Source organism: Larus michahellis, chromosome 2, assembly GCF_964199755.1.
Source record: "Larus michahellis chromosome 2, bLarMic1.1, whole genome shotgun sequence".
Lineage (NCBI taxonomy): Eukaryota > Metazoa > Chordata > Aves > Charadriiformes > Laridae > Larus > Larus michahellis.
Window position 1 is genome coordinate 3,998,389 of NC_133897.1, and position 127,689 is coordinate 4,126,077.

General features: G+C 49.0%; 7 protein-coding genes across 14 annotated transcripts; 4 read left to right on the plus strand and 3 right to left on the minus strand.

Moving 5' to 3' along the window:
- Positions 1-1,358: 1,358 nt before the first annotated feature.
- On the minus strand, positions 1,359-3,757 carry CYP8B1 (cytochrome P450 family 8 subfamily B member 1). Its single transcript, XM_074573403.1, has one exon. It carries the CDS (start codon positions 3,659-3,661, stop codon positions 2,129-2,131), a length of 1,533 nt encoding a protein of 510 aa, XP_074429504.1. The 5' UTR covers positions 3,662-3,757; the 3' UTR covers positions 1,359-2,128.
- A 1,399-nt stretch (positions 3,758-5,156) lies between these two features.
- On the minus strand, positions 5,157-9,538 carry ACKR2 (atypical chemokine receptor 2). Of its 2 annotated transcripts, none has more exons than XM_074573404.1 (3): positions 9,478-9,538; positions 8,793-8,850; positions 5,157-7,529 (listed from the first exon to the last, which is right to left on the minus strand). In XM_074573404.1, the coding sequence occupies exons 1-3, from the start codon at positions 9,508-9,510 to the stop codon at positions 6,415-6,417; spliced, it is 1,206 nt and encodes a 401-aa protein (XP_074429505.1). In that variant the 5' UTR covers positions 9,511-9,538; the 3' UTR covers positions 5,157-6,414. The 2 variants fall into 2 exon arrangements, with proteins under 2 accessions (XP_074429505.1, XP_074429506.1); XM_074573405.1 differs by lacking the exon at positions 9,478-9,538 and adding an exon at positions 9,163-9,345.
- Positions 9,539-12,259: 2,721 nt separating this feature from the next.
- On the plus strand, positions 12,260-17,635 carry HIGD1A (HIG1 hypoxia inducible domain family member 1A). 2 transcript variants are annotated; one of them, XM_074573947.1, is made up of 4 exons: positions 12,260-12,400; positions 13,847-13,954; positions 15,597-15,731; positions 16,485-17,635. In XM_074573947.1, exons 2-4 carry the CDS (start codon positions 13,852-13,854, stop codon positions 16,532-16,534), a joined length of 288 nt encoding a protein of 95 aa, XP_074430048.1. In that variant the 5' UTR covers positions 12,260-12,400; positions 13,847-13,851; the 3' UTR covers positions 16,535-17,635. The 2 variants fall into 2 exon arrangements, with proteins under 2 accessions (XP_074430048.1, XP_074430049.1); XM_074573948.1 differs by having other exon boundaries at positions 12,356-12,528.
- A 460-nt stretch (positions 17,636-18,095) lies between these two features.
- CCDC13 (coiled-coil domain containing 13) lies at positions 18,096-52,879 on the plus strand. Of its 4 annotated transcripts, XM_074573949.1 has the most exons (17): positions 18,096-18,278; positions 19,242-19,373; positions 19,481-19,704; positions 24,393-24,541; positions 27,080-27,222; positions 30,413-30,502; positions 30,778-30,894; positions 32,124-32,228; positions 34,862-35,026; positions 36,452-36,628; positions 38,251-38,457; positions 39,343-39,482; positions 41,800-41,883; positions 42,708-42,836; positions 45,317-45,471; positions 48,858-48,972; positions 49,496-52,879. In XM_074573949.1, the coding sequence occupies exons 3-17, from the start codon at positions 19,487-19,489 to the stop codon at positions 49,653-49,655; spliced, it is 2,154 nt and encodes a 717-aa protein (XP_074430050.1). In that variant the 5' UTR covers positions 18,096-18,278; positions 19,242-19,373; positions 19,481-19,486; the 3' UTR covers positions 49,656-52,879. The 4 variants fall into 4 exon arrangements, with proteins under 4 accessions (XP_074430050.1, XP_074430051.1, XP_074430054.1 ...); XM_074573950.1 differs by lacking the exon at positions 42,708-42,836; XM_074573953.1 differs by lacking the exons at positions 41,800-41,883; positions 42,708-42,836.
- Positions 52,880-56,249: 3,370 nt separating this feature from the next.
- HHATL (hedgehog acyltransferase like) lies at positions 56,250-73,438 on the plus strand. 3 transcript variants are annotated; one of them, XM_074573955.1, is made up of 12 exons: positions 56,250-56,551; positions 58,384-58,530; positions 59,049-59,116; positions 59,497-59,610; positions 59,778-59,972; positions 60,813-61,022; positions 65,006-65,177; positions 66,865-67,009; positions 67,625-67,660; positions 68,376-68,577; positions 70,020-70,161; positions 71,421-73,438. In XM_074573955.1, the coding sequence occupies exons 2-12, from the start codon at positions 58,425-58,427 to the stop codon at positions 71,540-71,542; spliced, it is 1,512 nt and encodes a 503-aa protein (XP_074430056.1). In that variant the 5' UTR covers positions 56,250-56,551; positions 58,384-58,424; the 3' UTR covers positions 71,543-73,438. The 3 variants fall into 3 exon arrangements, with proteins under 3 accessions (XP_074430056.1, XP_074430058.1, XP_074430057.1); XM_074573956.1 differs by lacking the exon at positions 56,250-56,551 and adding an exon at positions 57,795-57,910; XM_074573957.1 differs by lacking the exon at positions 59,497-59,610 and having other exon boundaries at positions 56,415-56,551.
- Positions 73,439-77,921: 4,483 nt separating this feature from the next.
- On the plus strand, positions 77,922-89,062 carry KLHL40 (kelch like family member 40). Its single transcript, XM_074573959.1, has 6 exons — positions 77,922-79,256; positions 82,975-83,135; positions 84,741-84,848; positions 86,123-86,308; positions 86,871-87,017; positions 87,788-89,062. The coding sequence occupies exons 1-6, from the start codon at positions 78,111-78,113 to the stop codon at positions 87,897-87,899; spliced, it is 1,860 nt and encodes a 619-aa protein (XP_074430060.1). The 5' UTR covers positions 77,922-78,110; the 3' UTR covers positions 87,900-89,062.
- A 6,371-nt stretch (positions 89,063-95,433) lies between these two features.
- ZBTB47 (zinc finger and BTB domain containing 47) lies at positions 95,434-113,749 on the minus strand. The gene is made up of 6 exons (XM_074573958.1): positions 113,242-113,749; positions 101,308-102,675; positions 97,778-97,925; positions 96,787-96,902; positions 96,212-96,356; positions 95,434-96,067 (listed from the first exon to the last, which is right to left on the minus strand). Exons 1-6 carry the CDS (start codon positions 113,242-113,244, stop codon positions 95,706-95,708), a joined length of 2,142 nt encoding a protein of 713 aa, XP_074430059.1. The 5' UTR covers positions 113,245-113,749; the 3' UTR covers positions 95,434-95,705.
- Between the last annotated feature and the right edge of the window lie 13,940 nt (positions 113,750-127,689).

Below are 127,689 nucleotides of genomic sequence, written 5' to 3' on the forward strand. Positions count from 1 at the left end.
GGCCGAACCAGGCTGGGAAGTTTCCTAGTGATGTCCCTGACCCAGGCCCCAGGAAGGCAGCATACTTCCCTAAGAAGAGGGTCTGCCTGGCAGCATATTGGACCTTCTGTTCCCCTCAGAAGGGAGTCACCTACTACTATAACCTGCCTCTTCTTTCTTGTGGAGGTGGTGCTTCCTTGTGGGTGTTTGTGGGCTTATAAGGTCGCAGTGGCTGGCTGTAGCCCTTATGGGACTGACGTTGTTTTCCCATGCCCCACTTGGGTTTTCTAGTCCCTTCCCATCATGCCATCCCATTCCTTGTAGCCTCCTTGGGCCTCTGCAGAAGATGGGGTCTAAATCTGGATGGGGGGTGGCACTTTCCAACAGGCATCTTCTGGGAACACCAGCAGCCCGTGGTACTTGAGGAGAGTGTCAAGGACCATCGAGATCCTGATCAAGTATGAACCAGGAGCTGGGAGCTCACCCTCACTACCAAGGCTCAGGCGCTGCACCCTGGACAGCCGTACCCTCACGTGACGACAGACCTGCTCCTGGCCACCACCAAGCCGAGTCTAAAGTTTCTAAGCTTGTGCAATGATTTGGGTTGAAACAGGGAGCTGCGGAGTATCCTGACTCAGCTGGACGTACCCATGCTCCCGCTGCGTTACAGTTAGCGGGATGAATCCAGACACACACACACACACACAGAGAAATTATTTTTTTAGCCCCAGAAACTGTACACAAAACACAGGGCTTGAACGCACAACCTCCTGCAGCCCTGGAAAGGCAGGTGACACATAGAGACAGGAAACCGGTACTGTAGGTTACTACTGATGCTTGCAACTCTCTTCTCCTCCCACTGACGTGGTAAATGAGATGAGTGGCAAGATTCCTCCTTTTCTTAAAGGTGAACAGGGAATGAGCTGTCGGTGTGTCCTTAACTCAATACATCCACCTCTGCTCCCTTTGGGGAGCTCACAGGAGTCTGTTTTAATCAGATAGAAGAAGGGGACTATAGACCCCCAAGGAAATCCTTATGTCTGTGGAGAGGCTATTTGTTGTTCTTTGATCGTTCAGGTGTTTACCGCAAGCTGATGCCATCCTGCTAATGATAATTTCATGCGTAAAATCATGGAATCACAGAATAGTTTGGGTTGGAAGGGACTTTAAAGATCATCTTGTAAGTAAATGTGTCGTTAAGGAGCTGATAATGAAATAACACAGACCCAGTGCTGGAGCGTGGCCGGGCTCGCCCCCAGGCTCCCTGGCCACTTCACCTATTTGCCAGCTCATCTGGCTTGACCTTCGCTTGCACACCCACTCACACACTTGTGCCAGCTGCCGGCACCACGGACACACGGGCTCTCTGACTCATGGTCTTGAATTTAAGGCAAGGAATTTAATAAAACAATAGGACAGACTGTGCTGATCAGGCTGAGGGTGTGAGCAACCAAGTGTATGGACCAGCCGCCTATTTGCACGCAACCAGAACTTTTTATTGTCTTACACCTATATTTTTACCCCCAAATCACCTAAATCCCTCCTTTTTCCCACCTTTGGTTCCTCCCCTAAGCACCCCACCATAAGTCCTGTGCAATCCCAAAATGGTCTTTCCCTACATGCCATAAGATGTCCCCCCTCCCTTGACAGCAATCCCGCTTAGTCCACATGGCGATCAGGAGAGCTGCTCCGGATGGCAAATCTTGATGGGTCTTGTGCCAGGACCATGGGGCTGATGGCTCTCCTGGGAGAGCCCTGGGAGGGACCTGGATGAAATACTTGTTCCTTGGAAGCCTTTAATTTGGGTTCCCACCTGCCAATATGCCCCTGTGCTCCCCTGGGTTTGTACAGATGGACTTTTGATGGGCTGATGGACCCAGGACGGGGCTGGGAGTAGCCTAGCAGGGTACTATTTGTCTCTCTGTGCTCCTTTGTGGGTCTGCAGACAAGCTTTTATCATGTAACCCAACACCACAATAATCAGAGACGCAGAACAATGATACACATGGAGGAGTAAAGAGAAAAGCCATGATAACAATTACACAAACAGGATCATACCAGTGTTGGCACCGCACAGATCTGATAACCATGGGATCACGCAATTTCTGTCACAGAAACAGAACAAACACCACCACAAGGACTTCCCAAATTAAAAGCGTAGGCGGTATCTGAACCGAACATCGCGAACAGGCTGCATCGTCCCGAATCCCCAGCGGCTGACGTCTATCGCTGGGATCTCCTCTTCTCTGTTGACCAGCTCCAGGTCATAGTGACTTAGCATCAAGAACACAAACAGTTTAATTTCAGCAGTAGCGAAGAACCGCCCAGGACAGATGGACACTCCTGCCCCCCAGGGCATGTTGAAGTATTTCAGCCTTTTCCCATTTTTGTAGAAATCCTTCTTGGTGCCGTCTGGGTTCACGAAGCGGTCGTACCTAAATTCATGAGGCTCAGGGTGGATTTCTGGGTTCATCTGCACGGAGATGTGTGGGAACAGAGCCAGCCTGTCTCCTTTGCGTAGGGTGTACTCTGTCCCGCTGCTCGTCTTCAGGCTGGTGTCTTGGAGGACGGCTCTGACCAGTATTGGGGCTGCAACCAGTCTCAGGGTCTCCTCTACAGCACTGTCCAGAATAGGAGTCTGGTTTAACATGTCCCTGGTGATGTTAATTGGTGGGCTCCCCGGCTTCACTTCTTGGCCATTCTCCCTTGCAACTTTATCCACCTCTTCCTTCACAGCCTTCATAGCTTCTGGATGTTTCATTAGATAAAAGAGGAGCCAGAAGGCAGTTGGGCCCGTATTGCCTTGGGATGCCCAGAGGAGCATAAACATGAACCTATCCCGCATGTACTCGGGGACACCGTTTTCTGCCAGAAGATGGTTTTGGTCACTTATCCACCCACTGATATTGTCCTTCTGCCAGCTCTTCTTCACAGACAGTATGCTCCAGAAGAGCCTCTTAAGCCGTTCAGCTTCTATTTTGTCCTTGGGGGGCAACACGGCATAGGCCAGGCGAGGGAAGAGACGGTCGTACTTCCGAAACTCATGGAACACCTCGTTGGAGTGGATGCGATCTTGCTCATTAGATTTCTCCTTATTATCTGCCCCTTGGTGTGGCTCCGTGCCATACAGAGCCAGGTACCCAGCTCTGAAGACGATGTTGTAGCAGTAGTGGAAGAGGCTATCCTCTTGCCACACTCGCTTCTCCTCCCCTGGGCTCAGATTGAAAAGCATCAGCTTCTGAAAGTTCTCCATGGTGGCCTGTGTCATGACAGTGAGTCCGTCTCCCATCAGATGCTTCGTGCTCGATGCATGAATTATGCTATGGTTGGCTTCGATGGGCTTGTAGCCAAAAACCTGCAGGACCAGTTTGGATGCAAAGGTCCTAAAGTCTAGTTTAGATCGTGATTCCTTCACGATGGCTCCAAAGCAGAAGGGGTCCATCACGAAGGTGAAGTAATGGCCTCCAATCAGCACCGTGAAAATATCCCCGTGTTTTCTCTGCATCCTTTTTAGAAACTCTGAACTGTCCTTTCTGAAATCCAGCAGGTAACCCACCCAGGGAATAGTACCTTTGTCCAGAGGGGGCTCATTGGGTCTCTGTCTCCGAAACGCACCCAGGAGGTAGAGCCCACCGAGCAGCGATGCTATCAAGGTACAGAGGAGAGTCACCCAGAGCGCCATGAGAGCTCTGCACCCCGTCCTGGAGCTTGGACTAGAGCTAGCTTAGGGCAGGAGGGTGCTTTTTATTCCCATCCAACAGCTGATATGCAGATGTGCAGCTGACAACCTCTGTCCCCATTGGCAGCGAGTGTTTGCCTTTCCCCCCAGGAGCGCTCCTGTGTGTACTTCTCCCTTGCTGAACGGACAGAGATTTTTAAGGTGGAAGGTGTGTTATAATGAAGCCGGGAGTTACTGGGCTGCTGTGTAAGGTGGATGGGTTTCAGCGTGTCCTCTGCAGCAGCTTAAGCAAATTTTCCCTCTTCTAGGCTGCATGGAGCCCAGTTTTTGAAAAAGAGGGTTGAGAGCATTTCACTCGGTGATTTCTGCCTTTAATACCAGGCTATGGACGCACGCTGCAGGCTGAAAATCTGACAGGAGAAGTGGATGTGTGAAATGCTACTGAAAATGAGCTCAGGACCCCCTCGGGGAGGGGGTTACAGCTGTGTTGATTTGGTCTCAAAAGCCAAGAGAAGGAAAAGTATCCAAAGTATTTTGGTGTTCTCCGGTGCCCGGTGCCCCATCAGTGCTTTGCCAATGCAGAGTGCAAGCACTGCTAACCTGTATGAGGGCAAAGCAAAGCAGGTCTGGTTTTCTCACGGGTGATGAGGGCTTGAATCCATTCCATTTGCTTTGCAGCAGATGAGTCCAACATCTGTGTGCAGCCAAGACCTCCTCCTGGCTGGAGAGCAGCAGCGCACAGAAGAAAGCACTGTCATGCCCAGAAGGATGACAGCACTTTCTTCTTGTGCATGTGCACACCCGATGCTCAGCGGTTGCAGATCGGTTGTGTCCCTCCAGCCGGTGGAGAACCCCCCGCCCTCTGCCCTCCTGCTCCCACTCCTGGGGCTGGCATTTTTCCCCATTTTTCCCTTCTGCTTCTTGATCTCTCCTGCTCCCCACTCTCCGGATGGGGTTTGAGGATCACGCCAGGGACCCCGTGCCCCATCCGGCACCGTGCCTCCGGGTGCTGTCACCCTGACCTACGCACCCAGTGACCGCAGACCCTGCACCAGCCGCTGGCGCTCGGACCTCGCGGCCCCCTCACATAGGAGAGAGAGTGACATATGGCAAGAGAGTTAAGAAAAAGTATTTAATAAGGCCAGAGGACAGACTGCCAAGATCAGGCACGGGGCACACTGCTTACACACAACCAGCCCCTTTTATACCCCCCCTCTCTATTTTCCCACCCTTGTATCTCCCCAGTCCACCCTGATACTCCTTCCCCGCTATTTCTTCCACCTTTGCCCTTCCCCTGAGCATCCCATCCTAAGTCTTGCACGGTCCCACGAGCCCTCCTCTCTCTATGGGATCACAAGCTTCATCTTAGCTTTTGCTTCCCAGCTGCTCTCTCCTTCCACATTCCCTCCCAGTGACCTGACCCGTGGAGCGAAGGCCACATCATAGCATCAGCTAAACATTTATTCCAGCATTTTTTGCTTTTTTTTTTTTTTTTATTAAGGAAAGATCCCAGCCTTACCATTTTGGAAACATGCTGTAGCAACATTGGCAAGAAAAATAACAGCAGTGAAAACAAATCCACCTTTCTAGACCAACTCAAAGCCCTTCTCAGTCCAGTAACCTTGTCTAGCAATAAAATTAAGGTGATAAGTGTTTTCTCTTAAATTGTTAATTTTATTTGTGCTATTCTAGGCAACTCCCGTGCTCAATAGTTTTCCAGGCTGGAAAGTGCCCGTTTAAGGTTCGAGGGGTATTTGAGGTGAATAGTACCTTTAAATAAAGGTCACCAAACTAATAACCTTGAACTTTAAAGCTGCGCTGGGTAATAAGGATTGGCAAACAGCTATCTGTGCCCTTCTGTCCAGGGCCATGTTCTCACTGTGGTGTTGCAAAGCCAATAACTTATTAACGACAGTATCCATGGATCTTTTTTATGTTGTCACAATCAATCTTCGGGAAGGCAAATGCCTCCACCACCATTCTGCTGAGCCCTCTTTTTTTTCTCTTTTTCACTGGTCGTTACTTGTTTGAACTTTGTTGCTCATCAAACTGATCTCAAATCAGCTGATGATCAAACTGATCACTAACCAAGGATCTGTCCCTCGGAAAGATACAGTTTCCCGCTCAGCACACCCCAGCGTGGCACACCTGATCGTAATGGAGAAACCCAGCATTGGTCAGACAACCCAGTCCGAATTCCTCCCGTTGTCTCTCCTGGTAAACAAAGGGATGAGCCTGGTTGAACACATCTACCTGGAAGATGGCAAAAGCCAGGAGAAGCAAAGCCACCCCACAAGCTGGGCTTCTGGCCACCTGTGTCTGGTTTGATGGATGAGCATGGCAAATCCATTCCCTGGCTCACACCACGAGCTGGAGGGATAATGGGATTGCTCTCCTCCATCAGCCTCTTTGGGATCTATGGGGGACAAGTTCTGCACAAATTTCAGTTTGCACTTTTAAGGACACAACATCTAGATAAGCTGCTCCTTCATCCACTAATCCTCACATACTCCAGACAGGAGCTGGGCTTCTTCCACGAGCATAAACTCAGGGCAATCCTTTTATAATAATTCCATTTATAACAGAAACAAATCCCATGGATACTTTTTCAATCCCAACACAGAAAATCCTCATCTCGGTGCTGGCACTAGAATGAAATATCTGGTTACGCAGTGCTGTGGGCTCCCACCAACTCCATTGCATGGCCAGGATCAGCATAGAGGGCGTACATGTAACGTAAAGAATGTAAATATTTATCACGCATTTGTGATACTCAACATTTCTATCTCAGCTGTGTATCTGTTGCAAGACTGGCTTGTCTCTGAGGGCTGGATGTCAAAGAAAGCGCTTCTCCTGAAAATAGCCTGCGGGATCTTCCGTAAATATAACCTGAATCGTTTTTTCACAAAAGCGTAGAGCAAGGGGTTGAGACAGCAGTGGACAAAGGACAAACTCTCCGTGACGTGCATGGCATAGTCCAATCGCTTGCTGCTTTCACAGCTCCTGATCACACCGACGTCTTGCAGGGAGTGAAGGATGAGGACAATGTTGTAAGGGGACCACAGGACAAAGAAGACACCCACCAGAGTAAAGACTAAGCAGAGTGCTCTCCTTGAGCCAGGCATCTGAGATGTGGTGAGGCCACACGCTATGCGGGAATAGCAGAACACCATGAAAAGGAAGGGAAAAAGGAAACCCAGGGTGTTTTGAATGACCTGAAAGACAACTTTCCAAAATAAGTGTTTCTGGCCATAATCATGGGTGCACATGACGGTTTTGTTGTGGATTTGCCTTGTGCTGGTAAAGAGGCCATCAGGAATGGAGAGAAGTATGGAAAGGACCCATACCACCACCAAGACAAGGATGGACTTCTTCCGTGTCAGGGAGCTGCGAGGAGAGCAAGCATGAACTATCTGCAGATACATGTCCAGACTCATGCAGCTCACAAAAAAGATACCACTGTAGAAATTCACAGTGTACATGGCATTTAAGACCGGGCACAATATGTCCCAGATTACCCCCTGAGAAATGTACAGAGCCCAAAAAGGAAGAGTTAGTAGCGAGAAGAAGTCTGAAACCACCAGGTTCAGCAGATACACCTCCGTCATTTTCTTTCTTTTCCTGAGGTACACAACGAGGACAATAAACAGGAGGACATTCCCAGCCAATCCAACCAGGAAGACCACTGTGTAAAAAGATGGCAAGAATACTCTGCCAAAGGAGAGTACCTCTTCTTTTGTGCAGAGGCCATACTGCATATAATCCTCTTCATCCAAGTACTCATACGGGTAGTCGCTCGAATTGGCAGCATCCAGCAAGGTGGCAGCGGTTGTTGTTGCCACCTTTGAAGTTGCGTTTGACAAGTGGCTGCCTAGGAACAAAAGACAAGTGAAGGGGATCAAAATGTTCACTCAAGAAAGACAAACATCACACCACAGAGGGTTTTCCTCTAGTTGACAGATTTAAATTTCTGCGACCTTCTGATAATTATTTTGTGTCCTGTGCTCCTTGGCCTTTGCCTATGGCATGGGGACAGCTGTCTACACATAGACATACAAAAAAATAGTTCTGGTTTCCTTACTCCAACAAGTCAAAACTTGAAAGTAAATGAGCATGACATAACTCGTCACTTCCTCCTGACACCACTGCAAGCCTTTGAGGAAGTTTCTGCTCTAAATTATGGGAGATCCATCACCACACCTCGCCGTCAGCTGCTTTAGAGTCACCCGGGTCGCTACTGAGAAAGCGGCAGCTCAACTCGCAGAGAAGCAAAACCTGCCACCGGCACCATTATGTTGGTGGGGCTGCTCCCAGAGGTGAAACGCTGAACATCTCACTGCTCCTGGTAGGATACTGACTCCTCTCCGTGTCGACTCTACGACACCAAGCCATGGATTCTTGTAAAAGATATTAGTAAGTGGAAAATATAGAACTATAGAATCAGAATGGTTTGGGTTGGAAGGGACATTAAAGATCATCTAGTTCCAATCCCCCTGCCATGGGCAGGGATACATTCCGCTAGATCAGGTTGCTCAAAGCCTTATCCAACGTAAGGACATGTAGGCACCAGAATCAACTCCTGACTCAAGGTTAGATGTAAAGGTAGGGATTTAGCTGAAAGGATGTCGCTAGAGTCGATCCTGCGTGAGATGAGGCGTGGGATGAAAGCCTGCTGACCAAGGAGGGTGACGGCTGCGTGGTCGGCCGCTCCCCAGGACCGCAGGCTGGCGTCAGTGTTTAGACAGCTGCAGCACAGATTTCAGGAAATGGTGACTGATTTGGAGAGCTTTCTGTTTTCGGAGTCTGATTTTCAGAAAAAATCCACACACAAGAACACTACAAAGGTTTAATTTTCCAAAAGCCACCCAAACTGGGTAATGGCTGTCCCTGAAGAGCCCATCTCCCACGACGGGAGGTGGGATTTGCCTGAGCCACCTCCCACGAGTACCATGAAGGTTATCGTGGATTTTAAAAATCAAGACTGATCTCCAGGTTCTGAGAACAAACCACAAACACCCCAGGACAGGGGAGCCCCTCCACCCCAAGTGGGTTAAGCAAAGCACCCCAGGCGTGGAGTGGGGTGCTGAGGATGCCTGTGGGTGTGCAGCCATAAGGAGTGAAGCTGTGGACATACCTGTTGTGGCCTCATGTCCAAACTTGCTTAAATACCCATTCCAGGCAATTCCAGGCTTCTGAAAAGAAAAGAAAATTTGGATGGGGCTGGATCGAAATGTTTTCTTGCCGTCTCGCAGTTGTTCTTTCATGAGTCCGTAGGGCACTTCAGACAGAGCAGCCACGGAGAGCAGCCATCTGCCATAGGAGAGTGCTAGAAAAAGCCTTTTCTAGGAATGAGCTTGGGTTTGTTTTTTTTCTGTTTCTTATTTTAAAGGAAATTCATCCTTAGCCAAATACAGTTCTGACTGTACACCTTCAGATGCTGTACAGTGCTGCCCACCCAGCGACACCCAGCCAGACCCCTAAACACCTTCCCCCCCAACACAGACCTCTGCACCCACATCAGGACAAGCCATCCCCAAAATTTCCATTTCTGGGTCTCTTCCACAGCCCACCAAGGTGCTTTTTCTCCCTCTGCTGCTTCTTTCCCCCTCCGTATCACGCTGGCGCTGGCATTCACATCCCCATCCCGTAGCTCATAGTGGAGAACCGATGAATGCAATGTGGGCTGAGCTCACAAATTAATCCCAAGCCCGCTGGAGCACCAGCGCGTACAAGCTGGCTAACTTTCAAGAAGAAAAGAGAACCTCTCCAAGTTTCTCGTGCAGCTTTGTCCACAAGCAAGAAGCAGAAAATGCACTTACAGAAGCTTCTTCTCCCCTGCGGGCAGCTCCCATCCTGCCAGATGTTTGAATCAGGCTTTTAGAAACCTCTTTCACTTGTGTAAGAGGATGGGCAGGAAATGTGAGCTCAGTGTGACCTCCCTGGTTTTTTTTTCCCTTTCCTGGTGTTGATCAGTGGGTGACAGCACTGAAGGAATCACCTCAGCACTGCGTCCGAGCATGTGTCCCTCTACAACATCTACAACTGGTGCCTGCACCCAGAATTGGGCTTTGACACTTGAGACACCTATTAGGACCCCAGTGCCTCCTGCCACTGGGACCCAGCATCCCTCTTTCAGAAATACAGCCTGCTCTTGTACAGCTCAAGTCAGGCACCATGCTAGGGATGGCCAGAGCTGCTGGGACCAAGGCCCCACGTCAGCACAAGGTGAAGACCGCTGGTGCATGCCATACACCCCAGCATGCACAGGCTGTGTGGTGAGACCACCCACAAAATAGTCTGAAGGAGGTTTTTCTGGGATGTGCCAGACCAGGGTGACCCAGGCAAGCACACAGAACAGCCACTTGCTTAAACATAACCGGTTCCTTTTGCCCTTCTTCTCTCCATTTTCCATGCATGCTTTCTCCCCATCCATCTTGATCCTTCCCTTTTTTCCAGGCCATCTCCTCCCAAACAAGCCCCTAATTTCTTTTTCCCTGTTGATTCTGGATTTGCTGCATCCCAACCCCAGATGTGGCAACAAGCTCCCTTTTCTTATTTTGTTTTTTAACAATTAGTGGAAACATCTGCCATTGCCTGACAGATGGACATTGAGATGTTGTCAGCCCTGCCCATCTCCAAGCTTCCCCGGCAGGATTGGACCTGCTTGGTCTCTGCACTGAGAGACTCCCAGGGCTGAGACGCCAGTGTAGAAATCTGCATATTTGTTTTCCAGGAAATCTGAATAAGCCACGTGCTACTTGGATGCTGCAGGATCCTCATCCCCTGCAAGAGCAGAAACGGCTATCGGCAGGCACACAGCTGGGGCCGGTGAGGGCTGGCAGCTCCATGGGGACAATCACCTGTCTTTGCAGGCAGCAGCAAAGCCTTGGAAGCGGTACCAGCATAAGGAGCTTATTGCCGTGGTCGAATATGCAAACAGAGATGGACCACGGCAGAGAGGCGAGAGGCTCCTGGCACTGCCACAGGGATGTTTTGGGGACAGCTTCATGGCACAACCCTTTGTTCACCTGTCAAAGGCATCTCTGATAAAGTGGTTTATTGGAGAGGTTTTAGCTCACCACCGCCAACGAACAGTCCCTTCCAGCTCGTTTCCCTCGTCTCAGCCACCAAATGGGACCATGGGGAACACCCCGACCGTGCCAAGGCCATCCCCTGTACCAGCTCTGGTGCGCTTTATAAGCTCCAAAGTGCCGTGGTAAAAAGGAGAGAATAGAGCAGCAGCAAGGGTCACAGCTCCGCACCCAACCTGCCCCATGGCAGGTGGATCCACAGAAATAAATGTTATTTTTAGCCATTTCCATGCTCACTACCATCAGCTGGTGTACACACAGGCTTGCATTTGAAAGATACCCTATAATAAATATATACGGGCAACATACACATTAGGAAATAGCAAGAAGCCACTTGCAAAGCCGAGGCACCAGGCACGCACACGGAGATGCTACAGGTGACAGCAGTTCCACTAGCCCAGCAATTAAAATGAAGTAAGTTTTTTGGCTTTAATTGAGTTTCCCCCCTGAAGCACACATCGCATAGAGCTGCGGGGAATTAAATGTGCCTCTGAGAGTCACTGGAGAAAGTAGCTTTCACTGTAATTTATTACAAGATTTTAAGTCAATTCGGGAGCCGGTAATTGGATAGATTTTTTTTCTTTCAGACTGTGCAGAGCCCTAATGGCTTTGGCAATTAAAGTAACCAGATTACCAGTAATGGGAAGCACATTTAGAGAGAGACACAGCGGTACTAACAAATGTTTATCTATCATCTAAGCCGCTTTATTTTATGCTGCTGAAAACGACGCACGGCAGCTGCGGAGCGGCCCTGCAGGAGCAGCAGCTCCGCTTCCCCCCCGGCTTAGAAATGGGGAGTCAGGAACCCCGCGCCAGAGCGCTGCAAAACCAGGCAGGGTTTTTTGAAAGAATGGATTGTTATATTTTTTTTTTTGCTGTTTTGCTCTGCCCCTGGGTTAAGGGGATGGTTTTTGGTATCTTCAGGACCGCAGGGGATTTTTCCTTCTGCTCCAGAGTGCGGTTCGCTTAAAGCCAGGAGCAATTTCCAGATTGTCTTTGGGCTTCAAAATCCACCGCCTGGCACTCAGCCGGGGGAAAGCGAGCCCTGCGCGAAAGCTGAAAAAATAGTCAACGGGAGAATTCACTGGCAGGTAAAAGACAATCCGACCGAGGGAGAGGCAGGCTCTGACTTTGCCCTCTGCTAAAGAGCTTCCACCTGAGGCCAAAGCGCGGGTTCCCACCTACATGAGAAGGTTCTGCAGGGAAAGCCGCAGGCCGCGTTCCCGCCCCGCGAAGGGCGGCCTCAAGCCCCGCTTTTCGGGGGTGAAACAAGGCTTCGGGCAGGGCCGCCTCCAACTCCCCGCTTCCGGGTTCCGTCCCCGCCCCACAGCGCCCCCTGGCGGCGGGGCGGACCACGCCTCCCCCTGTGACTCCGCTCCAGCTGCACTGCAGAGAGCCGCCCCCACCCCGAGGTGACGTCAGACACGGCCCCGCCTCCCTGACCATAGAAGGACGCGGCGTCTGCCTGCGCGCTCTAGGATTGGCTGGGCACTTGCCGCGCGGCGGGCTGGGAGCCGTGGTTCTCCGGCTCGGCCGGCAGCGCCCGGGGCGGGGAGGGCGGAGCGGAGCCGGCCAATAAGAGGCGGGGGGCGGGGCCAGGCGCGGCAGACGCCGGCCGGTATCGGGATCGGCGAGCGGCAGCGGGGGCTTGGTGAGGGCTGGGGGAAACCGGGGGCATCCGGGAGCTGGGACGCGGGGTCTGGGATCCAAGAGAGACCCTGGGGGAGGAAGAGGAGGAGGAGGAGGCGGCCGGGGCAGACCGAGGCGCAGAGGCCCAGCGTGGGTTGGAGGTGCCGGGGCCTGGTGTAGGGCGGTGTGGGGTGCAGGGCCCCGGTGCGGATGTGGGCGGGGGGGAGGCGGGATGTGGGGGCGCACGACCGCCCCCTCGCCCTGGGGTCGGTCACTTCCACACCCGTGTCGGAGCTGAAGGTCGCTGGACGAATGCGTTCACTTCTCGGTAGCCTTTTCCCGTGCAGGGCGCACCGCTGGCTGTCTCCACCTCTGCCGAGTGACGGGGTGCTCTCGTGTTTCCTTCTCCCAGCGTCAGGCGAAAATGTAACTTATATTTAGCAAATAAGGGTAATTGTAGTAGGCGCAGAGGGACCAAATCCTCTGGCCCGCAGAGGAAATGGTTGGTGCGTTGAGTTTAAAAAAAGCAAGCCAGGCTGCTGAAATGGATGTGCACGAAATGCTGCATAACCAGGGAATCTGGCCACACGTGGAACACGCCTTTTGGATGTCTTCACTGGCCCATGCTTAAATTAAATTCCTGTTGCCATTTTTCGAGAGCTTGGAGAGCTTCCCTGCGGGGCAGAGATGTGTTTTGTGGCTGAGCGCGTTGATGGCAAAGCTGGAACAAAACCGGTGGAGTTTTTTTCCTAGCAGAGGCCTTTGTGCTGTTGCCGAGCTAACTGTGCTCGCAGAGAGAGGCACTGGCTGAAGAATGACGCTCATGGCGGGCACCAGAGAAGGAACAGGTCTCGGTGTGACCTGTGATGGGGACGGCAGGACGAGCTGGCAGGTTTTGGCAGTTGGGTGGGTGATGATGAGGGTAAAGTCGTTCTTGCTGCTGCTTTTTTATAACTTGGGGGCAGGTGAGAAATCCCCTGTGGTGCTACAGAAGCTCTGCTCCTCTTCCCGACGCGCCCCCACACGAGTCTGTGCCTCTCGAGGGCTTCGAGGCTCGCTCTGGCTCCACGGCAGCTGCTGTTTTACTCTCTGTGCTCTCCAGTGGGAGTCTGGAGCTCCACTGCGGTGGTGAGTGAGGTTGGATCGGCCCGAGGAGGTGCCGGGCAGGGCTGACCTTCTGCAGCGGCTCCCGATTTCCACCCAGAGTGCTTCGGGAGCTGCTGCTGGCAGGGAGCAAAAGGGGAGGAATGAACTTCTCTGAGGTCAGAGCAGCTGTTAAGGAATAGCCGGTGAAAGCCAAGCGGAGCAGTGGAGGGTGGAAGGCCGAAAAGGCAAGGCTAGCCCTTATGCTTGTACCTCGCTACGTGGACGTTCGTGACTGGTGGAATTTGCAAGGGGTTTTCTTTTTCTAAAAGTTCTCTTAACTTGGTGCCTCTAAAACCTGAGGAGAGACTCTTTGTCTTTGCAGCCACCATGTCATCCGGTCAGGAATCCGTTTTCACCGAGTATGAGACTGACACCAGCCAGACATCAAAGCTGTTAAGAAAATTTAAAGAGACGCCATTTGTACCCATCGGTAAGTTTTAACGATGAAGAAAGGCGGTTACATAGTTTGTTCTCTTCGTGGGCAATCCATATGGTAAACACCATCACAGCTCACCGTTTTCCTGTGAACAGAAAATTATTTTGAAATTACTTCCTCATCTAGGCTTTCGGAGCGGTGACAGCGGTATTCCTGCCTGGAAACAATTAGTGAGGCCTGTTATCTTAAATAGAAAACTCAGAACCTACAATTACAAGGAAAAAAAAAAACAAATAACCCTGAAAGGTTTTTAGGTGAGCTTAAAAGCCATGTTGAGGTGATCCTGTTTGTTAGGTGGTAAGGAGTGTGTCTTGCAGCTGTTCTGGAGTTACTGGAAATACGTGATTACTGCAAAGTAACTTTAAAGCTAACAAAATACAAACCAGAAGTATCTAAAATAGAGCCCAACTGCTAAATATTTCACCCTTCTCTGCTGCCATCCCTTCATTTGAAGTCCATTTTTTTAGTAGGTTTTGTGGTACCCCAGCTTGAGGAGGTTGTTAAAGTTCTCAGCCTCTCTGCCAAGATCCCGAAAAAGCCTTTGAGGGGAGAGAAGCTCAGTCCTGGTCATCCTGAGAACTTTCCTCCAATCAGGAACTGCCTCTGACGCAAAACGCGTTTTGATTTCCAGCGACTTTAAATGGAGAGCAGTCGGGTCACTTGGGGTGAACTGTCCCCGGCATTTGCCGGCAAATATCTGTCACTGCTTTCGTTGGTCACAGGACTTTGCTCTCCAGCTCACAAGAGTGTAGTACGAACTCCACGAGTTCGGCTTCTCCCAAGCAGACTGGCAGAACTTACCTCCAACCTGTGTGGGAGCTAGTTTGAAGGCCCTAAAACTCTTAACTGGTATTTAATAGAGCTACCGTGTGGGTCATGCCCTGGTGAAGCGAGGGTTTACAGCTTCACAAGTGGAACTGGTAATACTGCTGTGCAGGGAGACGAGCTGTCTGGGCTCCTGGCAATAAAATATACACAACACTTAAAACTTGGCAGCCTCCTTTGAACTACGTAAATAATCATCCTAAATATGGAATGCAGTGGATGGAGTTGGGGAATTTGGGGCGTTGCTGCTCTGTATTCTTTGAGAGCATCGGTGTGGTCTGTTGAGGGACTAAAAGTGAATTCCAGCCCTGTGGAAGAGACCTTGCTGAACCTCTCTTTCCCATAGCACGGGACAAGGAACGTATGACTTGTCCTGTCCCGGTGAAAGCCAGCCAAACGTGACAGCACCCAAAATAGCAACCTCAGCAGGCCGGTGCGTACGTCAGGGTGCATCCACACGCCGAGTGTCCCAGCTGCAGCCGCACGGTGTTCCTGGGTGTGAGCTTCCTTCCAGGAAAGAGGGTGCAAGCAGAACTTGCACTTTCTGAAAAATATCCAAGAAACTCTGACACCTCGAGCAACTGCGGTGGCATTTTAACACTAGTCTCGCTCTTCTCTGCGTTGACTTGGGTATTAAATGAGGTGACATTCAAGTGAAAGCAGTAGACGGGCCGGGACTTACCATCTACACAAAACCAGAGTGATTAGATCAAAACATGATTATTCCCAGGATGTCTTGTTTCCAGGGGTCACTTCATACAACTCGGTGACTTGGATCTTGACTCACGAGGGTGCTGTCCTTGCCTTGTAGGGATGGCCGGCTTCGCCATGGTGGTTGGCTACGGGCTGTACAAACTGAAGCACAGAGGCGACATGAAAATGTCACTTCATCTGATTCACATGCGCGTGGCAGCCCAGGGCTTCGTCGTGGGAGCGATAACGTGTGGTACGTACCGAACGGGAGAGGCGGTCCTCGGCACTGGCAAACCACGGAGAACCTCTCCCATCTCTTCTCCTAGAGGATGATACAGCGTGCGTGAAATATCCTTGGGGTGGAAGTGTCCAGGCCATTATATTTCAGGATGTTTATGCTCGTTACTGGTGTTCGCTCAGCCTTTCTAGAGTAATGTGATGTTTAAGTACACATAGTCAATATCAAACTGCACTACCTTTGAGAGTAGAAGTTTTGACTACTTTTAGACGTGGGAAGTATGTGGGGTTCTGCAGGAGTTGAAATTTGAAGCAAAATAAAAAAAGACTGTCTGATGTTAGTATTTTCCCTTGTAAATATGTTGCTGTTTCTGAATTTAATGCATTGGAAAAACAGCTCGCGTAGCCTATGGTATTATTTTCAGGCCTGGAATATCCCATGAAACATTATTTCTGTACTGTATTCCCAGAAGGTACAACAGCAAAACTTGACTTTGGCTGCAAAACAAACTAGAATTGGCTCAGGATCTGCATTTTCATATACAGTATATTTTCCTGTCCTCTTTCTCTGTCATGAAGAATTTTGTAGTGTTCAGCACCACTATTTAAAATAAAAAATACGGAGAGCAGAAGAGGAAGGGAAACATTATTTCTGAGAATTATTGCTGAGAATATCTCTTACTGTTCAGATCTTGAACTGTAAGAAATCTGTTAAGATCTTATTTCCCATTTATCCAGCTTTCTAACTGTGTTTATATGTGCCTTGTAGGTGTGCTGTATTCAATGTTTCGGGAGTACGTGGTGAAGCCCAAGGAGTAACGGGAAGATGACTGAAATCTCGCTCCTGGTGGTAGCCTGTGTACTGCAGCTACAAACCTCTTATCGAGGGGTTCTTGAGGAAAAAAATAATACATGGTATTAGAGAATTGCCCTATATCTATTTTGTGTATGGTACACTGTGTTGAAGCTGGCAGCCTAAATGATTGCGCACTGGGGAGTGGGTATCAGGGCCTGGTTCTTTCTGATTGACACTACCATATCCCAGCTTTTAGGGGATATAGTAGAGTACAATCCCTTTATCTTCCCCTCGGCTGTCAACTTAGTCCTGAAATTGGTGACTCCTTTTTGCTGCCATTGCCCAAAACCTCAAAGTCTGAACTCGCTTCTGTTAGGCCTCAGCAGAACCTGGAGGCCACGTCTGTAAGATAAGTGTCGTGAACGCTTTGCTGCCATTTTCTATCCTGTATATTTGTCAGCCTCTGGCTTTGTAATTTAGAAGCTTCCAGTAGCACTAAATGACTTCTAAATATTGAGAGATATAAACATCTATTTTTTTTATTTAAGGCATGAGATAAGTATTTGGTGTGTTGCAGCTATTTAAAAGTTATATTTATTCATTGTTAATGAAGACACAGGCTCCCTATTTTTACTATAGATTTTCAGACTCTTGGACTACTATATTTTGTAACTTTATTTACAGTGTTCTTCTGAATAACATTTAAATGTAACATTTAAATACATATTGTGAAAATTAAACCTTGATTTGGTGTTCTAATGCTTTTAGTTGAAGTGTATGATCTGGTTCCGATTCCTGCAGTATCATTCCCTATAGAAATTTTAAAACACTTAAATCTGAAAAGTCCGTCATCCTCGATGAGGTGTTAAAACTGTTCTCTGTAAATTGCCACTGTTATTTTACACTTGAACCCCTTGTATCTCCAACAGCAATCACAAAAATAAATGTGTTGATAAAGCCAATTTGTAAAAACCTCATTTTCTCCTATTAGCTTACATTCCATGGTGACAGTATGATGTCTCTTTGTAATAAATATCACAAGGTACATACTGCACCTCTGTCTGTGATGTTGTACAGACCAGTGGGAGACAAAATACGAATAAATGTGTGAGTACTGGAGATAAGTGTTTGGCGATGGATTTGTTGGGGGGAGGGCAGCCTCTTGCGGATAGATGGGGTGAGCTTATATACCTTAATAAAAATCACCTGAGAAAGTGCGATGCGACTGGGAAGGGCACTCCCAGCCGGCACAATCCTGCTGTCCCTGACTCCTTGCTCTCACGGCCGGGGTGGAGCTGGGGAGGGACGAAGAGACGCCCCTCCACCGCGCAGAGGCCTTTTCCTCTAATTGCCCTCCTCCTCCCCAGCGCGGGGCGGGATGAGGAGCCGCTCCGTTCCCGTAACCCCGAGGGGGGCGGGCTTTCTGCGGGAAGGGGAGGCCCCTGCGGCCTGGAGACTGTGCCGGCGCGGCAGCGGCTGCCGGGAACTGTCATGGCGGCGGGGACTGAGGGGAAGGGCGCGAGCCCCGTCCCGCCCCGCCCGTGCTGGGCGCGTGCGTGGCCCTGCCCTTCCCCTGCCCTTGGCGCCGTTGCTATGGGAACGGCGTGGGGCTGCGGCCTGGTCGGCGGCGGGACCCGGAGCCGGAGCGGCTGGGCCCGGCCCTGCCCTGCCCTGCCCTGCCCTGCCCTGCCCAGGCGGGCAGCCGGTGGGAGAAGCCGGCGTGGGGGAAGCCTTCCGCAGCTCTCGGGGCTGGGGAAGGCGGTTTCGGTAGGCAGGGGGGTGGGGGAGGCGCGGGCCGGCGGCCCCGGGCTGGGGGAGGCAGCGCGGCCTTGTCAGGGCCTGTCAGGCCGCAGGGCAAAGTGAGGTTGGGCGGGGAAGAGAGAGAACCCCCTCTCCCCACACAGCAGCTCCGTGGTACATCCCTCTGCACCAGGTTTGGGGTCGGTATCCAGGTAGTCCAGAGGGCTAAAGGTTGCCCCCAGGGCATCACTCACACCCACGAGGCCTGGGGGCTGAGTGGACTCTGCTCTTTGCCCTTGTCAATCCTTAACGCACCTTGTCCACACCCGTGGTGACCAGAGGCAGGCGTGGAAGTGCAACTGCTTGCAGTGCATCTCTGCCCCTGTGGTACACGGGGACATAGTGTGTATTTTGGCACCTTATCAGGATGATTGCTGCCTTAGTGGGAGAAAGGGCCTGCGTTAATTACTCAGTGGAGGGCGTGCCTTTGAAGGTTTTTACTGATTGTTTTTCCTAGACCAAAGGTGCGCTAGATATTTTGCTGACAGCAAATGTCAAACAGAAGGAGAGGGGGCTGGAATACATCAGAAAACTGATGGTCTTTAGTCATACTGAATAAAGCATTAGGCATTCAAATGGGTAACAATATTATCACTTTAATGGTATCACTTAATACTTAGAAATTTGTGGGAAAGATGTAAGCTACACTCTTGGTGTCTGGTGCTCAAAGGGAGCACGAAGATAAACAGAGATCTTTCTTTCTCTGTCAGTCCCACGTTAACCCGAAAATGGGGGATTGTGCACCTTTATTTGAAACATGGGAAAGAAGGCTGAGTAGACCTGGGTGACAAACAGCCTGTGTTCCCTTTAGTCAGTATAATCTGGTTGCCTCACTTGCTTGGATTTGACCCCAACTTGCTCTTCTGTAAAAATGTTTATTTAAACAGATCTGTTTAAAAACATTTTAAACCATTGCTCTTTGAATGCCAGAGTGAAAAAGACCCGAAAACTTTTTCGAAGACTGTTTGAAAGCTGTTCATGGCAAAAGGCGTTTGAAGCAAGACGGTGGGGCTGAAGAGCGCAGTGGCCGAGAGGAGGAGGTGGCAGGGAGACTGTGCAGAGGTCAGTGAGGAAAAACTGCAAAGCAGCTGCTAGAAGAGGATGTTTTTCAAAGGGATGTTGATCTCTGCTCTCTGTCACTTTTTATTTTCTTCTTGTTATGCTTTTAGTAAACAATGGAGTCAGACATAAAAGTGAATGAATATTTTAAAAGCCAGTTTAAGGCTTATCAAGAACAACAGCAAAGGCGGCTGCAAAATTTAATGGAGAGGAAGAAGGAAAAGCAGAACAGTCAGAAAGGTGATAACGGCAACGCAAAGGAGACTTTCAGAATCCCAAATGATCTAAACCTGTTTGAAACAGGACAACCTGTAAATGAGGATGACAGCAAAAGGTAAAGGTGTAGCAGCACTGTTTCTTCAGGAAGTCACAGAAGTGTATTTTGCATGTGATCTTACGAAATGCATATTACACTGACAGAGCACTTTCTGTCTTCACATATTGGACTTTCATTATCCTGAGAAGACTCTTGCTGTCTCTAACATGTGTATCCTTAGAGCGTTGTGCTGTGCTCTTTATTATCAGTGTTTCACAAATGAAGAGCAGAAGGACAGGGAGGTTAAGGGTGACATGCTAGGGACAGCTAGGTGCTATCTGACGGACGAAATCCAGTCATTCAGGATCACTAACATCCTCCGAACTGTTGGTTAGTTCCTGCCTAGCCTCATAAACAAACAGGTTTCTTACATGAATAGTTTCCAAAGACAGATAAGGGCAAAGCAACTAATGGGTGCAAGCCAAAGGCAGAAAAGTGTTCCCCTGGCTATCTTTACAATATAATCTGATTTAGTACATCAAAAGACAGCCAGATATATAGCAGGGTCTCATAGACAGAGTTGCCTCCTGGTTAAGATACTTGACAGGGTTATACAAGGTAGGATTTTAAATCTCACTGCGGACAGGGCTTTGGGTCTTACCTTACCCATTGGGGTAGTATCTGGATTACCAGGACATTGGACATTCTGGTGTGGATCTCCCTCCATCTTGTTTTTTGAGCTGAGTGCATAATTCAATTTACTGGAGCAGAGATTTGAAACCCCAGCTCAGATCATTCATCTTCCTCCTGGGATATCGTCAGTCTTTCCTTCTGACCCAATTAATGTATTTCTTTTTTACGAAGTAGAACAGGTCTGAAGTTGGACGCGTCCCAAAGTTGTCTGCAGTTACTACAGTGTTGGCTGTTCAGGGATTTGCTCCATATTAGTGGTGAAGCCAGCTGAAGAAATTCCTGCTTCTGCTCCCCACTTGCAGCTGTGCTGATGCAGCTGTTTGCGGGAAACTGGATTCACTTTCTGGGGCGAGGGTACTTTTATCTCAAGTCATTTCAGTGAAACAGTTTAAAGCTTAAGCCCCACACACAGTTTTATTGGCACCATGATGGGGTGATGTACTGTGATACAGGGGCAGGAAGGAGGAGCTGGCAGCTCTGCCAAAACCAGCAGATCACGGGTGGAAAACCGCAATTAGGTATATACCTTTGAGACAGTTTCCCCTCCCAGAATCTGGAGTGGGAAAGGGCACGTCTACCAAAGTTTATCAAGCCACTAACCAAGGTTTATTAGGCCCTGAATGCTGATCTTCCCTCTTGTGTTACTCTGGGCAATTCCCTGCTCAGCTTGTTTCTGAAGATTGCTTCCTTAAACACCCAAGTGCATAAGCTGCAGCAGAGCTTCTGTGTAGACGCAAGGAACCCAGGAGTGAACCACTGAAACTTTCAGGTGCTTCTGGGAATTCAGTGTTCATGCTGCAAAGGACATCCGTGTGGAAAATAGGGAGCTCACCTAAACACTAATGCTGTCACTCTTGCATCATACATTGTTTTCTTCACACATAGGTCCCTCACCACGGCTGTCTGATTTGCCAGTGTATTGTTCTGATCTGACCTCTCCCTGCTGTCCTCTTCCCTTCAACATTTTGTTCTGATAGTATAGAGAAGATTACTATAGAGATCTGATTTTACTTTTTTATTACTTTTTTTTTTTAACAGAGAGGGAGACTGATTCCCACGGTTCAGATGTGGATTTGTCTGATGGAGGAGAGGGGCTTTGGTGCTCCTGTAGCACATCCTGGTTGCAGTGTGCATGCTCCGAGGTGCAGAGTACAGGAGAGTCCCAGCAGCTCTCTGCCATTTACAGTTCAGTAGTTTAGGTCTGAGTAATTCAAGAGCTATTACTTACCTCTGTTTTCAGTGGCACTGACTGTTAAAAAAGTCCCTCTTTGACATGGCAGGTGTAGCAGATTTTTCCGGATTGTCCTTTGCTTATGTACGTCTGCGTTGAGCAAAAGAGTGGTTATAAGTGTATCAAATCTGGGCAGGATTTGCTTCTGGAAGAGATTCACCAGGATGTACTTTCCAGTATTCCCATAACAACACGTTAGAAACTTGTTCCAGAATAACAGGACTCCATATGGTCTGCAGTGGCAGTGATTTCAGCATGTCAGTGTTGTTTATAGCAGCGCTTGGAAAACATTCTCCTCTCAGAAGTCTCCCTTCCTCTGAGCTTTGGGAGTTCGTTTTTCCTTCCTTCCGTCCTACTCCCAAATTTTGTTTAGGCAAGTGTTTAGCTGACATTTCTGTCTTTCTGTATTGTTTTTTTCTGTAACTTTATTCTCCCTGCGCTGTTTGGTGTATTTAAGATTAAGCGATTCTCTGTGTCACATGGAGGATCTGTAACAGAGTTGAGAAAGACACTTACCTGAATTTCGGTCACAGGCCTTGCTCACAGGCTTCCTCTGGCTCTGTTTCCTTGAACTAGAGTGAAAAGGGGTTGCCTTTCTTCAGCCTGTTTCTTTTGGCTGACTTTCTGTAGCTGAGCCGCTTGGGTGGAATCTGCTACCTTTTTTGTAACATGCAGAGTCATGATGGGGTGGGGTGGGGAAGTTTCTCAGAGGTGACTCCAGCTCTGTGCAGTCGGGATTTCTGTCCGTCCTACCGTAAGTGCTTTTTGTCAAGACTCGGAAGCCAGCTCTGAGGAAGACATCACTGATCAGGTGTGTTAAGAGCCTAGAACCATTTTTTCATGTTAATTCCCTGACTGAAATCTCTTTGTCCCTGTGTCTCTAATTACATCTGCACAGTTTTGTTGTTCGCTTCCATGAGTGGTACATGTGGGAATAACTTAGTTTTGCCTTTTCTCTGCTCAGATTGCTGGTTTCTTTCTTCTCCTTTGTAAATAGTTGCCTTTGATCTCTCTTTGATTTGCAGCTTTGAAACAGAAGTGCATTGCTTAATTATGCATTTTGAATCGTGTCATAAATTCATCGTGTTTTTTATGGCAGTGCTCTAAGGGGTCATTTATTCTGACATGTACATATGGAGCATGCATTTAAAAGCTCCAAAGTCCAGTTGGAGCAAAAGGCTTCCTAGAACTTTTGAACAGAAAAGGTTTAGGTGACTACTGAGATAGCTGACTTGTCTGGCTGTGGATATCACCATAGCCACAGGTATATACTGTAACAACTGGGCATTATCCAAATCTCTTGTTTTCATCCAAGCTACCTACTTCTGTTGTAGTCTGGAGCAATCAGTCTATAGGCCAAAAGGGTGAGACACTATTCCAGATTAAGTCACCAAAATGTAGACATTCAGGGTCACGCTGTAGATAATGGGAATCTAGGGGTTGATTCTTGTGACGGGCTTAGGTGTCTAATGAGATCTGAGATGCTGTAGGGTGTTGGGAACTTCCACATGGGAATGATAGATAGGACACAGGACACCTTAACCCTTCAGCAGCAGTAGCCGGGGGATGGGTGGGCAGCTCAAATGGCACCTGTGTGTGAGTGACTGAATCGAGTCCCCTCATCAGTGCACTTAGTGGCAATTAGAGAGAAATCCGGTCACCCTGCAGTGGCAGCTAATCCGTAGGCAGCACTGGGAACCACTGACTTGAGCCAGCAGGGTCTCTACCACAGACGTATTTACCGAAGGCAGTGTCGGTACAGCTTCTCTTAGAACATTGGGTTTCCGCTCTGGGCAATGGAGACAGGTTCATTTCTGTTCTGAAATGCTGCTGTCTGGAGGAGTCTGGCTAAAAGGTGCGGAGGATGTCAGGAATTCTTGGGGTTGGTTCATATGTCCACGCATGGGTGGCAAGTGCTCTCTGAGGTGCTCTGGATTCTCTGACTGGGCCCCAGAAGTTTCCCCAGGAGCCCTGTGTCGTGGCTGCTGGCCTGACATAGACGGCTCAGATAATCCTGGGGCATCTCAAATAGATGCTTGAGTGCCCACAATTGAATTGAACGCCCGAGGCCTTAATTTCTAGATTTTACACTCAGAGGAACCATCGTGTAAGGACAGCAAAGAGATTAAAGTTATTAATTCTCTGGATGTCTTAGAGAGATGAAACCCATAAATGTTACTAAACGTACTGAAGAATGGGAGAAGCAAGGCTATTTCCTCCCATTCAGAAGGCTTTTTGATATGCTTTGTTTCTAAATGAATTCCAAAAAGCAACATTAACAATACAAACTGATGCCAGTCCATCCTGGTGGGGTTCCAAGAAAATCAGATGAGGACAGAGGAAATTGGTCTTTTGTGAACTGCTATGAAGCATTCAATTTTAAAGAAAGAACCTCAGTAGCAGCTTTTGCAGTTGATGCTCTTTTGGCTTCGGTAAGTATAGAAAGCAAAACCTGAATGTCACGGCTGCTGACCGGTGAGCTTGCCTGGTTTCCTCTGAGGAACCAGATAAGTAAAACTGAGTGAGATGAGATTATTCAGTAACCTCAAGAGCACTGAAAAGATACCTGTTCTGTGATGGTTTGCCCCAGACAACACAAGGAAGTGCTGAATTTTTGAAGAAGAAATAAATTAACTGAATAGATCAGATCGTCAGCTTGAGTTCTGATCTGAGGTTTAGGGTATTCTACTTACTTCAGTAAACTCACTCCTGGTAAGCTCAGCTCATCTAGTGTACAGTCATTTCATTATTTTATTTCTGGAAGCATCTATTTGAAGCACATTACAGTGACATTTGCAGCATATTACGGTGACATTTGCCATTATGGCTTATTTTTTCGCAGGTTGCTTGAGCGTGAGAATGAGCAGCTCCAGGATCAGCTTCGAGAGGTCCGAGATGAGAACTGCAGGCTATACAAACTGGTGGCAGAGAAAGATTTTGAAATAAAGCAACTGCAGAAAAAAATACAGGAGGACAGATTGGCTTTATCGGGTAAACACAGTAACTTTGTATTCTCACTATGTTAGTTTCAGTGTTTGCTTGATGCTGATGGCAATAGAGGTAGGATAAGAGATTCATTGTGATCTCCTGGCAGTGAAATATTCATGTGACATCTCTTGACCTGCTTTATGCTAAAAAGGAGTATTTTGGTCGTATTGTTGTTGTCTCCGTTTCCACTCCTGTAATAAGCTTCTGCTAGGAGGAATCAAAATTCAGCTCTCAATTGAGAGAGACTTGTTCTCTGTTGAGCTTGCAGTAATTTGTAGTAGCCCTGAAAGCGCTTGGCTCTGAACTTTGAAAATACTTAGACACCTGTGTATAGATTTAGTCAACACTTAGAGTTGTTAACTAAACTTGCAAGAGCCTAAGCTGACACCGCTTTGCATTTGCAGAGTTTTCTGAATATCGATCTCTCTCCCATGTAAGGAGTCTCTGCTTTATTTGCAGGGGGAAGTTCCTCACGATGGTTTGACATGATGGCACTTACGTGTGGAACGGCACGTGTGCGTAAAGATCTGTGCCTTACTCTCTCCTTCAGTTTCCTGAGCTGCAAAATATGAATATTATTACTCCCCATTTTAGAGAGCTATTGAAAGGATCAAATGACTTCTGGTAGTCGGACAGGTCAGACCTAACGTGCAAAATGTTATTGATAATTATATGCCCCTTAATGTAGGCATAGTGCTCTTTGGGGGGTACACAGTGACCTCTGTTCCTCACGGATCTTCTGCAAACTTGCTGTTATTGTCACAAAAAATGATGACTCGTAGAAATCATATTTTAGAAAACTTTCTGTTAGTTTTAAAGAGCAGCGTTGCAGCTTTCTCTGCTGTGTAGTGTTAAATTCCTTATTTAGGCTCTTTTTGTTTGAATGCTCGAATAAAGCCCACGTAAGATACTGGCTGAGTGCAAAGTCCAGCTTCTAAATTGACTTGTGTGTACTTCGAAAATTGAACTGTGCAGGCTGCACCTCCTCCACTGGGTGCCACTGTTGTTCAGGATAGCAGTGATGACCAGGCGAGTAGAGAACAGGGAAAACGGCAATAATCAGAACTAAATAACACTTAAATTACACCTTCATTCTTAAAAACTCTCTGTAGCTTGTATGTAGGAGAAATTATAAGCTATTACTGGGTCAGGACCAGGAGGCAGATGTGCTGTTGCAGCTTCTTTGGCTGAGAGCTTGTGGCAGTTTGTGCCATGCCCCTGGCTTCCCTGTCTACATTGCAGCAAGAGGCTCGCCACGTTGCATGGGAATGAAAAGCTTTGATTAAATGTGTGCAATGTATTTGAAGACCATCACATGGAAGCACCAGCCTAACTGTTGGTTAGGTTAGTACTTACTGTGATCCTTGGCAGCCGTCGTTTATTATGAAAACTAAGGAAAAAATAGCTTCTTGATGAGAAGGGAAACACACGTCAGATAAAGGAGTATGAAGAGTGGAAATGTTTTTAAAAATAACTTATTATTTTCTCTACAGCAGTTTTAAATAGTGACATGGGATCATATTCTGTTCTCACCTATATTCTGCATAGCCTCTTTAAAGTCTCCAGGGGTTTTATGGGATTCATAATTCATTTAAGAGTGATCCGTCATCCTTGCATCTCACCCCGGTTCCTGAATATAATCTTCCCAGATGTCAGTAGAAAAGTCATTACTTCAGAGCACTGAAGGAGGATGGAAGAGTTAAAAAGAATGACGACAGCCAAGTTCAATCTTCATCTGTCCCACCAAAGATTTGTTATTGCAGGCTCATATTCACTGCTGAGTTAAGGTTTCCGTGGACATCGTATATAATCATATTGATTTTGCACTTGTGCAAGAACTTTTCTTCACCTGTGTGATGTTAATGAAAGCCAAGTGACACACAAGCCAGTCCTGGGTATTACTTTATTCATGACACTGATCAAACCTCTCTGATGAGGAGGCGAATGAAGTATCTGTTTAAAAGAGCAATTAAAAGAGTAATACAGTAAGGCTCCATGTATAATCTCAAGGAACATATAAATAGGCACAATGAAATTTCCTGGACGTTATCCAGGACTCAACTGTAATAGTGTGCCTGACCTTCTAGGACAGATGTCTAGAAAAGTTCACACCTCTGTTTCAGCAACTCCTCTGGTCGTAAACAACCAGTACAAACTAGAGTGTTGTCTTTTTCTGTAATATGCCTCGAAAATCTAGTCACAACTGTCCTTCACAGCGGTAAGCAGAAAACACCTTTACCCTTTCTGTGTAGTAATGTTGCTATGACCACTCTTGTGGCCTTCTGACACGCGGCTGTTGCTAAAGTGTGAAATGTGGCTTTGCTAGCCACAACGTGATGCTGCCTCAAAGGACCGAGCAATCCATCTGCAATCACTGACGCCTCTTTTCCCTCAGTTGTTCATTTAAGTGCCTGGCACGGCTCTGAGAGAAATGGATGAGACAATAAAAAGTACATTGTGCACTGGACAGAGAACAAAAGCATCGTCTATTCTGAATCTTGCCTGTAAGATATGTCCTTTGCTTTTATGTATACTTTTCAGGGACGTCTGGTTTAGCTGGAGATGTTGCAGCTACTAAAATAGTTGAATTGGCCAAAAAGAATCGTGAGATAACTGCCGAGACTGAGCGTGAAAAAGCCAAAGTGAAGCAACTGAATAACAAAGTCAAAGAGCTGGAGAAAGAAGTGAGGCATTTTTCTTGTTCTCTTTTTGTGTGCTAAAACAGAGAAATCCAGCTTTTGGGCTAGAGGGGCTGTAGAAACTGGGTTTAATTCGTGTTCCCATTTTGAATTTGCTCTTGCATCCATGCTTGCTTTGAGTTCTTGTAATTTCTGCCCTTGCTAGGGGAGAGGGATGTGTGCCCTCAGCTGTTTCCACCTTTGCAGAAAGGAGGAGCCAGAAAAGGATATCTGTAAGTTATAATGAGAGAAAGATTTATGAAATGCCAATTACAAATGTTCACTTGTATTTGAAGCACAGAGGCCTTTCTGGCAGTATGGCAATGACATTTTTCTTATTTTTTTTTTGTGTGAGGAGGAACAAATTTCATACCATTATGTCTTACATTCCCACCTCGTTAATACCAGTCGTGAATTAGTACTCTATTCTTCTAAGCTTTATTCATCCACATAATAAAAGCTGTTTTCTGCCATCAAGTACTTCCAGACCTGAGACAGTAACAAACTACACCACTTAAGACAGCAAATCTTCACTCAGATGTATTTTTGTGATTTAGTACGACTTTTTTATACGTGCTAACCTTTCACAGGAATAATTTTGCTCAGGTGACTGCTGAAATGAAAATTAGGTGCCCTGATGTTAATGTTTACTTTATTCGTTGGTTACTACTGCACTCCCTTACACAGTACTGGTAAAATTTTAGATAATTTTTAATGCTTTGCTTCCTTAGAAGACATAATTTAAATGGATCAATAACGTTTATCATGCTATCTGACAAATGCATCTTTCCATCTTTCACAGTCACTTAATATCACGAAATGTGCATGTATCTGAATTGTACCCCGGTTACCTGAAAGATCAAGAAATGATAGATTAAATGTTTGAGAACTTCTGCGTAAATCCTGAGTGATCTGGTCAGAGGAGTCTTGTCAAACAGTTGACAGGCTGGCTAAGTAATGTCAGGTATAGCTGGGGACCTAAAAAATATCGCACAAAAAGTAGGGGAGCAAGCCATGAGTAATTTCAAGAAAAATCAACTTGGTTATAATCCCCTACTGCAGAAGTGTAATGATCAGCATTCGAACAGAAGCTTAAAATATTGTCAGATGTTGACCCAAACGAAAGGGCCACAGACATTTCAGGAAAGGAAATCAAACTCGAAGCAAACAGAAATTTTCAAGGAACAATAATTACTGGTCAAAGCAAAGATGGACACTTCAGATATGAACGAGTTTGTCCTTAGACACCAGCACCATCAAAATCAAAACCAAACACAGCAACCTGTGTCATCTGAGGTAAAGATGAACCACGGTGTGAACCCCACTGAAACCATGCCCTGGTCAATGGTCTGTATTTTCTCACAACCTCGTTTGGGATGGCCCTTCTCTAAACTAACGGTCACTGGCTGAGTTTGTGGATTGTACTTGTTCGGTAGAACTATATGAAGATGTAAAAGATGGGTAAAATTAAAGCGATGTTTGACAGTCGGAGGTATCTGTGAAAAATGTTGAGTGATGAAAGAGGAGAGCTCTCACAGACAGGAACCTGCGGGGATTCACGTTTCTGTAGTAACTCTTCAGCTAAGCTGGTTCACTGTCTAGACACACTCGTCTTTTTCCATTGGTTGTAGAAAGAACCAAGGCGACTAAAGCGCAATTCAGTTGCCCGCGCATAAGCATGAAAGTACAGTCTGAGATGCCGCTTGACCGCTGAGACATCCCTGCGGGGCAGTAAGACATGACAGGACTGGCAGTCCTGGTGCAGCAGCAGTGGGCAACAAAACTGAGTAAGCAGTCAGTGCATCCCCTTGATGTAACGTAGGTGTCTGCTGTAGAGTGAGCTGAAGACTAGATTTCTATTATATTGACTAGACTCGATTCTTTATAGAGACACCCACACTGAAAACAGGGAAAGTGTTAATTTGTGAGTTGAGTCTCACCCTGTATGCCTACATCTAGACGCCTTAAACTCTGCTAAATGAATTGTGGTGATGGTACCTTACAAAGGCATCACAATGTGTACTTTCACCACCAGAAAGCACTCTTATTTTACATAATTGTTAGCTCTTTGTATGAAAACTGAAAAATATGTAAACCGTAAGTGTTTTAACATGACTATGTTCCCACAAACAAAATGGAAGGTGTGGCCGCTGAGCGATTGAGCAATCACTTAGCAAAGGGTGGTACATGTAAACAAAGACTGCAAACGGCTGTTTGCAAAAAATTTCCGTAGAATTTGACCTCGGAGCTGCCAACGCTAGCTGAAATTTCTCATTCTCAGTCCATTGAGTGAAAGAGTTTATGAACGGGGTAGAAGGGATGACCTAACCATTGATTTACTTGCAAAGAAGGGGTGACATAGGAGCTGGGCCTGAGTTACACTCTCTGTTTCCCCAGATATCACTTTAACGAAGAAGCTATTCCTTAGAGCTTTCTTTTATTAAGGCAAATAATCAAGATTTTCCGCCCACCTCAAAGAATGAAGTCTCAGCCCTTTAAAGCAATACTTCCCAGCCTTTCCAGCTCCAAATTCCCTGCGCTCCAGTCCAATAAGAAATCTTTGCAACCTCAACATAGGACAGGATTCAGAGGAAGGGCTATGTGCCTGCCTTCCTAAACTGTGACAAGCAATAAGAGACATTTTCTTCAGAGGCTGAGAAATGCTACATTACAGCTAAAGAAAAAGAGCCTTAACACCATTACTAAGTAATCATTTGTCCATTTACATTCATCTGGTAAATAGAACTATGTGCTCTTTATGAAATATCCAATGATTTTCCTGAAGAGTGGCATCCCAAATACCACAGGAGACAACAACCTGATTTGTACCCTACTGTATTGTATTTGCATTTATATATATAAGCACTTATTTTATGAGCCTGTGGTGATAAAATCTCGCAGAAGTCTCCATACTTGATAACTGATGCCATCTCAGCAAGTCAGAGACATTTTCATTGAAGGTCTTCCACCACAAAATAATACATGCTTCTTTGGAAAGCATTTCAGGAAAAATTATCTGCCTTCCTACTGATCGTATTTAAAAAAGAAGGGGAAACAAAGTGGTTTTTTTTTTTTCTAGAGTAAACAAAGCTTCAGGATTGTCGAAATTTCTGTTCTACTTTTTTCTAATTAATCTTTCATGGAGGTATGCTCTTCAATCTGTCTACTCTACAATAACAATACATTTTTTTTACAGCTACAGACAGCTGTGGAAAAAATACATTCTCTTGGTGGTGATGATGCAGGAATCAAGCAATCAATTCTGAAGATGATCGACGGAAACTTGGTATGAATTGTAATTGAAGAGAGGAAATCAGAAGCTGATATTTAGTTCTCTCCTATTGTGCATTTCCTTCCTTACGACAAGCGTGTATCCCTGTCACTAGTTTTGTGACTAAATTGCTCTGTTTGTACCTTCTGTATGATCCCAAAAATTAGGGAAGATGTTTGCGTGGGTCTGGGAAAAAAAGATTCTCCGATCCTGATGGATCTGTGGATCTTAAACACTTCAGTTTTTCCCCAAGGATTCTGTTCTTACCAAGTACATTCTTCTCTTCAAAGGCTGAAAGTCCAGAGGTGAAAGCATTGCAAGAAAAATTAACCACAGCCAACTTTAAAGTGATGGAGTATCGTAACCAACTCCAGTCTGCAAAACAGGAACTGAAGATGACTCAAAAGGTACTGTCGCAGGACACAGTCTGTGGCAGGGATCCTGTGCAAGGGCTGTATTCTTGTGAAATCAGAAGGAGGCTTTTTTTCTTTTGGGCTTTGATTAGCCTCCATGAAGTATTCCAGTGAACTGTCAGGAGGTAAGAAGAGACACGGGTGTAGTGGCTGCACTGGAAAGATATTCACATTGACGCACAGATTTCATGCTCTGCCAGCACAGCTGGATGACTGTATCCACTGTTTCTACTGCTGTGATGGGTACAGATTCTTTAAGGTTTGAAAGTCCCAGTTCAGCAAAATAGGTTTGTGATTCACTTGAAGCATACGTTCAGGCCCTTTCCTTCTTTCCAAAACATTTAATTATGCATTTACTTTTAATGTAGGCTTCGGTCCCATGGAAGTTGATGGGATTAAAAACCGCGCTTGAACTAAAGCACATATTTAAACAGTTTGTTGGAGTGACATCCAGAGTAACCTTTTCCTCTTTTATTCATGATGGATTTTAATGCGTTACTATGTGCTCTGTTTCCTTTGGTTTCATTACTTTGCGTAAGAGACCTGCAATGCAGATCAGAGTAGAGAATATAGTCCTAAAAATAGAACTCTGCTGACCTTTTTATAAATAATTTAAATGCTCTTCATACTAACTTTAGCTCTCGTTAATGTGGCTGTGCTGGAATCGTGCAAGAGAGATTGGATCAATTCCTGACTGCAAGGAGGTGTATTAAGACAATATCTCTACTCCGTTCCTATTTAGTTCTGGTTAAGTATTCATCATGTGAAAAATAATTGCATATATTGAAAACTCTTAGTAATGCTCAGTAAACCTTGGTGATGAATTTGAAATCCTCTTGTTACAGAAGTATCAGAGTTTGACACCCAGCTATACAGCAAGACATTACAGTTTGACACTCTCCATAGGCAGGCAGCAAAACACAGATTTGCATTTTTAAAAGAGCAAAGAATATTACTCAAACATCAAAATACTGAATTATACACCTCACAAAGTGAAATAATTCATGTTAGCCAAACCCCTCCTAAGCACTAGCACCTTGTACTGTGATAATGATCTGAAAGAGCTTACATCACGCTGGATACTGGATATCAGATACAGACGATACATATACTGTGTATGGATACAGCGCTTTGTGTTTACTGCTCGAGAGCTTTTCTTCCCCCCTCCCCAACACATGTATTTCAGCCCAGCCTTATTGTTGATGTTAATGCCTTTTTCTTAGCTTTTAGCAAAGGAAGTTGGTGAAGACGTGAATATTCAAAGTCTTTTGACCAATTCTGGCAGCTGGCGTGGACGAGCCCAGCAAATTCTTGTTCTCCAGAGCAAGGTGAGTTAAGACCCTGCATAGTGCCGTGAAAGCTGGGTGCTGGGGTGCTCTTTCTAAGTATAGATATTACCTCAGTTTAAGATAAAGATACTATTAGTTCTTCATTAAGTAATTCTTAACATCTGTACCTGCTTATAAGGTGTGTCCCAGTACAAACAACGTCTACTGCAAATACATAGTCGGTCTTTTTCTGTGTTGAGGAAAGCAAAACACTTTATGGTAACTTTTGTAATAGGTTTTGGTATGTTTGTGTTCATCTGTGTGTGCGCGTGCCTGTGTGTGTACGGTGTCAGGGTGCCAAATTTTAAATGTGTGTTAATGTGTGTAGGGCCTTTCATAGTTTCTGCAAACTATATTAATTAGTCTATTGCAAAATGCCAGTTTCAGTATTTAAGCTAGGAATCTTTCACATCTGCGTCAAAGGAGAAAGTTCAGTGGCCTTGGAGAGCTATGGCAGCCTAGTTAAAATCCCAGGGTGTTTTGAAGGTGCCTCTCTCCACTGAGTACAGAAGGAGCCCTGTCAGTGTCTGTGCTCTCGCTTAGACACCTTTGTTCAGTGCATAAAGTCAGATGGGAAGAATTGAGGACAGATAAGATTTTCAAGTTGTTCCCACAGGAACTTCAGTAAAATCTTTAACTCTTGAATCTTCTGAAGGGCACAGTCTAGCTGAAATGTCAGCTTGGAACAAGAAGGCAGTTTTGTCTGCATCATAAATAAAAACTTCTTTCAGGTGTTTTGATATATATTCTTCCTATTTTTCTGCTGTTTAATTATATGTCAACAAACTGTGATTTTTGCACTCTGACTGAAATTATTAACCTTTACTTTCCCTTGAGCAAATTACATTTTCCTCCCATTAGACCCCCTGGCTGGGATTCGTCTGAAGACTGTATGTACTGTACTGTACCATAATGTAGAAATATTTTTCTGAGTCAGTCTCCTCAGGCCCCTTCTGTACCCATCATAGAATCACAGAATCATAAAAAGGTTAGAGTTGGAAGGGACCTTAAAGATTATCTAGTTCCAACCCCTTTTTCGTGGCCAGGAACACCTTCCACTAGACCAGGTTGCTCAAAGTCCCATCCAACCTGGCCTTGAACACCTCCAGGTGCCCAGGGATGGGGCATCCACAACTTCTCTGGGCAATCTGTGCCAGTGTCTCACCACCCTCAGAGTAAAGAATTTCTTCCTAACATCTAATCTAAATCTACCCTTTCAGTTTAAAACCATTACCCCTCATCCTGTCACTGCACTCCCTGATAAAGAGTCCATCTCTTTATCTTTCCTGCAGGCCCCTGGAAGGCCGCTATAATGTCTCCCTGGAGCCTTCTCTTCTCCAGGCTGAACAACCCTAGCTCTCTCAGCCTGTCCTCACAGCATAGCTGCTTCAGCCTTCTGATCATCTTCATGGCATCCTCTGGACTCACTCCAACAGGTCCATATCCTTCTTATGTTGTGGACCCCAGAGCTGGACACAGTACTCCAGGTGGGGTCTCCCCAGAGTGGAGTAGAGGGGCAGAATCACCTCCCTTGCCCTGCTGGCCACGCTGATGGGGATGCAGCCCAGGATGCAGTTGGCTTTCTGAGCTGCGGGCGCACATTGTCAGCTCATGTTGAACTTCTCGTCCACGAGCACCCCCAAGTCCTTCTCAGGGCTGCTCTCAATCCCTTCATCCCCCAGCCTGTATTGATACCAGGGTTGCCCATACCCATGTGCAGAACCTTGCACTTGGCCTTGTTGAACCTCATGAGGTTCACATGGCCCCACTTCTCAAGCTTGTCCAGGTCCCTCTGGATGGGACCTCAGGCCTGTCAACTGCACAGTCAGCTTGGTGTAGTCAGGGGATCCTGTCAATATAGTCACTGGATCAAAAGTGAGGTAGGTGCATCTTATCTAAGAAGACACCTCCAGAACAGGGCAGAGGAACTGTGCTGTAGCAGTGCCCATTTCCTTCTACTGACTATAAAAGTCTGTAGTGAATAACTGAGATGCTGGGGCTGAGTTCACTTGACCACACGTAGGTGTCTAATGCCAGTAGGGTATCCCTCTGACCTCTGATCATCTCTCCAGAGGAGAATGGGTGTCTTGTAGATTATGTTTCATATGTGTTCCCAGTATCCCAGGGCACCTAAAACAGCACCAGGTGCCTATGGTCAGGCTAGTGAACTGTGCCCTAGATGTTTTCATTGTGGACATCCTGGATGGTGATTCTGCTAAAGACCAAGATGCCTAAACGTATGTGGGTGAGTGGGTGTTTGCCCTTTTAGAGGAGACACAAGGTATTATTCTGTTGCCCACACGTGTGTTTAGTGGCATTCAAGATTCTTTGGCGTGCATGCCTGGCCTCCACATGTGGCTCCAATAACGCACAGATCTCCCATGTGTCCTGAGTCTCCTGTAGGTCTGATGTCATATCTCCTGCTGCACAGATGCCCTAGGCATCTGTATTCTTTGTAAGCAGCTAACAAATTTAAATTTGAAAGAACAGGCACTGCTCTGTGTTAGTTAACCAAGAAAATGTCAAGAAGTAATGTACTGCACTCCGAGCTCCCTTTGGTTATGTCCTCTTTGATGCTGAACCACTGTACTCCTTGTAAAGGCTCTGGATGAGTCGTCATTATTGTCCCCTAGGTTCGAGAGCTGGAGAATCAGTTGGGTCAACACAAGACCAGAACATCACTGAGTGAGATTGATGAGGAATTGCTGGCACTTACCGATCCAAGGAAGTTGTCAGCCCCAGAGAAGAACTTGTTGAAGATTCGCAGCTTGGAAAAAGAAAAGAAAGACACCTTGGAGGTAAAAACCTGTGAGCTGACAGTCCTGTTTGGGTATGTAGTGTGTAATAATTTGCGTTACCTTCAGGGTGTACGTTACACCATTTCAGAAGCCCACCCGATCTGATGGAGCAAGTTCTGCCACACTTCACAGACTGAACAAAAGGCTACCAGGCTTGTTGTCTGGACTGCACTGTTGCATGCCTCTGCAGTAGAAGATTTGGTCTTCCCCTCTGCTTCACAATTCAAGTGTCAGATGCATCCATTTGGCCTGAAATGTGGCCTGAAATGTCAGCTGTGCCTGATAGGTGATGTTGGAAGGAGGGAGAGATGCTCTGGGTTGCAATGCAGCTGGTACTGGCTTTATACCGAAGGCATGTGTAGAAAGAAGCCCTGCTACAGCTGCATCCAAACTGTGTAGCATCCCACCCACCCTGTGGCCAGATGTGCATAAATACAAACTTCCCCCTCACACCTCGTATATCTGTATAGCTAAGGCCTTCTACATTTGAACAGAACGAAGCTGAGAATTACACCAGACTCCCTCTGAAAATGAGTCTCCATCTATCACATGTAGTAGCTACAAAAATAAACAGGCATCCAGTGTTTAGAGGCTGAGAGAGGCTATAGCCAGTGAAACCGTGAGGTGAAAAGGACGTGTAGACCTGTGTCCACCAGAAACGTGGAGGGTAGAGGTCAAGCTATACATATTCAGGTTAGCAAAGCACATCTCCCTGTGCTCCTTTCCTAGATTTGCTTCTCTAACGGCCATCTGGCACCAGCACAGAGCTTGATTAGCTGCTGCTTTTCTCATCGCAATTTAACTGTGCAACAGAATGAGCAATGGGGTGATACACACCTTTCACTCTTGGCCGTGAGAATGAAAGAGAAGATTTATAGCAACAGGCACACAGCACAGAGAAGGCTTTCCTCAGTAACTGTCATCTGCGTGGTTCCACTTCTGCCTTTGTATTTCAGGCTCCATTCGCAACAGCTTCCACTGTACTTGTCCATTATTACTTAACTGCTGGCATGCTCCCTGACCAGTTTCATCTAGGTGAAGGCATGGCTCAGGGGGCAGCGTATGCCGAGGACTGCTTCTGGTACTCAGTGTGGCATCACCACCCTGTATCTGGAAGGAAGAGAGTTTCCCCATGGAGAGTGATGAGGCAAATGAAAAAGCGGGACCGTACAGAATTAGGTTTTAACACAAAATTATCATTTGCTTCCTGGCACGTACTGAATCAACCTAGTCCGCTTGTATTCCTGAGCAGACAGACCTTTTTTGATGCTGGCAAGGAGGCAGTGAGTAGTGTCGTTTATAATTTCTACCTATTTAGGGATGATATGGTATGCCAGTTCCATTTTTTTGGATTCTACCAGAGCACCTGGGGCTTAGTGATAGCCTATAACTGTCGTTTCCTATGATGTGTTTGCATCACTGCAGAAACTCACCGGGGAACATGACGCACTCCAAAAAAGTCATGAGGAAGTGAAAAAAAAACTCGACGCATCAAAAGCCAGGAACAAAGTACTGTGCAGCGAAGTGAAAACCCTGAAGGGACAGATCGTAACCTTGCTGGAGAAAGGAAAACACGACGATGAGCTCATAGACGCCTTACTGGTACAGTCTGACTATTACTGTTGGTCCCAGCCCCTGCAGATCTATAAGTGATGAAACATGATGTCATTTAATGACATGGTGACACAGACAACCTTAGGGTATACGGGGGCCTGATGAATCAAACTGTGACAGCCAGAGGTTTCCTAGTCAGCTAGAGCCCTTCACTTTGGATCAGATCATGTAAAGGCTGTACGACAGCACCAGGCGTGACACAGCTGTAGTCAAGTGTCTCTAAGGGGTTGTAAGAAACATTTTGCAGAAGGACTGAAATAGGATTGTCTGGTAGGTAGAGGAAGGGCTTCATTCCTGAGCCATGAAGCTGGACTGTATTCTCTGTTCTGCTTTCAGCTCCACCGATAGATTTTTTTTTCTTAGAATGCCTGCAATCTTGTGCTTTAATTTGTTGTTGTTACACAGCCCAAAACACACAAGCTGAACCATGAGTACTAAACCGTGTAGACATTCACTTGAAATAGCTGGAGCTGAGAAGAGTTGTCCCCTTCAAACCCAGGACTTGAGATGCAGTTATGCTGAAATAAATGGCAGCTATCATGGTCTTGCAGGATCCTTTTGTCCTGCCGTGGTTCTAAACAATCTTTCCCCAATTACAACAATGAAAAAAAATTAGAAAATATGCTACTTCCTGGTGGAGTTTTTCCTGATACAGCTCCTCACAAGTTTCAAATCACATTTCCTTGCTTCTGTACGTAGGTTTTAGCTAGGACGTGCTTTGACTAAGCTGGCGTTCACCTTTCTGCACACCAGGCAGCCGCGGGGAGGCTGGGTACTGACCAGCAGATTAGGGAGATTACAGAAGAGCCAAATAACAGTTGTCACTTTTTCTAAGTCAGAGCATTCTCACTAAAATTAGTACAGAAAGATGTGAGTTTACTTGGGAAGGAATGGTTAAGCTGTTTTATCCCTTACGTGAAAGAAGCACCTTGCTTGTAGTTTGTTGGCCGGACAGAACAAACTGTCTGGCAAGTATTTGATTTGTCAGTGTGAGAAAAGCTCCAAAACCCACTGGTAAAAACAGCCTAGCCGCATAGCTGGCATCCCATACCACCCTCATCTCTTAATGTGACTTATCACACCGTCTGATTGTGTTCTAATTTCACGCAAAAGCAAATTGAAATCTTTACTTTTATCCACTTTATGAAAAAGTCACCTCCTTTGACAAAAACTAGCCTTTTTTGCTCTCTTTTCTGCTACTCTCAGGAGCAAAGCTGCCAGCAAACTGAATCTCAGTTGCTCAGGTCTTTTCTACTTGCACCATCCAGTCACTGAAGTCTTGATATGACAGCAAGGGCCAGTGGGGACAGACTGTCCTTACCCAGCCACATCTGTCTGGGTGCTGCAAGAAGTGCTGCGCAGTCTTTTCAAGGGATAGATGCTGAGAATGAGACAAGGTGATCTCATGCTTAAAACAGAAGGGACCAAATTCTTGGAGCAGCGTTAGTGACCTCAGGGTGCTTACACCAGGGAATGGGTTTGGCAGGGCAGTGGCTTTCCCTGGCGTTCCTAAATGGGTAGTTGTCTTGGAGGGTGTAAAACACCCAGGGAGTCTTCATAATCATTGTGTACAAAAGTGAAGATCTCACTCATTGTTTCTATTTTATCAGAGACAACAGAAGGAAATGCAGGAGATCTTAAAGCACCTGAGCTACCAGGACGAGAAGAGCAAGGAGTCCCAGCAGATGCTAGGGCAGCGCTTGAACAGTGAGGTTCAGAAACAAAACTGCCTTATAGAGCAGCTCAGACAGATGGTGGCTGAACGAGAAGCAAAGGTTAAAGAGCTGGAAGAGGAGATTGGGCAGCTCACACTTCAGGTAGGCAGCCAGAAGAAATGAACTGGAGGAGCACACTGTGTAATCGGTTTAGATCTGCTCTTCCAATTCCTTCTCTCTTGTTGTTTGAGATGGTTGCTAGCTTGAGAGACCGATATCTGACCTACTGAAGGTCTCTCGTGATGGAATGGTAAAGCAGGAATTCTTTCTTGTAACTCTTAAGTTTCTTTCCTGTTCGTATGTAACTTTTCTTCAAGCTGTTTAAGCAACAGAAAACATAGAAATACCAGTCACATCCACATGTGGCTTTGTGCCAAGACTGTGCCACAAGTCTGACAGCAAGGGTTGGGCTGCAACGGGGACTTCTTAGTATTCAGCTTCCTTGGCTGGCAAAGGAAGCAAGCAAAGAAACACAGGTGAGGGCAACATCAGCAGGCTGCCGTGGCACCCAGCTGCATCCCCTCATGGAGTGATGGAACCCCTAGTAAGTTATTCTCATCTCCCACTGTAAACCACTTCAAAAGCTTCCTCTCCCACAGATCTCCAGACTATTAATCTGAGTCTGATGGGTCTTGGGCATGTGGAAATTTCATGGTACAGCTGAAAGAATTGGGAAGGTTGTCCCCTTGTAGACTAGTATGTTAAAAATGTTTCTGAATTTGGTGGTCTGGTGTTGCAAACTGACAGAGGCAAGGTGGTACTGTTGCCAGAGCACAGTTTCATATGAAACTGTGTTTTTTTACTGACTTTTGTTTTGTTCCCATCCTGCAATGGATAGAAACTAAAGAAAAGTTTCCCAGGAGGTCCTGTAAAACAAAAGTTCTGGTGTGCTTGTAGCAATCATCGTAAGCTGCTTGATTAGGCATTGATGCGACTATTTTCCTTTGAACTGTGTAATTGGTTTTGTAACCTGCTCAACATTAACAGAAGAAATCTGCCCATCGAGGGGATGGTTCAGGAGCTGCTGCTGATACACCACCTTCTGAGCACTCAGAAGATCCAGCTTTTACTCTGCTTAAGCCTCTGGCATCAGGCAGCAATCAGGTTGGAAGGATTGGATCTGCTCGGTAAGAAGACCCGAATGTCAATGTTTAAAATTGTTGTGAGTTATTCAGAAGCATGGTTTTCCCAGACAATTTCCCAACAAAACCCCAAGCGCTGTGTGCCAACAGCCGTGGCAGCCTGTTTACAGTATATGGGAATCTCTAATCACGTTATCTCTTGGACTTTTCGTCCTGAAACAGAGAAAGATATACAGACTTGCAGACATTACTACATTTGGCATGATTGTAGTGCAGCTAATTCTCTTTCTCCGGCTCAGATAATGTTTATGTGGTTAGCTTAAGTGCCTGTGATTCTTCTCTCTTATGAGAAACGGGGCTTCTAATGAGCAGACTTCTGAAAGCAGGGTGGCAATTTAATGCAAAATGCCATTTTAGGTAAGCACTAAATCACTGGCGCATTATTTAAATCAATAAATACGCTTCGAGTAGGATTTACTTGCAGAAACGTTGAAAACACACTACATCGTTTGCTCTTAACAAACACCCTTTTTAAAGCCTCACTGAGAACCATGTAAATTACACTAATCTTAATACAGCAGTAAATCTGATTTTTGTTTAGACTGATGTGACTCTGTGTCACTCTGGCGGTGTAAAGGGACCAGAACACCAGAGCAAGTTATATCCTTTCCTGTTAAAATGCTGGTTTTGTTGCTAAAGAGTTCATGGTCTAATTGACAATGGGGATTTGGGACTGGTCTTCTGAGGAAAGAGGATATTTTTCATCAAGTTAAGTTGCAGCTGTTTTCTTCCATGTAATTTTAACTCGCCTGCCACATTACTGTAAGACACTGAATTTGGCTTTAAAATTGTCTGATGTATCCCTGACTCTAAGTAGAGCATTACTACAAAGTTTAAGAAAAGTTCTTCTCAGTGTTTTTGAGTTAGAGTTAAAACATCCTTACTTTGAAAGTTTCTACGTCTCCCTTGTTCTATTCTTCTGACTGACTTTATTCTCCCACTTCTAACTGTGCAGAAGTCGTTCTCTTCTCATGTAGCAAATCTATATTTCCTCCACTTTTTCACTTCGTACGTCTGCTGATGGTAAGCAGGAAGGCAAGCGGGAAAAGGAGGCTGAGTAATGGCTTTGTAGAAGGCACTAAGTGCGATGCATGAATTATTGCTTGTGTACGTGGCTAACGTAGCTCTGTCGTGAAAATAGCTGACATGTCAGGTGGGCAATGAATGAGTCTGAAAACTGCAAGAGCCGTTAATAACTTGGTCAGCAGGGCTCACTCATTCCATTAACTTTAATATGCTGATGAAGTCTCTATTCCATTTTGCTTTAGTGAATCATCATTTCCTATCAGGAAAGATGAAATGAAAAAAGCTATAAATAGGAACTAAAGCCCCTTGGAGATGTCGAAGTTAAAATCTGATTTTTTAGACTGGGCCATTTCTGTCATTATCAACTTTAACTTGATTTTTTGGATTAACCACTCCTAGCCTAGAAGGCAGCTCTGCCTGTTCCACAATATTAAGACTTTATCCTCTATTAGCTGCAGCCTAAAGGCAAGGAAACGTGGGCTCTGTCTACAGGGATTTGCCTTTAGGCAGTTGAGCTCAAATTCAGAAAACAAACACATGCTAGAACTGGATGTCCCAAGCACACATACCATTTTGCATAAAGCTCATCCAGCCTGGAAGTGATACCCTGGTGTTATCAGTTGACTCCTCCTCTTACAACAGTAAGCCTGACGCATCTCCTTGAGGGCATCCACAAAGTAGAAGGGTTCAGAAAAGTATATTTTTAGGGGGCATTTGGAAGTAGAAGTTGTGCACCCAGCTCCGTTGGTGTGCTGGTTTGAGGTATGGTTATGAAAGCATGCCACGTGCAAACACCATCAAACAAGAACAGTAACCTGTGCTTGTTTCTCATCTTGGTGGGTGAAGACGTAAGATGAGAGTGCTCAGTGCAAGGGTCCAAGGCAGCGCCTGCGAGGAAACAGAGCATCAGTGGCCATTTGTGGGAGCCAAGCAGGGTCGAGAGCTATTTCTGCTCACGAGCTGCTGTGTGGCTGCTCCACGACACGGAGCTCCACAGTGCTGGTCTGGAGCGCCAGCAAAGTATCCCCAGAAGCACAAAAATCAAACACTGAGCTATAGTTTTTACACATTGGAGACACAAGGTGTATTTGCAGTGTGGAGTCGGGGAGCGAGCGGAGCTATTGTGCATGCAGGGCCTGTGTGATACCCGCTCAGGAGGCTCTGGGAGGCTTTTTCCCTACAAGGCAGCAATAAACAGGCACTGGAAAATGACCCGAGTTCTTGGAGGATTGCCCTCTGTAGAGCTCAGTGCCTAACAAAGCTTTCTTCCTCTCAGCACAGTGTCCAAGATGGGCCATACGCTTGTAGAGTCGGCAGCTACTAAGCCTTCCCTTCTCAGTAATAACATCACGCCTGGAAGGTATGTATATAAACTTCATCATAAACAAGGGAGGTTTCCTGCCACGCTCCGCAAGCTGCTGGCAAGCCTTGTCCTTGTCTGCCTTCTTTCTGTAACAAACAGCTTCTTTCACCTTCCTTTCTACCCGATACTGCCAAAGAGCTCAGACACAGGCTTGAGTGTCTTCTTGCTATCTTCTTAAGTTTTTAATTGATTGCTAGTTTTATGCCCCATAAATCCTATTTTTCCTTTCTCCCCCCCAGTCACCAAGATTTCTCCTGCTTTTTGCTCTAAAGGAGATATTACTGAACACTCCTGTGCAGAGAGGTCGGAGAAGTAATGAAGTACATAATAATGGGATACATGTGAAAACTGCCCCTTCCTTTCATCATGTATTAGGCACAAGATCGGCCTTTGCATTAATGTTGCCTGAAGCCTTTCAGTGGGAGAAAATCAATAGCGTGCCATTTAATAGCTTAGCCCAGCACTTCGGAGAATCCACGTGTAGGCTTCTTTCACTTTGGCAGTAGCAACGGGAGGAGAGTCAGTGACAGTGAATTGATCAGAGGTGGAAGTTTGTTTTCAGGGATGATGAGAAGGGAGAACATCCTTCTGAAGGAAAAGACCTTTCTAATGAAACTCACGGTGGCTTTATTTCCAAGTATTTCTATTCCATTTATTGCAGTATAGAGGTTGATGCTGGGGGGAGGTAGTGAGCCTGGCTCTGCATTCTGGCTTCGGCTTCAGACAAGTGTATTTTGATATGTTTTTCAAATCCTGTCTTTGTTTCGTTTCTTTCGTTTGTGAAATGGGAAACAGACTCTCTACGCTTCTGCTGCTTTTAGGCTTGCTGGCACTGGCAGCCCGGATTTGAAAGCGCTGCAGACGCAGATCACAGAGCACAAGGCTCTCTGCCAGGCTGCTGAAGTGGAAAGAGACAGGCTCCTGGAACTGGTCACTGTGCTGCAGAAAAGGTAGCGGCTGATTCTGCCAGTATCCTTTGTGGGATGCTGTGATTAAGGAGCCCTTGAGACGTGTGAGAGTCTATAGCGTGCAAGTACAGTACGCCATACGCTGCCAGTGTGATCCCTTCCTTAAATAGGGGCTTTTACATTTTTTCTGCTCAATTTCCCTGCCGAGTTGATGATTCATTTTTTTTTATTATTCTTTTAGAACAAAGAGCAGAAACAATGGAGTCATCTTCAAGCTTGCTGCACCTAAATACAACTAGAGCTCCTGTATTTATATATATGTGCTGTTATTTAGGCAGCAATATTATTCATCAGTAGTAAATACTGTAATTATAGTTATAATCTGACTTCTGTTCCAAAAGCTTTTCACATTCTTTTGAGTTTCACTGTATCCTCTTTTAAATGAATTTCCTCTGGTTTAACTGAAGCCTAGCAGTGATATTTTTTTTTTTTCTATTATTCAGTTCAATTTAAGATGATGTTAAAAGCCAGCTATGTTTTAGGAGAGCAGAGGAAGCAAAGTCTTTTTTCTTTAGATATCTTTTATCTACTCCTTTTTTTCCCAGCTAAAGAATGTATATTATTTGGTTCCCATATCTGTATTCCAGCTTGTGGAAAGATATACTTTTGTCTGCGTGCTTTTGAATACAATGGGCACTATTTGCTTGCTTGCTTTATTTTATGCTAGTTATCATTTCTCGCTTGTCTAACTTTTGTCCCGTACAATTAATCACAGTCAGAAAAATACATTTGTTTCTTACTGTGGTAAAGGTGTCATCCTCTGTGCTTTTAAGGACTAAATCCTGGAAATAACACACTGGGAGAATTTTATTCGTGTTTGTAAGCCCCGGGACTTTAATAGAGCTATGCAATTAGACAAGGATGGAGGTGTGAGTGATAGCTGAAATGGGGCCATCAGGAATATGGGATAATGAAGAACACGGAGTCAATGAAATGCATGGTTGCTTGTAAAACGTACCGGAGACTGATGATTCAGCAGCTCCGCAGTTATCACACATTTATCAAAAGCTCCTGCACGTAAAGTAAATTTTGTGAGATTGTGTGCAATAACTCTTGGAAGACCTCAGGATAATATAGCACCCAGTCATATTTCAACATGAATATATGTAAAAAAATCAGGCATTCGTCCTTTTCCCTTCCCCTATTGGAGTGTGGGTCAGCAAAGCTCACGTAACGTATCTAATGCTTAAGTCCAGAGAGAGGCGCTGGGAATGGTTACGTGAACGCGATTTTTCTACAGCAGCTGCCAGAATTTAGGACTGCGTTTCACCATCACTTACTGCGGAGCAGAACATACTGTCAGGAAATACTCCCTTGTAAACATTTTGTAGGATTGGGCCCTGCTGGGGGAAGGGGAAGAGCTAGAGGAACAGTTTAGTTATTCATATTGGCAGAAAATTTTCTAAAAAAAAAGCCCACTAGTCTTGTCATTTTTCCTCCGCTCTTTGTCTAACGTGGATGCTAGGGGAGCACCCGGTCACATGAAAGTTCAGTGGATTCAGAACCACCGAGAGAAATATAATTTCTCATAGCATGTCACCAGCCTGGGAATTCACTGCCACAGGAGGTCAGAGTCTTGCCTGTAGCTAAATTTTTAAGACAGTGATATAATTTTATTATAGTTGTAATATTTTTTTAGTTATGCCAGCTAGGAGGGAAATTAGACTAATCACGTCTTTTGATTCAGGGAGTAATCAGCTGTCACCATGGGGTTAAGAAGGAAATACTTTTATTCTGCGCTAAACAATACAGTGAGTCAATTCAGGTTTCTCTGTAGCTTTAAACTGCTTTAAGTCCTTCGGTATCAGGCACTGCCCCACACGTGATGCCCCACTGACTGCATCTGTGGACAGCCCATCGCATTTTTGTAGTTAATTTTCCAAGATGTTGTGTGGGGTGAATAGAGAGGCACTTTGCTCTTCCATTCTGTCCTGCAGAGTGAACCATCAGTTTCTTTTCCACTCGCTTCCTTCCACGGTAGTGTCTAAGGGCCAAGTTTATTAAAAGCAACATCAAGTTCCTTTTCTTACGTGCAGCTAACTGGTGCAAAGCAGCTAAACGCTAGACAGTGTTTTTATAAACTACTTCCCTTCCAGATTTTCCCAGTGTGTTTAAAAAAATGCAGTTTATTATCCCTGTAATAAAAGATCTCTCTTCAGGAACGTGCAGCTTGCCTGCTCATCTGCGTGGTAAATTCACACAAGTAGCCAGTGTTAAGGGATCGAGGCAACCTCCATTAATGAACCCATTATTTCCAACTGTACTCATTAATTAATTCTGTTTTGCAGATTTGGAGGATGTCACCTGTAACAACTGCTCTGGGATTTTTGCCTTTGGATGCACGGAAAATTCTCCTTTTTCCTCTGTTGGGAACTATGAAGCAGGATTCAGTATCAAGACTGACTGATCCTTAATAGTTGTGACATAAATAAGCTGAACTATGGTTTTTTTTTGCCTCTCAGGGTGGAGGAAAGCAGCGATAAAGTCTTGGAAGTTGAGAAGAGGCTTCAGGAAGAGCGGCGGCGATGCGTCATTTTGGAACAGCAGCTTGAAAAACTGCAAATGGATCCGGGGAGGAACACAAGCGCACAGAAACCTCCCCTGAGGAGCAAAACAGGTGAGGTGGAGCACTTACCTACAGCTATGTCCCCTGTCCCACCTCTGTGGTTCACAGGGAGCAACAACATTTGGACTTGTATCTATCAAACGTACGCAAACGCTTGACCTTACTCACGGCCATTTGGACCTGCTCAGACCAGTGGACCGATACAGAAGGTGAAATCCTGGCCCCACTTAATTCAAGAGGATTTTGCCACAGATTTAAGTGGGACCAGGAATTTTGTAATGTGTTGTTTTCATGGGATGACAGCCTAGAGAAAAAAAAAAACCCTGACGCTTCTCTGTGTTGCCACCATGCCCGCTGCCATGTTCCTTTTGCACTTCTGCCTGAGAGATTCATCTGAAGGTTAAGAGCAGAATTAAAGGACGCATCCCAATTTAAGGCCTGTCAGTGTCTATGAAAAACTATTGCTGGTGATGAAGTAATTAGATCTGTTGTAATTTATTATCCCATGAACATGATAATCTCCTGCTATAAATATGAAAGCCTTACTAGCGTAGTTAAAGGAGAAGAATTCATGGTGGATGTTAAATTTTTATTTCCCTGATCAGATCCTTTTATTGCTTAAGGACTCTGATACTGTAAAGTGGCTAAACCAATAAAATGGCACATATTCTTAAGGAAACTTTTCCGTGGTTTCCCATTTTATCTGTATTTTCATAAAGTAAAAGACTTTAAATGCCAGGATATGAACACTAGGAATAGGAATTTCAATTTGACAAATACTATGATGCCGTCAGGCTGAGTTACGGTGATTAGAGAGGTCACAAGCCTCATCAGAGACCTCGTACAAGCTCTTGGCCTGCCCCAAGCTGAAACACATGATCTTGGGCTGCGGGGGGACTGCCCTGCAGCTCAGCAGATGCATGGCGTGGCTTTCCATCATGACTCCGTCCAGCGCTACGGTGTGTGCTAAGGCTGCCTCATCACCTTAGAGCTGACCTGTACTGAGCACTGTGACCTGTATAAGCGGTCACCTACTTTTCCACCTCCACTGGTGTTTCTCCTTAGGCATGGGTCAGACTGAGGTAAGAAATTCTACTGTAACTGCATTGCATTTCTTTGCATCTCCTGTCGTAGTGCTCTTGGTCACATCCATGCCTGGCAATAAGTTCTCTCTAGAGCAGGACCACGATGCAAGAAATCACATCCATGATGGTCTCGAATCGTACAGGAGAGCTAAGGTCTGCAGTGTAACATCTGCACGGTGTTCGGGACCTCAAGGGAATCACTGCCGTTCACCCATCCAGTGTACAGAGAGAAGTAGGTGTGCAGGAACAGGATTGAAAGGAGCCTTTATGGGGTCTGAATGATTGCTTGAAACCTAGTCCCCTCTGTAAAATACATATCTGTTCCTTAAAGCAGGACTGCTGTGTCCTTAGAAAGGGCTCCAGCTGACACTGACTCTTCTCATGTGTTTTTCTGCAATCACTGATTTTTAGAGCTGTCTTACCTGCATTAACTGAGAGCCTGAGGGCAGAAAAAGTAGTGAAGAAAAACTAATAGAAACCTAGTGCTTAGAAAGAAGGTGCTGCAGCCTTTGGCCTTAAGGGTATAGGACATTCACCTTGATAAGAGAGCAGTGCTGGGCCTCACGGAAATAGTATCGTGGGATGCCCTTTGTGGTTCCCAGGAGGATTTGGATGTGAGAGGCTTTGGAGTCCTCATATGGTTCTGCAGATGCCCAGAGGAAGCAATCAGGGTGTCTGCAGGGACAGGTAGTAGCCAGATGAGAGTTGTGGGAATACAGCTCTCAGTGCTACGCTTTTAATGACTCCATGCCTTAAAGAGTACGGGAACATCTTGGTGCTGTTTTCTAGAGGATAATTTAGCTGAATTTTTGAGTGCTCAGGCTTTTATGCAACCTGGTAGTGTAAAGTGTTGATGTTCTGTTGTCATACCTGTGCTCCACTTAGATTTCCTTTGCAGCCTCAAAGAGATACAGGGATAAACTCTCCCGGTCCTGAGCCATTTTGGTCAAGTTACTGTGTTGTAGAAGCGTGTGGTAACTCAACTCGGGGAGACTGGCATTTCATAGCCAGCGGAAGCAGGCTGTTCTTACCAGCGTGACAGGTTCCTTCTTTACTAAATATTTAGTTCGTTAGCCTTGTTTGCCTAAGGCCTAAAAGCAAATGTAGAAAGGATCGGCAGGAAGAAGGAATCCTCTCTAACTCCGTAGGACGAGTAGGTAGCAATCTGTTTCACCACCCTTCTTTGAAGAGAGCTCAGCCCCTTGTGGTGTGCCAAAACTCTCTGGAGTTTGTACAAATAAAAAAGAGTCTACGAGTCTGTAATGTACCTCTTCAGCAGAGCGTGTAGGTTATCTAAATGCTTTCATGCCAGATAGTTGAGGAAATAAGAAGGAATAAAAAGCTTGAATATAAAATAGAGACTAGAGAAGCCGCTAATTAACATAATATTTTCTTCTCTTTCTGAAAGTGCAAAATTAGAGGGAGCTGATCTAATTGCTAATCTAATGTTTCTAGTCTCCTCAATTCAAGGAAAGTAGATAATGATACTAAGTAGCTAGAAACAACAAAGTTGTGTTTTAAAATTATTTGTGCTTTTCATTTTTTTTCTGTCTGTCCAAATTTCTAATTAGCAAAGGATAATCCCAGAGGAGAACACGTAAGTAACAGCAGGTTTTCCTCAGTCCTGTAAAACACAACCTTAAGGTCAAAAGGATCAAATCTTTAAGGATGCTTTCTGTATAGCGCAAAAGCTCTCCATCCCCAGGTGTAAGAAATCAGGAAAGGAAGGCAAGAGACCGGCTGAGTCGAAACCTACTGGTCACATTAAAGGGCAAGAAGGAATTGCGCAGGCAGTGGAAGCAGGGACAGGGATCCTGGGAAGAGTATGGGGATGCTGCCCGGTTGTGTAGGGATGGGGTCAAGGAAGACCAAGGCACAGCTGGAGCTGAACTTAGCAAGGGACGCAAAGAATAATAAGAAGGGCTTCTATAGGTATGTCAGCCAGAAAAGGAAGGTCAAAGAAAACGTACCCACCCTGATGAGCAAGACTGAAAAACTGATAACAACAGACAAGGAGAAGGCTGAGGTACTCGACAACTTTTTTCCCTCTGTCTTCACTGGCAACCTCTCTCCCCACACCTCTTGAGTGGTGAATTTTTTTTCTTCTCTAAATAGGTAAGCACACATGTTAGTGCATTTAGCCCAGAAATGCAAACTCATCGTGTTTTAATTTTGCTGGAAGGAGATCAAAATAAAAGCCTGTTCTATATATTTGCAGTACCTTCATGGATATACGCAGAACCGAACAGATTCCTTAGGATTTATTCAGTTTCCTGAAGTTTACTTGGTGTGCTACCAAGCGAAAATTGTTGCTTGTTTTACTAAAACTCCATTTTGTGATTAAATCTACAGGCCTGTCTGTGAGTCACTCAAGACCCACCTTGAATATGACTGATAGGAAGGAGCTCTCTGCAGCCCAGCTTTCCAGGTTGCCTCTAGAATCGCAGATAGAGGAGCTGAGCACAAGGTATGGTTTCCCTTCCCCTGTGCTGTGTTACTCGCAATAGCTCCCATTCATCGCTCTCCTCTTAGAAGTGGTATTACCTGCACCCGCTCCTCAGAAGATAAAACCCGGCAAACTCTGTAGAAATCACAGAGCCTCAGATTTGAGCTTGTCTATGTCATTCTTACACAAATTTCCTAATAATTATATAGTTAAGCTAATGCAAATGTTAAGCAACACAAAACACGTGCAAGGATGACACCTTATTTTTCTTTTTCTTTCCTTCTGCGTTGATTGCTAGCTTATTAGTGAAAATAAAATTATAATCTTGAACAAAACAGATCTCAAAAGTATCGTGGTCATCTAATACTCTTTTCGGCCTCAAAGACAGAAGGAACAAGTGTTAAGTCTGCTCTTTCTCACGCCTGTCGTAAGATTACCAGCGAGCATGTGTTTCAGTGTTTTCTTCCCCAGAGCTGAAGCTCTGTTCTAATTTGCTTTGAAGCTCCGCAGCTCACATGAAAGTTTTCCTTTTGTTTCCTCATAGGCTTGTGATCCAGCTGGATGAGAATGAAGCTCTGAAGGCCGCTTTGGAGATGACTGTGAGAAAGAAAGAGGAAGATTTTAAACTGTATCAAGACACAATGGATCAAGTGAAGGATGTCTTTTTACAGGCCATTCGGCAGCAGAAACAAGAGAAGAGTTAAGAAAGATGTTGGGAGTCCTTTGGACTGCAAAACAGGGAGAGAGCCCAGGCATCGTGCCCGTGAATTGAAATGCAGCGGCAGTGTAGTTTTGCAGCCTCGGCTCATGTCATTTCTTTAGCGTTTGCAGAAGAGGATGAGAACTGGAGATGAAATACGAAAAAAGCGAAGGTTTTGCGTGTCAGCAAATTGTAAGAGTTAGCAAGCAGCTGGCTCTCAGACTGCACATGCCGTAGGTTGGTGCAGTTTAGGAAGCTGCAATGCTGCAGTGTGATTTGGGGCAAAACCTCCCTAGTTTTAACAACGCTTTCCTCAAGAGGGCTCGATATTCAATACGCTGCTGCCTTTGTCACCTCATGAAGGAATTTGCTATATAGAAGTCATGCCAGCCCCCTTCCAAAGCCGTGCCAGGAGCAAACCGAGTTCTGTTTTCGTCAGCGCACTGATACCTGTCTGTCTCAGGCTTTCTGTAGTACTTAAGTGTTGAGGGAGAGGATTAGCCTGGCCTGTGAATATCTGCAAGTGAACTTTGGGGGGGGGGGTGGCTCCCCTCACCATTCCAACCTGTTTTTTCACTTGAACGTATTTGCGGCAGAGTTTTGTGAAGCTCAGCGGAGCTGCCACTGAAAAGGTAGACTGTGCGGATAACCCCTGCAATCAGTCAGCCCTACCTTAAATTCAGCTCATTCCATGCGAAACTTGCCATCCGGGTTATGAATTCCCTATTCCTGGGTCTCTGCGTTCATCCGTCAGGCAGGTCTTGTTAAATGCTGACAAAACGCAGGCAGGTCCTCCCTGCAGTGGTGCTGGGACTTTCGGAGATGCTGAAAAACCCCTTGTGTCTCTGTCCGTTTCTCCTGCAGCGTGGTGAGAACACCAAGCGCAAGCTAATAAGGCATTAACATGCAGCCTGCCAGCAGCGAGCTGGCCTTGGGGGTTACAAGCAAATGGAGAGCTCGTCATTTTTGTATAGAGCCGCTTTGTTTCTCGGTTGAAAGTCTTGAAAGCTCTTCTTTTTCTGCTTTGCTTTGTCAGCCTCTTTTTGTGAGTGTGGAGTTTGTGAGACTTTAACCCCAGCCACCGCCAGCGCAAAGTGGATTTGTGGAGGGGCAAACTGCGGCTCCCTTCCCCAGCCCGGGCATCGCGTCCCGACTCCACTTGCGCTGAGATGAGCGAAAAAGCGAGCAGAGCGGGGAGTTACTCCGGATGCAGTGAGGGTGGTGTCGTCCCTGTCTTTTTTCCTGCCCTGCCTAGGTTTGGAGATGTCTCTCTTCAAACAGTTCATGGAGTTCCTGGTGGAGGAGGTCCCTGAGGAGAAGCTCAGCACCTGAGAGTTAACCCTTCCTGTACTTAAGAGCACTCCACTCCCCCAGCGGTGGCCCATAGCTCAGCAAAGCTGTCAGGTCTCTCTCGCAAAAATCAGGACCAAAACGGTTCATCGCTGTATTCCTCCTGCTCAAGATGCCGGTAACATCAGCGGAAAAGGCATCTGGCAACCCGCAATCCTCTCCTCCCTACGACTCACAAATCCTGGATTGAGAGACGAACACAATCTCATCGCAGTGAGCTGCCGTTTGTTGCTGCTCAACTCCATCCTGATGACGACGTAGCACGGGATAGAGGGAGCAGACCAAGGAGAAGAAATCAGCCCACCTCCGACACATTTTAAGGACCTGCAGCAGAGCATGGATCCCTTTGAAAAGCTGCCTGAGCTGGGGCAGAGGTGCGGGGATTTTGCTATGCGCTGGCTGCTAAATTCAGGCCGGTAGCTTGCAGCTGGAGATTCTGATTTCGCTTACACACAAGTGTGAATCAATTAATATTTTCACAGAAGTAGCGGAGAGGATATCTGCCGGCCTTTCTAATAGGCGGGCAGTGTTGGTCTCCTGTCCCGTGACGGAGCAGCGAGGATCACGCTGCTCCCCAGCAAAATTCTTCCTGGAGCGGCTGGGAATCAACCCGTGAAATGCAGATACGAAACTGGGAGCGCTGCGCGGTACAGAACACGTACGGCTCGCGAGCACATGGTGCAGACCTCAAGTGCTGCAGCACTCGTTCCTTATAGCATGTGCTTGTTTTGGGGTTGTACAGAAGCATTTTCTCTTTTTTTTTTTTTTTCTGCACAAACACACACAGAGCACACCAGACCCCTTGACAAAAGAACTAAGACAACAGTAAAATAGTTTATTTAGAGAGCCGATGCCTGTAAGTAACTGTTTATGGTGGAAATGTGCTCTCTGTCTCCTGTCACAGAACGGTGAGGGGGGGGCGCTGAACACAGGCCAAATTGTCCAGTTCTCAGTTTTCACCTTAGTTTGGAAATAGTAGTTTTGAATAGTTTGGAAACGCTAGTTTTGAAATTCCTCTGGACTTCCTCGAATTCTCCCTGTGCTGGCTCTTGCAGCAGGGACACGGTTTTTCTTGCAGCGCGTGTCGTTTTGTTGCTGAATGTAAGAAACCCTGACAGATCTTGGAAGCAGCAGCCCCATGTCCCCCAACTCGGACAAAAAAACCCCATGAAAATATTGTTCTCACTGCCTGCAAAAACCCCATCCCCCTGGTCCTCAGCCGCAGAATCTCTCCAGGACGCTTGATGTGTTCTTTGAGATACAACATTTCTTTTAGGGATGGATTCAGCTGGGCCTGATCTGAAAACTCCACAAGCCCCTGCCTTCCTTGGAAGTTTGTCCTTGTGGATAATTACCAGCCCGTTAAAATCCCGTCCTTCGATTCTCATTTGAATTTCTCTGGCCTCGGTTTGCAGCCGGTCATCGTTATGCCGTCCCTCGCTGGATAAGAAGCGGCGTGAGCACCCAGCATGGCCTCGCTAGGACAGCCTTCATCCAGCGTTGAGTCCTGTCACAGGCCGCTTTTTGATAAGCTCTGGGTTTTTTCAGTCTCTCATTGTAGCGAATGGTGGTGACAGGCGAGTGGTGACAACGCTCGGCGCCGCTGGCACAGCCTGGTGGATACAGTTAAGCTGCAAAAAACCACATCAGGTTAATTTTGCTGCAATTATTTGAGGATATGGGCACTCCTCGGTAGGATTCAGCCAGCTTTGAGCTAATGTATGATAAGAAAACGAGTCCTCCGATCACTTGGGCTGAGCCAAAGGTTGTCTCCTGCCCTGGAGCTGGGCGAAGCAGCCAGAAAGTCCCTGACGGATGCAGCTGATTTTAAAAGCACAACTGAACCGCTGGGAATAAATGACCTTTGATCAATTGTCATCGTTTTCCCTTTGGCCTGTTTCGAGGCGTCTACCTGCGAAGAGCAGGCGTCTCAAGGGTGCAGCTTCCCAAACTGGCCCTAATGTGAATTAAGTTGCATTAACATGGTTAAATATAGACGGCATCGACACCGGCGAGCTCTCCCTGCCCTGGGCTCCGCTCGGCCAAGTGGCAGAGGATCAGCCAGCAGGTCAGAGCTCCAATTTAGAGCCGTAGATTGGGGCTGCGGGTGGTTTGTGCCCTCCACGGAGGCTCCAAAGCAGGAGGGAGATGAGGAGGAGACGGATTCCAGTCCTTCCCGTGGGGGAAGTGGGGAGGAAGCTGGTAGCAAGGGGGAACTAAGTTGGAAACTTCTTTGCCAACCCCTCCGGCAGCTGCTACTGCCCTGCAAGCCGGCCCGTGCATGACAAAAGGAATGAGGTTCTGCTTTAAATGGAAAAAACCTCCAGCAGAGCCCCCGTGCTCTAAATTAAGCCACGACGAAGCCAAGAGGGGTATTGAGTTTCTCCCCTCATCCTCTCTCCTCCCGGCCCAGCTCCCAGCCGGCTGCTCCCGCGGGACAGGGTGGCCTCGCTCGACAAATGCCACCTCAATCCCCACGCGTCTCCGCTTACAGCTCCGAAACCCGGCTGCAGGCAGGGGGTGAAACCCTGGGCTTTAGAGCAGCTCGTTCGTCAGCGCGAATAGTTATCTGTGGGGCACAACGCGGCAGCAAGAGGAGAGGGGGGGGGTCATCCCACAGTGCCATCGACCTCATCGGGGCATTTTCTCGGGAAGGGGAGGGGATTGTGAGGAAAGGAGGTGAAGGCAGTAGGCATTGACCTGAGGCTGGGTTGTCCCTGCAAGGTGGTGGGAGCCTTCTTCAGAGTCCTTCCCCAGGGGAGCAGGAGGTCCTGGGACCTTTGAAGGGGTTGGTGTGTGCCATGGGGGACAGGCAGGGCCATTCTGGGGGCACTGAGAGGTGTCCTGGGGGTGACCATGGATGGATGGATGGACGAATGGATGCATGAGGGCACACATCTCCCTCTTCTGAGCCATCCTGCTGTCAGTAGGGTGCCTGCTGAGGTCCTGATGGGGTTGGCGTGTTCCCAGCGACACGTTCGCATAGGGAACCTGATGGGGCAACCTAAAGCAGTATAAAACAACCCAGGTGGGTTATTGTAACCCTCTCCCACTTCATCCCATAAAGAGCTGCTCCAGCAGCAGGGAGAGAGCAGCGTAAGGCAGGAACAGCCGGCCAGGAGGAGGTTCCTTCGGTGTCCCCATCAAACATCTCCAATTTGTGCCGTGCCTCCTTGGGACGGAGCTGAGAGCCTTCCATTGAACCCCACCGCCTTCCCACACTCTTGGACACTAAAGAGCGGCCTGGCCTCAGCTCATGTGTCACAACTTCCAGCCACCCGCCAAATGTTTGGAAAAAACCCTATCGTTAAAGTCAGCTGGAAGACACGAACGGCCCTTCTCCATAAAGCAGCAGCGCTGGGGCAATAAAACACAGGGGTGTCCCCTGTGCCGAAGAAGGTGCGCTGGTCACATTAAAGATAAATCTTATTATATTGGAAATCAAGAGCGGGTTGGTTTTTTTTATTATTATTTTAATAAGATCTATAAATTAAAGCTAAATGATTTTTATCACCACAGTTCCGAGAGCCTCACGAAAATCCGCGGCACAGCCCTCCGCCTATGTTGCGCTCTCAATCCAGTGCGATCGCAAATTACTCGGGATAAAATTAAAAAAAAAAAGAAAGAAAATAAAAAAATCTATCTTTGGCCCAAAACTCTTCGGATGCCAATGCCCAGAGAGAGCAGCACGATGGGGCCGGGACCCTCCTGCCCTCCAGGACCCCTCCAGCATCCCTGAAAGCAAGATCCCCATGGCCTCCAGCCCCACGGACACACAGCGGGGCCCGTTGTGCCTCCAACGCAGCCAACGCTCAGACAGAAGGATTTTGGGGCTGGTTTTGGTTCCTGCACGGAGCAGGATAGGGAATCAGTGGGTTTGGGAGCCAAAGCGGGTGATGGGGACCTGTTGGTCCCCCGGTGCCCCTTTGCTCATTGCTTTCCAGCCCACCACCAGCCCGCCACCACAGCGAGCCGACGTCATCATCATCATTGAATCATCGCAGAATGGTTTGGGTTGGAAGGGACCTTAAATATCATCTTGTCCCAACCCCCCTGCCGTGGGCAGGGAGCCTCCTGCTAGACCAGGTATGTCCATCTGCACCTGCTGCCGGGAGGGACGGACACGATTTCCCCTCCTGCTGAGGCTCCTTGATGTATGGCCATGGCCTCCACAGGCTCGCGGGGCATGATGAATTGCATCGCTGCGCTTATCGGCACCGATCTCTTAATTACTTTGCCTCTAAGTGCCCAGGCAATTATGCCAAGGTCTGGAGAGCCGAAGTCCCTGGGCAGGGATCCAGCTGCAGCAGCAGGACGAAGGCTGGGGCTCCGGGGCACCCGAGGGGCAGCAGCCAAATCTTGCCCTGGCTGCTGCAAATTAAAGTGGCTCATTAGGCGTTAAAAATGCTGGCCGCGCGGCCGTCACCACGGCTCTCTATGGAGAGCCTCTCTCTGTACACACCAAGTTAAAAATGCTGCTAAAAAGGCTTTTTATTCGTGGTCAGTGCTGACCTTGGGGGGTGCCCATCCTGGAGATCCTCCCTCCAGAACCCAGAACATGACTTGTTTCATCCCAAAGCAGACAAACACACGGAGGTACTGATAAAATCTGGGGTCATCTGCCATGTTTCTCTTCCCCGACCCTCCAGGCAGCCCAGGAGATGCTCGGGAATGTCGGCCCCGGCCTGAGCTCTCCCCAGATCTCATCGGGGTTTGGTAGAATGACCTCGGTGCAGGCCATGGAGACGGGCCTGACGCTGTCTTGACTTCTTCTTGGCCAACCTGTATTTGTACACCCCATAATAACAGAGACCACGACCCAACCCAGCCCCTTCCCACCCCCTGTTTTGGTTGCAGATGCCGAAAACTGAGAAGAAGCCCCCGAGGATGGTTTGTAGAGATGTTGCAACCTCCAAGTGCCACGTCGATTTAAATACTGCCCGACACGGGGAGGAATTGCACCTTTTAGCTCCGTGCCTCAGTTTCCCTGACCTCATGCAATGACAACTGCCTCCCCTTCTGCGCAAGGTGATGGGGGGGCTGCCTTCTCCCTTTCAGGGCTCAAAGTGGGGGGGACAGAAACACCCCTGGGAGGGAGCCGGTCCCTGCGTGGGGGCTGCCGTATCCCGGGGACTCCCGTGGCCACCCCCGGGCCGTGTTCCCTGGCCCGGGGTGAGCTTTGGCAGCCAGCACAGGTCCTCTCCGGCAGCTGCCGTGACAGACAGCTCCTGAACCAGCCCCCCTCCGCAGAGCTGCTCTAAAATAAAAATACCTCCCGCTCCGCTCCGCTCCACTCCCGGCCAAACTTCCTCCAGGGGCAAGGTGGGGGACGACAGCCCCAAAATACACCCGGTTTCCCCCACCCCCATCCCAGCCTGGCTGAGAGATGCTGTAGGGCAAAGCCAACGGCCCCCCAAAACCTTCCATCTCTTTTTCCCCCCCCCCTCTAATTTCCCCCCAACACCCCCACACCCCCCTACCTCGTCGCGGTGCCGGACGCTGGACCCCCGCACCCTCGCCCACCTCCACCCGCGGCCCCCGGGGCTCAAGGTCAGTAGTGGGGAGCGATGTGGGGCTGATTGGGGGGGACGGAAGGGGAAGGGGCGACACGCCGGGGGCGGTGACAGGCTATTCCCGCAACTCCAGGGCTTTTTGTCACCTCCGCCTGCTCCCACCGCCCGGCCGGGGGTGCAGAGAGGCGGGGGCGGGATGAGGATGCTGCTGCCCCGCTGCTGCTCGGAGCTGGGGGGGGGAGAGAAATGGATGCTGTGCTGGGGACCCCCCCCCATGCACCTGATATGACAGTGCGGGAGCGATCAGGAGTTAAAATTATCCGAGGGGGTCCCCCTCCAGCACCGCAGGGTCTCCGGGGGCCGTTACCCGCCTCCCTCCGGCTCATTTGAGGGGTGGCATTGCCTCCCCCCACCCCCCCAAAAAAAAAGCCTTGAAAAGCGTGGAGAGGATTAAAAAAAAGCTCTTTAAAGCCACCTCCCGCCGCAGGGGACCGCAGGGAGGTGGCAGCGCGCCCGCCCGCAGCGGCCCCGCACCGGGAGCGACCCCCCCCCCCCGCCGGGGAGGAGAGACCCCCCGCACCCCCCGGGGGTCCCAGCCCGGGAGAAGGGTCCTTCCCGCTGGGAAAAAGGGTTTTCTCCAGCTCTGGGGAAGATGGTGTCACCCCGCATCGCTGCCAACGACCCCCCCCCCCCCCGCCACTCCCCCCAGCTCATAAAAAGAATTCAGTGACCACTAAAAAAAAAAAAAAAAAAGAAATTAATAAAAAATAGAAACGAAACAAGCGGCCGGGGCACAAGCTTGGCGGTGCAGATGCGAAAGGAAAAGGTGCCCGGGTCGCCTTTTGGGGCTGCCTAAAAGCAGAGTTTCGCTCCGTTAATTCCCTTCAAAGCTCCGGGCGGCGTCGCAGGGGCTGCTCCCGTCCCCCCCACACCCCCCCGCCACGACCCGTGGCGTCCTCCCCACCCGCGGGGGACGTTCGGGAGTGGGTGGCAGTGCTGGAGGAGGATGCCCCGTCCCCGTCCCCGTCCCCGTCCCCCGCACACCGCACACCGCACACCGCACACCGCACACCGCACACCGCACACCGCACACCGCCCGCTCCAGCCCTGAACTGCGTTTTTAGCAGCTGCCGGACACAGTCGAGAGGCTGCAGAGCTCGGGGCGGGCTGAAAGGCACGTCGCGCCGGGGTTAATTAGCCTGAGCGGGAGTAATTAGCCCAGGGCTAATTAGAAGGTTGAACGTGAGCATCCCCCGAGCCCTGCAGTATGCCGCTGGGCGGGGGGGCTCAGCCGTGCGGGCGGGGGCCGGATCTTCGTGGCTGGGAGCAATTGGGGACCACGGGGAGGAGCCCCCCGTCCCCCAGGGCTCGAATTTGGGCAAAATCCTAGGAGAAGGTGAGCAGCAGCCCAGGGCAGGGACATCCCATCATGTTCCCTCCACCACGGGCATCTTCGTGCTCTATCCTGGATCCCCTCCGAGGATCCCATTAGGAATCAAGGGGGATATCACAGACACCCCATCCTGGGCAGCTGGTGTCACGGAGCATCTCTGAACGTTGGGATGGACACAGCTTTCTGGGAAGAGCTCTTTACCAGGACCACCTGGGTTGAGCTGCCCCCTGAATCCTGGGTCCTGGGTGGGTTTTGCAGCAGGACTTCTCAGCAGCCTGGCTCCCTGCACCTGAGTTGTGTCCCAGGGTTCGTCCCGAGGTGACACCATCTTCTCCTTCCTTCAGCTACCAGCCTCCAAGGAAGCCCACAAAGCAGAGCTGCTGAGGACCAGCAGCAATTTCGGGTGTTTGAGGGGTGGGAGGGCGGGTGAGTTCTCTCCCCTGGTTTTCTTCCCCTCTCCTCCTTCCCTTTCCCAGGTCTGGAACCCCCGCACCGGCTGGGGTGGTAACGTGCCACTATGGGGGTCAAAACGATGCTCCCCAGCTACGAACTGGGGTTTTATGCTCTCGCCGTGACGTGCGCCGTGGTGTACAGCGGCAGCGGGATCTTCGAAGCATCCCGAGGTAACGCTCCCCATCTCATCCCCCCGGAGGGGACCCTGGGAAGGGGGATGGATGTAACGTGGCTGCTTTTAGACCTGTTGATACCAGCAGCAGATCCCTGGCTTTAATTTTTGCAGAGAACAGCTTGGGAATCCTTTGCAAGGGTCAAAAAGGACTTTTTGCCCAGTTGTCCCCTTGTCCCCATTTCCACGGCTCAGGGCAAGAGGCTGTGGAATGTCACAGCTCTCCAGCCAGTGCCCAAAACAGTCAACCACCCTGCCTACATAGGGTTGGTTGCCAGATTTTTTGTCTGGAAGCCCCAAAAACTGAAAATTTCATGGGATCGGCCAAGGGTCCCTGGGAAGAGGTACTGCATTGCTGGAAAGTCACGCCGGAATAGTTGAGGTTCCTATGGTTGTCCGCTTTGGGGACGGGGTGTTTGAGCCCTGATGGGGTGAGGAAGGCTCCCTGCCTTGCTGCAACCTGGTCCCCATTTCCCAGAGCTGGTTTTTCTCCCCAAAACTCCGTTTCTTTTGCAGACAGCGTGAACAGAAAGGCCTTTCGGGATGGCATAAAGCCGGGCTGGCACTACTTCGGCAGGAAGATGGTAAGCGGAGGAAGGACTCAGTCTTTTCTAGCTGCTGGTGACATGGTCGGTGCTGACCACTGGAGAAGCAGAGCTGGTTTTTCTGCTGCTGACACACTTTTGCAAAGTCCACGTGACTCCTATTTTTCTCTCTAAAGAACTAGTCGGGGAAAATATCTGCCCTGCAGCGCCGTGGATGCTCTGCTTTGTGTGCACCGAGACGAGCAACCTCTGCACATCTCTCCTGGGGTTTTTATGGCCAAGTTAAAATGCTCGGGAACCCTTGGGTGGAAAAATGGGAAGAAAAGGCTTTGAAAGTTGTGTGGTTCCCCCTCCAGATGGGTGTTGGGACAGGGGTACGAGGGCTGGGGGCAGTAAGGCGCCCGGTGCTGCTCCCGCAGGACGTGGCCGATTTCGAGTGGGTGATGTGGTTCACCTCGTTCAGGAACGTCATCATCTTCGCCCTCTCGGGACATGTCCTCTTCGGCAAGATCTGCTCCATGACGGTGCCGCAGGTGAGCCAGGGGTGTGGTGAGATGGATTTGAAAGCACCAGGGTGACCTGGGAGCTGTGGAGGGGGCTTGAGGGATGCCCTAGGATGGGGAGATGTTCTAGGGTAGGGGGAGCAGGGTTGGGGCTTTCAGCAAGCTGACCATCGGTTGGGGCTGCTCTCTTCTCGCAGCACCGGGCTGTGGTGTACATGTTGTACGGGGTCTTCGCCGTGCTGGGCAGCATGGGGCTCGTCTACCTGATGATCATCCTCTCCCACTGCCTTGTTCTCTACTCCGTTGCGCTGGCCAAGCAGAAGTGGCTCTGCTATGTGGCCGGCCTTTGCTGTCTCGCCTCCTTCAAGGTGGAGCCCTTCAGCTCCTGGCAGGTAGGTGCTGTCTTGGACCACCCGTCTGCCTCATTTCCAGCCCACTTGTGTCCCTCTCCTTGGGTTTGCCTCTAGGGAAGGCTCCTGGGGCACCTCCAAACCCTGGACACTTCTCCTGGCTATGTCAGAGCTCCGCAGGGTTTGAGAGTCTGCCAAATTTAGGAATAATCCCACAGGGGATATGAAGTGTTTTGGTGGTTTCATGCTGGACCAGAGCTCAGGACACCTGAGTCCTCCTTATTGCTCAGGCAACAGCTTGTCAGCGAGGTGAAATGTGTTCTTGCCCCGTGCCTCAGTTTCCCCATCTGTAACACAGAACTGGAATGGGTTCAGTGATGCCCATGCCTGTCTCCTAGGTCTCTGCCCAGTTAAGACTTTCTCTCACTGGTGGGTGGAGAGAAGCCCAGGAAGGACCTTATAAAGCTACTCAGTCCCTCTGAAGGACAGGGCTGCCTGTCCTTGCCTGCTGCTTACCTCCTGAAACGTCTTCCCCCCCCTCCATCAGGCTTGTGGTGACTTTCCTTCACCTCCTGGGGAGGGTTATGTCCCTGCGACAGGGTGACATTCCCACCCCAGACCAAAGCCTGCATGCTCCTCAGCTGCTTGGCAAAGATACGGCCAAGAGGATCTACCACTTCCAGGCTCCTCCAGGATGCAGGAACCAGCTGGGAAATTGGGCCCCAGTTTTCTCTTTCCAACAGCAAAGCTCATTAGGGACAATTGATGTCAGAACATAATTAGAGGCTTTGCCTGCTGCCCCACGAGCGATGTTCTCCACAAAGCGAGGGAGCACAGAAGTGACACTGTGTTCCTGGTGGTAACTTTTCGTTTCTTATCCAGAGTGGGTTTGTAACGGGAGCTTTTGATCTTCAAGATGTCCTCTTCTACGGAGGAAGCAGCTTCACCATCATGCGCTGCATGAGCTTTGCACTGGAGAGCTCTGAAAGAAAAGAGGGCATCTACTCCATCTTCGACCTCCTCAAGTACAACTTCTACCTCCCGTTCTTCTTCTTTGGGCCTGTCATGACGTTTGACCAGTTCCATGCCCAGGTGAGTGTTCCTGAGGCCGGGCTGGAGGAGGACCTCTCCCTGCATCTACTTGCTTGGGTTTAATGCCTACAAAACCCCAGCATTTGCAAGGTGAAGGTGCAAATGTTTGTAGAGCTTCTTGTGGTCACCTAGAGTCTGTGGCCATAGTCTGGGCTGCACAATGGTGCTGTGATTTTTGTGGTGAGGGGCATAAATTGATGGGGTTTTAACCTTCCCTTTGGGGTTTTTGGCCATTTTCACTCATCAGTTCAGAAGGGAAGACATTGCTGTGGTGAAAACATCATGCTGGGATGAGGAAGGGAGGGTTCAGCACACGTTTTGCTCACTGGGCACCCACACTGCTCAGTGTCTCGGTTTCCTTATGCTGTCCACCCCAGCAGCTCCATGCTGCCCCCACTGAGTGGTGCCGGGAGGCCACGGTGAGAGCCAGACATGTGGTGCCCATCCATGGGACCTCTGCGTGCTGGTGGCCATGACAGCAAGGGATGACCCACATTTCCATCCAGCTGGTTTGGTTTTGGTCCACAAATTTCCAGGGATGGTCTGTGTGTCTGAAGATTGTTATTTCTCTAGAAATCAGTAAGATTGGGTGGAAGGCTGTGTTTCAGCAACGAGAGGGCTTCCTCTGCTCCCCATGAAATACCTTGGTGCTCCAAGTCTTTGCCTGTATCGCACACAACCAAGGGGACTTTTTGAAAAGCAGACTCCAAACAGCACTGGAAAACATCAGCAGAAGCCTAGGCTGGAGCCGGCTGACCTCTGGGACTCTTCCACGTTCAAAGATGAAGCAAAATGGCAGTGCTCTCTCCCTTCTCACTCTTTCCCACCTCCAGCGTAGGGCAACAAAGATGACTGAGGGATTGGAGCATCTCCCTTATGAGGAAAGGCTGAGAGAGCTGGGACTCTTTAGCCTGGAGAAGAGAAGGCTGAGGGGGGGACATTATTAATGTTTACAAATATCTAAAGGGTGGGTTTAAGGAAGATGGAACCAGACTCTTTTCGGTGGTTCCCACTTACAGGACGAGGGGTAACAGGTACAAGCCGGAACATAGGAAGTTCCGATCAAACATGAGGAAAAACATCTTTACGGTGAGGGTGGCAGAGCACTGGAACAGGCTGCCCGGGGAGGTTGTGGAGTCCCCTTCTCTGGAGACTTTCAAGATCCACCTGGATGCAGTCCTGAGTAAAGTGCTCTGGGCAATCCTGCTTTAGCAGGGGAGTTGGACTAGATGATCTCTAGAGGTCCCTTCCAACTCTGAAAATTCCGTGATTCCGTGAACACCCTTTTACACCAGTGATCAACCTTGGTCATCAAAGCAAACTGGTACTGCTTGCTAAGGGATGGACCTCTTGCTTGGTCAGCATTGGTGGTGAGAAGGATTGCCACCACCCTTTTGTTTCCTTTTAAAGAAGAAAAGCTACACTGATATTTTGGACTCGACGTCCGGACGAAAGAATTTTTGGAAAAACATTTGTAAATTCAGAAGAAAAACTGGCCCAGGGCAGGGGAAAGCAGCAAAAGCCTCCCTGGTGAGGAAAAGACCAAAGACACGCCCAGCTCAGCATCTTCTCTCCAATGCTGGGCTGGTAGTGGTTGTCTAAGAAAGGGTCTGCACTGGCCTTGTTTCCTCCAGTGGGCAGAATGAACCCTGATGCAAGTTTTACTCCCTGCTAGTTCATTCACCGGGGACATCAACAACCTCATGCTGCAGGCTGAAAGGATGAGCGTGCAGGATTGAGATCCCTTGAGTCTTGCAGCATCTATTGAAAAGGACTTTTATAGCATTTGACCCTGAAGAATGTAAGGTCAGCTCTGGTGTCCTCCGTGAGGGATGGATGTTCATGGTGCATTGAGTCCACCAGCAGCCTGTTCTCAGCAGACAGGCTCCAGCTGGGCCCTTCTCCCCAGGCTGCCGGAAGAAACGTTTCACCCTAAAGCTTCATCTTTCCAGTTGTCTTATCTGCCGGGCTGAAGTCCAGGCGAGCATAGCTCCAGCAGCTCCATTGTCTAAGCACCTCTGGAGGAGGTGCAGTGTCCTGGGCTGTCCTCCTCACCTCATGGTCCTCTTCCTTCCCTGGTTTCCACCAGTCTTTCCTATGAGATGGGCAGCCCTGGCTTCTTCTAATGCTGCAGACAGGTATCTATAAATCAGGGCATTAAACTGCTGGTGTCCCCAAGACCTGAAACCCCACCACCCCCACAAGGCTTGATCTGGAGGGTCCTATTTCTTTTGCACAGCCCCAAACCATGGTGTTTATAGCCACTTAATGAGCAATTCCCCCCTCTGCTGCTTAAAACACTCACCCTACAGGCACAAGGAGTAAGTCCCCAACCCCTTTCCCATCCCCCGGCCAGGGGTCCTGTCTTGGCCTGGCCACCACTGCCATCTCCTGGCTAGATGCCCCCCTGCACTGCTGGAGCTGCAGCTAATTGCAGAGGTGAATTCCTAATTGCCTGACAGCAATTATGGGCGCAGGCAGACAGAGTGTCTTCCCCAGGGTGGGGTGTATGGCCCAGTGAGGGAATGGATCTGTCTCTTTGGCTCCTGTTGGTGCTAAGTCCTGGTGGGGTCCTTGCACCCCCATGTGTGGTGGGTACTCATCTGTACCAGGGCTTGGCCAGCCCTATTCCAGCTGAAAAACCTCTTCCTTACTAGGATTAGGGGAACTAATTCACTTCTGTAGAGCTGGAAATGTGGGGAACCCAGCCCTGATATCAAAAGGATGGTGGCAGAGTGCTGCCACCATGCACAGACATGAGAATAGGCAGGGAACGGAGGGCCCATGTCCTCTCACATGTCTCCATGCCAGAGCCCATCCTCCCTCGGCTTCTCCTCCAGCTGAGGGTCCAGGGGCCTCTCTGTATCTGTAAAGCACTTGGCATATAACAGACACGAAAAAAAATCTACCAAAGGCTTTAATTCTCAGGAATCATCTGGATTTGACGACGGGGCTGGTACGGCATCCTGCGGATTATGTTGGGAGAGCTTCCCAACTCTCACAGGGAATAAAGGGAAAGTAATAAACATAAGAGGCTTTTGAATACAGCAGCAATTTTTACGGCGATGCGGGGAAGCGAGGACATCAGTCTGCCCAGTGTAATCTGAAAGCTTGCTCTGATGATTTTTATGTTACAATGGCCAGAGACATGACAGCTCCTGGAGGCAAAGCCCAGCCCCTGTAAAAGACACAGCAGAGAGGAAGACCACATTGATCAGGTCCCAACCAATTCAGGATGGTCCCTCAAGTAGCTCTCCCTTTCGTTTACAGCAGATGTCTGCAGCAGAAGCTCCAGACACCATCAGTCACCCTCCTCCTCCTCCCAAATGACCCTGGCCAAAAATACGCATTTGGTCCTGGCAGAGCTGTCATGTGGGATTCCAGCCCTGCTCCCAGCCTCCCCTGGGCATGCAGATGTCCTTCCCTACAGGCTGTGGCATCCTGTAGATGTGACGGGTGTGGGCGTTTGCTCCCTGTTAGTGACCTGTGCAAGGGGCCATACTTAAGCAAAGCTGACTTTGTGAACACGTCCCTGCATAAAGAGCATAAAACCAAGCTCCCTGGTTGGTATGGCTTTCACCCCACCTAGGGTCCCTTAGGTACAGCCAGACCTGTCGTTGCTGTGTCACACCATGTGCCTGCTCTACTGAAACCCCAGTGATGGCAACAGCCTTTGCTAGGGTGGTGATCCAGGAGGCACGTGGCTGTCATGCTCAGCACTGAGGCGGGGGTCTTGGAGGGATGCTGTGGGTCATTGTGGATCCTGTGGGATGTCCTGCTCCTTGGGGATGTGTTCACCTGAGCTAGTCCCTTGGGTCTTCCTTAATCAAGGGAGATTTGGGTAACGTAGTCCATGGTGTGATTTCTAAAGGAGAGCATTGAGTCCCCATTTGGACCTTGACCATTTGTCCAGATGAAAGAGCATGGTGCCCATCCTGTCTATCAGCTTAGCCCTTTCCTGGTTTGCCATCTCCTTGTGGCAGGTGAGCACCCGAGAGCTGAGACGCAAAGATGACGAGATGAGGAATATCCGGGTCCATGCTTTCTTCCACGTGGGGGCCATCATTGCTGTGGACATCTTCTTCCACTTCTTCTACATCCTCACCCTTCCTTCTGACCTCAAGTTCATGAACCGCCTCTCAGACTGGTCCTTGGGTGAGTTGCTATGCTTGGACACACTCATACCTGTACTCGGCTTCAAGGCAGTGGTGAGTGATTCAGATCTCCATCCATCTCCATTGAGAGTCTTCATCAATGCCTGTGTTGGACAGGTTTGGGTAAAGCCCCCCTTCTTCCCAACCACGGTGCAACGGAGCTGGGGTCTGTCAGATGGCATTGGTTTGACACGATCATAGGGTCCTGGAATAAATTGTTTGGCTTGGGGTTTAAGAGACTGAGCACAAAGCTGTTCCCATTGCCTTTGTCTGGACTGGAATGGAGCTCAGAACCTCCAAAAATCAGCCCCATGCTGTTGCAGGAGGCAAATCTGGTGTCTCAGCTACTTTCACAGGTGGCCACCTGTTATGGGTGGTTGTGAGCCACTGAAATGGCCACAGGGTGTAGGTTGTACAGACAGCAGCTCGGGGGAGTTGTAGCTGCTGTCTTCAACTGCCTAAAGGAGGGTTGTAGAGAAGGTGGACTCTTCTTGGAGGTCGTCAGGGAAGAAGCAGGATGCAATGAACAAGGTGCTGCAAGACGAAGTCCGATTGCATGTAAGGATTATTTTTTCTTAGACTGGTCAAACATTGAAAGAGGGCCCCGGAGGGGTTATAGATTCTCAAAAAAATAGAGATATTCAATGCTTAAATGGACAAGGTCCAGAGCAACCTGATCTCCATTTGACACTGACTGCGCTCTGAGCAGGGCTGGACTAGGGACCTCCGGAACACAAACTCTTGGAATCATAGAATTGTCTAGGTTGGAAAGGAATGAGTAGTGGTAGCAGCGCTGGCATCCAGCTGGCAGCTGGATGGAGGATTTCAACTGGCCAAATACACATCTGATGCCAACATTTGAAATGCTGTAGGGTATCTGACATACATCCAAATGCGGCTGGCACAGGGCAAACAGGGGCTGGAGAAACCCCATGTCTCTCCAAAGTGGCAGCTGGAGACCAGGAGAAAGTCCTAATGCAGCTAGAATGGCACTAGCATTGACTTAGGGTGTCCTAAGAGACCTGGGTGGACTGACCAAGCATATGTGTTACTCCAGAGGGAGCTGAGCTCCTCTGCAGGCTCTGCTGACTGTATTGACCTCATCTGCCTTGTCCATGGTGGGAGCTCAGGCATCGGGGCACTGTGTGGCCCTTAATCTGTGAGCTGAATCCCACCAAGATTTTAGCTTCTGTTTGCATAGGAATTTGAAATCTTTAGTGTTTGTTATTGCAGTGTCAGACATATCTCCAAGACAGAGGTTCTGGCCCTGGCTCTGCTGTAGCATCAATGTTACATCTATGGCCACAAGGAGCTGGGACGGGGTGTATTTCGAGGAAGGTGTCAATAAAACCTCAGAGGTCAAAGTTGAGAACTGTAATGAGTTTGTTAACAAGCCTTAGAGGGGAGGAAAGATCTTCTGCTGGAAGAAATGAGTTCTATATGAGTTTCTTGGACTACCAAGACCAAAAAAAAGTTTGGTCCCAAATAGCACAAGAAGATACTGTCCTTTGGTTCAAGCTTCTTAAAAAGTTACTTAGTTTTAAAAGCTTTGGGGGTCCAAAACAGCATTAGACTGTCCTCTTGATGTTATGTTTGTTGCAATAGGCTACATGCTCCCATGGGACATGATGTCCCCCGAACATCCCCATGCCTCCTCTTCACGTGTTTGACTCTTATTTTTGCTCCAGCTGGCTTGGCCTACTCCAACTTGGTGTACGACTGGGTGAAAGCTGCTGTCATGTTTGGGGTCATCAACACCATTGCCAGACTGGACCACTTGGACCCACCCCAGCCCCCGAAATGCATCACCATGCTTTACGTCTTTGCAGAAACGTGAGTATCCCACATGCATCGATGAAGAGAGACGGCATGTTTGACAGGAATGAAATGTGCATGGAGGGGAGGAGGTCTGGGCTGTGCTTCTGATATTAGGAAGATATTCTGATATCGGCAAGAAATTCTTTTCTCTGAGAGTGGTGAGACACGGGAACAGGTTTCCCAGGGAAATTGTGGATGTTCCATCTCTGGAAGTGTTCAAGGCCAGGTTGGATGGGGCTTTGAGTGACCTGGTCTAGTGGGAGGTGTCCCTGCCCATGGCAGGGAGTTGGAACTAGATGTTCTTTACGGTCCTTTCCAACTCTACCCATCCTATGATTCTGAGCAGCTGGCCTGAAGTTGGAGACTACCCAGATTGATCAATCTATACTGAACCTATAGTCTAGACCTGGCCATAGCCCAGGGAAATATTATTGGGCAGGAAGCAATGGATATGATCGGTTACAACCACAGCAGTGGTGGGACCTGTTCAAGAAAGGAGCATGGAGAACTGCTGTGAACAAGGTTCAAGTACCTCACCAGGGGACCAGGCACCTTCTATGGCTGACTACTGCGTGGAAGGGTGTCATTACACTGCGTGTTTTAACGTGCTTTTTACCATCTGCGTTTTAGGCATTTTGACAGAGGGATTAATGACTGGCTGTGCAAGTAAGTGTCTAATCAACAGTCTGGTTCAGGGTCTTCTCTTTCATCCCATAGCAATGAAGCATTAAATGCTGTTCACCCCAAAGCTGAGGTGTCCTCTCTTCTGCGTGAATCCCACTATGGCATGAAGTCAGATTTAGTCTGTTTATCCCTAAGACCGTTTAATTAATCCTCACAAAGTGCAACAGCCCCCTCCAAAGTTGAGAATAAGAGAGTCCTAACCCTGAAAACCCTTTAAGTCCGGTGAGTTTAGTGTTCCCTCGAGGGAGGAAGAGTCAGGTTCATATTGCACTAGGAGGAAAGGGGAATTGAGCCCAGGTCTCCCATATCGTGGGTAACAAAAGTGGCCTGAGCCCCATCTACATCTCCCTCAGCCCTTTGCCTCTCTTCGGCCGTGTGTGTGCACCAGGAAACCTGTACTGAAGGTGGTGGCACCTCTGTGCTGAAATCCTGTGCACCAGCGAGTCTGAGATAGCCTGCAACTCTGTGGATCCCCGCATTTTATCAACCCTTTACCTGCAAGAGGGGGAAAGGGTAGCATTTTATGCTTAGGTTTGTGAGGAAAACAAGCCACATATAGCTGGACTGTAGCAAAAATCAGTTTATTGCTAGAACGTGTCAGCCAAAACATCCTTCCTGGTGGACGAGCATGGGAGGAGGGACTCCAGAGGGCTCTCCTTGACTAAGGGGAGAACCAAACCCTTTCCTTGCCTGTTAGGTATGTGTATGACCACATTGGAGAGAACCATGACAACATCATGAAGGAGCTCGTGGCCACCATCGCCACCTTTGCCGTCACCACCCTGTGGCTGGGTCCCTGTGAGATCGTTTACATCTGGTCTGTCTTCAACTGCTTTGGCCTCAACTTTGAGCTCTGGGTGCAGAAGTTCTTCCAGCTGGAGCCCTTTGCCAAACTGGAGGTGAGGAGATGGGCTGCAAGCGGATGCGGGAAGATCAGGGGGTCTGGGGCCAACCTCTGCTGCTGCAAAACATCCATGGCTGTAGGGAGCTCAAACTTGTTTGTACAATCCAGATCCGTTTTCAGCTGAGACTGAAGAGCAGCATCCCTGATGATGCCACGCAACTCCGTGTCTAGGCCTCCTGCCTGGAGTCCTGAAGGTCTCTCCTGTGGCCTTTAGCATCCTTGTGATTAAGTCCTCAGCTGTGCAAGGGAAGAACAGTCCTGGTGCTCTGTATCCCTTCATTTTAGGCATGGTGTCACCCATCCAGAGCAAATTCCCACCAGCCCTTATGATGCTTCATGGGAAATTTAGGCTGGGTGTGGAGCTTTCAAAGGGAAACCAAAGGTCCAAGAGCATAAAGACTGCTGCCCCAATGAGGAACTGAAGTAGCACAGATGGACAGGAAATCTGAGCTCTGTCCATGGGGAAATGTTTATACATTTCCATATGGAAATCATTTGTTCTTGTTCTGCAAAACATCTTGGCATTCTGAGTGGTTTTGATCTGATTTCTGATAAAAGCAAATGTTTAGGTACTAGAATGAATTCTTTTCCAACCACTCCAAAGCTTAGTGCCCTGTCTCTGGGACCAAGGTGCCTCAGGGACAAGCTTGAAGAAAAACTTAGGAAACTCCATCCTGGAAACAATCATCTGCTGCTTATTTGCTTTGCCCAACCTAAAATCTGGAGGTCCAATACCAGTTCGGTAAAGATCCCTTTCGAATAAAAACTTTGGAGAGCAATCCCCTCGTTGAACTTCTAATCAGATTATAGCACTCCCGGGCAGTGAAATCTCTTTCCTTGCAGCACCGCACTTCTCAGCACTAAGTGGTCTGGGGACTCACTGTGCTCTTTGAAAATTGCTATAAACCTCTTCCCTGTTCCTCTCACACAGCTGCTCCTGAGGATTATGTGCCAGCGACAATTTCACTCTGCTGCTGTCAGTATTTTCAGCTCGCTCTCTTTTTTTTTTTTTTTTTTTTTTTTTAATTCCTATGAAACAATTTCTACCAGGAGCTGTGAGTGATTTGCACACAGGGCTAATAATAATCCTGGTGTACAACAGCATTTATGTGCCTTGAGGAATGGCTTACCCAAGGCAACAGATGAAGAAAGCAATACTCAGCCATTACAATTGGCATGAAACCATGTATAACATCTTGCCCCTACCCATGGGACCTTGAAACACCATTCTGGAATCCCAAATGCATTCAAGTCCAGCAGCAGAGCAGAAGTTTTACCTTCTCCTTATGTTTCTTCATCCCAGAGACAGGAAAGGCTGCTCTAATTTTTGCCTACCCCTCTGCAATCCCAGCTGGAGTTTGACTGGAGTTGGACCAGTGCATCCCCTTTCCTTACAGTCCCATTTTTCCTCACTCTGTGCTCCTCTCCCCTTCACAGGCCAAAATGTCACCAGCCATGTCTCGGCGGATTAGGGCAGTTTTCGGGGCGGCAAATTTCTGGGCCATTGTCCTCTACAACATCCTAGCCCTCAATAGCCTGGAATTTGCACTGCTGGTCACCAAGAGACTCCTTCTGACAGGTAAGATGCTATCAGCCTTCCCCATCAAGGCACCTTTGTCTTGATGGGTGGACATTGGTAGGGGAGCTGAGGACTGGGACTTCCAAGTCCTCTTGGTGTCCTGGCCATTGGCTTGTTACGTGACTGCTCCCAATGTGCTTCATTATTGTTCAAAAGGTGCAGGTAGCTGTTTCTTAGCTCCCATTCTTCTCGTGTGAGATCTCTGGGTATGAGCTGCCTTCCAGGTGTGTTTGTACAGCTCCTAGCATAGCCTGACACCGTGATTTCAACTCCTCACAGCAACACCAAGGTCACATTCACCCCCCGAGGTGGGCTGTGAAATGGTCCCCTTGCTGGAGAAAGGGATTTACTTGTCCTATCTCATCTCCTTTTGCTTTAGTAATTACTCCTGTGTCAACCTGAAAGTGACAGGTACAAATCCTTCTGCTACGGTCTTATCCGTACATTTCTAATTGGTAGATGGTGGCACTATTTTGAAGTCTTCTTGAGCAGCCCAGGGTATAAATAGCCATTGGGAGCCTGCATCCTCCAGCCCTCTCTGGGACAGGGCTGGCGTAGGAAATGGATAATGTGACGCTCTGGGCTTAGTGTGCCAGAAGTGCCTGCCCGCTGACCTAGCTGGCTTTTGCTGGTAGCATTATTCATTTCAGAGGTCCTGTTTTAGCAGGTACAAAGCCTGTGTCTCCCCTCTGCTGTGGATACCAGACTCGTGGTAACAAATGCCATCAGACCTTTCCAAAGTGGAGGGAGAGCTCCCTGTTCTCAGTCACTTACTTAGGTGACAAAAAAACATGTTTCCTGGGTGCACACTGTGTCCCCACTAGGTACAGGACAAAGCTGGGGTTGATCCTCAGCATCAATGGGGCACAAAGCTTCCAGAAGGTCACAGTGCTGAACAATGATGGACATGGGCAGGTTGAACGGGCAGAAAGTCAACCACCAAGTCTGATCTTGAGGGGTAGAAGGAGTTTTGGAGGTAAGGGAGTGCTCAAAGCCACTCCAGCATGTTACTACATGAATAGTGACCCATGATGCCTTGGTGGACTCAGGCACTGCTTCATCTAAAGTCTGTTCCTGGGAATTTCTCTCTTCTCTCAGTGAAGCTGTAAGGCTGCATCCACAATGGAAAATGTTATTGGCTATCATGAACTCGTGGGACATCCCAAACCCACTGCTGAGAGGCAGCAGTAGTGGAGAAGAGCTGGCCCTGTTAGGCAAACAGCTACACCAAGATGACTATGTCTCCTTCCATCTTCTAGGTTTCCCTGTCAGCACCTTGTCCATCTGGTTTGTCACATACTGCGGAGTGCAGCTGATCAAAGAGCGTGAGCGCATCCTGGCCATCAAGGAGGAGACGTGTGACAAAGCAAAGGTGGAGTAGACGGAGGCATCGGTGGGCTTGTCCCAAAGCCTCCTCTGCCCTCCAGCCACTGCTGCCAGGCTAGCCACTGGCAGGGGCTCTCCAAGCACTCCTGAAAATTGGACTGATGTAGCTCACCCATGTAGAAGTCACCTGGAAGGCGCAGGTCACCCCCTTGCTGCAGGAAAGATTTTTCTATAAGACAAAGTGGGCGTTTCTCAGGCTCTCCATGAGTGGCAGACTGCTGAGGTAGGCTCCCAGGACTTTTCTTTAATGCCTGCAAGAGCCATCCCCATCATTTTTCTGACCCTCTGACATTGTGCAGGCCTAGGGATTTCACTCCCTGCTTCCCATAACACTTGGTCCACCAGCACTCAGCTCTCCCGCAGGACCTGTAGCCCATGTCTCCCAGAGGAGACTCTCCAAGTCCTGCGGCTGGAGGTTTTAGGGTGGACTAGAAACACACAGCTATGAGAAATGGATTAGCTGGAGCTGAGCCTGCTCTGAGCAGGCCATCTCCAGGTCAACTCCAGCCCAAGCATCCCATGTTTCTTTCATTACAAGAAATGGTCAGCATCCACTGTCACTGAACAGCATCCATGGTTGTGCAGCAAGGACTGTGAAATGGCTCCGCACGATCTATACGCACCAAGAGGTTAATAAATAAGTAGTACAGTCTTTATAGCAAAGGGAAGGAAGACCAGGAACGGCACGTTGAAGGGTAATTATCTCCTCACCACTGTCAGCAGTGCAGAGTGAGAGCTGCTACGATCTCTGCAAAACAGGTCCCTTCAGTGCTAGATGTCTTGGAAAAAATGGTTTAGTGCCAACATCAGGCATAGTCAATGAGAGTGCAGGAGCTATACCTGCTTCACAGCCGTCATGCATTGTGTACAGGTCACCTGAGGACTGGGCATGCCGAAGAAACACAACACACGGCTCACAACTGCTTGGTCCCCAGGCCCAAAGGTCCTTCCACTGCTGGGTCTGAGACTGGTGTGGCCACCATGACTGTCGTGCTGTGATATGTGTCCTGGGACTCAAACACAATCCCATTTGCATTTTTTACACACCATGGGTGATGGTTTAAACTCACATTCCTGCCCATGGCTGAGGAACAGAAGATGCTTTAGCCAACTCTTGCTTACCTCTAGCTGTCCAACCCTTTACTCAACTGACTTCTGTGCACACAGCCTAAGCCCATGACAGCATGGCTGAATGAGCACACACACATATGTACAATCAAAGGAGAAAGACTCTGAATGAAGGGCAGTGGTCTGGGACTTGGTGGCGGAGCAGAAGCCCCTGATAGACTCCTTGGAGAAGCCGACTTTGGGACACTGCATAGAGTGCATTGAAAAAATGTACATGTGTGAAACACGGTGCCTTGGGGAAAAGGTGGGTTAATAATTGAAAAACAGCTCTTCTTACATTTTAGAGGAACTTTCAGTGGCCTTATGTCTGTGTTCTCTTCATGTTTGGTGAGGGCAGAATCTGGACCACTTTGTAACGTGGATTGAGAAGCTTGGTGCTGGTGTATTCTGGCTTCCCTGTGGATGAACGAGGATTGGTTCCTAGCCAGCTTTCAGCTCTGCCAAAGTAATTTGTGAAGTCCCTGATAAATGTTGTTTATTTATGTAGTAAATAAATGTTGGGAATCTGTGGCACCTGTTACGCTGCTGTAATTCAGGTGACAACCCCTCTCTCAGAGTTGAGAGACACAAGGATCTGTTTGCAAGTCCTCATCTCCCACCCCTAATTGTGACACAAGATAAAACACTGTTGAGTTTGATAAAAACACACTTTAGCGGCTTCAACAGACAGGAGGTTTGGCTGCAGCTTGATTCATATTCACCTTTATTTGGACTCTACGTTTTTGCTGGTGAAATATCATGAGCCTCCTGCCATCAAACTTTCATCCATGTAGTTTTTATTTCTGGGAGCATGACCCAAAATGTTGAAAGTAGCGGCATCTGTTGTGCCGTGGTGGCATCTTTAATCACATCCCCAAAACCCCTTTACCTACCAGGCACGTGGCTTTTTAACACAGATCTGCTGCTGGACCTTTGGTAGATCTGTCTTGGCATCTCCATTATTTCAGATTTACTCTTTACCACCAAAACAGCTATGACATGATGTGCTTCCTCCCAGTGTACAATTCAGCTCTTGTCCTCCACATGGGTGTCCTCACACAGCTCAAGACACCTTGAGCTGCTGAGACCAAGGGCTCTGTCTCTGATGGTGGCTTAGCTCAGGTCCCTGGCTGTGCAGGAGGACAAACAGAGTCACCCACCTCCCGGCGTTGAAGTGGGTGACTCACATGGCATAGCCCAGTGACTCTGCACTGTCCTCCTGACTTGGATATTCCAGGAGAGAAAATAACCCATTCACTAAGGGTCTAAATTTACCCAGCAGCTGCATCTAGTGGAGCTGCCAGAAGGAGCTAATCTTAGACACCGAGTGAGGGACTCTTTAGAGAGAGAGTTCATGGGCTTTGCCCCCCTTGGCCTGAAGTTATCCCCTCATTTATCACTGCTGTTAGAAACCCCGGGAGTCTGGTGTGCTAGGAGCACCCAAGTGGTGTGATCTCAACCATGTTCAGTGTTAAGCATTGTGCGGGAGACCCTTAGCCTGAGCATATGCCTCTGTGGAGCAGGATTTATCAACTGCTCATCTCTCTCCTGGAGAAGAATATGTCCTCTGAGCTGATTATTGCCTGCCTGTTAGTAAAACTTGCCTGAGAAGCTAAGAAAAGCAATTTTTTATTGCAACTGCAAATCCAAATTAATAGTCCTACACTGGACGCTTTCTTGTTCAGCCTGACATGGCTGTAATTCCTGCATTCACCTTTCCTGTTCTAAAATTTTGTATGGGAGGGAGTGGTTCTGCTGCAGCGCATCCCCTTAGGATGCTTTCCATGTATCCTCACCCACTCCCATGTCGCGGCGGAACTATTGCCCACTCAGAGACACACCTAATAACTGACTTAGTCCATTGGTCGTTGGAAATCACTAGCTGTAGTCCCGTTAGACCTGGGGCCAGTTAGCTGAGGGCTATCTCAGAACAACCCACCTCATCCAGGGCTGTGTTGTCTGTTGTACAGCAGTCAGTGCTCTTGGGTGAGTATTCTGGGGAGAGCTGATTCACCCATTCATGTGTTCACAGAGATAAACCGAATGGTGGCTATGATCACTGCTCACCCTTATCACATCTACACATGACATCTCATCTGCTTTTAGATGCTAAATCCCTCTGGGTTTGGCTGGCACTTGCTTGGAGACCAGCTTACCTTCATGGTGACGCATTGGACCCAGCAAATGGAAGACAGATGGGATGATTCTACTGCGATCAAAACCTCTACAAGAGATAAATGGTTGCAGAGGGCTCCGAATTGATGCCTGCCTCAAATTCCACTGCTACCATCAGAGAAAGGTCTCCCATAGCAATCAGATATGGCCTTGACTTTCCAGGGCAGCAAGGCGCAGACCAAGTCCCCAGAAAATCCTAATGACTTCCCTGTGCATAAATAGATTATACCATGGCAATGACCAACCAGTGTGAACAAATGAAAACCAGAAATAAGGAAAGAGTAAACACACAAGTGAGAAAGAAACACAGTGCTTGAGACCTGGACTGGAAACGTGTCACCTAAAGTGTAAGAAGGAAAAAAATCTGAACACCAAATACTCGGTGGGTGAGAGGATCTGAAGCTTGTGGAACTAAGCTGCATAAAACACTGCTGGCTTTTCATGCCTGGTGCTAGGAGGGTTCAGGGGAGGTGTGTGGTGGCTCTGAGAGCACCCCTGGGTCTCCCCATTAGCACTGTGTGAGCAGCCCCACAACACAGAGCTGCTCAGAGGGCTTGGGTCCACCACATCAACCTTCTGTCCCACCAGGATGTGGCAGAAACTTGTCTGGGGGGGAATCAGCCTTATCTGAGCTGAATGCGTCTGTGCTTAGGAGGCAGGGAGGTTTACAGACCATCTGAGGACAGGGTTAACACAGACCACAGCCTGCATGTCCAGCATGGGCCATACATGCCATCTACACCTGTTTTGATGGTAGGGCTTGGGATGGATGCTGCTTTATTCCACTGATAGCAAAAAATGGTGGAAACAAAAGGCAGGGGATCACATGTGTGGATGTTGCCACAAGCCATCATGAGGACAACATCCCAGAACTGCTGGTGCTGGGAGGCACCGGGAATAGTTAAGGGTGTGTAGTCTGAATTCATGATTTAAACTCTCTCTAGAGCGAATTGGAGGCAGATGGACATGGCCGGAGTCCTCTTGGCTCAGGCAAGTGTCTAACTCAGGTGCAGTGAACCAGGTCCCAGAGATACCTGTCTCCCCCCAAGGCTGTAGGGAGCCTGAACGACACAGTGCATCAAGGAGATGGTGCTCTGGGAAAACCAGGGCTGCTTCCCCCAAGCCTTGGAGGTGGTCCAACCACTGTGCAAAGCCACTGAAGCCGATGAAGACCCCAAAGCGTGTCTGGGATCAGCACGGTGGTCTTCCCTGGGTGAAGAAGAGAACGTGGGAGAAACCACAGACCCACTGATCAGTCAGAAGCTCCTCTGGGAAGGGATGGGCTGTAGCTGCATTTCAGCAGCGGCACCTTGTGACACGGGGAATGTGGAAGCAAACCTTGGATGGAAGCACACGCCGAGCAGCACAGCAAAAAGGAAAACAAGCCAGGGCTCAAGGGAGATTAAAGGCAGAAGGGGAAAAAAAATCCCAGCCAGTAGCACAACAGCACGGGATTAAACTTGGGAAAGTGCAGAGCTAATGCAGAGGGAAGGGAGAGGGGAGGACGGGGTTGTCCAGCCCCAGATGTCTGGGAGAACAGGAGCGTTTCTGAAGTTTGACCCAGTTCAAAGATCAGTGCTTGCTGTCTGATCCCATCACAGATGAGCAGCACAGCAGGAGAGCTTATGATGTGAGCTCCGAAAACAGCTTGTGATTATTTCCCTGCTATATTGGTGCCTCCCACATGCTGCTGGAGCCTCACCAGTACAAAAGGGCTTCATACCAGTATAGCTCCCTCCCTCTTCCCACTTATGTACGTAACCATCATGGCACAAAGCATTTTTATAAATACATCCATGCCAGGGTAAGGGGTTATGTGGCTTTAAATACACTGAGTGGCTAATATCTTTGCATGGACTTAATTAAATCGTTAATTAAATCTGTGCCATCGCTGAGTGTCAGCCAGCCCAGAGGGTCCATAGTAATGAAGATAAAATAAAACAGATTCATTTATAAGTTTTACCATAGGTATAAATGATTATAGCGACTCTGCTCATCCATGTCTGTCAAAACTGATTTGCTTCTTCATGAGCTCCATGGGAAGAGCAGGACCTGCAACAACCATTTGAGGTCCCATGAGGCTTCCTAGACATCCATGGGCATGCAAGCAGGACGCAAGATCTGCTGGAGACCTCAGCCTTTCTGGAGCATCAGTTCAAGACCAGGCAAGTCGTCCTGCTGCAGCTCTAAACTTCAACATAGGGGTGTCGAATCTCGGTAGACCTTAGCAGGACACCCTCAACTCACAAGAAGATACCTGTGTTTAGATGTCCTAATCTGTGAGTTGAAGCTCACTGTTGCGCGTTTTACTTCTTTTCTGCTTCACACCCTCAGATGCGGAGAAGATGGATTTATTAATGGTGAGGTGTTCAGAGACTGTGCCAGTGGAGCCCATGCACATGTTGCAGACAAAGCAGAGCCATCCCTCTCCCAGGCTCCTCAAGTCTCCTCCTTTAGTAAGACTTAAATAATTGGCAGCATAGATCTCATAACCCATACAGGGATGTAAACAAATAGCTTTATCTTCTTTTCCCACCCCTTTCCAGACCTCTGAAAACTGACTCCAGAGGAGAATAAAGGACAAACCTGAGCAGAAAAGCAGCCCTGGGAGCGAGCTGGCTGGAGTTGGGGATGCCGCAAAGCCCACATAAGACGCTCCCTTATTGCATCTTTCCAGCTTTGACTTCACGGTCTATTTTTAGCACAGCGAAAGGTTTAGCAGTTTCAGAGCAGTCGGTTTAGTGGTGTCAGGAGAATGTCCCAGCCCTGCCATTCATGACCCAGAAGGCAGATTCGGAGGTTTGATTAATCTGGAGGCTGTTTCCCAAGCACAGCAGCTGAGCCAATGGGTTGCACGCGTCTCCTGTCATGGGACGGCAGCAAAAGCCCCCGCTCCCCCCACCGTGACTCATGGGCTGACAGACCCTTCCTGAAGCATCGAGGCTGGAAGTACAGCTGTTCCCCCGGTCCCCTCCCTTCCTCCTTGTCCAATGTGTCATATTAAAGGGTGATCGGCTTACACATGCTCCAGTATGGATTCCTTAAGCTTTGTAACGCTGTGGCTATATATAAAGCCCTGTGCTGGAAACTGAAGTACACAGACAGCTGCGACAGTAGCAGGCGTTTCACATTCCCAGTGTGCTGACAGTCTGGAAGGAAGGGAGACTCGCGAGCCCTGCTTTGAGTAAGTTTCTTTACCAGGGGCTCAGGTATAGATATATTCATAAATATATATATTTAAAAGAAGGACTGGGGAAAAAAAGGAGCGGTTACTCTTCACTATGGGTTTGCCTTTTGATCAAGTGGAAGAACTGCGTCTTTACCAGCAAACTCTCCTCCAGGATGGACTCAAAGACATGTTGGACCACAATAAGTTTCTGGACTGCGTCTTAAAAGTCAAGGGGAAGGAGTTTCCCTGCCATCGGCTGGTGCTGGCAGCTTGCAGCCCGTATTTTCGAGCCATGTTCCTCTCGGACATGGAAGAGAGCAAGAAGAGGGAGGTCAGTTTGGAGGATGTTGATCCAGATGTCATGGGCAAGATCCTCCATTATATCTACACCTCTGAGCTGGAGATCACAGAGCAGAATGTGCAGGACATCTTCTCCGTGGCCAACATGTTCCAGATCCCCTCCATCTTCACCGTCTGTGTGTCCTTCTTGCAGAAACGGCTCTGCCTCAGCAACTGCTTGGCTATCTTCAGGTTGGGCTTGATGCTTGATTGTGCCCGGCTGGCTGTGGCAGCTAGGGATTTTATTTGCGATCGCTTTGCGCTGGTCTCTCGGGATGAGGAATTCTACCAGCTCTCCCCTGATGAGCTTATTGCAATCATCTCCAGTGACTCCCTCAACATCGAGAAAGAGGAGACCGTCTTCGAAGTAGTGATGAAGTGGGTGGGGACCAAGGACAATGAGAGCCGACAGAAGGCCTTGCCTGTCATCTTTGAAAGCATCCGCTTCCGCCTCATGCCCAATGACTACATCAAGGACCATGTGGAGAAACACACTATGGTGAAGTCCAGCCCGGAGCTGCTTAAGAAACTGCAGATGGTGAAGGATGCCCAGAAAGGTAAATTCACGGTGGTGAGGAAGAAGAAAGTGAAGAAAAGCAGTGAGAAGCAAGCGAAAGACAATGTTGTCAATGGAGCAGTAGATGAAGAGGAAGATACAGAGGAGGATGCTCTCCCAGGGATCTTAAATGACACAATGCGCTTTGGGATGTTCCTCCAGGACCTTATTTTCATGGTGAGCGACAGTGGAGCAGTGGCCTATGATCCCACTGCCAATGAGTGCTACTTTGCCTCCCTGTCTACTCAAATCCCAAAGAATCACATCAGTCTGGTGACCAAAGAGAATCAGATCTTCATTGTTGGAGGACTGTACTACAACGAGGACAGCAAAGAGGATCCCATGAGTTCCTACTTCCTACAGGTACTAGCTTTATCTTTCTTTTGTTTCTTTGACCGCTTTGGAGCATCACCAGTCTTTAGCTTCCATGTGGTGCCAGTAATATACATCGTCATGTGATGTTAAAAGAAAATTGTAAATGAAGGTGAAACATTTGAGTTGTTTTACTAGAGATTCTTCACTCTGTATTTTTAAGGCAGATCCCACTGTGGGTGGGGGCAGGGAAGGAGGGGATGGGCTTCTAGTCACTGAGGATGAAGGCTTGAAGGGGTAGACAATAGGAATAACCCTTCCTGATCCCAATCATGAATAGGGGATCACATTGAATGGTGTATTTGGTTCAGCCCTGGTTGCCATAGGGCACACTAACTGGAAGGTTAGTGGCATCAGGTCTGGGTTCAGCATCGCACCTTTTATGTTCCCTGGTTATGAAACCCTCGCAAAGCCCAAGGGTGACTCTGTCAGGTGCCAACAAAGGGAACAGCAGCAGCTACAGCCACAGAGCAAACACTCCAAAGACACAGGGTATGTCCCTACCTACCAATATAGGCTCCATTTCCAGAGCTGTTCTTGCCCCCAGAGGTGTGCTAGGTCCAGCTCAGCATCTCTGGCCGTTTCTATCATGTGCGGGGGAAACCGTGGTGTGACATCTTTTTGGATCCTCCACAAGAAAAGTGGCTGTTCTAACTCAGCAGTAAACAAAGCTGTGATCAGATCGAGCTGTGCACAGGCAATCTGAGCCCCGGCCTGGGCTGTAACCCAAGAGAACCTTCCCTGTAGTCAGCTAACGCAAGGCGCCTACCCTTCCTGCTGACCCTGTAGGAATCCGGTAACTCCTCTGTCCTTCCCCCCATACCCAGAAATCCTTTTGTTCTTCTCCCATGGCTCTACTTATTTTCCGAAAGGAAACAATAACATACCCAGGTGGAAATGATAAGGTAAAGGTAGTTCTCAAGCCAAGACATACAGCTTTGATCCTTCCATTGCCTCATTGCATGGGTAGGTCTGTATGCCTGCACCACGTGTGCAGGGACCATGCTTCTCCTCACCTGGAAAGGGTCAGGCTTTGGGACCTATGCAGCCCACGTAAAGCCTGTGAAACGAGAAGTCAGCAGGAAGAAACTGCAGTGCTAGAAAGCAGGATGGAGGGGGAAAGCAGTGGGAGTGCCAGGGGAAATCCTCTTCGAGATATAGCCCTTTGCACTGGACAAGAGATGACAACAGCGGCTGTGGCCAGTTCCATCACTTACCTGTACAGAGCAGGTAGATGGGCTGCTTTGTATTTAGCTGAAACCTATGTGTTAAAGATCAAGGCTCCACCAGTCTGGCTGCTGGCCAGGCAAGGTGATTCCTTGAGTGACAGTGAAGGTCCACCATGTCCTGGGCTGTTTCAGCATGACTGCAGCAAGCAGGTCAAGGGAAGTGATTTTTCTTTTTTTTCCCCTTTGATCACAAACTTGTAAGACCACATATGGATGCTGTGTCCAGGCCGGGGCTCCCCAGTATGTTGAGGTACTGGAATGAGTCTAGCAGAGCCCACCAAGATGGTCAGGGCTGGAGAATGGGAGGTACAAGGAGAGGATGAGCTGGGTCTGATCAGCCTGCAGAAGGGGAAGGGAAGATCTCATTGGTGTCTGCAGCTCCCTAATAGGAGACGACACAGAAGAGGGAACCAGACTCTTTGGATTTGCATAAAGATGGGACAAGAAGAAATGGCCAGGAGTTGCAGTAAAGGAAATTTCAGTTAGCTGTGAGGAAAACCTTCCCAACAGAGGTGGAACAGGGGTCCAGAGGGGTCACAAAGCCTCCATCCTTGCAGATATTTAATATTTGGCTGCCCAAAGCCCTGGCAACCTGCTCTAACTCCAAAGGTACACCTGCTTGAGCATGGGGGCTGGATGAAAGCCCATTGGAGGTCCCATCAATCTAAACTTTTCTATCATTCTAAGCTGCAAACAGCAAGATTTCTATATTCAGTTTCCATTTTATCACTGACTCAGTAGCCAATGCCTTGGGCATCGTGTGGCCATTTTTACCTCCTTTCTCACAAGAAGGGGACAGTGTTGTCTTCACAGCTCGCTGTGGCACTTGTGCATGGAAGGTGCAGACAAGTCCCAGGGCTGGAAGGTGCCATCAGTTTGCAAAGGTGATAATTTATTGCTATCAGTGCCACTACATAGCTCACGGTTTCTGTATGAGAGTCTTTTGAGCCTTTTTTTAGCTGAAACTTCACACAGCTGTGGACAGGCAGCTGTATGACGGACCCTTGAATCACCGTGTCAGTGCAGGAGCATCTTACACCTTCTGACTCTGTTTCTGGCCTCCCTGATTTCACATTCCTCCCGCTGAAGCCAGGAGTGTTTGCAGGTCAGGGATAGTTTAGACTTAAGGACGGGCACCCAAACATAAAAATGCTGATAAATCCCAGAGGCCTTGCAAATTTTGGCAGGAACAAAATGATTCCACTGACATTTCAGATGGAAAAGGGTGTCCTTTATTTGTCACTTCTAAGATTTATGACTTGAAAACAATGCTGAAACCATCAAGAAGCAGGAACTGTCCTGGTGACTGAGCTGCTCAGACTTGCACTATAAATAACACATATGTGGACCACAGCTTACGAAGAGACAATAACCACAGGCACCCAGCTGAGGCCCAGTCTTTGGAGGCAACCCAGCAAGCTGAAGCTCTTTGGCTCAAGCCCACAGCAAACAGTGCTTCAGGCAATGATGCATCACAGCCTCATCTTGCAGAGTCCCACCAAACTGGCTGCAAGACGTCACTCCAGACTTAACCCACAAAGTCTCTCTTCTGCTACCAAGCTACATTACATTAAAAATTTTTGCCCCGGTTCACAGTTCCCATAAAGCCTTGGTGGCCAGAGAGCCCTCCAGCCTCATAACCTTTCACATCTCTTTTTCTGGTGGGAGATGAGGCAATGTCATGACCTACAGATATCCAAGGATCTGCAAGGATTGGGCCATCTGATCTAGTAGCGCTGTCAGATGGGTCTGGCACACTTTGGTCAGCAAGAAGAGCTCTGGCCTTTGCAGCAGCATCTCAGTTTTATTCTACCATATTGGGTAGATGGGTATTGTGTAAACAGACACACACACGTTTCATCTCGTGAACACACTTGGTGATACGGGGCAACATCAGTATCTTGAGAAGCAGAGGAGGAACACGGTAACTAATCATTTGCCAGAAGGAAGAAGAATGGGTCGGAGAAGAAGGGGCTCAGGGGAGTGAGCTGTGTAGCCAACTTTGGCAACACCACGCTGTTACCTGGCAGAGATGGAAAATATCAGGGTGAAATTCTGTGGCGTGTGCTATAGCTGGAGAGGTTCAGACAAAATTTCTAAGATTGAAGTGCTTCAGTTCCTCTAGTCCCAGGAACTATCTGTTATAAGTCCAACGTGGGACTCTCATACAAAGATGACCAAACTTGTTCCAAGTCAAGGATTTGGTGCACAGAGCAGAACATGTTGCTGCTGATGTGTCTCTGCTCTTATGTTTTGTCATAAAACGTATGTCATATGGTATATGACTTGGATTTGCATTAAGATCCCCCATCCCACACCAGAAGGCAAGGCACAGGCAGAGACTGACATTGCAGAAAGTGCCTACTGGGGTGACCAAGCTGCACGTGGGAATGGACTTTGCCCTCAGCCTCTGGACCTTGATTTTTGCTAAGCTAATGGGCTGGGTGAGCACACACTAATGACCATGTGTTTCCTTTCAGTACGACCATCTGGACGCAGACTGGCTGGGGATGCCCCCCCTGCCCTCCCCTCGCTGTCTCTTTGGCCTGGGGGAGGCTGAAAACTCTATTTTTGTGGTCGGCGGGAAAGAACTGAAAGAGGGAGAAAAGACCTTGGATTCAGTCCTCTGCTATGACCGGCTGTAAGTGTTCACGTGCGAGTGCGGGGCGGGAGGTGGTTGACAGGAGAAAGAGAAAAAGCTGCTGTGCAAAATGACTCCAGCTCTCCAGGGACCAAAAGATTTTGGAGACAGGGCTTGAACTCTAAATGTAGACGCTGGGACCACTGGGACTGTCTCAAGCTGTACCCTGGGGCTCTGAGCTGTCTGTCTCCAGCTGCTTCATTTATTGTAACTGAACCTCCAGGAGATGGAAGCCGTAATGGGGATATTATGTTATCAGAGATCAAACAGCAGATGTTCACAGGGGACCTGTACTGAGGAGCAAGGGGAGTTTTTCCTTCTGCTTGCCCATCATTTTGGAGGTTCAGCGACCTTTACCATAGTGTCACCGGGAGTGGTTTCGGACAGGAAAGTTTGTTTTGAAAGCATTCAGATATAGCACTGAATGGCCCACTCTGAGAGATATCAGGCTTAATATACAATTATTTTTGCACAATGGGCTCTGACCCATGAGCTTTAATAGAAGGCACCATCTCGTTCTGCTCACAGGAGGCAGAAACATCCCAAGACTGTTCCTCTCTGCCCCAAAGAGACAGAACAGTAGGTGCTAACAAGCCTTTACTTGGTCCGTATTTAGATGTGTGTGCTTCAAAGTCTGTTTTATAGGCAGAGATGTGAAACAAGTTTCATTCTCACAGAACGGGGCATTTGTCTGCCCCTGCACACTTTGCGAAAGGACATATCTGGCCCTGCTAAGTGCTCAGGGGGTGCTTTGAATACCAACTTGAAGATGGTAGAGATGTGAACAGCACCACCGGTATTTCTAGTATTTTTTAGGTCAAGATTTCAACTGTAACAAAGCTGGAGAAGGTCAGCTGCTGGCCTGTGGGATCAAATATTTCCCCAGAGTTACTGAGCGATTAGAAAGCACACAGAGCCCAGGCATCTCAGTTCTTAGGTAAAATAAAGTTCAGGTCTTGGGGGCTACATCCTACATGTATGAAAACTGGGGACAAGTCTAAGCTACATGGACATGAACAAACATCTCTTGAGAAATTTGTCAGCCCTATTTGGGTATCAGTTTGGGGTTTCCAAAGCCTTATAGGTACGTCCTCTGCTCAGCTGGTCTGGAACTAGCTCAGGGACCTCAACACAGTCCTGCACTACAAAATGTGGATAGTGGAACCCGCCATGGGGCCTTTCTGAATGTTGGCCAACCGTTGCACCTCAAAGTGGAAAGTGATGGCCAAAAAACAAATTTGTCCTCGTGATCTTGCACCCCTAAACCACATTGGTTTTAATTTTTCACATCATGCAGAAATCTCTGTCTCATCTGTGTCTGGCTGGTAATGCTTGTAAATGAGGTGAGGTCCCAGAAGAAGAGGGCCTGTGTATGCACAAAGCCCAAGAGTGCATGAGTATTAGCATAAACATTCTTCTATTTTATTTCCCCCTTTTTTTTAGGTTCACAAAATTTACTGGGTGAGCCCTATCTTATTGAAAACTTCATATTTTTGAGATTGAGTCAGGATCTGTGCTCGCCTCTAGGTCTGGAAAGTGTCATATGCTCTAGGCCTCACCCAGAAAGCTACAAACCATTTTGCTTCTCATTTTTCTCTGGCCCAGGTCCTTCAAGTGGGGTGAAGCTGATTCTCTTCCCTATGCAGTCTATGGCCACGCAGTGGTTTCGCACAAGGACCTCGTCTATGTCATCGGTGGCAAAGGAAGCGACAAGTAAGTCAAAAAGCAAGGGAAATACAGGGAGTCAGTCCCCAAACTAGTGGGAGCACAGACCATGAGTTGAAACCTCCCCAACCTGGATGCTATGGGTTAAGGAGGGTTGAATAGGGTGTGAGACATGGATCCTTCCCTCTCAGCTCACCTCTGTGACGACAGCCCTTCCCAAGCCATTAGGAGTCCTATGGAGATCATAGAATGGTTTGGGTAGGAAGGGACTTTAAAAATCATCTAGTTCCAACCCCCCTGCCATTGGCAGGGGCACCTCCCACTAGACCAGGTTGCTCATAGCCCCATCCAGCCTGGTCTTGAACATCTCCAGGGATGGAGCATCAACAGCTTCCCTGAGCAACCTGTTCCAGTGCCTCACTACCCTCATAGTGAAAGATGTCTTCTTGATATCTAATCTAAATCTACCCTTTTCCAGTTTGAAGCCATTACCCCTCATCCTATTACTACATGGCCTTGTAACAAGATGGCACTGAGATGGCACTGTCCTTTCAGGAGAGGGAGGATATCATCCCCTTTACTCACAATAAATAAATATCGCACAGATTGGGACACCTGCTGAAGAGCAAGAAGCCCCTTCACATTGAGGGTCTCCTGTCTTGGACTTGTGGAGCAGCGTGGTCCTAGTAGTCAAATCCAGATGTGTATTTGCAATAGGAGTGAAAAACTTCATCAAAGCTGACCCCCATCCTGCCCTCCTGCAGGAGATGAGCTCAGCAGAAAAAACCTCTCTTAAGCACCATCGAAGCAATTTCTTTCTAAGCAAGAAGTGTGGCTGTTTGCAGAGCAAACATGCCTTAATCCAGCAAAGACAGGTCCTGCTCTGAAAGGATTACCATCTGGAAAGTGTGAGCATGCATACATTCATGCACCTTACATCGCCATCCCGGGGAACGGGGGCGTTACTGATGATATTTCACAGCATCAAGTCATATCAGCAGCACTGAAAGACTGTCTGATGGCTGTGTGTGAGGTCCTGAGAGGCACTAGAGCTACATGGACCCGTATCCAGTGGTATGACCACAATGTCAAGCTTTTAGGACTCCCATCGAAAGTGGGCACCTCAGGAGGGGATACACAAAAATGATGTCTCCCGGCATGGCCATCCTTGGGTGCACACCCAAGCAAAGGCACTCCTGTCAATGTGGAGGAGCAAAATCCTTTCTAGAGACCCCACGTTCCTCCCAGCAGAGAGCCCCCAACTCCTGCAGTGCAAAACTGCCCCTCGATCAAGGCTCCTTCTCTCTCTCCTCTTTCTCTAGGAAGTGCCTGAAGAAGATGTCTGTCTACAACCCATCCAAGTTTGAGTGGAAGGAGCTGGCTCCCATGAAAACTGCCCGGTCCCTGTTCGGAGCCACTGTGCACAAGGACAAAATCTATGTGGCTGCTGGTGTGACCGACTCTGGCTTGACCAACTCGGTGGAAGTGTATGACATTGCCACCAACAAGTACGTACTTGAGCACACCTTCAGGGTGTAGTTGCACAAAGAACAGCTGTAGGAGTACATTAATCAACCTCCAAGTATTCTGGAGTTTGCTTGCAACTCCTGATACCAGTTCCTCCCAGTCTGTATTTCTTGGACAGCTAGGCATCACTAAGGCCACTGTAGTTGGGCTGTGGAACATCTCAGGCTCACCTTCAAAGCAGTTTTGCCAACTGGTGCAGCCCTTGGTTTCCCTGCAGGGCTGTAGTTTCGTCTTGGCAGCTTCACTCAACATAACAGACTCTGTGACTTTGGGTGGGCCTTGCAGCTGTGGTCCCACCACTGGGACCTGCTGGTCCATGCCAGCTGTGCTTCACAGCTCATCTACTCAGTGCAAAATGAAGTTGCACTATGATGATGGAAACAGATACCTCTAACAACCAGTCAATGTACGATCCCATCTCATGTAGACCTACACAAGTTAATCTGTCAGTAGCTAATTCAGTTGTTGGTTCCTGATGCAAGGCCAGTGTTGGTGTGGGTGTAGGCAGGGCTCCTTAACATGTCCCCTCTCTCGATGTGGCAGGTGGGACACTTTCACTGAGTTCCCTCAGGAGCGCAGCTCAGTCAGCCTGGTGAGCTTGGCTGGGGTGCTCTACCTGCTCGGAGGTTTCGCCACGGTGGAGACGGAGTCAGGAGAGCTGGTGCCAACGGAGCTGAATGACGTTTGGAGGTGACGATCTTCCCCGGGGCTGTCCAAGGGAGTGTGGGAGGGACATTAGTGAGAACCACTTAGGGAACAGAGTAGTTTCTGTCTTTCTTGATGCCTTCGGTGTGAGACGGGTATTCTTACCCCAAAACAAGGCTGCAGGCTCAATGCAGGGTCTCTGTGCTGTGCTGGAGGGCACATTGGGTGATTCAGTGACCTCTCCCAGTCTCATACAGCAATGTACCAGGGAATATCTGCTCCTTTAGCTTTGCTGCTGCATTGACATTTTGCCTGGAGCTGGTTCCAGACCTCCCCTTTGGCTTGAAGCTGTGTTTGTGCAACACATGCTCTCCCTGGGAAAAGCCAGTGCTCAGGCTGGAGATCAGATTGTCTCTAGGTGCAGGCAGAGAAGTGGGCAGAAAGCACTTTCTGACGGCTGCTAATACAGCGTTAGCTGCTCCTGTCCTTCATGTCTGTGGCTCTAGAGCACCCTCAGCAGGCAGCTGCTGGCCTTCACCACAGATGTTCAATCTTGGTGCCATCAACCCACTTCCCAGTAGAAAAATAGACCCTCCACTGTGAGACCACACACTGACATCCATGTACTTTAGTCTGGCACTGCAAACCAGACCACACCAGGGCTGAAAGTCCCCATGGAGCTCCCAAGGTGTCTTGTGGCCAAATGATGTACGTGGGATGTGACACCATGCGCTAGGGCTCACACCACTATGGAGAGCTGCTGAAGCAAGGGAGAGGAGACACTTTCCTCAATTAAACTGTCTGTCTCTCCCCAGATATGATGAAGAGCAGAAGAAGTGGGAAGGAGTCCTCCGGGAGATCCAATATGCCTCCGGTGCCACTTTCCTTCCCGTACGCCTCAATGTTTTGCGCCTGACAAAGATGTAGCGAGGCGTGATTTTTTTTTTTTCCCATGAGGGTCTGGGGCAAAGAGGGGTGGGAGAAGGTGAGGCCACACTTATCAACGCAGATGTGGCAGCTGGATTCTGTGTAGGACATTGCATCTGTGATTGGTACCTTTTTACTTAGTCAAATGGGAAAGCAGGAAAATTATCTTGAAGCCATATGGGAACTTGAAGATGCTCGCAAGATAGAGTAGGGTTCTGGAGCCTGCAAGGAGCTGGGGTGGACTGAGAAGGATGGAGCAATGAGATGTTCCTGTCTCAGTAGACAGGACAAAAAACTTATAATCTTGTTCTGCTTCTTTCTCCATATTTTTCCCTGTCTTCTCAACTGCTGTTGAACTTCTCCAAGAAAGAGTGGAGGCACAAAGTAGGTCCCAAGGGACTAAGCTAATGTTCTCAGGGAAGGGGGGGATCTGTAAAGTATTTCCCCACCTAAGATAGGTGTGAGTCCACCTTGGAGAGGAAAAGGAAGGGTCAAAGCCAAGTGGTACAGAAGAAACCTGGAGGGACTTTGATAAGTTCCTGGGTGGTGCAGGCTGATGGGATGAGACAGTTAAAAGAGCATGTGACCATGGGCAGCAGAAATGCTTTGGAAATTGAAAAGAAAAGAAAATAGTCTTAGTTCTTTGCCTCCGCCTTGACTTTGCGCTGAAGAGGCGCCTAGAGTTCAGGTCTGCAGGAGGGGAAGAGTCATGCAAGTAGCCGGGTAGAAAGCTGGGAGAGACAGGCAGGGAGGGCCATGTGCACTCATCTCCAGCCTTTTGGGCTCCTCATCTTCAGTCACAGATCACAGTGTCCTCACTTATGGTTGGATAAATGCTGTTTTTCAGGGAAAGGTTTTATATTTATGCTGTTTCTCTTATTTTTAATGTTCTGACCTTTTTCTTTCTTTCTTTTTTTTTTTTTTTTAAGAGTATTCTAGTTTGCTAAATACGTGGAGATCTCAGTTGTGTTTGGCTCAAAGAGAGCTTCCTACTGAGGAAAAAATGCATTTTTTTAAAAAAGTTATCCATAATGATGTTTTGATAGAAACACAACTGTACTGGCAGCAGGACAAAGATCTGCTAGAACAAAAATCTCCTGATGCCCACACCATCTGACCAGTGGTTTATTTAAAAATAAATTATTAGGCTATTTCAAAAGAAATCCTGTTTTTGCGTGTTGATAGTACTGCAACTGAATGTCCACAGCAACCAAACACAAGGACCGAGCAAAAACTGTGATGAACACACACAGCAAACCAGCCCTATGGAGAGCCCTTGCACAGCCCCAGCTTTAATTCTGTTTATTTTCCCCCATTTGGCAGCTAAAACTTTAGCATCCATAGCCTTACAGCTCTTCTCCATAGATATGAGGACGAGAAGCTTACCTAGGATGAGAAGGAAGCTGGATGCCTACACGATTTCATGATACCATGAACAGGGGTGATAATCACTAATAAAAAAGGAACAAATAAAACCCTTGCAAAATAATACCCTCGAAGTGGCATAAAATTATGGTATCAAAAATCATATCTGGCTGATTCATCTAGCTCAAAATGCAGTCGTGGAGAAACTAAAATGTGTTTGGAAGGAAAGACAATTTGGCTGGAGTAAAGGAACCAGAGTCTTGTCCTGGTTTCATTTTAAGGATTTAAAAAGTTACAGGATAATGTCCTTAGAGGACAGTCATATCAAAACAGTAATGAAACATTTTTCACAAGAAAAATAAATCCAAGGTGAAAGGCCGGCACAAAATAGCTTAAAAAAAAAAAAAGGCAACAAAAAAAACCTGTGAAACAATCAAATGTGTGAAAAATGCACTGCAAAAAAAGAAAAAAATAACTCACCTTCTACCCCTGTTCTGCAGAAATTCTGTGGACAACTCCTAAGCTAATTTAGGAGGAATCTACCAAATGTAAAATAGCTTGTGGCAGAAAAGAAAGAGAAAAGAAAAAAGAAGAAGAAGAAAAAAATAGTCCATTCATATAATGATAATTTTTAAAAAGTCATTTATTGCGGTGGCAGGATACCACCTCCTGCCTGCGATGGGAAACCAACCAGCTTTGAGTCAGCTCTTCTTGCCAGACACGGAATGGAAAGCTGTTGGCACTTGGTCCGAAGAGAGGGTTAGTCGCCATATACCTGCTGCCACGTTGCTTGGCTCTCCCGGGGGAAATCTGGGCCCTTTGAAGTCAACAGGAACGTTGCTGAGCCTCGATGAATAGTTACAGTGTGGTCCCTTGATAATGGCTCGAATGGTGGCAATTTAAACTGATCCCCATCCTTGGCTTCTCACCTCACAACTGTCCATTGGGAATACAGTTAATAGGACCTTAGTCCTCCTGTGTGGTTCACATCCATTATAAAGCTTTGGGAGACACCATCACTGGCACAGGAGAAGAAATGGAAAAATAGCTGTTGTATAAAAGAATCCAGAAGCGCTTGAAATATCCCATCACTTGAGCAACGAGTGCCGAATCTCAGGGTGTGCAAGCCAGCGTTGGCCCATGGAAGGCAGCAAAGTTGCACCTTGCCAAGCAAAAGTCTGGTCCAGAGATGTTCACCACCACTTCACCAGGAGGCCGCTTCAGTCCAAAGGCAATCACAGATAACAAATGCCAACATGAATGCTCAGAATTATCACTCCTCACTGCTGCCCAGCATTTTCCCGGCTCAGGTGCACACAGTTCCAGCGGTACGGGTCACCTGTGGGTTTCTTATCTAGGCAATACCAGCAGCAAAGGAGCAGGTACATCCCAAGGGTGGGGAAAAGCCATCTCCTCTTCCATTAGCTTCCCAATATCAGTGCTGACGGTAGCTGGTGAGGTTCCCATCACTCCATTTTACATCAATAAAGGCACTGGATGCTTTTGGATGGGTTCCTTGGTTTCTCCACTCCTTAGAGAGGAGCTCATGGAGCTCCAGCTCATAGCTCATACAAATCTCATGGAGCCAGTAGGACCCAGGAGCTCAGCCCTCACCAAACCCCTTCTCCCATCCACTCATCATCCTTCCCTGAAAAGCTAATTTTTGTTGGCCCCACAGCAGTCCAGTTGTTGCACACATACGCAAGTACCTCCCACCAAACCCAACACAAAGGCTATACGTGTGAAGAAATGGCAGTGGTGAACATGCCATGGGAAGCCCATCCTGATGGACTCTGACTCCGCTCACAATTGTCTGAAAAGAGACTTAAAAAGAAAAAAAAAAAAAGGCAAAATTAAGGCAACAAAGACAGTGGTGGAGCTTTAGGTTTTCTTTTATAAAAGACAAATCGTTTATTGATTCAGTCCTTCCACTTGCAACCTCTTTGGTAACAGTCATAACACTTCCAGACTGGGAGAACGCAGTGGAAAGGCCCAATTCTGACCTCTCACCACTTTCAGAGCTCAGCGACCCCTGATGTGCCTTGGTGAGAGGTCAAAAGCAGGTTTCAAAGCATGGCCAAAGACCTGGCCTCTAGGGACAACCCAAAACAGCCTACTGTGACTCATCTTGCTCGTGGGTGGCCCAGAGAGCAGCCACAGCACCCCCAGGCAGAAGATGGCTCGGGATGGGGATGCATGTTGGGTCCTTGGTGCCAAGACTGACTCTGAGCTGTGCCCTGGAAGGCAGCTTTGATGCACCTCTTGGGACCTTCCAGACATTAGCCAACAGGGCCGTCAACGAAGCAAGACTCACTCATTCCTGCGGTAGGCAATGACTTGCCCCAGTTGGCCCCATGTTGATGCACTAACCTGACCATCTCAGCCTCCCCCTCATCACACCATCCCAAAGAGAGTAACTGCTGTACTTGGAGTTAAAGATAAACATATATTGATTACACATGGTCATAAAAAAAAAAAAAAAGTAATAATAATAATAATAATACATTTCCTAGAACATTACTTAAGACGCTTCTGAAAAGCATCCAAGCTTCCCCTCCCCTCCCCGCCTTCCCTTATCTATACAGAATAAAGTGCTTCATTTAGTTTGTTCACACTAGTAGAGCCACTGATACACTCTTAACTTGGCATGTTCGGGCAACCGATACTGAATGCCATAAAATAATACAGAGCCGAACATCAGGCATGAGAAACTAGTTTTGAGGCAAGTGCTTGGGGTTTCATTCATTTCCTTCAAGTTCCGTGCTACTGAGGTTGGTCTTATTCCGATTTTTTTCCTTTTTTTTTTAATTATTATTTTCTTTCTTTGCAAGTTCGACCCAACTCCCGTGGTGGTTACGTGTCACTAGGCAGGGCTGCGTGTGGGGAAGCTCTCTCTGTCCGTGTGAACAAAGGGCGTCTGTCCATCCGTCCTTCCCTCTCGACTTCAGGCAAACCAAGAGTTTAACTGATGGAGTTGTCTAGCAGCGGATGCTCATCTCTATTGCACTGTCACAGCCGTTCCCACCCGCCGGCCGTCCATCCATCATCACCTTCCCACCGTGCTGGGGTTATGGCTGTGGTCCGAAGGGCCAGCCGTGCCTCATAGACATTATGAGGCTAACTGGTGTGTGCTACCAGGCTCCTGGGATATATAAACCAAAAATGACCCTCCCCACGTGGATCCCTCCCTCCCCAGAGTTCAAATGAAGGGGGAAAAAAAATTCAAACCCGGAGAGGTCTGAGGTTAGGCGCGTGGGCAGAGTTGTCAGCTGAATGTTGATGCGGCATATTCATGAACTGCATAATGGAAATCAAGCCCCTCTCCACCCTTGCGGTCTGTCGAAGAAGGGATGTGAGAGTTTAAGGTGCAAGAGTTAAAAAAAAAAAAAAAAAAAATTAAAAAAAATATGTATAAAAAGCTTGAAAACAACGGACCCAACTTGCCCGCCTCCCGCCCCGTCTAACCCAATGGGTGCCAACAGGGCTGACCGGGATGGATGCAGGATGAGACACTGCAGGAGTGACTCGTTTGAGCTTTCAGTACATTAATGAAAACCAGACATGAAGAGACACATCGGGGTCAAGTAAGGGTGTAGACAAAAGGGCTCGGAAGCCATGTAGGACTCCTGGGAACTGCCCAGGCCTTGGAGAGGGGAGGGAGCAGCAGGGATCTGGTTCTCCAAAGTGCTGTGTGCATGGTCACATCTCAACGTCTCCAAGTGGCTCTCTGGGCAGGCTCTCGAAGGGGATCGGACGCAGCTGGGATCAGTCGCTGGGCTTTCTGCCGGGTTTCTAGCCTCAACGAGGAGTTCTCATCTCGCAGTGACGTCCAAGCGGGACAGGTCCTCACCAGGAGTGGATGAACTGGGACAGGGAAAGCCACCTCCACGTAGAAGGGAGCACATGTTGATGTCAGGGTTTGCTTGGGGGGAGAAGTCTACCAGCCAGACAGGCTGATAGGCTCTATCACAGAAGATCCTACAGGCAAGGGGAGTCCTCCTCATGGTGCAGTACTCCCATGCCATGTCAAGGCTGTCTGAGGGGAAAGAAATGTAAGGGAGCCCGAGGGGTGGGTCTGGGGGGCAGTGGCAGAGGAGACAGTATGGACCACTCTACTGAGGCCCTCCAGCACCTCCAAGGGTATCACTGAAGGCTTCTCTAAAGCAAGCATCTTCCAGTCTGGGTCATGGTCCCTTCAGAAAGCCAATGGGCCCAGGAGCTGAGTGCCCACATCTCTCACAGGTGTGTGTTTGAGAAGGCTTGGCACCATCCCAATAAGCCCCAGGGTCATGGAGGAAGGAGAGCAGAAAAGCCTTTGGTACCCAACTGAGAAAGTCAATATGGCAAGGCAGCTCTGCCATAGCATCCTCACATTGCTCAAAGCAGGAGATGAGGATGAGCTCACTCGTGCTGACTGTGGTGCTGGGGGTCCACAGGATCCCAGCCAACACAGGGATGAAAAGCAATTTGTTGCTCCACCATGCTAACAACCACAAGAGCAGACAGCTTTCCAGAGATGTCAGGCATGGGGAGGCACCACTCAGCAGGAGAGGACACCAGTCACCCAACCCGTCAAATAGCACTCAGGAGAAGAGTGGGTGCTCCCTTATCCCATCCCTTTCAGGATAACGCTCCTGCATGTCCCCAGTCAGCAAACCCCCTGAGCGTGTGGCTGAATCCTCCTGGCTCTGCAGGGACAGACTCAACACTGCCCAAGTGCTTTGCTGATTTGGTCCAGGAGACAAAGCACTGAGACTTCTTGCAGAACCAGATGCGGCTCAGTCCCTAGCACTCCACTATCGCCCAGACTGAGAAGCAAATGGGAAAGGGCTCCTGCAGCCTCCTCAATGTCCTCTCTTCCTTCTTGCCTCCCAACAGCCCTGCTCACCATCTCCTCTGTGACCTGACCCACATCCACACACATCCTTGGGAGCAAGGCATCAGCTGCAATGGACCCCACCTCTTGGCTGGCATCTCTCTGCCCATGCTGGATGTTCTGCAGCCCCTGCAGCACTCCCAGCTCTCCCTGACCCCAAAGTGGATGCTTCCCTGGGCAGGGAGACCACACAGCAAAGGTCAGGCCAATGCAGGACACCCCAGCTCAGAGCACAGCAGCAAGAGACCCAACTTGGACCCCAGCATCCAACAAAAAGATAACAGCAAAGCCACCTTCTTCTCCCCTTCAGCTGGCATGAAGCCAGCCTGAATAACTGAAGCCAAAGACCAGCTCAACTTCAACAAGCACAACATGGTCAGAGAAGCACTAACAAATGTCACGGGGCATCACCAAACCAACCGCAGTCCTCACTGGTCCCCTCTGGTCCCCCCAAGCCAGGGCAGGGCAACGGCTGCCAACCCTACGGGGAGAGGTAAAGCTTGGGAGAGAAATGCAGGCAACAAGCTGGAGGATGGGACATTGTCATCAGGCTGAAAGTGGTCTTGCTTTAGCTCTAAACCTTGCAACGGGACCTAACCTGGAGCTCACCCATCGGTCAGGGGTTTATTTGAATTGTTAAGGCACTATTCTGGGCTGATTCTGCCAAGAAAAGGTGGCATCCCGCTCCTCCATTCCAGGTTGCCGCAGAGCCACCCTCCCACCAGTCCCAAGGCCATCTGAACTCTCCCAGGGACACCTCGCCATCTCCAGAGCATCCCCAGGAGCCCAGCTCCTGCTGGGATTAGAAGAAAGGGCACACCAGAGCCCGGCTCCCTTAGGGCACCTTAAAAATGAACCAAAAATGCTCCGAGACGTGATGCCGACGGTGTTTGTGCTTTCACCTATCAAGGAGGAAAACCTGTCCCAAGGAAGGAAGACACGGTGAGGGCTGCTAATGGGAGTGGGCTGACGGCTTTCCAATGAGGACATCTGCTCACTTGCTGCAGGCCACCAGGGCCGGCAGACGGGACCGGTGGGGGCTCCTCTGCAGTGCCCGCCTCTCAACCTCTTGGGAAAAGAGCCTGAATTGAAAGACCAGCTTTACAGTACAGGGATTCAAGCACCACTAGCTAGATTTCGGCTTATTATAAATATCGAAGCGCCCGCAGGCATCCATTCGGCTAGCGAGCGGGCACATGGCGCCGGCGAGCTCAACCCTGGAAAGTGTGGCATCCTGGTCCTCAGAGCCCTGCCAGCATCCCGGCATGAAGATGAAGCCAATGCGCGGGAAGATGAAACAGAGAGCAACGCCTTTTACCTACACCCTTACGGACGGACGATGGTTTCCCCCCCTCCAACATCCACGCTCCTCCGGGAAGGGACTTCCTCTTGCTCCCTCTCTCTGCAGAGAATGATGGGTGAGAAAAAGGAAAAAAACACCCAAAACAACCCCAAAACGAGGAGGAAGGAAGGTAGAGAGCAAGCGAAGCCTTGGCTCCCCGGGGGGGGCATTCCCAAAGGGCAGAGCAGTCCGTGCGGGCGCATGGCCGGGATGGGGGGGGCACCTAATTGTTGTTCGAATTTACCCTCCCTGCGGGAAACAGGGGAGGGGGCGGCGGTAGGTGAGGAGGAGGAGGGAGGGTCTGTGGAAGGGGATGAAGCAGGGGCAGGGGGGAGACGCCGGGGCCGGGGGGCAGTGGGGCCGGGCTGGCAGCAGGTTGGGGGGTGGCTGTGTCCGAAGCCAAGGGGTTGCTGACACGGAAACATTTCTCCTTGTGGGCTTTGAGCATGTTGGAGAAGCGGAAGCGTTGGCCGCAGACGTCGCAGGGGTACGGCTTCTCGCCCGTGTGGGTCCGGCGATGCCGCTTCATGTTGGGCCGGCTGGTGAAGCTCTTCCCGCAGATCTCACAGATGTAGGGCTTCTCACCTAAGGATGGGGGAAGACGTATGAGAAGCCGGTGGCTGGACCATCCCACCCCAAAGCTCCATCCTGCTGTCCGCCAAAAGATGCTACCCCCATCCCATCGTTCGTTCCCCCGCAGGGGCTGGGGGCAAGGTGGGGAGCTCTCACCCGTGTGCGTCTTCATGTGCTCGTCGAAGTACTGCTTCATGTTGAAGTCCTTGCCGCACCACTGGCACATGAACTGCTTGTGGCCGATGTGGATGCTCATGTGGGAGCGCAGCTGGTACTTGTACTGGAAGCGCTCGTTGCAGTTCTGCAGGGATGAGAGGGGGATGAGGTGTTGATGAGCGCCCAAAAAACACTCCCCACATCCCTCCCAAATCATGTCATCCCCCAGCATGTCGGAGCAGGGCAGAAATCACTTTTTCCCCCAAAAAAGAACAAAAATAAATGTTTTTTTGGGACATACTCAGCCAGGTTTGCAGGCTGGGTGGGCTCGGGGTGGGATGCAAGGTCCAGGCACTGGGTAGAGAGATCCTGGCATTGGCCACCAGTTTTATAGGGTTGGTGGGACCCTCAAACCAGGAGAGGATGCAAAGTTTGGGAGAGGGGGGAGCATCTCTACAGCTACGCTGGCAAAAAAGCACAGGGGAAGCCCCAAGACATGGCAGACCTTTACTCAAATCAGTGGTTTTGTGACCATTTGAGAGGATGCGGGGTGGGGGGGACACACGGGACCTTACCTCACATTTAAAAGGCTTTTCCCCAGAGTGCTGGAGCGAATGGACCTTGAGGGACATGCTGCGCTTGAAGGACTTCCCGCAGGTCTCGCAGGTGAACGGCATGTCCTTGGTGTGAGCTGAAGAGGAAAAGGAGCAGGGTCAGGTGCGCTCCCAGCACCCCGGACATCCATCTCCCCCAGTCCCTGCCGTGGCTCCCAATACCGGCGCCCAACCCCAGCAAACCCAAAGCCATCTTGGGAAGATGCACAGCAGCCACATCAGGTACTCCTCTAATTACAGAATCACAGAATCACAGAATGGTAGGGGTTGGAAGGAACCTCTGGAGATCATCCAGTCCAACCCCCTGCCAGAGCAGGGTCACCCACAGCAGGTTGCACAAGAATGTGTCCAGGCGGGCTTTGAATGTCTCCAGAGACAGAGACTCCACCACCTCTCTGGGCAGCCTGTGCCAGGGCTCTGCCACCCTCAAAGTGAAGAAGTTCCTCCTCATGTTGAGATGGAGCTTCCTATGGTCAAGTTTGTGCCTGTTACCTCTTGTCCTGTCACTGGGCACCAATTGCCTGACAAAACCTCTTTGGTTGGACCTCTTTGGTGCCCACATCCCCAGGGACTTGACTGCCACTGCCATCTGCAATTTGCTTTTCAAAGCCCAGTGCTGGCACAGTCTTGTCCTCTTTTACAGGGGAAGGAAGGTTACACTTCGAACCCTCCTTTGATCACTTCTGAAGACTTTTTTTCTGGTTAAATAAACGAGCTTCCCCAGCACCATGCCTGAGTGCTCCAAACCCAGCACTGGGCACACAGACATTCAGCATTAAATACTGGGCCAAATTTCAAGGCTCCTGCATTGACACTAGAAAGCTCGCTCAAGACTAAGCCCGGTCCTAAACTCCCAACACAACAGCAACAAAAAAACACCCCTCATGGCCAAAGCGATGGATGGACACCCCTAACAAGATCTCCCTGTGGCACCGGTGCCTCCCGCACTCACCAACCATGTGTTTGCGCACGTGGGCCATGGTGTAGAACTTCTTCTCACAGATCTCGCAGGAGAACTTCTTCTCGGCGTAGCCATGGACAATCTTGTTGTGCTCATGGAGGGACCAGAGCTTCTTGAACCCCTTCCCACACGTGACGCACTGCAAGGAGAGAGAGGATGGGCAGGGAAGTAGAGGAATTTGCCCCAGCACCACCAGCATTTGGGTTTTGCCAGGTTACCAGCTTCATCCTTTGAAAGAGAACATCACTACGAAACCTAAAGCTAAGACATCAAAACTCGTAACGACCAACAAGTCTGCTATAGGCCTCATCACTTCAAAACCTCCAAAACTCAAATTTCTGTCCATTGGATGGGGAAGGGGTGATGCCTTTCCAAGGAAGGATGTGGCCTCTCCACAATGGATGTACAGGACTTGTATAAACAGCAGCTCCTGCACCAAGGCCCTATTCCCAACTGGGCATTTTATTCTTACACACAATTAAGCTGCTTCATAAAAAACAAAACAAAACAAAACAAAACAAAACAAAACAAAACAATTCTCTGCACGTTAGAAGGCTGCAAAGAATATAGGAATAAGGAGAAGCCCAAGCCAGGGCAGCCCAACTTCAGTTTTCAGCATATATTATGGATACTTCACCACTAAGTGAGTTTTCCAAACCTATCCAAATGCACCACAATGGACCCAAAACCAGGCCATCAGCACAAGCAGAACAAGGTGACATGCAAAGCCTCCCCCAAGAAGTTATGGTAGAGATCTGCTTCAGCTCCAACAAGTTCAATGTTTCTCAGAAAGTTCCCAGGAAAAGCTCCAAAAGCATGAGATCAGTTCAGGGTGTGTGAAATCAGTTTGGTGCTCAGGGAAACACAGGAGAGTGAGGTCCACACGGGAAACCATCACTGGGGCATGGGGATGACAGGCAGCACCTGGCCGAGGACCCTGCCAGGAGCCAAGGGACACTCCTTCCCTTTCAGCTCTCCATGACTCATCTTCCTCTTGGCCAACAGGGATAAAACCATCTTTTCTTCTCGCAGGTGCCTTGAGAAAATAATTCATGCCTTGGAGGCATCTACCAACAGCACGGCTGAGTGGTACCAGTAAGCCCAGGGGGGGATTTCCCAGCAAGGCTTGAAGCAGCGCAGGCAGCACAGCCTCCATCGTCTCCTACCCAGTGGAACAGATGTTTCTTGATGGGCCTAAATCAAATTTTGCACCAAAAGAGGCTGTGATACCGCAGAAAATATACCATTATGCCATGTAGTCACAGTATCTCGCTATATATATTAATAATTAGGTGCCTGGGAGGCAAAATTAGGGTCAGAGAGGCATTCCCAACACTCGTCTTCTTCATCTTGCCATGCTTGAATATCAACACGAGTAGTCCTCTGAATTTCACTGTCCCTAAGTAAATACTTCCACAGATCAGAAGAGTTTTATTTCTGATTTAAGAGATATTTCAGGACAAATTCAGAATCAGAGCCTGTTATCAAAGACACATCAATATCCATTTTCTCCACTTAAATCCAAAGAGGCTGCAGGGGAATTTTAAAATTCAAGGAAGAGGGAAAGCAGCAGAGGTAGGAAAGTCCCCCAGGTTGGGACCAAGCACCCTGGAGGGCTGAGCTCTCTGTCCTCAGTTACTGCAAAAAAGCATCACTCAAAAATGTGGAAGTAACGTCCAAATGAGGAGGAAAAAAATGAGAAGATAAATTCTTGCAGGTTAAGAGGAAAACCATACCGAAGCTGGCCAAATAAGTTTGAAAAACAGCTGATACGCGATGATAAAGCAAAGGATGAATCATTTTTCAGGCGACAGAGGCAGGATGCCCGTTATGGTGTCTGCAGGGATACGGACAGCGATGGGAAATGATCACAGGGAGCAAGATGAAGCCTAACACCTAAAGCATTATGGATGAAATTTGGGGACAAAACAGGGAAAGAAAGCAACAGACCCAAACGGGATAAGAGGGATGGTCCCTCCATGGATCTGGATAAAAAAACAAGAAATAAAGACTGTCCATTCCAGGTTTAAAGTTGAAAAAAACCAAACCCTTTTCCATCCAGCTATAAGTCCCTGGTATATCGATAAAATTATTCAATATTATCAGAGTAAGTGAAGTGAATTTGGCTATTTGTAAAATTAAAAATGCTCAACTAAGTGAGAGGTAATGATCCACATTTTCTGCAACAGGAGGTGACTGCACGGGCAGCTGTGGTTCATCCCATTCATAAACGTCCTGGAAAAGGGATAAGAAGGGAGGGAACAAAAAGCACTAAGGTGACAGTCCCATGTTATCCATCAGGAAAGCAGATGAGTCTGAAGAAATATTCTGGGAAAACCCATTTTCAATTGCCCAGGCTTTACGATGGGCTCCAAAACAGCCACCACCACACAGGCGTCAGAGCCGCACTCATCCATTCCGGGAAAAAGCATCCAAAAAAAAAGCAACCTCAGGGCTGTGACTTTTTCAGGAAGATGCACCAAATGGCCAATGCGGGCTCCTTCATCCACTCGAGATGACACCACTCCTGCCTCCGTATTCCCCAAATGCCCTAACGCCGAGATCTTCTTCATCACCCATTTCATTTGGGGTGCCAACAGCGAAGGCCTCCAGTAGCACTTGGGTCACCGTTACCTTCATCTACAAGAGCTATGAGATCATTAAAAATCCGGTCGCGGTGGGAAGGATGATGGGTGAAGCTCTCCAGAAGTTTGTTGGTTTTTTTAATTAGTAGACACAGCGTCATGCAAAACAGCTCGTTGGGGATTAGGAGATGGGTTGGAGGGATCTGCAGGAACACACATGTTGGCTGCTCCAATGGGATGCCTACCTATCCCCAAAGAACTGCACCGATTTACTGGAGTCGATTTGCAAACGCAGACGAGGATCTCGTTAGCATTAGGCAAAGGACGCGTTGAGCCTGAGCCACACATGGATGTCAAATGCATTCGGAAACTTGCTAATACGCAAGTTAAAGAGCACAAAAGGCAGATTAAAGCCATTTTAGCTCATGTCAGCAAATCTTTGAATTAAGCTAAATTGGTTTCAGCCTGGGTGGGAACGGCTGGAGCGTGTCTCCATCAGGGGGTCGCAATGTTTTATCCAGATTAACTGAATAAACTCAAAGAAAAATTACTGCTCAAAAACTTTTCCATGTTTCCACCCGGCCGGCCAAGAGGAAGCCACAGTCGCCCGAATCCTCTGGTCCCTTGCCACTGTGGGGACCCTCCTGAGCCTGAGTACGGTCACGGGTGAAGTAAGGTTCCCTCCCGCCTGCCATGTACCACCCACAACATCAAAAATATTATTTGAGCATGAGCCCGTCCCATGGTTTAAGATGGGTGGGATGTCCTCCATGGTGGGTGAGATGTCCCTCCCCCACTGGGATGTCCCATCATGGCGGGATGCTCCTCCTTTGGTGGGATGTCCATCCCCAGTGGGATGCTCCACCCCTTGATGGGATGGTCCCCCCCTTGGTGGGATGTTCATCCCCTGGTGGGACGTCCCCAGGGCTGGCTCACCTGGATGTTCTTCTCGCAGTCAGTCTGGTGGTGCAGCAGCAGCTCACTCTCCAGAAGGAAGCGTTTGCCACACTTGTCGCAGATCTGCATGCGGCTGTGCGTGACATTCATGTGCTTCTCCAGGTACCAGCGATTGTTGAAGACCCGGGGGCACTTCTTGCACGGGTAGTGCTGCTTCTCCTCCAGCTTAACCTTCTGGCCCAAACCATCCTGTTCCTTTTTCCTCTTCCTCCCTCGCTGGCCTTCCTCTTCCTCCTCCTCCTCCTCTTCCACCTTGGCCATCTCCTGGGACCTTGTTGCCATGGTAGGTTTGGTGGCTTTGGACGCCCGGCTGCCTCTGCGGGGCTGCCCCTTTTCTCTTTTCACCTCCGACGCATCTTCATCATCATCGTCATCATCCTCTTCTTCCGTTGTCTCCTCCAGATCTTCCTCCTCACTGTGCTCCTCCTCTTCCTCCTCACCCACCTCTGCATCCTCCTCCTCTTCCTCCTCCTCCTCTCCTTCCTCATTCTCCTCTTCCCCATCCTCCTCTGTGTCATGCCCATCACCGTCAGGCCGCCCCATCACAGCCGCCTCACTGGCGGCTGCCTTCCCCTCCATGCCCTTGGAGACGTTGAGGGTCTGGTTGTTGAGGTTCACCTCCACGATGATCTGCTCCCGGTTGTATGAGCCCTGGCTGTCCAGGTCCTCCTCAGACTCTTCACCTTCCATCTTACAGACGGCACCTGGACCACCATCTTTCTCCTCCTTGTAGTACTGCTTGGCTGGACCAGGAGGAAGCGTCCCACCACCTGCTCCATCCTCCACCCGCACTGAGTAGGGGTCGTTGCCCTCTCGGGCGTAGATCTTGGGATGGGGGGCATCCACCTCCTGCTTGATCTCGCAGTAGTAGGGCGGGGGTCCAGCGCAGCCCTCAGCAGGCAGGGCCATGTCAGTGGCCAGGCTGAGTGAGCGGGTGTCAAGGAGGTCCTGGCAGGAGGAGGCAATGTTGTTCATCTGCAGCACGGCGGCTGCGTTCAGCACGTCCTGCACATTACAGGAGTTGACGAGGAGCTTGGAGGTGTAGATGAAATTGAGGATCTGCTGGAGGCCCTGCGAGGTGAGGGCCTCCAGCGAGAGCTCCACACGTTGCAGCTGCTTGTTTTGGGTGAAGAGGGAGTGGAAGAACTGGCTGTAGGCCGCCAGGACCCCCTTGTGCGCTGGGAAGATGCTCTTGTGCTGCACCAGCACAATGTCCACGTCGCACAGGTCTGGCTGAAAGAGGCGCTGCTCGTTCAGTCTGTCCATCAAACACGTGAAGTGGAGGGCTACATCCTCCACCAGGGAGTACTCAGCCGAAGGGTAGTCAGTCGTTTTTTCGACTATCAGCTGTGGGGAGGAAGGAAATAAAATCATTCAAGAGGGCTTTTTCCCCGGGAAAACACCCGCCTGGCCATGCTACCCGTCCCTGTCCATGCATCCCAAGTCAGAGATGCCAACTGAGAAGCTCCACTGCTAGCCCCAGCTTGGAGATGCCAACCAAAAAGCTCCACCACTAGGCCCAGCTTGGAGATGCCAACCAAAAAACTCCATCACTTGGCCCAGCTTGGAGACGCCAAGCAAAAAGCTTCACCGTCAACTTGAGTCCAGGAGACTCAACCAAGGAGGAGAAAGTCCAATGAAAGGACAGGCCAAGGCCATACGAGCAGCCACTGACAGCCCTTCAGCCTGGGTAGGAGGCACCATGGCCACCCTACCACCAAGGAGGTTCAAAGCCTGGCTCAGCTGTCCATGATCGCAGGGAGGAGATGCCCAGCAGAGGAGGAGATGCCTTGAGATACATCCTCAGTCTCCTGAACCAGACAGGGACCCTGGGGGGGCACATTTGCCCCATGCAGGAAGATAATTTTAGGCACCAGCTGAGATTTTACCACCTAACTAGAAGGAAAGTAGGATTTTAAACCTCCCTACTTCTATACCAGAATTACATAAAACACAATATCCTTCAATATTTACCGAATTACGGCGCATGCTCTGACTCACGTTAGCAGCCAACTCACTGCCCAGATTCAGCGGGATGATTTACGTACTTTTTTAATGCCCATTTTATATCACCCAGGGAAAGGCACTACCTGGAAAAATTCAAGTCAGGGAGTAGCAGCCCCAGGCTGGGAAACGCTGCAACTGCCAACGCTCCTCAAGCAGCATTTGCTGGATATTTAATTTAGCTCCCCTGTATTTTGCATGGTGCAGACCACCCGGAATGTTCATCGCCTCTCCTGGGGATACCTGAGCCCCAGGATGGGTTTGTTGGCTGCATCCCAAACACAAGGGATATCCCATACCCTAAATCACAGAATCATAGAATGGTTTGGGTTAGAAGAGACCTTAAAGATCAACTAGTTCCACCCGCCCTGCCCTGGGCAGGGACATCTCCCACTAGACCAGGTTGCTCAAAGCCCCATCCAGCCTGGCCTTGAACACCTCCAGGGATGGGGCAGCCGCAGCTTCTCTGGGCAGCCTGGGACGGGGTCTCACCACCCTCACAGCAAACAATTTCTTCCTAAGATCTAATCAAAATCCCCCCTCTTCCAGTTTAAAACCATTGCTCCTCATCCTATCACTCCACTCGCTGATCCAGAGTCCCTCCCCAGCTTTCCTGGAGCCCCTTGAGGGACTGGAAGGGGCTCCAAGGTCTCCCCAGAGCCTTCTCTTCTCCAGGCTGAACACCCCCAGCTCCCTCAGCCTGTCCTCACAGCAGAGGGGCTCCAGCCCTCGGATCATCTTTGTGACCTCCCACTGGACCCGTTCCAACAGGTCCATGTCCTTCTTGTGCAGAGGACTCCGGAGCTGCATGCAGTACTCCCGCACCCTGTATTAAAAGCAGTTGGAATATCCCTTTTCCCTCTGCTTCCCTTCGGCTTTCCCTGCTGAACACCCAATTCATGGATGGAGATGGATCCAGCCATGTTAAATGCCCTCCTTCCCCACCGGCGTGGGATGTGACCAAGGATGTTGTGCAGAACAGGGGCGGAGATGGAGGGTTCAACCTGCCGGGTTTATCCTGCACCTCCTGCTCCAAAGAGAGTTTCTCAGCTCCCATTTTTTTCTGGGACAAACGGCAGCTCTTGATCAACACATGAATTCCAGCAAGACACATTTTGGGCTTTTTTTGTTTTTTTTTTTTTTTGTGAGCCAAAGGCAAAAGCACACACAGACAAAAATGTTTAAATAATAAAAAAGGGTGTTTTCTTCTCTGTTTTCTCAACAAGCAAAAAATAATAAAAAAAAAAATCCTTCCCCCTTCCCTGCCAAAATTTTTCATTTTCACTGAATTTCTGCTCCGCAACCAACCCACCCGACCAACGGGGTCGTCTGCTTCGCGTCGTCCCAATGGCACCAGAGAGCTCCAGCAAACGCCCGCACCCAGGGAAAAATGGGAAAAAAATAGCTCTTTTCCAGACTCTTGGCTCTGCAGCCTGGAGTGGGGCAAAGAGGGAGTAAAAGAAGGTTGTGTATATATATTTATATAAATAAATATATTTTTTTAATATATTTTAATATATCGTAATACATTTATTTATATATTTCTTTATATTTAGACTCTCTTACAGATACAAATATCTATTTTTTTATTAAAAACAACCAACCAACCCAGACCCTTTATATATATTTGTTATAAAATGCTGCATCCCAGCTGGAACATCCATCCACACCCACGCACCCCCATTTTCGAAGCCTCGCGATTGCCAAGGACATTTCGACGAGAGGAACTTGCCGACGGCTCAGCCCCCCGCAAGCGCATAGAAAAGAAATAACGATATAATAAATATCGAACGCCGAAGAGACGGCAAACTTTCGGCGGAGCCCTTTGCTGTTTGCCAGGGACTCTCCTGCTTTGCTTTCACTATGAAAAAAAAAATATTGAATTCAGGTTTTTCCCTCCTGGGATTCAGCTCACCTCGCTCCCCATATAGGATGCTCCAAGCCCAGCACGGCCATAGCCAGGGAGAAATGGGTTCAAAACCAGGGGAACTGGGTCCGCCGGGCGGCGTTGCCGCAGCACAGCCCAGCCTGGAAAACAAAAGCTGGGGTTTTTTTGGCTCAGATGGCGGTTTTTTGGCAAAAAGGGCTGACCCCTCACCCAGCACCGGGGCTTGCCAGGCGGCTCTAATCAGTCCCAGCAGCGGCGAGGACAATGCGTGTCTTGGCCGCGTCCCGTCGGTGACTTCAGCCCGGGCTTGTCAGCGGGAGGTTTTTGCTCTTTATTACTATCAGATGGTTTTCGTGAGCTCGCCCAGAGCCGGAGCCTCAGCCAAGACAAGAGGCGCCCGCCGGGGTGAAATCCCGAGAAAGACCCCAATTTGCCCCAAAATAGCCCTCCGGCAGCTCCCACCCCTGCAACCCCATCAGAGCGGAGAAGCCTGATTCATCAGGATTAATGGGAGGGTTAAATCCATTACCCTTCCCCAGGGAAAACACAAATATTTTAAATATATATATTTATTTAAAGAAAAAAAAATTAAAAATACGGGTTTTTTTAAAAACACATTTTTAAAAATGCTTATTTAAAAAACAAATTATAAAAAATCACAGTTTTGCTCTTTTCCACCATCACCACTTTGGCCCCCTGGGTGGCTTTAGTCCCACAAGTAGCCCAAAACGTCCCCGCAGGAGCAGGTCACCCATCCCACCCCCATCCCAGGCTTGGGTTGCATCAAACCGGAGCGAACCCCAAAACCGCCAGCCCCCGCCACACGCCGCTGACCCCCGGGCAAGGCTCAGGCGTCATCGGGCACTGAGGAAAACCCCGCAAAAATTATTCGAAAGCAGCGTGGCCGCGAAGTCCCCACCCCGAAGGGATGGTGGTGCCTCCAGACAGCCCTCCCCGCCCTGACGCTGCCCTCCAGCTCTATTTTAAGAGTATTTCCAAGCCATGCTGCCAAAGCCCAATCCCGAAACGGCCGACGGAGCGGGATAGCGGCCGGAGGAGCAGGAGGATGCTCGGGGTGAGGAGAGACCGAGGGATGCGGGTCGGCTAAGCCCCGACAGCGGGGGATGCGAGGAAGAGATGAGGGTGATGTAGGAACGATGGAGATGCTGATGGTCACCGGGCCGGGATAGCCTGTCCCGGAGAGGCCACCAAAAATCCCGCTGTAGGAGTCAGAGCCCCAGCACGGCCCCGCTCCCACCCGCATCAGCCCACGTGCCTCAGTTTCCCACGCCAACACCCGATCTCCTCCCTTGAAAGGAGGCTGCTGCTGGATTTAAATCAACGTACTAAGATAAAATGTTATTTATTTCAGCAGGTATTAAGAGTCTCAGATCTCTAAATGCTCCTGTAGTAATAACCCCTCCCCCAAAAAAAAGGGACCAGTAGGTCAGGTCACCTGGATGTATTTAAATACTCGAATCCACTGCCCACCAGAAGACCATCTCTGACATCCACCGGCCTCTCTATTTATTTATACCCACGTCTATCGCCCTCATCACCCCGCACTGAGGACCACGAGCACATCTCTCCCGTATTAGCACAGGGACGGGGGGTTGGGGGTATAAAAAGCAACAAAAAGCATAAAAATCTGAGGATTTCCTTAAAACTTCTCAGCCCCAAAGCTCCCACGAAAAGCAGCAAACTGTTCTTTCCGTATCATTCGCAACCACTGAAACGTTTCCGAACGACCTTCAGTATTAAATTGCATTAAGGAAAAGTGCTTTAATAAGTAGCTGAGTGCGATGTTTGCACCTGCTCCTCTAGGAAAAAAAAAAATAATCCGCGTCCCGTTCTCAATTTGAACACCGCGGCATTTCAGGGAGAATCAACTCGGTTGAAACTATTTAATGCCACAACTCGACTTTTGCCAACAAAAGAAACAGCGTTAAAGACCTATTTTTTACAGATTAATTCAAATCATACAAAGGCATATCGCTAGAAAACCCCAAAGACACCCGTACTTTGGGTTTTAATCCTCAATCCCCCATAATTTGCTTTCAAGACCCGTGGATGAGACCATCAGCCTTTTCTCCGTAGTTTTGAAGCCATATAGGGTTTTTTTAAGGATGATGGGATGCTTGCATCTTCCCACGACTCCCAAAGCTGGGATGCACCGGGATGAAGCCGTCCCAGCACCGGCAGCCCGTATACATCCCATACGTCACCAAAAATCCCCAAAACCACCCATTTTTGGACCACGGCCACGCACGGAAACCTGGCGGCGGGGTAAAAGACATCCCAACGCCCCCATCCCTCGCCTGTCGCCTACCTTTGCTGCTCCGCTCACCCATCGCCCCCCTCCCCGGGCACCTCTCCCGCGGGCGCTTCACCCTCCCACGGCACGGGGCCGTGCCTGGAGGTGGGGGGGGTGGAATTTGTTCGCTTCTCCGACGGGTGTTTTTATTTAATTAGGAGAGGGTTGTCCGGAAAAACAAGCAGGAAGGGAAAACAATAGCTCGGCCACAGCCCCGCCTGGCGAGGCGCCGGCCGACACGGCCCCAAGCACCCACCGCCCGCATCCTGCCCGCCGGGATGCTGCCGGGGCTGGACCGGCCGCTCGCCGGGGATGGTCCCATCCCGGCTGCGGAGGTTGGGGATGGCCACGTCCTTTAGGATGGCGGTGACACCGTCTAAAGTGGCGATTTTCCCCTATGTGCTGTCTAAAAGGCTTGAGGCTGCCCAAAATAAAGCCATATGGGGGCTCCAGGGAGAAGAAGGGGCTCAGCGATGCTCCCAGAGCCTGTCCCACCCTGGGGTGTTGGGAACCCCGAAAAACACCTCCCAGCCTCTGCTCAAGTGAAGAGGAACATTAGCCCGGCTGGGGGACAGTGAGATGCTGCTCAGGCTTTTTTTTTTTTCCCCCTCCCCTTTGGTTGTTGGTTCGTTTTTTTTTTAATAACATCCAGCATTTACAGGCTTTGGCTCAAAGATGCTTTTCCAGGGAGCAGCCCAGGAAGCCGGCGGCAGCGCCAGGTCCAGCGGGACTGTCCTCGGTGCAAGGAACAGGGACAAATCCTTCCCCCATCCCCATCCCCGTCCCCTGGCAGCCGGGGAGCCACCTCTGGAAACGGGGAAAAGGTTCATCGGGGCTGTTCACGTAAATGCCGCAGCCACGCGTGGCCTGGGGACGGCCGGCAGACAAGGTGGGATGAGCGACAGGAGGCTTCATCCCATTGGGATCGGGCGCTGGCTTCCCAGCGGCACAGCCCTCAAAGGGTTAATGGCTGCTTGCTTTCTTATTTATTTTATAATTTTTAAAGGTTTTAAACCCCATCAGCCACTCTAAGCATCTTTCTCCTTTTCTTTTGCGCACGGAGCTGCAAAGGCACAACGATGCTCGGCAAGGATGGACAGAGGGGCCAACACCGTCATCGTCCCCAAAAAGATCCAGGGAGGTGAGGCTGCAAAGCTGCTCCCAGGGGATGCCACCACCACCGTGATGGCACTGGGGACACTGTCCCTCTGTTCCACCAAGGGTGACGGTGAAGGGCATCGCCAAGCCCTGAGATCCGCTTTGTAACCTCCATCCTGACGCGTGCGAAGGCGAGCTCCGTCCCCTGCGCGAACACAGCATCCCTGCTGCAAAAATACTGAGCCTTCAGCCCGGTGCCGCATTATTTCCAGCCCAGGACAAGCCTCAATCCCTCTGCTCCGGCTGGGGAGCGGAGGCACTGAAGCCGGGCTGGATGCACCCGTCCGTCTGTCCCTGTCCCCTCGGTTGGGGCCAAAAGGACTTTCTTTGGGTGCAGCTCAGGCCAGACCTGCCACGCGGTGTGGAAGCTCTCCGGGTAATTCAAGCCCATTGCATGGTCTGAATGGATGCTGCTGGATTTCGGCAGGGCCGGCATCCTCCTGGCAAACACCGAATGGCAGCCGAGCCATGGAGTCCCCGCCAGCGCCTGGCGCAGCTAGTGACATCCGGCTGATGGAGATGTCCCCAAGCCACCGCCCTGCCACAGGAGCAGGCAGCGGGACGGGATGCTGCCCTCTTGTTGGGGGGTTGCAGGACCTCCCGCAGAGTCACTGCTAGGGTGGAAGAGCCTGGGGGACACAGACACATAGGCAAAGTCACTGTCCCCATCCCTCTCCTGCCTGAGAAAAACAAGCGGAGGAAAGATCGAGGGAGGAAACGAGGACAAAACCCAACGCTGACCTCCCCAGCCGGGCTGTCGGCCAAGCAGCTGCGCCAGGGGCCAGCTCCGGACCGCTGCCCAGCCCGGCGCGAGCATCAGCCCCTCGGGACCCTCTGGGTGTCACCAGTGCCACCAAGGGAGAGGATGGATGCAGCGGGGCAGGCAGTGCGTGGAGCCCCCCATGGCTCGTAGGACCACCAGGGATCGCAACTTCAATGCAAGGAGCGTGGATGAGTGCAATGGGGCTGTCACCGCGGCGCTTGCGCACAGCCTGAAGCCATCGTGTCCCCAGGCCAGCCCCACAGCCACACGCTGCTATGCAATGGCCGGGAAGAGGCTGAGATCCCCAAAAATCAAGGTGGGTGGGTGGGTGGATGGATGGATGGATGGATGGATGGATGGATGGATGCATGAAGCCTCCTCCCAGGCGCTCCTGAATTAGGCTGGCACCAGACGGCAGCATCCCCCTGCCCAGCACAGAGGTGCCCATCCCTGGGGAAGCCACCATGACCTTACAGGTGGGCAACAGAGAGGTGGGATATGACACCTCCAAGGTTTGCCCCACACCCAGATCTCATCAGACCCTAAAACCATGGCTTTTTCTAACCCAACTCCAGACCACAAAATTGCCGGAGAGGTCCAACGTTGAGCCTCTCTCAGCATCCCAGGCAGGGCTTTCCATCCTGGAGCATCCTCTACAAACCCTGGCACTGACCCCAGGGATGACCTCCACCTCCCTCCTAAACCCAACCTTGACCAGGGGCTCTTTGGGAAGCACCAGCCATTCTCCTCGGGTCCAGCCATCCTTCTTGCCCAACACTTTAACATTTTTATGAAGATGCATTAAAATGGCTTGTTTTTATCCCGGCTGCCCAGCAAATTCAGCAGCTCAGGGAGCAGGGCTTTAAGTCCGACAGGGTGTTAGTAGCCCTGGCTCCAGGCAAAAGATATAATCATAAAAATACAAATTAAGAAAAGACAATTTATTATAATTCAGCCCTCTACCCACCATATCTGCGCTGCCACGGCCGGTCTTTCCCCATATCCAGAGTCATCCAAGGCTTCCCCATCAGTAGAGGCAGCCGAAGCACCGAGGATGGCTGAAGAGGGGACAGCAGCCCTGAAGGACACGGGGACAAGTCCTCGGGTGTCCCCACACGAGAAACCCAATGGGGCCAGCCCTGCCCCACGACACCAAATAATGCCCCACGACACCAAATAATACCCCACGACACCCAACCCAATACCGCCCCAGCAACGCAACACTTTTCCTTTAGAAATAAAGAGGAAAAATTAGGGGCAGGTGCCACTGAGCCTGACCCTGAGCTTGTCCACCCCACTGGCATCTGCTCCTCCAGCCCGGCAGGGACCACAGATCCCGCGGGGTGTCAGGGAACATCTAGGATGCAAACCAGGCGGGGGGACCTGGGGATCCCCTTTTTCAGGGACACATGAAATAAAAGCTTCGGCTCTCGCCCTTCCGGGAGAGCACTTTGTCACAGCCATTGCCACGTCCCCATCTAAAAAGGCTGAAACCCGGCAGCACCAGAAAGCCCTCCGTTTTCTCCTCCAGCCGGAGCCAGGAGGGAGGGTGGGGAAATCAGCGATTCCCCCGAAACCTTCAAAGACCCTCTGATGTTTTGACACATTCAGTTCATCCGCAAAACGTTTCTCCCTATTTTTCCCTAAGCAAGAAAATCCGCATCTTAAAAAATAACCAATATTTAATCGACTCGCAGGGAAGCTCCTCTTCCCCTCCCTCCTTCGCAAAGGAGACGTCTCCAAAGGCAGCAGCGGGTTATTTTTATGAAGGGGGTGACATGACTCTCCTCCAGACGCAAGACAGAAATACAAGGCCATTTATCTCACCCGACTCCGGCGTTTGCCTGGTAATAACCAAACGCGCCGTTAATTCCACGCGGGGAGAACAAAGCTCCTCCGTGAAGCCAAGCCGGGAGGTGAAGGCGTCCCTCCGGCTGCCCCAGTAAAACCCCGGAGCAGCATTTAGCCCGGTTGGCATCCTCAGGGAAACTCCGCGGGTAGAGCCGAAATGTTTGCACCCAGCTAGGTTTCACCCCAGATCCAGAAAAAAAAATTAATTTTTAAAAAAAAAATAATAAATCCCTTAATGTCTTTCCAAGTATAGGATTTTTGCTCCGTAAAGCAAATTTTCCTCTGGTTCTTGCTGAGGCCGGGCATGGAGGGAAGGTTTTAATTCCCAACTTTTCCCCTTCTTCCTCGTAGGGTGCGTTCCAGGCATCTCCATCCCCACCTCGGGGCATGGAACGCTCCCCAAAACCACCCGGCTGCCTCCCTGGGTCCAACTCGGGGCGGGGGGGGGTCTCCATGAGCATCTCCCTCCGGAGGGGATGGTTTCGGCGGCCCATTTAATGCCAGCAGGAATTTTGCAGGAACGAACCCAAACCCAGCCCCAGTCACCCCCAGTACGGGGGCTGGGGGGTACCAAGCCCCAGCCCAGCATCCCGACCATCATCTCACCCACAGGCTCAGTGTTGTTTCTGTTATTTTTTCCCCAAACCTTGCACTTTCTTCCCCTTTTTCCGAAAAGCCGTTCCAACACCTCCCGGGGTGTTATTAGGGGCAGGGAGCCACGGCTGGGGCAATCACTGCCCCGCACTTCTAGGGATGGGGTTGGGGGGAGGTACCGGGGGTAACAAGAACCACTCTGCTTGGGTATCACACATCCCATGGGATTTCCCATCCATCTTCCCAGCTCAGGCCTGCTCTCTGCAAGTCAAACTAACACACATGCACCCCCCCCCACCGCCCCCCCCCAAAAAAAAAAAACCCAAAAAAACCCACAACTCCACCGGTCGCTAAAATAGGTCACTGCCGCAGGCGAGAGCCCCGGCTGCAAGGCTCCCGCCGGTATTATTATAATTATAATAATTATTATTATTATTTTTTAAGAGCATGCATGGAAAATCGCTTTGCACAGCCGGAGCGGGGGTGGGATGCTGCCCCCTCCCCGCGCTTCCCGGCCTCCGGGGGTACCGGGGGGGGCAGCCCAGCATCCCCCAGATCCTCCCCCACCACCCCCCCGCCGTGGGAAAAGGTAGGGGGACCCCGGGGCAGGGCAGGAACAAGCCGGGGGGGGGGGGGGGAGGGGGGGGGCGGGGGGGTGGAAATTAGCAAAATGAAGGAGTCATCCGGGGAACAACAACAAAAAAAAAAAAAAAAAAAAAAAAAAAGGCCGAGGAAGCGGCAGGCTGCCCGCAGCGCCAGCGAATCCTCCGGCCTGGGCTCCAAAAGTTTCCCCCCCCGCCCCCCCCAAGCCTTTCCCCGGTGAATCTTCCCAGTGCCCCCCCCCCCCTCCCCAGAGTGGGAGCCCCGAGGTGTGCTGGGGGTCCCCCCCACGACGGGGTGCTGGATCGCATGCCCCCCCCCCCCCCCCCCCAATCCACCCCTTCCTCACCCCCCCATCACGCCTCAAAGCACCCCCCTGTGCATGGAAGGGGGGGGGAAGGCATTTTTGGGGGGGTAATTTGGACCAAATGCAAAACCTTCCCCCACCCCCCCAACCCTGCACAACAGGGAGGGGGACCCCAATGCACCCCCCCCCCCCCCCGCGATGCAGCATGCCACCGGCTCGCCCATGCAAACCCCCCCCCCGCCCCTTCCACCTCCACCGCCCTTGCGAGGATTTGGGCAAGTTTCGGAGGCCTTTGCGAAGTCAGCAAAGCCCGGGGGCGGGGGGGGGGGGGGGGGGAAGGAGGGGGAGGAAGGGGAAAATAAAAAAAAGAGGAGAAAAAGGAAAGAAGGGACGGGGGGGGGGGGCAGAAGGGGGGGGCGGTTTGCAAGCTCTACCATTTTGATGCAAAGGTCTCCGCGCAAAGGAGTCCCGGTCCTCCTCCGCTTGCCTGGGGTTTTTGCTCTCCATGAAAAAAAAAGAACTGTCGGGTTGGGTGGTTTGCTGGGTTGGTTGCTTTTTTCTTTTCTTTTTTTTTTTTTTTTTTTTTTTTTTTTCTTTCTCCCCCCCCCCCCCTTTTTTTTTTTTTCTCCTGGCTGGTTTTTTTTTTTGCCCCCTTTTTTTTTTTTTTTTTTTTTTTTTTTTGCCTTTTGGAGGAGGAGGGGGTGGGGGGGCGGGGGGGAGAAGAGGAAATCACCGCGCTGCCAGCATCCCCCGTCCCTCTTTTCCTTTTTTTTTTTTTCCTCCTTTCCCCCCCCCTTTTCTTTTTCTCTCCACCCCCTTTTTCCTTTTTTTGTTTTTTTTTTTCCTTTTTTTTCCCTTTTTTTTTGTTTTTTTTTTTTTTTTCCTTTTTCCTTCCCCCCCTCTCCTCCTCTCCTTCACCTCATCCTGCCCATCGCCATGTTCGCCCCCTTTTAGGAAGACGGAGGAATGCGGAGCGGCGGCGGCTCCGGCTGCCAAGAGCCCCGGGGCCGCTGATTGGAGCCGCCGCATCAGATGGGGCCGCGGCTGCCCCTTTAAAGGGACAGGCCCCCGCCGCCACCACACCGCCTGGTGTCGTCCCCCCTCGCACACCTTCTCCCACGAAGGACAATCTCCCTTTTTCCATCCTCTCCCCGCACCCCCGTCCCCGGGTTACGGCCGCCTCCGCCGCACGGCATCCCGCGGGAGCACCCTCAGTGCCCCGCTGGGGGGAAACTGAGGCACATGGAAGTCGTGTGTCCGTCCCCCGCCCCTTACAAAAAATTTTAAAAAAATAAAAGCAAGGCTTTTGGGGGGTATAAAACCCCACTTAGGGGCGTAAAACCCCAATTAGGAGCACAAAACCCCAATCTGGGGCATAAATCCTCTATTTGGGGCATAAATCCCCAATTAGGAGCACAAAACCCCAAACGGGGAGCCGTGGGGTAACATCAGGTTTTATTAAAAAAGGGGATTTTTGGAGCGCTGTCCTTCTGTGGGGAGGAAATGGGGACCCCCCCCCCCACAGGCAGATTGCGGGGGGAGAGGGGTGAAGGCATGTTTGGGTTTAGGAGGGGGTTCTGGTGGGGTGGCTGTTCTGGGGCTCCCCCAAAATTCCGTTTTCCCCCCCAGGCCCCAGGACATGAAGTGTGGAGCACAATCGGCCCACAGCCCCCCTGAGAAATAAAGCAGGGCTTCATTATTTTGCCCCCGGCTCTGCTTGGATCTCCCTGATCCCGGGATTGGGGGGGGTTAACATGCCAACACCCCCAGCCTTGGCTGGGAGCCGGGTCCCCCCAAAACCCTCATGCTGGGGACCAAGGCGACAAAGCTGGAGCAGGCCCAGGGTGTCCAGGGGGCCACCATGCAGGGTCCCACGGTGCTCCCACACCTCAGCCGCCGAGACAGGCTCTGCCCATTGACACTGGGCTCCACCAGGGCAGGAGAAGACCCCCGGGGCGCCCAACCAAGGCTCATCGCGATGGTGACTACCTCCAAGACCCACTTCTGCCCCCACCATCCCTGCAGACACCATCCAAAATGTCGAGGGCAAACGAATTCCCTTCTATCGCCCTAAAAGCAGAGAAACACGACAGCTCTGAAGGACATTGACCACACGACAGCAGGGCTGAGGGGTGCGCCCGGAGCCCCCGGGTTGCTCCATCTCCATCCCACCTTCCCGGCCCTTTTCCTTTTCCTAACCACTCCCTTTTGCAGACATAAATGTGGTAACGGCTTGCACTTGTTTAGACTCTGCTTCGGTTGCTGTGCACAGTAACTTCTTCCAGATGTGTACGGCTCTTTGCATAATGTCGCTGGAGCCACGTCCTGCCTGTGCTGGGTTTATTTAATATATTTTTTTTATTTCTTTTTAAATGCCCTTTCTTGCTCTCAACCCTGCTCCGCTCTATAGGAAAAAATCCTGGCCCACGCCACCAGCACTTCTCCCCTATCAGAAAGGTTTTCGTGAGATGAGCGTTTGGCCCGTCCAGCATGTCTCCTACCCTGGAAACCTTTCCAAAAGCTACATAAGCTCCTGGAAAACACCCGGCCGAGACGCAGCCAGCGCCGGGGTGAGGGTGAGATGAGGCCGGAGGTGGGAGCTCTGCTCTGGAGCCCAAATTGCTGCGGCACCTTCATGAACGTGGCAGAAGGGACCAGAGAGCTCCAGAGCTTGGAGCCCTCATAGCTCTGAAGCATGTAGGTCTGCAGGGACAGGCAGGGATGGTCAAAGGCCTGATGCCACTCTGGTGGGCTCACCACGAGGTCCTTGCCTCTTGGGAGATGCTGAGCCCACCGCTCACATGGACACCTGGTCTTTGCCAGACACAGTTTTTCCTTCCTGATGTGGGAGAAGCTGTTGCCATGGTGGCCATTGCCACCAACACAACGGGAAATGCCCTGGAAGGGGCACAGCCGATAACACATTTGAGTGAACACTGTATTTGACAAGAATGACTACAGTAACGTTGTTGGTTTCGTTGTTTCGTTGGCCACAGCTACCCAGGTGCTCACATGGAATTTGCCAAAATAACTTCCTGAACATCCCAGCAAATCCCACCCAACCCAGTTTGGTGGCTTTGCTGTGTTGGTCTTGCGTGTGACCGATGCAGCACAGGTGCCAATCCACTTAGGCCACCTCTTCTTCTGCTCCTCATCCCACCGTGCAAGGGACAAGCAAGGAGACACCTAAGATGCTTCCCCATAGGTTATGGTTAATGGAGCACAAGGACAACTGATCTCTTGTGGGAACGTTTTTCCTTCAACTGCTGGGATTTCTGAAAGGGGGTAACTCCAAGCTCTTGGTGCCTTCATGTGAAGATCTGAAAGGTCTGGAGTCTTCCTGGCATGGTGCAGGCTTGGAGATTGCTCTGCTATATCTTGCACGGTGTCATTGACCAAGGAAAAGGGAATGACCAAGGAAAGGTTAACAGGGTCCAGGTTACCACACCGGGATCTGGGTGTCTGGAGTCCAATTCAGTTGCTGTTAGGGAACGGGTTCTCCAACAAGAGAAAAGCTCTGGAGAAACTGGTAAACAAGGAGGACGTGGAGGGAGGCCCTGGTGACACTGGAGAAGTGTTGAGTCTCCTCCCTGCTTCTTTCCAGTACTGTGGTGCCTACAAAAGGGACATCTCCTATAGCTTTCCCTCTTCCTTTCTTTCACTGGGCCATGAGACAGCAACCCAGTGACTCCACAAGGACATAAGGGGTCCTACAATGAAGGACCGGCCACAACAACACAGGGACTGGAAAACATTTAGGGAAACCAGGTGAAGTTCATATTTCCTTGGTATAACCGATCCCTGATATTTCAATTTGCATTGCCATAGTTTCGGTCTACTCCAAGAGAAGCATCAGCAAGGCCAAGGGACAAGAAGAACGCTGACACCCTGTAATAGCTCAGGTAGTTTTCAGTTTGTGAGGACCCATGCAAGCGCCTGGAGGTATTTAAGACATGTAAATATGGTTTAATGGTGGACTTGGTAGTGTTAGGACAACAGTGATCTTAAGGATCTTTTCCAACGTAAATGATTCTAGGATTCTATGATTCCATGAAGAACCGAGTGGACCTGGGAGGGTATCTCCGAGGTGGTACCATGTCCTCTCGCTGGCTCTGCCTGCCTGGGCTGGATCCACTGCTTTAAGTGCAACAACCGTGCTCTGCTGAGCATCTTCTGTAGGCTGGAAGTCCCACGGATAGATGCTCCAGGAGATGGTGAGATGTGCTTCCTTGGTGTCCACCCTCCTGAGCCAGCGCTGAGCCCCCAGCACATCAGTGAATGCACATGGTTGGGTAAAGCAGGAGGTGGAAGAGCCCTCCTGAGTGCCATGGCCTCACCCATGGGACATAGGATGGGGACATGGTCAACCCTTTAGGGATATATCATGAGCTTGGCAACTGGTTTCCACTCAGCAGCTGGTTTTCTGAGCAGGCGTACGGGTCACGGAAAAGAAGGGATCAAATCAGGCCAAGAGAGAGAGAAAGAAAAAAATAAATAAAGGGGAAAGCAAGAACATTCCTGGAGGCTCTCTGGCCTCGCTCCCTCCAACCTCCTGAGAGGAGGAGGAGGAGAGAGACAAAACAAAAGGCATAAGAAAAGAATGAGCCAAGGCAGCATTAACAGGAGGGTTGCAAGGTCCAAAGCAAGCAGCCTGGTGATGCAAGAGGGCAGGCCCCTTCCCAAAAACCCGTCAGCTTTCGGAGGAGCCGGGGGTCCTGCAGAAAATGCTGCCCTTTTATGGCCAGGCGAGGAGGGCCGTGGCACGGGAGCCTGCCCTACTAAGGGAAAACGTCTCCCGCTTGGTTTCCGTCTCCCGCTTGCGAGGAGAACACCCACAGCATGAGTATAGACAAGCTCTCAAAGGACGACTGAAATACTGCTGCTTTGTGTTGACCCCAATTCTTCTCTTTTTTTTTTCTTTTGTTTTTTTTTTTCTTTTTTTTCCCCCTCTGATTTCTCCCTTCTGCCTCCAAAGCGGGAAAAATAATAAATTATCTTATAAATAAAGCGATTATTCAGGCAGGGCTGGCTGGTTTCAGGTGACACCCTCACATCATGGTGTGGGGATCAGGTTTGGAAAGGTCGTCTAAGGACACGGGTGAAGTCCCCAAATGGGCAGACCTTTGCCCGGAGCACGTTCTCCTTCCCACAGGCAGCTGTCGGCAGGCAAGCGGCGGCTGCGCCGGTGTTTATCATCCCCTGCGCGGTCGAAGTGCTGCGATCCAAGCCAGGGAAGACGTCGTTACTCTACTCTTAAACACGACGGCACGCGCCAAGTTCATCCATCCGCCGCTGCAAATCACAGCCTGGGCTGACCTGGCATCTCGCTGCCCTACAGGGAGCCACCACCTCCCAAAGCCTCAAAATACACCTTGTCCCAAGTCAGACCGTGTTTTCCTTTCGAGGGGTCACAAGTCCACCAGGAAGAGCTTTTTCTCTTCGGTTGGTGGAGGCAGGGAGGGGATTCCACCTTACCAGTAAGGTGGAAACCCGTCAGACACTCCAGTCAAGCTCCTGAATTTGTATTTTCTGTATTTCCCACGCACCCAGTAATTTGCCCATCCAAAGGTATCTACTGGATCCGGCAGCAGCCAGATTTCAATTCTCAGAGGGGCTCGTGTTGGATTCTACATCCTGTTTTCTACCAATTTCATAATAATCAGGTTTAATTTTCTACGTGGCAATGGCAACATTAGGAAGTGTGCTTACAAACCTTGAATTACAGCACGGTGATGAGAAAATCCAACTATTAAAGAAATTGGAGGAGGAAGGCGGAGACACCACACACACACAGATTCCCTGCAAAACATTTTGCTTATTTTACCCCAGAAAAGAAATCACAGGATTGTGGGTTAATGTTGGAAAGGGTCTCCAAAGCTCACATGGTTCAATGTCTTGCTCAAAGCAGGAGGTTTCTCATCTTTTTATTTCCTTGCTGCTCTCTCACGGCTCAATCCAAGGAGGTGGACCAAAGAGGAGACATGACCCGTATCCTTCACAGCCCAAACAGCTGCTGAACATCAAGAAATACTTCTTGGGTACCAAAACCAAGAGGGAGATGAGGCTGTGATGGGTCCATTCGCGCTGCCTGGCTCAGCCTGGCTTTTGTGTCTTTGCATTCCTTGTGTGGCATCGGTCTTAGTAGACATCAACTCATTAGTGGGACTCGTTAGAATCGGTGCTGCAGAAACACAGCACCAGAAAACAGGTGCCTTGGGGTATTTTTTCCAGGTGGGTCATAGAATGGGTCACCTAAATGCGTTATATATATAAATGCATTATAGATACAAATGCGATATAAGGGAGGAGAGCATGGTGCAGTTGACATTACTCTGCTTTTTGAGCTGCTCCTGCTTGTACCTGGACTGAGTCACAACAGAGCATTGCCAGGTCTTTGTTTTGGGGGAAAAAGAGCTTATTTTGAGATTTCAAGCGTTACTTAACTGCAGCTTTTAAGATCGAGGCCTCTGCGCTGGATGCATCAAGCAAGCCAAGCCAAGCAACCCAAGCCAAGTTGTCCTCACTGCTGTTGCGTTTGAGAAACAATCTCTATTAACAACTCGACTTGGCAGTTTCAACATTTTGGGGAGAGAAATATTTTTATTCTCCCACCAGGCCTTTCTCCAACCATTGGCTACTGCTTTCTTGCATGAACAATTTAACTCCTGTTACATTCAGAGCACTGGACAAAAGTAAACTCAATAAAATTTAACCTTTTGCGGGAAAAAGCATGTGGATTCTATGTTCTAGGTGGGAAAACAACAGGATTTTATAATTTGATTTTTTTTTAAAGCCCTCGACAAGGCCATTAAAGAAACTAAGTTGCCACAGGACTGGAGAAAAGGTCCTTTCATTGCTCAAAAGCTGGATAAAAGACAAGAAGCAAAAGGTAGGGCTTTAATGGTCCCTTTTCAGGATGGAGAGGAGTCCATGGTGTGGTTCACCAGAGACAAAGTCCAAGGTTTTTCAACATCCTCACCAGCAATCTGGAGGCGTAAGAGAAGACCCACATCTCTGCGTTTGCAGGTGAGATCTTCCAAGGTCATCAAGTGGCACACCGATGGCAAGCAACCCCAGAAGGCTGTCACAAAAAGAAAAAGCAGAGAAGAAAGTTTCAAATGAGCTTTGGTACAGGAAGACATAAGGTCTGGAGAAAAAAGGTATAAACTATGTTTGTGTGATGCTGAGGTTGGAACCAGTAGCTAGAGCCGAGATCTTGGATTGCCACCAGCAGCTCTCTGAAATCGCTGGCTCAAGGTGTGTCCAAGGTGTGTTCAAGGTGACAGCCAAAAAAGCCAAGAAATTGTTATTTCTCTGCCTTCCCTGAGCACCTCCAATGTTCAGGACATCACTTTGCTGCTGTGGAAAACCTTGGTGCATCTGTGTTTCACCTACTGTGTGTGGTCCTGATCTCCAAGACGAGCATGATGGTGTTGGAGAAGCAGAAAGAAGATCAACTAACATGACGAGTGGGATGGGGCAGCTGCTTTACCAGGCGAGATGACAAGCTCAGGACCCTTCAACCTGGAGAAAGGGAGGCTATTGGGAGCTTACGAGCAAGGTGCAGCAAATCAAAACTATTACTCAAAGGAGAAGGAGATGAGTTTAAAACAAATATCAAAGTCCTCCTTCAGTCAGCAGGCTGCCACAAGAGCCAAATATGTTAATGGATTCGAAGAAGGGTTGAAGAAATTCATGGGCACTAGGTCTGCCAACAGATGCTAGAGGAAATGGGCAGGCTGGTACCCAAAGCCCATAGAATCACAGAATCATAGAATTGTCTAGGTTGGAAGAGACCTTTAAGATCATCGAGTCCAACCATCAACCTAACACCACTAAAACCACCACTAAACCATGTCCCTCAGCACCATGTCCACCCATCTTTTACATAACTCCAGGGATGGTGACTCCACCACTTCTCTGGGCAGCCTGTTCCAATGTTTGGTAACCCTTTTAGTGAAGAAATTTTTCCTAATATCCATCCTAAACCTCCCCTGGTGCAACTTGAGGCCATTTCCTTTTGTCCTATCACTTGTTACTTGAGAGAAGAGACCGACCCCCACCCCAACCTCCATGACGCAATGATTGCCCAACGTGGGGTGAACAGAGGGGAATGAACTGAAGATATTTTACCTCATGTGTTCTCCTGAAATATTATCTCCTGTCGCTGCTGGAGAAGACTGTTAAACTACTAGATAAACTTACAGGAAAATGGGGCGGTTTACTGGACCAGACTCTTCCAAATCCATCCAGTTGCACTTGGATTACTACTTATAACCTCTAGACTTCATCAAGAAGGAGCAATAAGCTTCAGTCCTTATCCAATCCACAGCTAAAATGTTGTCCCTGCGTTGCATCATGCAAACTGAAAGGCTGAATTTCTGCGACAGCTCAGAAATGCTTCGGTGTCGCCTACAAGTCACGTTCACAAGCGCAGCGATGGCTTTGCTTGTTGATGAGCCAGGTGTGGAAGCCGCATGGGTCTTCCCAGCACGGGGCGGGCAGATCAAAGGCATCTTTACATATCAAAGGATAACGCGGTGAGAAACAGCATTTCATTAGTCAGGAAGTTATAAATTGATATCTTGATTGAAATAATTATCAAGAATTACAGGAAATACCCGGAGATGCATTTATATTCAAGAGTCTTCAGGGAGCATGGGAAACTTTGTCCCAAATCGGAGTTTCTGTTCAGGGATGCAGCACATCAAAATGAAGTCCCACCTTTCAGACCCCCCCCACCAGTCCTGCCTTTTACCTATTTTCTTAGAACAAACCAGATTCTTATTTTTTTCCTTAGATAATCTTGGGTAAGGAGTGATTTTTACGACCGCTATGGAAATGCTGGTACTTGGTGGAGTTGCAAAGCAGATGCATGTGGACTGCAGTAATTTCAAAGCCCCTTTGCTCCCTTCTGGCTTTTAGGTCGCTGGAATCCACGGGGAACAATTCCATCACAACAGGGGTATAAATTGGTAATGTGAAAGACAAGAAAATGTCTTATTCAGTAAATACTCATATACAGAAAAACCAGGGAATTTTCCTCCCCTGCCTAAGCCATGGAAAACAGTCCCCCAAACAAAAAACATTCCAGGGTGAAGATCACATAGAAATAATCTGATTTATATTAGTGCTAAAGAAAAATATCAAACGTTGGTATCCTTGATTCAAGGAGGATGCAGAAGGATATTCAGCAGAGAAGGTCACAGGGGTGAAGCAAAGGCCTGGAAAAGATACCTGATGGTGAAAAGCTCAGAGAGCGTGTACCACCACTCAGCTTTTCAAAGATAAAGTTACAGGGGGGATTAGAAGCGCAGTCTCCGAGGGCAACTACGGAAAACAAGCAACGGGCACCTTCAGCCAACATTTTGTCTGACCCAACATCCAGAAGCTCAAGTCGGACAAGCTGAAGTTCAAATTAAATTAAGAGGCCAGCCCCTGCTCACGTCGCCACGTCCCCAGAGCGGCTGGAAGAGGAGCGATGGCAGGGACAGATGCCACGAAGCCTGAGCGCTGGAAGGAGGGAACATTGCTCCGAGGAGTTATTTATGATCCGCCGGGAAACCGAAGAGATACACAGCCTGGAAGTCCCTGGGGATCTGTCCCAGGCCTGGTACTGCTCAAAATATTTTTTTAATAATTACTTGCATGAATAGAAAATTTGCTTCTTACAGCTGCAAATCATACCAAGCCAGGAGGGACTTGAAGTACTTTGGAGGATGGGCTGGAACTTCAAAACAGTCTTGACACATTAGAGAAATAGCCTGGAAAAAAAAAATAGGCTGCAATTTAGTAGAAACAAAGGGAAAACTCGCTGCTTGTGTAAGAATAGTTGAGCTGCAGAGCACAGGGAGTGGGGATGCGGCAAGGGAAGGCAGAGGGGGGGAGTGCTTCCCTGCCTGGATGCCAGCAGTTCTCCTCACGCTGCTGCAAAAGCAGCAAACACAGGCGGGGAGATGCTGTAAATCCACGTGGCACCATGAAACCTCGGCTGGAGAACGTTGTGCACTTGGGTACGGTGATCCGGGGAGATTATGGGCTGGTTGCAGAGTCCAGGAGATGGTCAGATCTAAGGCGCTGGAAAAAAAAACCAACCAACCAAACCCAAAACCATCCCCAAAATACCCAAAGGACTTGGAGCTATTTAGGCCAGAGAAGACTGGATTTGGGCAAGAGCTAGTGCAACCCTTTTATGAGTGTTTAAGGTGGTCGTTTTCCTCCTACTTTGTCATGGTTTGGGCAGGGTTGGCCAAAGACAAGACGACAGATGCTCTCCCCCACCCCTCGTTCTGCTCCACCCCAAACCAGGACTTACTTAAATGTTGGAGTAGAAGGAAAAAGGTCATTCTCTTCCTCTCTAACTGCAAGAAGGAGTGAGAGACGTAAGTGTCAGCAAAGGACCTTTAGCCATCAGAAAATATATTTTTTTTAAATTTTTTTTTTTTAATAGCATGGATAGTTCAGGCCATTTTGGTTTTGACACTTCAACTGCTGAATCTCAGCGCTGGTGATTTTTTACAGATAGGTTGGGTAAGAACTACTGAGACTTATACAGACAGAGCTGATCCTGGCTCTGGGGAGGAGGAAACGGTGCTGAAAAGGTCCTTTTTTCCCTCTGTTCCCAAGCACAAACTTTTTCTGAAAGGCGTTGGTTCGAAGATATTGATAGAAATGAAAGACGATTGTGCAATCTGTGCAGTTTCCTGCAGGAGGTCTGTAGGAAATCCATCACTAAAGCTGGATTTCACCATCAGTATGGGTTGGGTTTTTTTCAGATAAAGCTGTTTTAATAGAAATTTGATTTTTTTGGCTTTGTTTCCCCTCCTAGTTTAATGGAAAAAAAGTAAAAAGGCGTATGTCACACCGTGCATTACTACACTCAGGAAACCTAAAATCATACCAAGTAGTAGGGGCACAACGAGGCAGTTTCGTCTGTTATTAGCTCACATTCCCAGATTGACTCCTGTTGACCAAATTACCCTTCGGCACCTTTCATTTCTCTAATAACCCACCCTGCTGAGCTCAGGAGGGAATCACATCTTCACAGCCCACTTGTGAGCTCTCAAGAACGGAGAATTGCCCTAGATGACACAAGGTGGCTTTGGTGGTACGGAGAAACCAAGGTCCATCTCAGTGTCTTCGGTAACGCTCTGGTCTCCAGACCATCTTTCCACAGATGAAAACACCAAGTACTTGATATCCTCCCTCCCCTTTGGTTTTTTGATTCCTTAAAATGAACAACTGCTTGTCACAAGGAAGAGATTTAATCTTTGAAGAATCATAGAATGGTTAGAGTTGGAAGGGACCTTAAAGACCACCTTGTTACAACCCCCCTGCCCTGGACAGGGACACCTCCCACTAGACCAGGTTACTCCAAGCCCCATCCAGCTTGGCCTTGAACACCTCCAGGAATGGGACAGCCACAGCTTCTCTGAGCAAGCTGGGCCCGGGTCCCACCACCCTCACATGAAAGAATTTCTTCCTCCTTTTCCTATCACTCCACTCCCTGATAGCGTCCCTCCCCAGCTTTCCTGGAGCCCCTTCAGGGACTGGAAGGGGCTCTAAGGTCTCCTCGGAGCCTTCTCTTCTCCAAGCTGAACACCCCCAACTCTCTCTCAGCCTGTCCTCACAGCAGAGGGGCTCCAGCCCTCACAGCATCTTCACGGTCTCCTCTGGACTTGCTCCGATAGGTCCGTGTCCTTCTTATGTTGGGTGCCCCAGAGCTGGAGGCAGCACTGCAGAGCAGAGGGGCAGAATCCCCTCCCTCGCCCTGCTGGCAGAGGTAAGGTCCAAGGTCAAGAGAGCTTCAGAGCATGGGCTGAAGGCTGTTACTATTCAGCCAGACTAGCAGGTCCTAGCAAAGTTGGTGGAATATGAGATCTCCGGCGTGTTCCCCAAAATTACGTCTAAGCCTCCGTGCCAAATAACAACGCCGCTTGTAGAGCAGCTGCTGCTTTGTGCCAGTGACTAGGGGTGACACCAGCAGCCAAGGCAGAGGACCCCTGGGCAGCCCTCTGGCCATGGGACACAATAAGGACTGATTGGTCCCTCCAGGAAAGACACTGAAAATAAGTGAAATGAAGTGACCAAGGAACCGTTGCTTGCTCAAAATAGGAGCTAAGGACACTCAATGAAATTATCACTCTGCACATTACAGTAGAAAAAAAAGAATTCCTCGGCCCCAGGGTTATTTCTTTACAGGGCTGAAGTCCTCAGAAGCATAAGGGGATTTAAAAAAAAAATATAAATCCACAACCGCTTTATACAGCTATTATTAAACATGGTGGTTCACACAGAGGCATCGTAAAAGCCTGCAAAGTTGACTGAGAAAGGATCGTATATTTGTCCTCTTCTTTTCTTCTCTTTGCGCTCCCGCACCTTGGTCACAACCGCTGCTATGCCGCTTTTATTCCAGCACCTCACTTCTTTTATACGAGGAAAGCTTCGCAGGTGGCTCCGCCAGAGCCTGTGGAGTCCCTGAAACAAGAGTCCCCTGTAGTAGAGGCTGCTCCTCAACTCGAGCACATTTTCTGACAGCAAGGCACGTCAGGCAGGCAATGGCTTTAAACTGAAACGAGTGGCACTTGGGGTGGCGACACTGAGGGTGGGGGTTTGCCTGGGAAGCGCTGGCCTCCCTTCCCCTTGAAGTTCTGCGACAGTGAGTATAAATGCATAAAATTGACATAGCTACACAGATTTGAAAAGAAAAAGCTTTCTTCATGCCCAATAAGGGCATATGGGTGATAGGATGAGGGGTAAGGGTTTAAAACTGGAAGAAGGGAGATCTAGATGAGACAGCAGGAAGAGATTTTTCACTATGAGGGTGGTGAGGCACTGGCACGGGTTGCTCAGAGAATCTGTGGCTGCCCCATCCCTGGAGGTGTTCACGGCCAGGTTGGACAGGGCTTTGAGCAACCTGGTCTGGTGGGAGGTGTCCCTGCCCAGGGCAGAGGGGTTGGAACGAGATGATCTTGAAGGTCCCTTCCAACCCAAACCATTCTATAATTCTAGGAAACATCCAGACTGCTCAACAGAATGGGTTTGCTTTTTCATTTTTCCTTAAACATGCTTCTTCAACCAGCCCTTGAAGACCCAAAAGCCTCTATCGATTGATTGATCTCACTGGTACATTCCCGAAAGAGTCGGGTGTTTCTCTTGGAAGTGTAGCAACCACTCCCTTACCCTCTCCCATTCCCAAGGACCTTCCTAACCCTCCTCATGCTTCTCATGGCTCAGTTTCCAAAATGCACCCAGGAGAAGTTCTGCAGGTGCTGCCCGAGCAATGGGACGGGTGGGCGAAGGTGCTAGGAGAGGAGAACTCTTCCTTGGCCTCTCTCCCAGGGTGCACAATGAGCTGGAAGAAAAAGGAAGCCCAAGAGGAAGGGCAGCCCCTTCCTGGCTGAATTAAGGAATTAATTAGGGAATCGATTAAGGGATTTTGCAGCCTAAGGCCAAGACTAGGACATAATGCCAGGGTGGGAGCCACAAGAGGCCTTGAGCTCAGCACCCTCCATGTTAGACAATCCTTTGGGTAAGGACAGGGGCATTCTTGGGCTGTGCCATGCTCTGTCAAGGACAGATACACATGACAGCAGAAATCTCAATTAATATCAAATTAACGCCCACCCCCTCTCTGTGCGTCCACTTTGACTCTGAAATATTACCTTCATTAAACACAAAGCCACCCCAAACCTGACACAGACTGTCTGATTTCACGATCCTGTTTCCTTCAGCGCAGTTACACTGGCATTATTAAATTCAAGATTGGGTCCCTTTAATTGTTTAAATATATTTTTTTTTTTAAACCGTTTTAAGTTACGACAGTAATTTTAAAATTTTTAAAGCATTTTAAAACCAGGTGGAAAATCATTACTGTTTCACAAGCATATAAAAAACGACAAAAAAAAAATTATTTATATGGCTGTTAAGTAGGGGTGGAGCACGCGAAGCTTTATCTCCTCATGATTTAAATCCCAGGCAGCGTTCTGTTTGGAAACGACACCAGATGGATTCCAGAGTGCAGCTCAAGGTCATCTAAATACTGCGTTCTGCTCCAAACTGTAAAGCACGATCCTCGCGAACCGCACAAAGCCATCCACAGAAATTTAATAGCCTGGCAGCGACTTGGGGATCTTCCGAGAGAGCACTTCCAACGCTTCTCACCCGCGAGCGCGAGGACACAAATAGCCCTTGTTTAAAGGTGATACAGTAGGAAGGAAACCTCTGGCAGGTCGTTATCGTAGGAAAAACGCATTTATGTTCTTGCTTTGTAAATACGTGCTTTATAAGAACTAGCTGGTTGACGGCCAGATGGCTCATTTAATATCGCCTTATTCCAGCCAAGTCACTCACCTGCAGCTGGAGACGGAAAGCTTGTTCCGACAGAGCTGCACCACGATATTCTGTGTCACTGCATCATCTACAGCCAAAACAACCTCGGACACACAGACCCTATTTACAATTCTCCTGCTTTTTTAGTTTGTTGGTTTTTTTTTTTTGTTTCTTTTTTTTTTTTTTAATAAAACCACTTATACTTGAGTAATAATTCCCCTACGGTGCAGGATTAAAGACTTATTTTAGTAGAAAAAAATGTCACTACTGAGTAATAGATAAGCGGGCGCCAGCCATGCTATTTTTACCCCTGCGTGCCTCCTGCCTTCTCCCCGCGCTCCTGCCTGCTCAAGGGGACGGCTCGACCTCTACGGCAGCGGGTCCGCAGCACCTGAGAGCAGCCTTGTCACTCTGAGGTTTCACTTCTGCACTGAATGTGGCCTTTTAAGCACAAAAAAAAAAAAAAAAAAAGACATTAGGCAGTTAAACGGAAGGTTGTCTTCCTTGTTAAAGAGTTAGTATAGAGACCGTTTTACAGTACAGCGCAGCAC

Bases quoted from the DNA above. Each gene is read 5' to 3' on its own strand.
- CYP8B1 (XM_074573403.1), bottom strand. From the start codon at position 3,661: ATGGCGCTCTGGGTGACTCTCCTCTGTACCTTGATAGCATCGCTGCTC.
- ACKR2 (XM_074573405.1), bottom strand. From the start codon at position 9,204: ATGGAAATTTTGGGGATGGCTTGTCCTGATGTGGGTGCAGAG. The intron at 8,851-9,162 runs GTCTGTGTTGGG...TTTTCTTTTCAG, and splicing joins GTCCTGATGTGGGTGCAGAG to AAGCCTGGAATTGCCTGGAA. The intron at 7,530-8,792 runs GTATGTCCACAG...TTTTGTTCCTAG, and splicing joins TGGACATGAGGCCACAACAG to GCAGCCACTTGTCAAACGCA.
- HIGD1A (XM_074573947.1), top strand. From the start codon at position 13,852: ATGTCATCCGGTCAGGAATCCGTTTTCACCGAGTATGAGACTGACACC. The intron at 13,955-15,596 runs GTAAGTTTTAAC...CTTGCCTTGTAG, and splicing joins GACGCCATTTGTACCCATCG to GGATGGCCGGCTTCGCCATG. The intron at 15,732-16,484 runs GTACGTACCGAA...TGTGCCTTGTAG, and splicing joins CGTGGGAGCGATAACGTGTG to GTGTGCTGTATTCAATGTTT.
- CCDC13 (XM_074573949.1), top strand. From the start codon at position 19,487: ATGGAGTCAGACATAAAAGTGAATGAATATTTTAAAAGCCAGTTTAAG. The intron at 24,542-27,079 runs GTAAACACAGTA...TATACTTTTCAG, and splicing joins GGACAGATTGGCTTTATCGG to GGACGTCTGGTTTAGCTGGA. The intron at 30,895-32,123 runs GTACTGTCGCAG...CCTTTTTCTTAG, and splicing joins AACTGAAGATGACTCAAAAG to CTTTTAGCAAAGGAAGTTGG.
- HHATL (XM_074573955.1), top strand. From the start codon at position 58,425: ATGGGGGTCAAAACGATGCTCCCCAGCTACGAACTGGGGTTTTATGCT. The intron at 59,117-59,496 runs GTAAGCGGAGGA...CTGCTCCCGCAG, and splicing joins ACTACTTCGGCAGGAAGATG to GACGTGGCCGATTTCGAGTG. The intron at 65,178-66,864 runs GTGAGTTGCTAT...TTTTTGCTCCAG, and splicing joins CCTCTCAGACTGGTCCTTGG to CTGGCTTGGCCTACTCCAAC.
- KLHL40 (XM_074573959.1), top strand. From the start codon at position 78,111: ATGGGTTTGCCTTTTGATCAAGTGGAAGAACTGCGTCTTTACCAGCAA. The intron at 83,136-84,740 runs GTAAGTGTTCAC...TCTCTGGCCCAG, and splicing joins GTCCTCTGCTATGACCGGCT to GTCCTTCAAGTGGGGTGAAG. The intron at 86,309-86,870 runs GTACGTACTTGA...TCGATGTGGCAG, and splicing joins TATGACATTGCCACCAACAA to GTGGGACACTTTCACTGAGT.
- ZBTB47 (XM_074573958.1), bottom strand. The intron at 97,926-101,307 runs GTGAGCCAGCCC...CTCTCCTTGCAG, and splicing joins ACTGCGAGAAGAACATCCAG to TGCGTCACGTGTGGGAAGGG. The intron at 96,068-96,211 runs GTGAGAGCTCCC...CCCCATCCTTAG, and splicing joins GCACATGAAGACGCACACGG to GTGAGAAGCCCTACATCTGT.